This window comes from Tamandua tetradactyla, chromosome 25 (genome assembly GCF_023851605.1).
Source record: "Tamandua tetradactyla isolate mTamTet1 chromosome 25, mTamTet1.pri, whole genome shotgun sequence".
In the NCBI taxonomy this organism is placed as follows: Eukaryota; Metazoa; Chordata; class Mammalia; order Pilosa; family Myrmecophagidae; genus Tamandua; species Tamandua tetradactyla.
The window spans coordinates 12872428-13016606 of NC_135351.1; the positions used below are offsets into that span (position 1 = coordinate 12872428).

A 144179-nucleotide genomic window follows, 5' to 3' on the forward strand; every position below is an offset into this window, starting at 1 on the left:
AAGCAATGAATTATCTTATGATTGGATCAAATCAAAGATAAATAAGATGTTTTTTTTGAGCTTAAATTTGCATTTGCATTTAAGCTCAAATTAAGCATTTGAGCTTAAATTTGGAAGGATAAACCTCAGATAAAAGCCCCAACTTCAACATGATTAGAGGGGGTTCTCATGAGTTAGTTCTGTCCATGTTTGCTATGCTTCAGAATGTGCAACAGAACACAAAACACATTCACACAATCACACTCACAGATTCATCCGCCCCCTTCCTCAGCTAAGAAGCCACCTAAACTTCTTGACATGACCTCAGAGATATGCCGATTCTCTGTTCTTGAAGTACTCTTCCCTGTTACCTTGGCTGGATAATGCCTGTCCATGCTCATACTCCAACAGGTCTTTGGTGTCCACCCACCCAACCACCCCAAGAATGATTTAGGTGCCCCTTCTCCACATCTCAGTAATCTTTCACGCTGGTGTAGCATTTGCCATACTGTTTTGCAGTGGTCCATTCTCTACACCGTATAACCAGTTCTGTGAAGGTGAGGATCTTGTTTCAAGTTGAACTCGGAAGAACTAGTAAGTGCCTGTTGTCAGAAGGTCCTAAATAAGTTCTTTTAGAAAGAATGAGGGAGTAGAGACTCTCTTCAAAAGTGACTGAAGGAGCTCACAGTTTTAGTTACTTGAAACCTTCTGTCTGCACAGCTGCTATCATCAAAATGGGGATTTTTGAGTCTCCACAGAGTAAGAAATCACAAGTTTGTCTCTTTCCTCTCTGTAATGAGCCACATCCATCCTCTTACAGTGGAACCTTGGTTTCATTGTCAGAGAGAATTTTCTTGGGGAGTGGGAAGGCGGAGAGGGAGATGACAACAAATAACAGAAAAACCTAGGAAGGTAGAAAATCAGCACACTCTCTTCATTTATCTATCTATGTTTACATTTACCAATTATTCACAACTCATGTGTTTTTACATACTCCTCACTAAACTCTGTATACGTAGGGATCATATATATTGCCCTCATTTGGGGGGTGGGGGGGTGGTAGGAGGTGGTGGTGCATGGTTCAGGAATCGAACCCAAGTCTCCCACATGGAAGGCTAGTATTCTACCACTGAACCACCCGTGCACCCATAACGCCCTCACTTCTATAAAGTACAGGGCATGGAGATGGTGAATGACCAGTCAATATTACAAAACGATATTTGTAAATAACAACTATTCCTTTGTCACTGATTCTACCCCACACACTAAACAACAACAATATAATCTAATATTCTGTATTAGCTGAGACTGTAAAGAAACAGAATTCCTAGAAAACAGGGCCAGCATAACTTTGAGATATCCTTGACTGTGCTCAATTAAATTTTATAATTTGTAGGTTTCTTTTGAGACGAATAGGCACTCTTTAATTTTACACCACTAAATTCAAAAATCAACCTTGAAAGGAAAGGAAGTCAAATTGCCAAGTACTGCAAATCTTAAAACTTGGAATAATTCAATCAATTCCTGAGACCACAGTCAACAATTAGCACTATGTACACATGTGTTTGCAATCCTGCATATGGAGGTAAACACAATTGTTTGGTGGTTTTTCATCTCTCAGTTCTTCATTCTGTGGGTAGCATATTTTATTGACAGCTCCTTATTTGACATTTGAAAGACTCCTAATTGTTTGGTATTGTATAAATAGAATGAGAAAATATAAGTGCAGGTTTCAAAACCACAAGCGGGAGGGCCACAGTGGCTCAGCAGGCAAGAATGCTTGCCTGGGATACTGGAGGACCTGGGTTCGATTCCTGGTACCTGCCCATGTATACAAAAAAAACCCCACAAGCTACACATACAATGTTTCCCTAAATATTATGATGCCCAAGATATGCTTTCTACAACTTTACAACTTCAGATAATTTTAAAATATGACAGATGCCTTAAATATCATCTGAAGTGCTTCTCTGTGGAGCAGATACTCACATGACCCTTGAGGGGCCCTGGTATTTCAGCACTAACAGAAATATGTTTCATGTAATGCTATTTCTGTTTCGAAAGACAATTGGTGTACTTTCTGGAAAGAAAATTATTTTGGTGCCTTGGTGACTTTTGAAATCTGAGTCACCTGCAGGGCAAAAGAAAATCTTAAACCTGGCCACAGGTGCAGAAATAACTATTTGTAGAATGTGGATCACGAGGCTCTGAATTGCAAAGCCACACACATATATGTATTAGAACCACAAAAAAGAATTAACTAGAAGCACAGGAGCTGTTAAGAGTTAGACTCGGGTCTTAGACATTGGTTTCAGCTCTTTTTTTCACCAAAGGAATAAACACATGAGTGAGACCCAGACTCATTCAAATATCAATTCCTTCAAGACCCTCTGAAATTCTAACCCACATCAGATTCATGAGTGCCACCTTCCTTCATCACAAACAAATTAAGTCATATAAGCTTCTTCTTTCTTCCAAAGGTCTCAGGATCATTAAATTGCATGCAAACACCCATGTAATGATAATTTCCACTACTCAGCCCCTAACATTATTTAGATAATTCCTGTGCTTATAAATCAGCCATTCTCTCGTGCTTATTTGAAAGGGAAAGAAAACAAACTTCATTCAGAGAAGGTGTTCAATCTTTTAATCATTCTATCAGATGACAGTTGACCACCCCAAGGAACTTGTAAATTGGAAAATGCTCTACACACATAAATTTCTATCGGTGGTAGTGATGATAAGGGTGGTGGTACTAAGATTATTGTTCATTTGAACCCTGGTTTCTGCATGGAAATGTGGGACTAGGAAATTCTACTTTCATTATTTGAATTTCAGTTTTCTCACCTATAAAACAGGAGAAACAGGGTAAGCCACGGTGGCTCAGTGACAGAGTTCTTGCCTGCCATGCTGGAGACCTGGGTTCGATTCCCGGTGTCTGCTCATGGGAAAAAAAGCAAACAAACAGGAAAGACAATATTCCCTTTCAGAATTATAGTAAGGATTAGAAATCATTTGAGTGATGCATCTGATTCAGTACCCAATCATTGGCCCATAGAAGACACTCAGTAAATTGTAGCTATCACTATTTTACTAGTATTAATATTATGAAATTATTGCAAGTAAGGAATAATATAATTCATGTTGACACAGGACATGGCACCTAGTACATTCTCAATAATTGTCAACTATCCCATTATCATCAATATCACCACCACCATCACCACTACCACCGTCATCACCACACCACATCATCACCATCATCATCATCACCACCATCATCATCACCATCATCGTCATCACCATCATCACCACCACCATCATCATCATCACCACCATCATCACCACTACCACCATCATCACCACCACCACCATCACCACCACCATCATCATCACCACTATCATCACCACCACCATCATCATCACCACCACCACCATCACCACCACCATCATCATCACCACCATCATCACCACCACCATCATCATCATCATCACCACCATCATCACTACCACCATCATCATCACCACCATTATCACCAACATCGTCATCACCACCATCACCACCACCACCATCACCACCACCATCATCATCACCACTATCACCACCACCACCACCATCATCACCACCATCATCATCATCACCACCATCACCATCATAATGCGAAAATGCTTCTCTTGCTGTCTTCTCATCACTGTTTTTGCTTCCAATTTAAGTATTACAACAATCAGTGATCCTAGAAAAGATCTGCTCAGTGTTCTAGGCTGCTATGACAAATACCACACCATGGGTTGGTCTATAAAGCAAGAATCCATTGGCTCACAGTTTTGGATGTTGCAAGTCCAAATCTAGGTTGGAAGGCTTGCTTCCTCCCTGGGTTAGAGCTGTTGTTGGTAGCATCCTGGCTGGCCAGCAATCATTGAGTGCCTTGGCTTTCCCATCCCGTGGTGACATCTTCTCTTTTCTCTTCCTTGATCTATGGACTTCCAGCTTGTGACTCCTCCCCATGTCTTTCTCCTTCTGTGTCTGAATTTCTTCTACTGACACTGGATTCCAGTAACCCAAAATAAAACCTAATTAATTCGGTTGGGTCACGCACTTAATAAAAACGACATTTTCAAGAGATCCTATTTACAGAGGGTCACACTCACGGGGATCAAAACCAAGAATACATCTAAACTAGGGTGTATAATTCAATCCATGACAAGATTTTTTCAGAGGAAAGTTTATCTTTTTGCCTTATATCTAGAGAAATATTTTCCATTTTAGCAGAAGTATCTTGTCCTCAATAAATAATGAAGACAAAATGTGAGGTAATACAGCATTAAGTTCAAAATATTATTTTTCAATGCAGTATGGCTAAATTCTCATCAAACACTTAGGAATCCATAAAAAATAAAATCTAAATTCCCTTGGGGTTTTTTGCAGCCAGAAAATATGGGTTTTCTATAGTTTGCTTTAAATAATCAATATTTGTCAACAATTCTGTTCTCTCCAGAGGGTAGTAATTAGAACTGAGTAATAGATTATCATTAATGTACATAAATGTATGAGTCATATATATCTTGTAAAACAAACATCTGGTGAAAATCTTGAGTGAATCTATACATTATAAAATGGAAAGCATTCTTCAATGTTTTTCTAACAGCCTAAATAACTTTTATTTCTTTCCTAAAATTGGGGGCTTTTTAAATAACATCATTCTTAGTTTATAATCTGCATATTTTTTCATTACTTCACATTCTCCAATCCTTCTCTCTCTCCATATGTCTGAAACACAGTCATTTAAAACAGCAAGCTTACGTTAATTACCAGAGACAAGTGTTAATGGATTTTAATTTTGCTTTATTAGAATTTATGCAAATCTCGCTGTGTCGAGATTCCAAATAAAAATCCTTACAGTCACAACTTAACTTTTTTTTTTTCTGGCTGTTAACTTTTCTTTGTAGAAGGGGATGGGGAAGTTTTAATTAGTATTTGGTGACAGGAACTGTGCCTGGCGATATTCTTATGACAAGAAATATGTGTCATTAAATTATCTTTAAAACTATGTGAGCTTTATAATTCATTAATTAGCACTGATGTCTTTCCTCTGAAGATTCAAATATTCAGCTGTACTTTCTGGTCTGCTTGCTTATTTTTATTGCCTTAATGTCTCTATCTGCTTGTTTGTTTTCCACTTTATCAAAATGTATGCATTGTTATACACAGTAATATTCTTTTCCTTTCTTCCAATGAGTCCCTTGACATAAGAATATTGGGAAAGATTTCTGACAGCTTAATAAACAATCTGCTAAATGAAAGCAAATATGAGAATTTTAGATGTGTCCCTGGCTCTAAAATTATTATTCCCATATTATACAGCAGATTTAAAGACAATGTTGTTTCCTAATATTCAAAACTATTCAAAGATACTTTCTCTTTGTATGTTTTTTCCACAACAGTCTCACAGAAATTTTAAGTTTTAAATTCTCCCAATAACATAAGAATGGGGTAAAGATTATTATCCCCATTTTCTACACCAGCTGGTACCCAAACTCATACAACAAATAGTGGGCAAGGCCTATATTACTTGATTTGAAGCAGAATGTTCTTTCTTTCAAATCATAGATGGTTCACTCAGTGGAGTTCAGCATAGGGGTAAGTCAGGCCTGGCATGAAATAACTTCTCAAGTATCTGCACATGGTGATTTCTTAAATATATCCATAAATTCTCTGATACAATGCCCTTCAAAAGGTGGCAATTAATTCCCCCCTCCTTGAGAGTAGGCTGGTCTTAGTTACTTGCTTTTAACAAATAAAGCACAGCAGTTGTGATGGTTTGTCCTTTCCAAGATAAGGTTATAAAAAGTCTGCAGCTTGTGGCATGGGAGCTCTCTCTTGGATCAGTCACTCTGGGAGAACCCAGCTGCCGTGTCTTGAAGGCGCATAGGTGGCCTTGTGGAGAGACCCAGGTGGTGAGTCACTGAGGCCTCCAGCCAAGAGCCAGGACAGTGAGACTTCTCAGAAGCTTTCATCAAAACTTCAGGTGGTACAACCTCAGCCGGCAGTTCGAATACAACCCCATAAGATACAGTGAGTCAGAAGCACCCAGCTAAGCTGGTCTCAGAATCTTGACCCTCTAAAGTTGTTAGTTGGGAGTAATTTGTTGGGCAGACCTAGGTAACTAACACAATGTGCTTGTCAGGGCTTGTGATTGCTCAGCATTAGGAAAAATAAGCACATTACGAAGGGAGTGTAGGGCTGAGGGTCCCATAAAATATTAGAGACTTGGGTAAGTACAAAGGCATGGAAGAGTCTAAAAAATCAGAAGACAAATAAAGCACTGAGTCATGGGCTCTTGTGACTGCATATGGCCCATTGCTAAGAGCTGGTCCTTAGAATCAAAACTCCCAGGGTTAAAAACCCAATTCTGTAATTTACTGTGTAACATGTAAAGGTTATATTGCTTTTCTGTGCCTTAGTTTCCTCATGTGTAAAATTAAAGAAGTTCATAAAGCTCTTGTGAGCATTAAATATGACACTATAAGAAAAATACTTAATTCCTGGTATATATTAAAGACTCAATACGTGGTAATTATTATACTTAGTACTAAGTGTAGTAGAGTTGTAGGAGAGCAGAGAAGGAGTAAAAATTGGCTTTGTGTGAGCACTGTTGAGCTCTGGGACCCACCATAAATTAAAGTAGCAAGACTCAGAGACATTTGTTGATCATGCAAGGTCCAGAGACACATAGCATTTGGAGATTTCCTAATACAGGTAAACCAATGGCCAGTGAAGTCACTAAGGGGAGCTTCTGGGCTTCTCATGAGCCATGATACAGGAGGTAAATTCAGAGTTCAGTGGTTGTTCAAATGGTATCCTGAGAAAGGTGGAAACTAGGATCATGCAGATTTGGGAGGGGGAGCTGGGATTCACAAAGAGGTAAGAAACAGATATGTTGAGCCGATGATCAAGTACAAGAGCTGGTTGGAGCACAATTCCACTGTTGCTACCATTTGCAATGTTGGCTAGTTTCTCAGGACAAAGAGTAAAATTCCTATGAAACACGAAGAGCCTGAAATTCAACTTCCAAGGATGAGCTTTCCAAGAATGGGACTTGTGGTAGTTAGGTTCAGGTGTCCTAACTTCTATTGGCTCATGTCCACAGCAATAGAACTAGGCACCTTCATCTATAAGGTGCCTAGTTCTATTGCTGTGGACATGAGCCAATGGCATGTGAACCTCATCTGTTGCTAATTACATCTGCAGTTGGCTAGGAGGCGTGCCTGCTACAATGAATGATGTTTGATTTAATTGGCTTGTGCTTAAATGAGAGAGTTCAACAGAGCACAGCCCAAGCAGCTCAGCATACCTCATCTCAGCACTTGCAGCTCAGCCCAGACCTTTGGAGAGGCAGAAAGAAATCACCCCAGGGAAAGTTGTTGGAACCCAGAGGCCTGGAGAGAAGGCCAGCAGAGATCGTCCTGTACCTGCCCAGGTAAGAAAGAACTTCAGTTGAAAGTTAGCTACCTTTCCTCTGAAGAACTATACGTTAACTAAATAAATCCCCTTTTATTGAAAGCCAATCTATCTCTGGTGTGTTGCATTCCAGCAGCTAGCAAACTAGAATAGGACCTAATCTGTCATTTACCCTTGCCTGTTTTATCCAGCTCAGTCTTTCACAACTTACACCCTCATTAAGTTCTCCCTTCCTCCTGAAGAGTAGATGCAAGACCCTCTCTATACTGACAGTGAATAATCTTAAATAGCAAGATTTGGAAATGACCACAGTGACCACCAGTATAATTAAAGCCAGACATCTTCAAAGACCTTCTTTCACCTACAAATGAAACTAATTACTAGTCTCTTTCACTGGGAGTCCCTCGCTGTTGGTTTCCAGGAGTAGCCACAGATGGATCATCCCTGGCAGTTTATTCTCAAAAGCTTTTCAATAAATCTGGTTTGAATTCTAGAGTCTACCCTCCCCCAAGACCTGAAAGAAATATTCAGGAAATAGAACCTAGTAAAATGATTTATAGCAGCCCACAGTCTGGTGGGGAACAGGCCGGTAGTGAAGCAATGAATTCCAGCCCCTCCTCAGCCATGTCTAGGTGTAAACAAACAGCAAGTTAAAAAAAAAAAAACCCAGGTACAAACCATGTTGTGCAAGTGTAACTCTCAGGCGAAGAACTAGAAACAGACACATTGGGGCTAACCCTTACAAAACCTGTTCATAAGGCCTTGAAGGAAATGAAAGAACTTAAAGGATTTTAGGATTGAGCTAAATGTGAGACCCTCTCTTTTTAGTTCATGACCATAGTTCACCCCAATTCAAAACAGTGAGAGCTGAGGCTCAAAGAGATCAAGTGGTTGTCTGCATTTCCCACAGACCAGAGGCCGGTCCTTTTGACTGCTAATCTAATTCTCTCCTGACTACATTACATTTTACAAAATGCAGATGCCAGGGCATGGCGACTTAATCAGAATAGTTCATGGACAAAGTTCTCTGGGCCCTGCTCCTTGCCTGTCTTTACAGTTCTGAGCCTTATGACAAAGACTATCAGTTCCATTCAGACCTTGGATTTCCCACTACCTTCCCTTACCAGGGCCAGAAGGGTTCTTTTCAATTTGAAAATTTATAATTAAAAAAAAATTGCATTGAGAAAAATTAAATCCACATCCAGAAATTCTGCAGGTCTCTGAAATGGCAATACACAATTACAAAGACTCTCCATAGACACACAGGATGGTTGTGATTCCAACTGGTAGCTGTTCATCCTAGAAACGGTGTAGATGATATCTGTAGAAGAGGTCAGGGAAATGTCTCTAATTTCTTCTGATCCCTCCCATCTCTCATCATTTTCCTTCTTTGTCCTCTGAGTCGTTTCTATAATGTCAAGTCGTTCTTATTTATACCTGATAACTCCCTTGTATCAAAACTGATGCACTAGTCTCAGACAATCCTCATTTATAAAATATGTGGGTTTAGACATTCAATTGAAATTCTGCTACCTATAATCTTAATTCCTAGCTGCATGGTTAATGCAATTGCTTATAAATCTGCTCTGCAAGCACTGAAACATAATGTCATCTGTGTTGCTTTCTGTAAGAGAGGCATGTACAAACATCCTTTGCTTTCAAAAAGAAAAAAAAAAATTATTTGAGTTGAGTGATGCCCAGGAAAGGCATCGCTTCTCCCTCAAAAACTTTTTTTTTTGTCTGTTTGGTCCACAAACCAAGGGGTGTGAGTTTTTAAAAAGATGTTTTCTTATTGGTATCACCGCATCACCTGACTGGTCAGTCCTTGCTATTTTTTAAGTATAAGTCAAAGAAGTCAGTAACCTGTTCCAGGGTGTCCTCCTGACACCCAAGAGCAAAAACAGAATGGAAGAGAATGAAGCAAAACAAGGGACAAGAAGTGGAGAGAGAAAAATAAGAATGAGAGCCTGTCCAAGAGACTGGAGTCCTTTCAAACTCCTTGAATAGCAAAGACAGAGTCAGAAGAATAAGGAAAAATAGGGTCAAGACCAAATAGGATACCAGGGAAGAAAGGGAGATAATCCCAAAAGAGAGAAGAGCAATTCTCCTTTTGGAAAATTGTTGGTATTTATTTTGAAAGGATCAGTGAATAGGGCTTGGCAGGATTTTAGAATCTTTCGTACCATTTTTCTAGCATCTTCTAAATGAGTACTCTTAAATTTCACTTGTGAATGAATCCCCTGAGAGCTGGGTAAATGTTCACATTTTGAAGTCTCCCCAGCAATGCGATGCAGAAAATTCCACAGTGATACTCAAGAATCTGAATTTCCAACAAGCCTCCTATGTGATTCAGATTATTCCAGGTAATCCTATGTCTCTAGTCTTCAACTATTTCCAACAATATAACTCACCATTTCTGGAAAGAAAGTAAGGAAACAAGAAAGAGAGGAAGGAAGGAAAAAGGAAGAAAATTATTTGCTAGAAGGTGTTTTTTTCTTTATTCTCCAAATCTGAACTTCTTAAAAATATATTTAAAATCGATCGGATAAAAATTCAAATAAATATGAACCATGCACTTTTATACACTAAATACATTAGAATTATTATTTTAATAGAATCCGTATTATTTTAAAAGAATATAGATGATGTAATTTACAAAAATGACTGAAAAAATCTAGTCCATTTTGAAGAAGTATTATTTTGTTATGCTATTTGCAATTTTATTTTCAAAAGTGAATAAAATGCATTTTCCTCCAAAATTAAAGGCCACGACATCAAATACTTCTTTTTACGCTTTCCATGAAACAATTCAGACACGTTTAGCACATTAGGTCTTTGATCTCCAATTTCAACTCACCCAGTAGAGTAATAGTTACATGTGAGACCACTGTGAGGTCTTGACCCTCTGTTACAGTTTTTTCCTTCAAGGAAACGTCCATTCTCATCATCAACTTCCAAATAACCCACTAGTTGCCCAAGTTTTAATACTTTACATCAAAGCAGATAAATGTGAGCTTAAGGGTTAGTGGCATTCTCTAAAACATTATTTTTCCATTTGGTTTCTTACTAGAAATGTAAAGGTGGTTAAATTATTGGGGAAGGGTAACATGCACATTTCTGGAGCACTAAGGATGTCTATGCTTGCTTTACATGGGTAAAAAATGAGTTAACCATTTGACATTGCACTGTCATATCTTTATTTCTTTAAAAGTTGCGTTATTCCTCTCTTAGAAATAGTATATCATCAGTTGATTCTGGGGTAAAAACTAACTTTCTGTTCAAAATCCTACAATAGTATATGTAAAGATGAAATTAGAATTCCAAACTTAGGGGAAAAAAATCATTCAAAAATGTATTTTACTCCCAAATGGTCTTTTTTAGTAAGCTAGGGTTAGGGTCAACTCATGCAAATTTTGCTGCCTGATTTCCCCATTACTGATCACAGCTGATAGAGTTCACAAAAGAGCAAAGCTCACTGTCGGAGCACATTAACAGCTGCAAAGAAGGAGACAAAAGAACAATGTGCGATTATTTTTGTAGTCATTCACTGGGGTGAGTTCAGTCTTGCTTTTTCCTACCTGAACAGTGGATAGAATATGTGGTCACTAAATACTACATTTATATCCTGATATTGTGTTTTTAGATACTACTGTGTCAACATTCAACATGGTTTTAAGATGTGTTTATCTAACGAAAGTGAGCAAGGTGGATGTCAATTTATCTTGCTCATGGTTCTGCCAATTACATGCAGCCAAATAGCCTAAACATATCTCAATTAAATAAGTGGAATGAAAAAAAGTCGTTCTTAGAACCAGAGAACATGCATTTGAGTAGTTGGTGATAATGAACTGGGTGATCTCAGAGCTATAAAGTAACAAGGGAAAAAATACACACGGTCCCTGCCTTCACAGAACTTACAATCTAGGTGGAAAGCAGATATTAACCACATTTTCACGAAAGAAGTGTATACTATTCATGAACTGAAAATGAATAGTATATGAGAATATAGCTTAGGGTCAACAGACTAATTGAGAGAGTCAGGGAAGACTTACTTAAGGAAGTGACTTTGGGTTGGGCTCTGAAGGATGAGTAGGAGTTAACCAGGCAAAGGACTGAGAGGAGAAGCATCAGAAAGCGCTACAGTTGGGGAGAAAATATCTGCAAAAACTGAGGTTGATAGGGCCAAGCTGTGTTTTAGAGAAAATATAGCTGGACTACACAAAACTCAGGGGAAAAGGCATAAAATTAGTCTGGAGCAGGTAGTCAGAGTATTCAGGACTCCATGTATTGTATGGAGGATTTGGATCTTCATCATGTAAGAATTGGGGAGTCATTGAAAAGTTCTGTGTGAGTGTGTGTATGTGAGTAAATGTGCATATACATGTATATATACTCTCACAGCACAGGTTTCAGGAGGGGGGTAGCACCCAGCCATATTTACACTTTGACTCAATCACTCACTGGGATATGGAAAAGAGGTTGAAGTGGGGGTCAGACCATGTCCAGGGAAGAGGTGATGGAAATTTGGCCTGAGATAATGAACGAGAAAGATTTTTAGGAAAGAGACTCTGATTCAGAACCAGATGATTTCAAGGGACAATGGAAAAGGACCAGATTTGGTGGGGGAGAGGAGGAAGAAGGCAGGTCAAGTCTTTGATTTTCAACCTGTTGAGTTTGAGTTGCCATTGTGAGAACTAAGTAGAGATAAGAATGGGCAGCTGTCTATATAGGTTTGGTACCCCTAGGATAGGCTGAGACTAAAAGTATTTGAGCTGTTGGGTGAGTTCTAAAGAACATATGTGACTTTTGGGGTTTGATTCCCAGAGCCTGCCCATGCCAAAAAAAAAAGGGGGGGGGGGGGAGGAATATATAGGATTTTAACATATGGCAACTGAGGGACATTCCAGAAAGGATACTTGTAATCATACTAAAGCAGGAGCATATACAGTCTGCTCTTTCATTAACCACTTATACAAACTATTTTATAATACAATTTAACCAAAACTTTAAAAAATGTAGGCACTAAAAAGGCATCAGTCCATTGCTCTCTCTTAGTCCAATGGAATGTTAATTTTAGATTAGACTCACATAATGGATGAAGTAACTGCCTTATAAAGGGTAAATTCCTACATCCTCTGAAATTTACAACCTCTCTTTTTCTATAATCACTATTCAAAAATTTCTAGAATTTCTTTTGGAATTATGCTTCTTTTTTAAAGGTAAAAAAATACTTCATAAGCTTCTCAACTATTTCTATGTTAAAATATTTGCTGGAGTTTTTTTTAACCCAAATCCATTGTCCCCAGAACACCATGTTGATCATTTGTAACCTACCACTACTAATTTAAAAATCAATATTCGCAATTGAGTTAATTATTTAGTAAATTTAGTTTATTGCCAAGATTATTCTTTCAATTAAGGGCAATAGCACTAATTTCGCATGAATATGCTTTCTTGAGAGGAAGAGAAAGGTGTGGAGTGACAGTAAGTTAGCTTGCAGGGACTTGCAGGGGAAATCAACATAGCTTGTCTTACCTGCAGCACAAACTACGGAGTGTCAGATGAGTAAAAGGCATCCCTCTGTATTGTGATAAGAGAATCTGAGAACCACTGCTCTATATCAGAAAGTCTGTATTCTTCAAATAGAATGTATTACCAACAATATACTCATTTCTGCTTTCATGCAGGTCATGAGAAAAATGTGTTCAATGTTTTGAGTTGCTTTGTAAGTTATTACAAACAGTAGACTGATCTATTTTTTTCTGATAGAGAAGGAAACTTTCAAGGCAGCATTTACTAAGATATAACTTATATTTTATAGAAGACAAGCTATCAAATAGAGTTACCTCTTTCTAATGCCTTGAAAAGCAATTCAGATATTTAATTTCATAGCTTAATTTAATGTGACATAAAAGGGAATGCTAACAACACAGGTTCATTTAACTGTGCACACAGTGAAGCTACTGCCAAAAAAACTGGCCAGCGCTTTCAGTTCATTATGTAGCAAAACCAAGAACACTTACATGTCCTTAATCCATTTATAATCATTACATTATCAAAAAGAATATGCATTAAAATGAAATATAAGAAAAATTTCCTTTTCAAGTTGTTAATAAGGCTTCAAGACTTCCAAACAGTTTCCATGCTGACAGAGTGTATGTTGAAAGTATAAAGTCTTGAAAGGATGGCAGATATTTGGATGCAAAGGCAGTAGACTGTAACATTCTCTTACACAATGCCAATAATGGCATTTCTTCATTTTAATGTGTTTACGATTCTTAAGTGATTACCTTTATAAACTCGCTGTTTGAGGAGTTTCCTCATGCTTTAGAAACACATGAAAGTTTGCCGGCTCTTTAAAACAGGCACCATACCATCAGTTTAATAAATTTTCTAAGCACCTATCCTGTTCAGGTTGTATGCTAGATCCAGGAGATCTAGAGATTTAAAAATAAACAATTTCTGCTATCAGGGTCCAAATATCTATTGGGAGAAAAAGTCTTACAAAGAAAAGAGGTAATTACATTAGAGAAGCAAAGTAGTAGGGTAGCAGGAGTGAGAATGTGATCAGGGATGGCTTTATAAATGATGTTAATTTTCAGTATGCTTTTGAAAACAAACAAGACTTTGGCAGATACACAATTGGAGGAAAGACTTTGTAGGGAGATGGCACAATATACTCAGAGCAAATGGAGCCTGAAAGAGCACGGTATGTTTATAGAGCTGTAAGCAATTATGGGTGACTGGAATTCAGAAAGAATTTAAAGGGCATTGGGCCAGAAAAGTAGACTTGCAAGTCAAATGCAAGAACATATTCTAATCATCGACAATGGAAGGCCATTAAAGAGTGTGAAACAGAGAAATGAGTGCATTTTATTTTGGTGTTAGAAAGACTACCGATGGGGTGGAAGATTTAAATAAAAAAAAGTTATATCATTTTTTTAATCAACACTGAATTAATAAAAATGTCAATTTTGATTAATGACCTTAAAGTTTTAATGGAATCAAAATCAAAATGACAATAAGGTTGTAGCTGTTTTGTTTTGGTGGGGAAAGCATGACAAAATGATTCCCAAATTCATCTTAAGTTTTCAAACTGCTTGCTTTACATTAAATATCTCATTTGATATAGCAACCTTAAAAAGTAAATATTGTAATTATACCCGTTTGTCCAGAAAAGAGTTTGAGGATGGGACAAGTTCAATAACTTATCCAAAATCATATAGCATGGTGGGCGCTGATGTTCTGACTCCATATCTCATTCTCTTAAAAATATAACACATGGCTTCCTTTATGGCAATACTTATAATATGAGAAATTTTAAACAATCCAAATGTCAAGCTACAGAGAAACAGATGCATGTATTATGGCATATTCATACAAAAGCGATTAACAATATTTTTAAAGCATATTAATGACATGGATAAATGAATATACTATAATGATGAAAGGGAGAGAGCAGGAAAATTTGTAAGTATTATCTCATTAAAAAGGAAAAGAGAAAGAAAATGATGAGAAGGGAGGAGAAAGAGTAACAGTTTGTGGCAAGCTCAGTGGAGAAACATAAAAATACAAACATACACTGAAAGTGTTTAGTTTGCTATGAGATAGTCAGAAATCATTTTTATTCTCATTTTCATATTCTTTGGTTGTTATATTTGTATTACTCCTATAATCAGAAAACAAAGGAATGTATTTTTTCTAAATTCTTTATTCTAATGACTTCAGTGGAATTGTACAGACTCAAGTTCTACTGCACTGTGTTAGAGATAGAGAACTAATATTTGCCAGTTACCTTTCCTAGGAGGTAGGTACTTTCATTCCTTTTTCATCACAGATAATGAATTTGTGGCTCAGAGAAGTGAAATGACACGGCCAGGGTTACTGCTTCAAATGAGTGGAAAACCCAGAATTAGAACCAGGTTTACATGTCTCCAGAGCATAATGACATGTTGTTGTTTTTTAATAAAGACTCCCAATTGCTGGAAACTTTATTTAAAAGAATTTTGTACATAGAAGTACAAGAATCAAATACACAAATCAAGTAAAATCTCACATAATTAATTAGAACTTTGAGTAATTGATTTTCTTTAACGTAGAAGCCCCAATGCAGATGAAAAAATCTGGACATCTATATTTTAAACAAATATCTGTAGAATTCAGGGATTGAATGGCTGGTCAGTTTTCTGTGGGACAAATACAAGCAGACTTGATGTTCAAAGGAGATGGAAAGCAACTACAGGATTCTGAGAACACTGCATAACTTGCCTCCACCAGCTACTCTGGCCAAATGTGCTCTCTCCATTTTACTTCACATACTCCTGGGTGCCAGGCTTTTCTCTTACCAATTTAGGTTCACACCAAAAATTAAGTGAATTTTAATAAAATTCTCTCAAGTTACAGGAAGAGATCACAATAAAGAACCAATAGCCTTCCCCAATCTACAATAATCATTCTTTTTCTACCAGATAACCACTCTTCCCTACTTTCTAACCCAAATCAGTTCCCCAATTTCACGTTTTTGGTTTTTTGGTTTTTTGTTTTTGTTTTTGTTTTGTTTTGTTTTTTCACATGGGTAGGCACCAGGAAGCGAGTCCAGGCCTCTGACATTGCAGGCGAGAACTCTGCCACTGAGCCATCGCCATGCCGCCCTCCTGTTTCTTTTAAATGAAAGTGTATCTTCCTCCTTCTTCAGAAACTTGCATGATAGCCACACCCAAAACAAGTCTTAGCTTTGACCCAAATAGTCTGATCTAGGCAGTCATTATAAATAACCTGAGTGGCCCTCCCTCAGACAAACGCTGAAAAATACAATTTCTTCTTTCCTTATCAGCATGAAAAGAGGAGAACAGAAATGAAAAAAAAAATAAATCAATAAAATTAACAAGAGCAACCAGTGGGGACAGTAAAGTAGGAGAGGAAAGGCTTGGGCTGGCAAAGAACACATAAAAAACAGACATAAGAGAGGACAGGAAAGCAGAGGGGGGATGTCCCCAATCCAGGTGGCAAAGGATTTGCAAAGATAGAAACTAAGAGGACAGGATCTTATCATTAAAAGTTACCGAACACACAAGCTAACAATGCGTCAGTACGGTAACTACTGAGTCGGTCATTCTGTGTTTCCCCAGGAGGGCATGCGTTTTTACATTATTGGAAAATGAGAATTGTTGTACCGGGTGCATTAAACCAGAAATCCATTTCTGAAAGGCAAAAAAGGAAAATGAAATGTGAGGTCATTATTGTCCTTCTCAGAACAACCCCAGCAATTAAGAATGAAACCCCAAATATCTTCATTTCTTTTAAAAACAGAGGGCTTCCTTATGTTGAAATTTAGTAAAGACATCCAAATTCTCCAAGACCATCCCCAAAATTTCTCTAGTTTTTAATCACCTGTCTTCTCAACTTTCATCTTTTCAGAAGGAGTATTCAAAATCTGTCCTCATATAACAATTACTGTCTTCCTTGTATCATTTTTAATGTCTTTTTAAAGACTATTCTGGGGCAGGCCACAGCGGCTCAGTGGCAGAGTTCTCACCTGCCACGCCGGGGACCCGGGTTCGATTCCCAGTGCCTGCCCATGCGGCGGGGGGGGGATGTAAAGACTATTCTGCAAGCCCTTCCTGAAAGGATAAGAATCTTCACATAATATAACACACTTGTGTCTTAATGTAACCTTTCTAGAGGATTTCTGTTTACTGTGACATGTCAAAGAATCTGAAAACTCTTCCTCTTCAAAACATCTAGAAATCCTAATTTGAGCAGATCTGAATTTAAAAGAAAGTGAGATAAATTCTCCAGGGCTGAAAACCAAATGGAACTTGAAAAGCAGAGGAGTTAGAATGGAACAATGATTCAGTTACCCTATGGTGAAGGTGGGGAGGGGCGGACAGGTAGAGGTGAGTTTGACTTGGTCAGCTAGGGGCTTGGGTTTCAATGACCATAAACACACAGTAGAGAAATCTTGGATCTACAAAAAGAAGGTGCAAAATTGGAACTGAGACCTATGAATAACGCCAGAACCCTCAAATGTCTACAAACTCAATGAAAGTTTGACTAAGAAATAAATGTATCCACTATCAAAAAGAGATGACAACAAAGCTGACTCTCTTTGTCTACGTGCTGAGTGAAAAAGTAAAGTTAACCCTTTAAAATTGATAATCAAGTTCAAGACTCAAATGTATACTATCTGCATGATCCTGGAATACCCAGACAGAGTTATTAACATAAAAAGTTGTCCAAGATTGGCAATACAGTGGGGGAACCTGACAACAAAAAAAGTAAATTCACTCTGAAAAGGCATGCTCACAATCCAGGCTGCATAGGATTTGCAAAGATAGAGACTAACAGAACATGAGTTCATCATTAAAAATTACCAAACACCCAAGCTAACAATGCCTCAAGAGTAAGAGTCTGCAGAAAAACTGTGGTGCAAAATTTCAGGTAATACAAATTTTATAGATGGATAATAAAACATTTTAAATATGAGAAAGTAAAACATACTACAAAAAAAGATGAGGTATATTTGGAAAGCAACTAAATAGCACTTCTAAAAATAAATATTATGACCATTAAAATAAAAATTTATCGGACAGCTAAATGACAAAGCTGCAGAAAATACCAGATAAGTAGAATATAGAAGTGAAGAAATTATTCAAATTTACTGTAGAAATAAATAAACTGAATATATAAAAAAAGAAGTTGAAGACACAGAGAATAGAATGAGGAGGCCCAATAAAAGTCTAATAATATTCCAAAATTAGTTCAGAGAAAGAATGAGGAAGAGAAAATATTTGAAGAGAAAGTACTTCATAATTTTTCAGAATGAATATATGCACAATTTTTCTGATTCTAGAATTAAGGTGAATTAAATCCCTAGGTCGGAAAAATAAGGGAAATCACTTAAGCACATTGTAGTGAAATTACAAATCATTAATGACAAAGAGAAATTTAGAGCAACTAAAGAGAAAAAAAAAAGAATAAAAAGGCAGCAAAAATAAGAAATAAATGTATAAAGATAAAATAAATGTTAAAGATAAAGCACAGGATAAGTTACAAGATATAAGCCAAAATAAGTAATGTCTAATAAATGTAAAAGTCTAAACATAATGTTTAAAAGACAATTAAAATCCAGCTAAATGCTGTTTATAAGACACAACACTTGAAACCCAAAGATACAGAAAGATAAAAATAAAAGAAAGAAAGAAAGAAAAGGTTATAGAAAGACAGAAAACAAAAGGATGGGGAAAATACAAAAAACAAATATTAACTTAAAAATCTGGAATACTTATATAATATCAGATAAAAAAGATTTAAGTAAAACCTATTAAGTAAAAAAAAAGGATCACTATATAAGTATAAGAAGAGAAATTCATTCAAAAGAAAAAATGATTCTAAACATGTATGCATCCAAAAAGATAACCTCAAAATACAGAAAGCAAAAATAATGGAATTATGAGAAAGAACTTAAAAATATACCATAAGAGTGAAGGATTTAATATACTTTCCCAAAAATGTCTATTGAACAAAATTTTGTAAAAAAATAGATGTGAGCAACACAAAAAATGGCATAGATGAAACACATGCAATAACAATTGAAAAGCACGTGTTCTTTCTAAGTATACAGGGAACATTTATAAAATAGACTATATAGAAGGCCACAAAATAACTTCAACAAACTTAAAAATATGGGAGGAATGTACATCATAGTCTCTGACTACAAAGCAAGTAAGTTAGAAATTGACAACAGGAAAATTCATTCAATTTCTCTCCACCTATATCTTTGGAATAAACGAACAAATAAGTAATCTTCCATACAAAAAAAATTGTATGAGAAACAAAAAGTTGGATGGTGGACAAAGTATTCTTTGTTCCAAATATAACAGATACCTAATTGACACCAAACACCTAAAGAGCATACACAAATTTGTGAGAGAAATATTGAATGCAATAAATAAATTGCCAAAGCACCCCAATTCCTTCAAGGAAAATTAATACACAAAGAAATATATGAAGGAAGGCCTGTTCTTAATAAGAGTCTATGAAGTGAAAAGTAACCACACACCAAAATATTATGCTATACCAGTTAAATTAGCAAAAATTTTATTTAATTTTAGCATTCATTGCTGGTCTAGACTAAAATGAAAATGATATACGTATGCAGTGTAGTGACAGTGCAACCTGTTATGATTCAAGGATTACAACATGGAAATATGGCTGAAGAACCAGAAAAATAGTCAAATTCTTTGATTCAGTGATTCCACTACTAAAAATTTTGCCTAAGGAAATAAACCAAAAGTTGGGGGAAAGCTGTATATACAAATAGATGTTTGTTGCAGCATTACTCACAAATAACAAATATTCAATCGCTCCATAGAGACGTAGTTAAATAAATTAAGGAATAATTATGGAACATGAGACATTTATATGATGAAAATTATGGAGAATATAAACAATTCTTGTTCTGAATTAAATACAAAAACAAAATATAAAAGTTCTCCCTGCTCTACAGTGATGTAGAAACTGTGTAAGCTTAAGGATAATTCCTGGAAGAAATCTTAGGGTATTAAAAACAAATTTTGGTTGGGATATTTGGATTAAGATTTTTTTTTCCTTTGCTTTGTTTAGAAATGCACTTATGTGGCTATATGTGTATAGTAAAATATGAACGTACAAGTGCCATTATAATATTAATTTTCTTGTTTAAATTTTCACATATAAGGGTTTTTTTTCTAGTTGCAAGTAAGTGCAATTTACAGTTGATATGATATTGCATTGTTGAGGAGGGTTTCATGCTTCTTAAACACTTGAAGATTGCACCATATGATATACAAAGAGATTTTTTTAAATTGTTCTCAAAACTCATCAGTGAAGAATCCCTTTGTTTTCTGTTTTCTAGGAAAGTAACCATGTACCCTAACTCTGCCCTAATCAGTTTCATATCCACAATAACATATTCCTCTCAAGCATTTTCATTGTTTTATTAACATTTGAAATGGATGCTAAACGTCTATTAGAAAGAAATTAATGCTGAGAAAATAAACTAATAAATATTTAATGCCCGCAAAAACTTTTGTAAGGAAATGGGTGAATGAATAAATGGATGAAAATAAAAACATAATAATAATGTGTTACTTGAACACATGTTTTACATTAAATACTTCATTTAAACATATTATTGGATCAGTAGGTTAGTTCTCTTAATATCTATGCTGAGTCCTGGGCATCCAGGGACTGAAATTAAACCGTACACACTTCCAAAGGAAAACAGGAGACAGAAATAAAACCCAGCTCCATGCAATGGATAAAGGAATGGTCTACTTCAGGGTCTCAGTATTTCCAAACCTTGATCAGTGGAATACTAATGATCATCACTCTCTATGTAGGTATCTTTAAAAATTAGTGTTTTACAAATAATAGGGGGAACAAAGGTTAAAATATATTGGGTAGATGGAAATCCTAGTGGTCAATGAGAGGGAGGGATAAGAGTTATGGAAGGTATGAGGTTTTTCTTTTTTCTTTTTATTTCTTTTTCTGGAGTGATGCAAATGATCATGGTGATGAATATTCAACTATGTGATGCTATTGTGAGCTATTGATTGTATACCAAGTATGGAGTATTTGTATGTTAAGAATGTTTGTGTTTGTATTCATAAATAAAACTATTTTTTTAATTAGTGTTTTAATAGCCAACGGATAGAAGCAACTCAAGTGTCCATAAAGAGATGAATGGGTAAACAGAATTTGGTTTATACTGCAATGGAATACTATTCAGCTATAAAAAGGAATGAAATTCTAATACATGGAACAACATGGATGAATCTTGAAGACATTATGTTGAATGAAATAAGTCAGACACAAAAGGACAAATATTTTATGTTCTCACTTATATGAACTATTAGAATACGCAAATTCACAAAGGCAGAAACTAGAATACAAGCTACCAGAGGGCAGGAAGGGGTGGGAAATGGGGAGTCAATGCATAACTGCTGCTGTTTCTGCTGGGGTAATAGAAAAGTTTTGATAATGGATTGTGGTGATGGTGGCACAACCTGGTGAATGTAATTAGCACCACTGAGTTGTACATTTGAAAGTGCATAAAATGGGAAATTTTAGGTTGTGTACATATATATACATATATTTTATCAGCATAATTTTTTTTAATCAAAGAACTGTATAACATAAAGAATGAAGCCAAATGTAAATCAGGGACTATAATTAATAGTATAATTATAAAAAATTGTTTCACCAATTGTAACAAAGGCACCATATTAATGTAAAGTGTTAATGTTAGGAAAAATTATGGCAGAGGGGTATGTGGGAACTCTGCAATATCTGCATGACTTTTCTGTAAATCTACAACTGCTCTAAGTTAAAAAAGATTATGGTTAGAATTTAAAGAAAATTAAAAATATTGCACGTTGTATATTTCTCTTGGAGATTCTTAGTATCACTGTTTTGTATTCCTCCTGTGGTAAAGAGGGTTGTTTTCACCCAACAGTTTCCAAAACTCTTTAACCAGAAATCTTTATTTTAAATTATTGATTGATCAACAAGGTATCTATTAATATTCTGGAATCCTAAGAACACAGTTTGTAAGAATTGATTTAATACAACATGCTTATTCTTGCTTAATTCTTAGAGTTTTTACTTTTGCCCAGCTATTGGAAGAATTGTGTTTCCTTCACCCAGAAAAAATGTGCCCATTTCTTCTACTAACCTCAAAAAGCCACACCCCTTTAAAAACCAGCACATTGATTGTTCTTAAAATAATTGAAGCACATAACACTAGAAAAATATGGAAAAGGCAGAAGTAGAAAACACTAGGAAAATGTGAAAAATGCAGTAAAAAAATATATACTTTGACTCAGTGGTTATTGTTTCCCATTAGGAAAATCCCTAAAAGACTTAGGACTAAGATTTAGGAAAGTCCTTAAAAGACTGAAGAGATTGTGTGCAGGGTGTAAATTATTCTGTTCTTGGCTAAGTTTTGCTTATCTCTCTTGAAGGTTTTAGGGTTTGTTTGCCTGTATGTTTTGAAGGGAAGAAAAGGGGCAGGGAAGCTTTATCTATCTTGGAAGTGTTTCCTCCTAAACCAAAGTAAATTTTTTTTCTAACTCTCTGTTGTCCAATCTGTACAAAACAAGAGTTTATTATGTTGGTTACAATCGAACATGTTAACCATGAACAGAAAGAATCTAGATCAGCGCTAATGACCTCTGCAGTCAATGAAGGAAGTGTATAGACCAGGGAGTACCGTGAGTCGAACAAGGAGCAAGGTGGCCCGTTAAGCATCACCTCCCTCGGGTAGCCACAGTTCTTGCCATTGCATTGAGCATCCTTGGAACTCCCTGGAACCCTCTTCCTGACATGCAGCTCTACTGAAAGATAAGAACAGAACTAAATTAATAACCAATGGATGCCCCAGACAAGACTAAGAATGCCTTTTCTCCCTACTACTAGATTGAGTGCAGTTTTTCTAAACCACCATACTCAAGTTCATGGGCTTGTGTAATGAAGAGTTGGTCTTATAAATTATACCTATGGGATAACTGCCATTCCTTTGGTGCTCACTATGTGACAGCCTGTATGGATTGCCTTATGTGGATTCTTTCATTTAACCCTTTTATTCTCTATAGATGAGAAAATGAAGTTACTAAAGATGTTTAGTAGATTGCCTAAGGAACATCCCTAGTAGAGAAGGCAGGATTCCAACTGAGAGGAGAAATGGACATTATATAACCCCCTTTGGATGCTATGGGGAAACTGAGATTGAATGTTAACTCTTGCTCAGTGTTCAGAATAGCACAATAGATAATACCAAGCTTCGGATTTGGACCCAAATCCCATTTGTCCATTTCCATGGTTTTTCTGTCATATCACATGGAGCCTTATAGTTACCATATAGATATAAGGCTTTCTATGACCAGGTAGGTGAACCCTCTTTTATGTATCAAGGTATACTCTATCTCAACACATATGAATAAAAATACCATGGGCATCTTAAATATTCCCTCATCAGTTTAACATATCATATCATTGCATTGCTAAATTGCAGTGATTTAACAAGTTTCTATGGCCTGCTCTGATTGATATATTAATTAATGTTAATAAAATAAGCAGTATATTGGTATATTTTTAGCACATAAAGATTAGTTTTATGACCTAGGAAATTGTTGCTCTTGATAAATCACTGAATCAGACTGCATTGGATATCTGAAATGTACATTTGGAAGGTACCATTGCAAGACTTACTTTTGTTGCTAGACTTGTAGAAATATAATTACCATCAATTCCAGCATCTGTCATTAGCATGATAAAAATTAAACATTTTTGAGATTTTAGCGTGTTTAGATTATTTGCTTTTAAATAGCTAAGTTGATTTCTTCTTTTCAAAAAAAAATTGGGGGGGGAGGGAATTCTCCCAGGCTAAGACCCTGTCAGCAGAGTTCTAGCCTAAAGCAAATTTTTACAGCTCAGTTATAAAACCCTTGAAATAAGAGTTCATAATGGAAACAGCTGCTCAACCTGAACTCTTGTGGGTGCCACTCTAATAAAAACTGCAGGAGTTCACATTACCATTGACTTCCCCTTACCTTCTTTCCTGTTCCCCATCCATTAACCAAACTGCACTACCTAATATAGGTAAAAGCTGCAGCTTTCCTCCCAACAAAGATAACAAGATAGGCAACTTACAGGTGGCAAATGGCACATTCCCCCAGACATCAGAGTGCACAAATATACCCTGGAGGCTGCCCTCCAATCTAGAGAATAACATCCCGCTCCAATGATCTCAAATTAGGAATAACATCCCAGCTCTGAGAACACTAAGCAATGACACCTATTCCGTATTTGTTTTTGGAAATGTGTTTCATTTGCAACACTTGTAGAAATAGTATATACTTTTAAAGCACTCTCTTTCATAAGGAGACTATCTTTATAATGCATTCATAGTATACTGACAGGTAGACAATTTCCTGAAATTGAAAGCAATATTTGAATTGAAATAACTGAATATTTCACTAATACATGCCAGCATGGTGCAGATTAAAATACAAAGGTGTTTCACTTACGCGACATTTTTGAAATCCCTGAGAATGAAGAAGGAACACATCTTTTTGAGACTTCATAATGTTGCCCAATGCTTTGCATTATTATGTAATTTCTATAACAAAATCCATTATTTTTTCCACTTACATCTGAGAAAGCTGATGCTCAGAATGGGCCAAAAACTTAATAAATTATTTTCGTACAGTTAGTAAGTGGAGGAGTATGATTAGCAACCTTTGATTAGCTGACTGAAAACTGCTATTAGTTTACAAGGGAGAAAAGAGTGAGAAGGTATCCTATTGATTAATATTTGTGTCAGATGATAAACCTTTGGAGAGCTTTAAAATTTGAAAGATTTCTTCTGAGACCTTGTAAGGTAAATGAGATCATTTTGTTATGGTTGCAAATAATTGGCAACCAAGCCTCTTATACCTACCAAGAATTCACCGGGCTTCAAGAAGCCTGGCTAACACACCATCCAATAATGCCTGCTGCCTCCCTATGTGAATGCAATTCTGAGGAACTTACAGGCACTTTCCATGCAATAATATCCTTTTGAATGCAGGTGCACACACACACACACACACACACACACACCCCTCCTTGGTTTTTAGTTCTGCTCTAGATGACAATGTGACTCCAGCAAGATTCCAGACACTACTCCAGGTCTATTTCTGAATGGAGGTGAGCTGCATTTGGCATCATTTAAAGCCCACTACCAGTTTGTTTTCCACTTACACAAGCCTCTAAATCAAAGATATCACTGAATTAAATGCAAATGTTTAAATGTCTGTTATTCTAATGTACCCACCCTCTGAAACATCTTTAAAAATAAACAGAAGGTGGGCCACAGGTGGTTCAGCAGGTAGAGTGCTGGCCTGCCTCAATTCTTGGTGCTTGCTCATGAAATAAATAAATAAATAAATAGATAGATAAATAAATAAATAAATAAATAAAATGGAAAACTTGGTTGTGAAAAAGGTGGGAAGAATAAAGAGGGAAATTTCACAATCTCTACAAGCAGATCTTGACAACCTGGAAATGAGGCATAGATTTATACCCAACACAACTCGTCTGAACATGCAACATACCTGCACCTTTACCCACCATCACTTCACCAGTGATGCCATTGTCTATAATGTAAATATCTTAGATGTTTTATATTGACATTTGTATATTCTATGACTTTTTTGTTTTTCCAATTTGATTTTTAGACATAAGTTAGTCAACTACGACTCTTTGATCTATTTATGGGACACAGCCCTACATTACATCCAGGTGGATTTGAAATCAATATTATTAATAAAGATTGTGGTGGTTTTAAAGATGCTCTATACTATAGGTATGTGTTTTCTTTCTAAAAAAAATTTCTTCAAAAAGTTATGTGCTTTCTCGCCTGTCATGCTGGAGACCTGGGTTCAATTCCTGGAGCCCATGCCAAAAATGAAAAAGGTTATGTGCTTTCAACTGAGCAGGTGAGCTCACTGCCCCCTGCCCCCACCCCGCCACGTGGGACATGACTCCTGGGGATGTAAATCTTCCTGGCAACATAGGACAGTACTCCCAGGATGAACTGAGACCCAGCATCATGGGACTGAGAAAGGCTTCTTGACCAAAGGGGAAGATAGAAATGAAACAAAATGAAGTTTCAGCAGCTGGAAGATTTCAAACAAAGTTGAGAGATTGTCCTGAAGGTTATTCTTACGCAGTATATAGATATCCCTTTTTAGTTTGTGGTGTACTGAAGTGGCTGGAAGGAAGTACCTAAAGCTGTTGAACTGTATTCCAGTAATCTTGATTCTTGAAGACAATTGTATAACTATGTAGCTTTTACAGTGTTATCATGTGATTATGAAAACCTTGTACCTGATGCTCCTTTCATCCAGTATTTGGACAATGAGAAAAAACATAAGGATAAATAAATAAATAAATAACGGGGGTATAAAGGGTAAAAAAATTGGGTTGATTGAAATACTAGTGATCAAAGAGAGGGAGTAAGTGGTAAGTGGTATGGGAGGTAGGTGGTATGGGATGTATGGGTTTTTTCTTTTTTCTTTTTATTTCTTTTTCTGGAGTGATGCAAATGTTCTAAAAATGACCATGGTGATGAATACACAACTATGTGATGATACTGCGAGCCACTGATTGTAAATTCTGGATGGACCGTACATGTGTGAAGATTTCTCAATTAAAGTATTTTTTTAAAAGGTCATGTGCTTTAATGCTGAAGGAGTACAGGATGTTCAAAAAGATTGATCGTGGGTAGGCCATGGTGGCTCAGCAGGTAAGAATGCTTGCCTGCCATGCCCGAGGACTCAGGTTCGTTTCCTGATGCCTGCCCATGTAAAAAAAAATAAAAAAATAAAATAAAAAAGACTGATCGTAAAAATTCAGAAATGGATCGCAAAATACTATCTGATGGCAGTATGATATTGTAAGTCCACTGAATGAAGCTGAGAGCTAGTGTGGTTGAGGGAGAAGAACTGGGAGCATGTCCAACCCCAGAAGGAAAGATAAAGGATAAAAACCAGAACAGTATATCTTAGCGACGCCTAGAGTAAACAATGACGGTGATTAAATGTACAAATGTAAGAACATTTTTGCATAAGACAGAAAAAATGAATGTCGACATTGCAGAGTGTTGAAAAAGGGATGATATATGGGGGGAAAACAGGATCAAGGCAAACAACAATCTATAGTTAACAGTAACACTGTAATATATTTCCACTGAATGTAATAAAGGCAATATGCCAAAGCTAAATGTCATTAGGAGGGGGATATAAGGGAGGAGTATGGGATTCTTAATACTGTTGCTATTGTTTTTCCTTTTTAGTTTATTTTATTTTTTATTCTTCACTTTTTTTTTCTCTTTCTCTTTCTTTGCAGAAAAAATGGAAGTGTCCTCATACAGATTGTGGTGGCAAAAGCATAACTATGTGAATATACTGGGAACTATTGATTATTTACTTAGGATGGAGTATATGGTGTATGAATTAAACTCTTTAAAAATTAAGCAAAAAACTGCAAGTGCTTGAGGAAAAAGTGAAGAGAGAGATGTACCTATTCACTGTTGGTATAGAAGTAGAATAAAGCAGCCCCTTGGAGGGCAGTGTGGTGGCTTCACAGGAGGCTAGAGGTGAGGTTGCCACGTGATCCTACTATCTGGCTATTAGGCATATATTTGGAAAACTGAGAGCAGGGACACGAATGGCCATTTGCACACTGGTGTTTATGGCAGCAGTATCATGATTTGCAGTGGAGAGAGATACTCCTGATGAATGGAAGGGCAAACTATGGTGCATACATACAATGGAATATTAAGCAGCCACAAGAAGGAATGAAATTATGGGACATGCAATTAGGTGAATGGACCTTGAGGACTGTATGTTGAGTGAAATAAGCCAGAAATAAAGACAAACATCAAAATATTACCAGACAAAGGCTGTGGATTATTTTGCCCAACACACTCAATAACCAATTCCTGAGTCACTGGGATTTCAAAGAGAGAAAGAATTTATTACTAGATGAGTAGTTAGGAAAGTAGATAGCCTATCGGTGCAATCTCTGTTTCTCTGAACTGCAGTAATTCTGATAGTTTTATTAGAGAAAAGGTTGGGCAGGGTTTAGGATAATGAGCACAGTGACCCCAGATGATGTAATTGGAGGTGCTCTAATTATTGAGTACGCACAGATTAATTACATGCTTAGTCATGGAATGTATGTAAGAAAATGGTAGAATGAGGTATAGGTGACTTGGAGGTTAAAGTCTAAGCTACTGCACGCATCAGGCAGACCAATCTTGGTTGGATCCAGTCTGGGGTGTCAAGATAACTTTGGACTTGAGATGGGTTACTTCTGTCTTAACCCAAGATCCTTCATTAATATTAGGGGCTGTCTTTAGAGATTACAAGTCTGGAAAGTTGAAAAAATGGATAAATGAAAGGTAATCACAAGGTTTTTATATCACAGGGCAGAAGATGAAGATTATGCAATCATTACCAAAGATCGAGGCAGCTAGATTAAAATTTAGAGATTTCAGGTATATCCCTCGTCTACTTCATTATACCAAAAAAACGAAAGGAATATCTATATAATGATTCAGTAATTAAAATCATCCCTTAAATCCTTATTTCTTGGTTATAATAATGCCTCAGTAATATGGACTAACTATAAAGTGTATCTCTGAGAATTGAATTCCAGAGAATAGGTTATCAAGGGAAAACTTATTGCACTGGCTCCTAGATTGTCAGCTCTCACAGCAGTCACATCTATTCTGGAGTCGTAATGATTATTTCTACATTCTAAACTGCTGAGCTGGTTGCTCATTCCCTGGAAGAACTTGTTCATTCCCTGGAATTCTGGGTGTCAGTGTGACACCTGAAACTCAGAACTAGAGTACTACAGCTATAAAAGTCAACATTACTCCGTACAGCAACCATTTAAAAAGCTGAATAAGAGATCAGACTTCAATTAGAGATATGACTGAAGCTGATCTAAGTAGGACTAAGGTAAATCAAACTAAAGAGTAAAGGATTATTTTGACTGTTTTAAAACTTGAACTTCTGTGTGAGACCAATGGAAGAGATGTTTATTTGGTGCAAAATTTATACTTTCCATAGCACACTATCTAATTTAACCTGCATGGCCAGTTTATTTCAATGCCATGATTTCATGGAAATTTTAGTAAAGAGTGAGATATTGTGGGTCTGTAAAGGTTAGTGTGGAGCCCCAATATACCTCAGAGTAATCTGGGTCTAGAATAATAAATTATTTGCAAAGCGTCCTAAAAGGACTGGAGGAAAATGTGGAAATATCACACTTCGCACCTGGAAAGATCTGATATGCTTGCAAGCATTGGAGACTGCCAATTTAATAGACCAAGATGTTGATCTTGAGGTTTGCCCCTATAAAACTTATTCCTACAAAGGAGAGGCTAAGCATACTTATAATTTTGCCTAAGAGTCACCCCCAGAGAACCTCTTTTGTTGCTCAGATGTGGCCTCTCTCTTTAAATCAACTCAGCAGGTGAGCTCATTGCTATTCCTGCCTACATGGGACATGATTCCCAAGGAGGTAAATCTCCCAAGCATCATGGACATGACTCCTAGGAATGAGCCTGGCCCTGGCATCATGGCACGGAGAAAGACTTCTTGACCAGAAGGGAGAAGATAAATGAAACAAAACAAAGTTTCAGTGGCTGAGAGATTTCAAATCTCTCAGGAGGTCATTCTGAAGGTTATTCTCGCACATTATATAGATACCCCTTTTTAGGTTTTAGTGTATTAGAATAGCTAGAAAGAAATACCTGAAACTGTTGGACTATATTCCAATACCCTTGATTCTTGAAGACAACTGTATAACTGTATAGCTTTTACACTGTGACTGTGTGATTATGAAAATCTTGTGGCTGACATTCCCTCTATCCAGTGTAGAGACAGATTAGTAAAAATAATGACAAAAAAATAGCTGACTAATAGGGGGGTGTTTTGGTTTGTCAGTGCTGCTGGAATGCAGCAAGTGAGTTGGGCTTTTATAAAGGGAATTTATTAACTTACAAGTTTACATTTCTAAGGTCATAAAATGTCCAAACTAAGGCATCCAGGGAAAGTTAACTTGACTCAAGAAAGGCCGATCTGGTAAGGAACATGGCTGGTGTCTGCTGGTCCTTTGGCTTCTGGTTTCAAACAACTTCCCCTGGGGTGTTTTCTTTCTGCATCTCCAAAGGTCTCTGTCTATGCTAGCTCTGAAGCTTTTTCCAAAAAGTTTCCCCCTAAAAGATTATAGCAAGTGACCCAGCCTGAATGAGTGGAGACACATCTCCATGGAAACCACCTAATCAAAAGTTATCCACAATTGGGTGGGTCACATCTCTGTGGGAACAGCTTCATCAAAAAGATCCCACCCAACAGTATTGAATCAGGATTAAAGAACATGGCTTCTCTGGGATACAAAACAGTTTCAAACTGTGGAGATGAGGGATATGGGATTTTGGAGGTGTTCTTTTTTGCTTTTACTATTTGTTCTCATTTTTTTTGAAATAATGAAAGTATTCAAAAATTGACTTGTTTTGAATGCACAACTATATGAGGAAACTGTGACTCATTATATACTTTGGATGATTACAGAGTATGTGAATATATCTCAATAAATTGCATTAAATAAAAAACAGAATGATGAAGTGCATAGCTTTGGAAAGTTCTTGGAAGCAATGGTCCCTTACTCTGAAAAATGTATAATTCACATATATACAATATTTTATATATGACTTCAAGAAATTAAAAGTCTTCTTTGACCACCTATGGGCCTTCTAGGAATCCAAGAATTCCAATTTAAGAATCCTGATTTTACATACTGAAGATAAATGTCATTGTTTTTCCAAAGACTCTTCTGGAATATATGTGAAAAATGAGATTCAGAATCAGAAATTTAGATCTCATTCCTAGATCTCCTACTGCATGACTTTAAAAATAAGTTCTTGACCCTTCTTCACTGGCATTCTACCTTCTACCATGGCAGGACCTGGTTTGGGAGGTGAGTTAGGGGGTCATAGCAGCACTTTTTTTTCCACAACAAACACTGCCCCTTTCCCTCTCGCTCTATCCCATGATAACCTCTAACCTACTTTCTAGCTCTGCAAATTCACTGTTTCTAGTCATCTCTTATATGTGATATCATATAATTTTTGTCCTCACGTGCCTGGCTTATTTCACTGTGCATATGTTTTCAAGCTTCTTTCATGTTACAATATTTCTCGTAACTTCCTTATTTCTTATGACCAAATAATATTACATTGTATGTATGTGCCACATTTTTTTTGTCCATTTATTGATGGACACAAGTTGTTTCCACCTCTTGGCTACTGCGAAAAATGCTTTTATAAACATTGGTGTATAAGCATCTGCTTGAGACTCTGTTTTCACTTTCTTTGGGTATATACCTAGAAGTAGAATTGCCAGGTCATGTGGTAATTCTATATTTAACTTTTTGAGAAAAAAAGTTTTTCCCTCAAAACTTTCTCATTTTATCTTTATTTACTTACTGTTTTCCACAGTAGCTTGCAGCACATCTTACATCACATCAGTTGACAAGGGACATAATAGGAATAAGGTCACCTGATTTATTAAATAAACACACATATACATATGTATCTAAATACACAAGAAAACAGCCTCAGTGAGTTTTAATTTGAATTAAAATTTGAAGGACTTATTCTAAGATCTTCTAAGTCATACTTACATGAATTTTGCATGCTCCCATAGAAATTATTTTGGCAACAGGCTTCTTGTGCTGACAAAAAGGATTGATCATTTCAGAATTTTACTTGATCATGGAAAATATAGAGGACAAAGTTCTACACTTTGTCAAGCAATGGTTCTCCAAAGTATGGTTTCCACACTTGCAGCAGCAGCAGCTACTAGGAATTTCTGAGAAATGCAAATTCTCAGCTCTGCCCCAGACCTGCAGAGAATTTGTGTTTTAATAAGCCCCAGTTGATTTAAAGGTTAAATATTCAGAATCACTGCAGTATAAAGCTTTCCCTCACACAGTGTTCTAGTTCGCTAGCTATTGAAATGCAATATACCAGAAACAGAATGGCTTTTAACAAGAGGAATTTAATAAGTTGCTAGTTTATAGTTCTAAGGCTGAGAAAATGTTTCAATTAAACAAGTCTATAGAAATGTCCAATCTAAGGCATCCAGGGAAAGATACCTTGGTTCAAGAAGGCTGATGAAGTCCAGGGCTTCTTTCTCAAGTGGAAGAGCACATGGTGAACACAGCGTCATCTGCTAGCTTCTTCTCCTGGCTTCCTGTTCCATGAAGCTCCCTGGGAGGCATTTTCCTTCTTCATCTCCAAAACTCACTTGCTGGTGGACTCTGCTTCTCATGTCTTGTTGTTCTGCTCTGCCCTCCCTGAATCTCTTTCATTCTCCAAAATGTTTCCTCTTTTATAGGACTCCAGAAACTAATTGAGACCCACCCAAATGGGTGGAGACACACCTCCAGCTAATCCAGTTTAAGAACCACTCTTGATTAAATCTCATCTCCACGGAGATGATTTAATTACAGTTTCAAACATGCAGTATTGAATAAGGATCATTCTGCCTTAGTGAAATGGGATTTAGATTAAAATATGGCTTTTCTAGGGGACACACATCCTTTCAAACCAGCACACACGGGGAGCTCTATTTGAACAGTAAGCTGAGCCCGCCATGGCTGGCAAATCCCTTCTGTTTATAGAACCCTCCCCACAACAAAACTTGTCCAAAATTCTCAGATCACACTAACTTATAAAAGATAGGTAAGTTTAAAGGGCTCAAATAGATTACTATCTGGACATTTAAGGAAGTTATGCATTTCTTACAGGCTGAAGACCCTCCCAAACAACATCTTTCTATTGCTTGTACGAGTACAGACAACCCAATTTAAATAAATAAGCAACTGTGCACAAGGTTCTTTGAAAAAATAAATGTCTTTGTTTAGTATTTTAGCTTAGGCTCCTCAGCTTATAAAAGTCCAAGAGAATTTTATTGGCAATTTCTCCAGAGAATCACTGAAAATTATTCTTGGAAAAAAAAAAACCAACACTTTAAATCACAAATGATTTTTTTTCTTTTAATTTTCACCATATTGTACAAATGCATCTAATTATTCTCACTCTACACAGGATGCTATAAAGCCCCACAGGGGGACTGATTGGTTTACCAATTCAATTAAAAAGGTGATTGTTTTGATTAATGTCAACTATTATTTCTTACAATAAGTATCATAATGCTATCTAATTAAGACAAAGAAAATGCTTAAAATTTTCCAAGCCTACTGCCAATATGAGTAAAAAATAAAATAATAAAAGTTGTCTGGCCTTCCATATAGAAGCAGCCCTACAAACCTCTTCCTCTGGTGGCCTGACTGAATTATAGAATTCTATAAAAACTGATATAGGTGATCCCAAAACTTCAAGAAAGGGCTCAATCATGCCTATATACTCTGTTTAAGAAGACAAGCAAATGGAGATGGTGAGGAGAGCTTTGCAGTGTTGAGTATCTACGCCTTGGATTCAAAGCAGTGAGAAAAGACAGGGCAACTTCTTTTTACTTTACAGAAGGGAAGTTACTGGCCCAAAATTAATACTATCTCTTGACCAAAAGGGGGAAGAGAGATGTGAGATAAAATAGTGTCTCAGTAGCTGAGAGATTTCAAACAGAGTTGGGAGGTTATCCTGGAGGTCATTCTTATGCATTATATAGACATCCCTTTTTACTTTATGGTGTACTGGAATGGCTAGATGGAGTACCTGAAACTACTGAAATGTTTCCAGTAGCCTTGCTCCTTGAAGAAGACTGTATAACTATATGGCTTTTACAGTGTGACTGTGTGATTGTGAAAACATTGTGTCTGATGCTCCTCTTATCCAGGGTTTGGACAGAAGAGGAAAAACATAAGGATAAAAAATAAATAAATAATTGGGGGAGATAGTGGGTAAAAAATGTGGATGATAGACATACTGTGAGATAATGAGAGGGAGGGGTAAGGGGTATAGATGTATGAGTTCCTTTTTTTTTATTTATTTCTTTTTCTGGAGAGAAGCAAATTTTCTGAAAATGATCATGGTGAAGAATACACAACTCTGTGATGATATTGCGAGCCACTGATAGTATACTATGGTTAGACTGTATGTGTATGGATATTTCTCAATGAAAATATTAAAAAAAAAATGATACTGCAAGAATTGAGCCAGTGCTCTTAAATGTCCTTTTGGTCACAAAGTCCCCAGAGGGGCTATCATCCAATACATAGACACCGTTTAGCCACAGTGTGTAACTTGGGCAGGGACGCTCATAGGGGAGGGCAGGGTGGAAGGGCCGTCTTCTCACTCCCTGCTCCCAAGTCGATCTACCAGAACTGCCAGAATCCTGTGTACTCTAAAAGGGCCTCCAGAAGACTGGCCTAGAACCTTGGACAAGTCATTTAATAGCTCTTTGTCTCAGTTTTCCTTGCAACCTAAGGGTAGTCTTGGAATTGTTTGAGGAAATTAGGTGAGCCAGTTGGGGGGCTATTGAAAAGGAACCACACAAATACTGATTTTTTTTTTTTTTTTTTGAGATCTGGGTCAATACTGAAACCAAAATCATTATATATATGTATCTGGATATGTACACACATAAATAGGTGTGTTGGTATGTATTATTTCAACGTTTATAATCTAATCTAATCTAATATCTCTCTCCTATTCCTCTGATCTATTGGAAACGGTTTTAGTTCCATGAAGGAACAAATTGGTTCATTCAGGTGCAGACACTGGCTTAGTGGCAAAATCCAACTGCTCCAGCAAGCTGATTCAGCAAAATGAGCTCTTTGCATTGGTCTATTAGCCACAGTGAAGGGACATTACAAACTAGAATGACTCCCCAGTGTGCAATAAAGACCGAAAGTGGTCTTTTTGGAGAATGCTTCTTCCCTTCACTTTAGAGTACCGTTCTCTTGTGACTGATAGGTGTCAGCTGTCTGGCAGTCAAATTTACCTGAAAATTATTGCTGGGCACAGAATGATTTCAAGTCCATAGTTTTATACATTTTACTCGAAAGCAACACAGATGCTTAAGGAGAAAGAAATGTTCCTTTTCTCCTTGAATTTTTCCTTTACCCCTTTCACAAGGCCTCTAAGAATGCTAAACGACATCCCTTCTGTACTCCAGGAAAAATAAACATTATCCTCACCATCATTGGATCAGGTAAGTTTTATGCTTGTTGGAGATCTGCAAACCTGTTTCAACAGAGCTGAGATTCTTGCACTCCATTTTTCTTATGCTCTTTTGGGTTGAGTCTTTGTGGGTCAACAAACTGTAATGCTTAGAGACATTTTGGAAAAGAAAATCATTTGCCTCATGCACATACTACATGATCAAGAAAAGTGAGCATATGAGTGTGTATGTGTGTATGTGTAAGACTGAAAGAAAGACAAATGGGAGAGGAAGAATTAAATGTTTGCTCTAAAAGAAGAAAGTAGCATTTTTTCTCGATGCTTTACTTTTATATCGAAATTTCCTGCACACGGCACAGAAATGCCTAAATTCATATTTTATGAAATTTGTGAGCTCAGTTAAAGCTTCCACTTTAATGGGATATCTTTAGGACATGAACCCATTACGATAATGATGGGATTGGTAAAGAGAATTCATTAGATATTTTCTCTAAAGAGATGGCTGCCAGGAAGGAATAGTGATTAGAGTTTAAAAGGCATTCTTTAAAGTTTCCTGTTTCACCATTTTACCTAGAGTTAAAAGATTATTATCCATGTTCAATAAATTCCCAAGAGTTTTGAGTTCAGATAATAGTTGATTTCCTCATGTGCACAATAATTGTTTAATACTCTTTATGAATGGGTTTCTTGACTACATTTTTGTTGCATGCATATCATCTCAATGAATGAAAATAAGCATGTGCTTTGAGGAACAAGAAACACCGGGCTTTTCTTTCAAAAGGATGCTCAGTGATTCCTACACATCTACAAGGAAATACATTTGCTGTGTCCTTTGCTAGGATTTTCAGTGACATTTAGGGTGCTAATATTTTGCAGTTTCTTTTCTGACATATTACTAATGTTCCTGCTTTGAAAAACCATAACAACCTTATGGTTTTTCAGGGTTTTTTTGTTTCAGAAATCAAAACAACCAACCATAAAAAGGTGTTGCTTCCTTTTTGTGAATTAGAGACCTGAGAGAGAATTAAGCAAGCTCAGAATAGAGTCAAGTCCCCTTGTAACAGTCAGAGAAATGGTATGGGTTCAACAGCTCTGAGTATGTGGGCCAGTATTTCAAGGGGGGCTAACTTAGAGGAGTCCATTTTGTGGGTCAGAACAGAACTCAAGGAACCCAGGCTTCCCTACTGCTAAGCTGGGTTTTGTGCCATTGCTGGCAAGTATGAGATTGAGGACTTTGCATTAAACTATCAAGCACAGGGAGAAAAAAAGAAGACAGTTGAATAGTAGTCTACCAGGTGCATTCAACTGTTAATTTATATTTATTTCTTTGAACTTTTAGGTTATATTTCTAAATATTTCCATTTTCTTCTTTATTTCATAAACCTGAATACTCCATATAAGGCAACAACTTTGACTGAAGATGCTTAAGTATCCATTATTGCTACAGCACATAAAGATGTTTCTGTATTTTAAAATCACGGTAAATGAGATATTGGAAGACTACTTTGCAAAAAATACCCAGAAAAATCCTAGCAAGTTGGCTAGAGGCATGCTTCAAACAGGAAATGGTTATTGTAAGAAGGTCAGTAGTGAGTTCAGGCTTTGAAGATAGAAGGAGAAAAATAAATCTTCAGCAAACTGTAGTAGAGGGCTAAGGTGAAGAAAAGGGTTTCTATAGATCATTTTATCAAACAACAAACATTAACTGAGTGCCTACGATGGATGAGACAAAAATTCATGCTCTCATCCTGGTGGAGCTGACATCTTAGTGAAACTTAAGTTCTAGGAAATCATGGCATCACTCTAGAAGGCATAGAGTCTTTGGAGAAACTCGTCCCAGATTCTAGCTTTACAATAATAATTTTAAAAATCACAAATATGTTCACAATAAATGAAGTTCACTAAGTGCTGGAAAAAGAATAAACCCCAAGCTAGTGAATGATTTCAGGAGAACGAAGTAGTATTGGAGGAGTGGGGAGCTAGTTTAGGGTTGAGGTGTAAGTAAGGCTCACTAGCTTTCTTAATTTTTGTTGGGAAGAGAATAACTTCTCATCTTGATGCCATCTTAATGTCTTTTGCCTGCTGCATCAATTTTCTATTGTTGCATAACAAATTACCACAAACTTAGCAGCTTAACGTTGCAAAATTTATTTTCTCACAGTTTTGGTGTGTCAGGAATCCTGTCTCATCAGGTTGAAATCAAGATTTTGCTCAGCTCTGTGATCTCATCTGAGGCTCAGCATCCTCTTTCAAGTTAGCAGAATTCATTTCCTCTCGGGTATAGGACTGAGGTCCCTCATTCCTTGCTTGTTGTTGGCTAAGGGTTTCTCTCTGGTCCTCGAAACCTTGCACCCAGATCCTCTCACACCTTGGCAGTTTAATTCTACTCAAGACCAGCAGGTGAGTTCCTCTTTTAAGGAATCACTTGTTTAGGTCAATCCAAGATAATCTCCCTTTTGATGAACTCCAAGTCAACTAATAACTGAATTCCTTCACCTTTCTTATATAATAGCATATAATGGCATGCAATCATGAGAGGAGCATAACAAAATGTTCAAAGTTTCTGTGCTCATTAAAGGTAATGGGTTTAAAGAAGGTGTGAACACTAAGAGGGGATTTGTATGTATTTTTTTAGATTGTGTGCTATAGAAAATTTAAATTTTGGTCAAAATAAACTTCTCTTCCTTTGGTGTCACACAGAAGGTGAAGTTTTAAAATACAGACATCATCCTTTACCCTGTATTCTGATTTACCTTAATCCCAGCCAGATCAACTTTGATCATATCTCTAATTGAAGTATGATCTCTTTTTCTTTTTTGGCTTCTTTAACAGTTGCTGTATGGAGTAATGCTGACTTTCAGAAATGCATAACTCTAACTCTGTATCTTTGGTGTCACACAGGTACCCAAAGGTCCAGGGAAATACCAGGCTATACCCATAGAGCACAGCATCTCAGAATTTAGAAATAACACTTAAAACTCAAGAATAAATGCAACTGGGTGGGCCACGGTGGCTCAGCAGGCAAGAACACTTGTCTGCCATGCCAGAGGACCTGGGTTCAATTCCTGGTGCCTGCCCATGTAAAAATAAAAAAAAATAAAAAAGAATAAATGCAACTGCTCTAAATAAATGCTTACAGTTTGGCCCTAATTTCTTGTAAGATTTTCTAAATGAGCTCAAAGAATATTTGTTCTTTTGTTTTTGGATTAATTTTTTCAATATAATGTCCTTAGGATTCTCGCACCTCATTGCATGCCTTATGACTTTCAGCAGGACAGAGGCATGGAAGGTTGAGCTGTGGTGTATACAGACCATGGAATATTGTGCAACTACAGGGAAGGGGTATTTTAGGGGCCATCTTTGAGTTTTGTGATTCCAGCATCTACATCTCTGGGATTTCTCTCAGGCTCTCCTAGGATACCTCTGACCCACTCACCAGGGGCAGGAGCCACAGATCTGTAGTATGGCATGCTGAAATTCATGGCATGGAGTGCTTGAAATAAGCAACGTTGGAGCTATACAGACTTGGGCTTGACTCATATTTCTGTCCCTTGGCTCCAGGGACCTCCCTTATAAAATGGGTAGTCTTCTTTCACAGTGTGGGAACAAGGATGAGGAGGGGACAAGCTCAAAGCATTTAGCACAGAGCTGGACACATAGATTCATAAGGTCAAGTCCCATCCCTTTCTTATACCCCTTTCTTGTGCCCCCTGCATGTTCAGTGTTTAGTGCTGTCTGGTCCATAACTGATCCTCAGTAAATATCTGCTGATTGACTAAGTGATAGCTCCTTTTCCCTGAATGTTTTATGGTCACCAAGAATATGATATTTGCAGAATTTTATATATAACTCGGCAAGAATAAATAATAAAAATATTAATCACTCCATATAACTTTCACACAAACAAATATACTACTTTGGGTTTTCTTGTTTCTAGTATATGAAATTGTGAATCACTCCATTGGATCTGATTAATTAAAAAGAAAACTAGGGAGGGGGTGCAAGGGAAGTTCAGTGGTAGAAGTCTTGCCTGCCATGTGGGAGACCCGGGTTTGATACTCAACCCATGTACTTCCCAAACAAACAAGCAAAGAAACTAAAACAAACAAACAAACAAAAAATTCAACAAATGGTGCTTCAATAACAGGAAACTCATATGGAAAAAAGAATGAAATGTGACCCCACAATACACCATACAGAAAAAAAAAAAAAGAAAGAATAGAAAACTAGGGAAATGAAAAAGGGAAGATATGGAGAATACAGAGTACAAGTGCTGTTTTTGCAATGAAATCTGAAGAAGATAAAAGAAGATGGAGGAAAGAAAATCCTGGCCTTGGGCATCACTCAATTGCCTTGTTCAGAAGAAAGAGAGCTGAGAAGTTTGTAGAGGGCCAAAGGACCCCTGCTTTGATGTGAAGTTTCAATAGGCAGCCAAGTTACTCCTTATTTCAAAGGTCACAATGGCTCCAAAAAGGAGCTCACAGGAGGGAAGCATAAAATCAGAAGGGCCTGGACATTTGGATGGAAGACCATATGAAACCATACTACACTGACTACAGCAAACCAAAACTACTCAATAAAGAGCAGTTCATTAAAAATTCAATGAAGGGTTCATTTCCCAGACCATGCACCAAAAAAAAAAAAAAGATGGATTAAAAAAAAAAATCAGTGAAAAGAGTTGGTGAAAAGTTTCTAGTAAACAGAGATGAATGAAGTGAATAGTACCGCATCCTATATTGCAAATATGGGGGCGTCTTTAATAATGATGCTTTATTGGAATGAAATTAGTAGCATTAATTTTTAAATACACTTTTTTTCCATGTAAAAAGTAATTTATTTAGATTTCATAAACACTTAGTACTTGAACAAGATGAGACACTGAAAAACGCAGGTTTTGGAAAAATGAAGAGAACAGGAAACTGAGGCCCTGTAAATTCACCTTTGACTTGCATCCTTCAACCATATATTTTTCTTAAGGATTTCACATTATAGAAGGACTGCTTTGCACTTGTTGGTGTGTGTGCATGCATGTACACAGTGTGGGTAAACATATGTGCTTGAGTATATGTTTTTGCATGTGTATAATATATGCATATATGTGCAATATATGTATTATGTATATATGCATGCATGTGTATATATACACGTGTGTGTATTCATTCAAACATAGCTATATATATATATATATATACACACACACTGAGTATCTTCTCTTTTAGAATGTCAAAACCTCTAGGAAGGAGCTTATATCATATGGTTCTCATATAGTAGAACATTTATAGCATTTGTTAAGTGCTGAGCACAACAGGAACACTTAACAGATACTAAAAATGTTTTTTCAACTTTAAGAGAAAAGGAGTTTAAAACCCCAGTCTATTTTAAAGGGATTTAAGTAGCATAAAAATTCAAAGGAATAGAGGCACTATTTGGTTAATTAGAGCATCTTAAAGGAAAATGCTTGCTATGACTGGAACACTAAAGTCCCTGAGACAGAAGAAACTACTTGGGAATGTTTCTGTCTAAATTAATTCAGAATTATATGGTATCTTCTAACTTTTATTATTCTCCATAATATGAAGAATATATAATGGGATGAGAAATCACCAGAATTTATTTGGAAGACTGGGAAAATATTTTCTTAAAAAGTTTACAAGTGGAAAGAGATATATGATATTGGTAGCATTGAAAGGAAGAAAGAAAGGAAAAGAGAGGGAGAAAAAGTTGAAAGAAAGGAGGGAGGACAGAGAGAGAGAAGAGAAGCAAAGGAACAAAAAGGAAAGAAACACAGTGTGAGTGAATCAATTCCAGACTAGACTATGTGTTTTCCTCATCTTAGATCCTCTTAATACATTCACAAACCCTACAACATCCCATTCAAAGGTCATAAAAATCCCTAGGGTAACATTCAGACACACAGACCAAGAATGTCTGCTTAATGATAAATATGTCCTTAAGACTGTAAAAAGCCCCTTTTCTTAAGATAAATTCTTTCAAGATGCAGAAACAAGAGGAAGCAGAAGAAAGCTTCCTTTGTGCATCCGAGAAACACTTAGGACTCAGCACCATCGCCTCAATCCCATTTTTAAAACCAAACTGCTGCTGTCCAATGGAGATGGCATGCCAAAATTCACTGAGCCCACGCTTAAGGGTTTTCTCATCATGGGTGGTTCTGACCCCATGCCTTTTTAAAATCTTCACCTGTCTCTCATGTGCTGTGCACTCCACAGGGAAAGACTAGGTGGTTTAGCTCATATCCCTCGCAGAACTTACATCAAATGCCTCACCAGAGGCTTAAAGAGACTCAGGGTGTCTTGCCAGCAGTGGAAGTAAAATTTCCCAGCAGCTCTTCCATCACTGTAGCAAGGACTTTTAATAACCAAACTGACTCACAGGGGGAGACGCCAAGGTCTGATGTTGAGGAAGGCAATCTCAGCCCTATGCAGATTGAGTTGGCACAGGGATGTCTCAGAGAAAGAAAGGTGGCAGTATTTAACCACTTCAGTTCTAGAAAAACTCAACCCACTCCCACCTCACCCCCTCCACCCACCACCACCACCACCACCCCACTGGGTCACCTGGGTTGCCTAACAGCTAGCTGTCAATTCAACTTCTCTGTGGAGGGCCTTCCAGGATGCCCCAAATAAACCATAGCCACCGGTTAACCAGAGGCCTTTGATCCCTGGAGTTACCATTATCAGCACTTTTTGAACCCTCTTTTTTCTGTCTTTAGCCAAACTTTGAAGATAATGAGTTTGAAGCATTTGCAAGTAATTAGAAGGTGGGGCTGCCAAGGAAAAGTGAGTATTTTTTTCTCTTAAATAGAAAGAGTAGGCGCCTTGCTCCTTGCCCCTCTCTAATTATTCCACATGTGCTTATTTGGTCTCTGATAAACTGATGTGGCCCAGGTAAGAGAGCCACACCTATGAACTAATGAGCCCCTCCTGCAACAATCATAGCCATTAAGAAACAAGAAGCTGAGTGTCATCATGAGTCAGTTATTTATTTTTAACTGACCACTTCATCCTTCATCTTGCTTTTCAGCTTGAATTTATTCACAGCCAAAGGGAAGGGGCTGTATTTTCTTCTACAGAAGAAGAACAGGTGATTTTAGAAAATTCCATATGCTATCCTCCTTTGAATTCTAAATTTAAACAATTTTACTTCAAAAATTGATGTTTGTATTCAGTCCTTTTCATAGTATATAGGTGTGTGTATGTGTGTATACAATAGGAGGACACATACAATTTAAAATGCAAGCAGTGTTTTTTGGTCTCTGTTGCTAATGGAGAAAGGATCAGAAAGGCTAAGTGAAGGAAATGCATAAAAAAACTGATCACTGGAGTAAATCTTCTTATCCGTAAGAATTGTCCAAGAGCTACTCTTGGGGTTGAAAAATAAATGGCACAATTTCTTCATGCTTCCACTTCACTGGTCCATCTCTCTGAGCAAGGACCAACAGAGTTGTCAAAAATAATCAAGCAAAAGAAAAATAAAAAGTTGCAATGATGTACACAGTTATCTCACCTTGGGGGATTTAAGCCTTTTTCCTCAATCAATGAAATGGTCAAGGTCTACAAGGTGGAACTTTCCGCTCCTATTTCTATCTCAGAAGCAGAAAGAACATTTAAAGATCGATTAGCCCAATCCCTTCCTTTTGAAGTGAGTCAACTGAGACACAGAGGGAGGCTGTTTGGAAGCCACAAGATTACACAACCTGCAGCTGAGAGATTGAGGTCTTGTGGTCCTACCTGGAATGTCTGTTGTCCTTGACCTTGTCCAAGTCTTCCTGTTCTCCTCCCATTGTTTAACAAGTTGGCCCAGCCTGCCAAGAGCTCCCTGCCAGGTCTCTGCCGGTAAAGCAGCCCCTGGGAGTGAGGCTGGTAAATAGATGCACTCAGAGTCTTTCATGTTAATTCCCTTTGAATTATATAGAAGAAAGAAAATGCATGTGGACACAATTATCTAATGAGCGAAGTGTGTTTCTTCCTCTTCCCAAATAATGTGGTCATCTCCCATCCCTGAATCTTTGCTTTCTTCTGTCTTCTAATTGTCTCTAATATTTATGCGTGTGTATATATTCATTTATATATGTATGTATACAAAAATATATATTTTTTTCTGTTTATGCAACTGAGGAGATCACATAAAAGATAAATACTACTTGTCTCACCTCTTTGGGTATTGAGTTTAAACTGAATATTTAAGAGGAATTTTATTTCAAAAGCTCCTGCTGTAAGTATATCAATTGTCCCCTTGAGGGAAGTTTTCTAAGACAAAATAGGGCCATATAATAACTTATTTGGGGTAAGGGGGAGGTTTATTTGCTTTTGCTTTTTATAGGGGCTCAAAGTAGAAAGGCACAGATCTGGTGTCCTTAGGTTATCATAGCCAGAGGCACTTTGGTGAAAAGTGGCTTTTTCCTGTAGTTTCACCATTCATACCTTATGATTGGTTAGCATCCTCTCTCCTGAAAGATGGCACCGTGGGTCATTTATGGCATTGGATTAATGTCTTAGAATTAAAGGAAAAGTTAAAGCACAGTGAAAGCAAATAAGTCACATAGCAATAAATGTAACTAGGTTAAAATTGCATGCTTCTGAGCTGTAAGTCTTTGCTTTAAATGCTTTTCATTTATTAATTCATTTCATCCTCACAAGAACTCTTAAGTAGTGACTAGTATTATGCCCACATAGCAGATGAGGAAACTGAGGAACAGAGAAGTTATCAAGATGATGTCATTAGACTGCACGGGACTGGACTTCAATCCTCGGCAGTATGGCTCTGATTCTGTGCTCCACAGGTTTCCACTCAAAAAAACCACTAAATTTGTTTCAGGAAACAAGGAATCTTCAAGTTGACTTCCTAGGAATAGAAAGTTGCTGGAAGCCCCAGGGGCCTCTTCTTTCAAATGCTCTCAGCTACTCACACCCTGATCTAAATTAGGTTTGGAAAATCTAGATAAGATCAGGATGCCTATAGGGAGAAAGTTCTTGCAGACCTGAAGAAGCAGAAAAGGGAACGGCCTCATCCCAATGCTTATTTGTGAGTTTGCCTCCACTGGCTCCCAATTTTCAAGCTCAGGGGTGGGCCCAAGGATACTCCAAAAATCTTGATGATGGGATGACAGCAGTTGTCCCAGAGACAACAAGAGGCCATTATTCTCATTAAAGAAAAAAAAAGGAGCATCTATAGGAAAAGGGTTAAGTTAGAAAATCCAGCCATGGCTACTTAGTTCAGCAAAACTGTGCCAGGTGACAGAAAACTAGGGAAGTTAAATTGTTCTAGGTCCTTGCCCTCCAGGAACTCACAATCTAGTGGCAGAAACAGATGCATAGATGACTCAATATAAGACCAACAGCGTGGTTCCAAAGGAACGGAGCATTCAGGGAATCTAGGACAACAGTCCACACTGAAGCCATGACCTATTCCTTCCTACTCACCTATTTCACGTCTACTCCCACTGAACAGGGGTTTTTTGTGGGCAATATTGTTCACTACTAGGCACAAAATTGAGTTAAAACTTCAGAAAGAAGGAGAAGATTTAAATGAGAGACTTGGCAACGTAAGCTAACCATGTGAGTTCTTGGGTGGGGAGAACATAAGGCATGTATCCGTGAAAAATATCAGTTGACCAAAGGAAGTACATGAGTGTGTTTCTGTATGTGTGTATGTTTCGACATATTTCCACCTCTGTTTGTCTTCATTAATAATATTGTTAGCATAACAGCACAGTCCTGGTTCAAAATTTCCCAACTTATATTTCAAAGAAGTCTATCAAATTCTATAAACCACTGATGATTTTTTTTTAGGAGAGGAATATACTAACCAAAATTATAAGAGGAAAGAAAAAAAGAGCAACTATCCCCATTTTCAAATATGCATCTTAGGGGAATAATTAGCATATAAAGAATTTCTTTATTGATGTATAAAAGCACCTTAATAAATGGACTCATAAAGAATAGAGCTGCCGCTAAATACAAATTAGCTGGCAAATAATTAATATACCTTCTTACCTCTAGAAAGTTTATGGATTTTTAAGGTTTTCAAAAAAAAAAACCTACAAGTCAAACTTGGAAACTTAAAAATTTCAATTTTAAAACTCTCTTTTCTTGCAGCCCCTACAGATGAAATTCATGGTTAGATGCTACTGTCTGAAGCTTAGGACAAATAAAAAATAAATCTTATTTTTTGTCAACATATTTAAACATTTTATTTTATGGACCACTTCTAGCTTCTATGCTGTACACTTGGTTTTTGACTGATTAGAAAACTTATATACCGAAGCAAAAGGTGGGAAAACTGCAGCAATTTATCAGAAGAATTTTTAGGCCTCCTGGTATAAAACATTTACATTTGATTGGGACAACACCATGCGGTATTTCTAGCTTGATGCTTAATGAGAATTTTCCACTTGATAAAAAGGATATTCCTATGTCAAATTGTGCATTTTTCTCAACCAAAGGCAATCTTTGGCCCACAGCAAAGAAACTGAATTGGAAAATGCAATTCTTGGCAACCGTCTCAATAAAGTTATGATGATTTGGTTTTCAAGTTTGGTGTACAATTTAGACGATTTATACCTCACTCCATTAAGAAAAAAAAGAGGGCGTTCCAAGATCTTTCGTGAAATTTTAAGTTCAGGTTCTTGTCGTTTCACACATACACACACACGCGCGCGCGCGTATATGTACATACAGATAACATATGTGTAAGCGCAAACCTGAGAGACATGAAGAAATAAAATATGTAACTACCTTTAAGGAAGATGTATATAGTAGACTCATTTTTCAAATAAGTATTTTTATTTTCCATATTGAAAATAGGGTGGGCCACGGTGGCTCAGCAGGCAAGAATGCTCACCTGCCATGCCAGAGGACCCGGGTTCGATTCCCGGTGCCTGCCCATGTAAAAAAAAAAAAAAGACAGAGTCTGCTCCATATTTTAGGCACTATAGCAGTGCCTGAAGAGAGGTAGCTTTATAATAAAACACCAGCAAAATACTCTTCCGTGCCCAACCTTGGTTCCGATCTCTGAGTCCTGCTGTTGAGTTGGAACACTCACTGACTTGTTGGAGGCAAGAGAATAAAGACTGCTTATTTAAAAGGGGATGTGCAATCCATTCTGCAGAGAAAACCAAGACCAGACCTTATAGGCAGTTACAAACAACAGATAGATAGCACTTTGCAAGTAAGAAGTGATAGAAGTAGTTCTATGCATTCATTTTTAACCTGTTTATTGTCACAAAAATAAAATTTAGTTCCTCTAAAATCTCCACCACTGAAAAATTATTTGAATTTTTTTTTTTCACATGGGCAGACACCGGAAATCGAACCCGGGTCTCTGGGATGGCAGGCAAGAACTCTGCCACTGACCCACTGTGGCCCGCCCTGAATATTATTTTTCAAATTATCATCATCTAATTTCAGAAAGGCCAGATTAGAGAACAGAAATTATTGTTTCCTTCAAATTTTACCCTCCCCCCAATAGTTATTAACCTCATTAAAGAATAATACTACTCCCTTCTGGTTAATAGAGTTAAATATATGGCCTTTTCTAGAAAAAGAAAATATATGTTATGCTTGTCTTCAAGTGAATACCCAGCTGAATAAGAGAGTTTACCACTTTGGAAGGGGTCTCAAAATGCTCAAAACCCACAATGGCATTGGACTCGATTATGTTGAAACACTTGTCCTAAAATTAAAAAGTTGGGCCCTCTGATATTAGGTGCTGTCATACTACATCCTTGGAATTCGAAGTTTTTGCTTTCAGATGAAGCTGGTATGATGCAGTCAGGTGTTCAGCAAATGAGTTTGATTGCAGAGCTTTTCTATCCCTGGCAAATGTGGCATGTCAAAAATAGGCATATAAAACAGGTCTCTAACCTGGCTTTCCCAGACCAGTTAGAAAGCATTATCCCTTCTGCATTCTTTCTGCACAGCCTCACTGCTTTTAGTGTTCATTGATTTACATACTGACAAACCTCTAAGAGACTTTTTTAGAGGGCAAATTCCTGAAGCTTGCCCCATCCCAAACCTGCTATAGGACTTTGTTCACTGTACAGGACAGTACACTGTACAGGACAGCTCGGGCTTGTATTTTATATAAACCAGAAGTCTCAGGCCTTTTAAGTTAGGGCCTAAAAGCAACTATCAAAACCTATTTTACAAAACCAGCTTCAAAACCCTCTAATTAGAGCCCTTCAATGTCCCTATTTCTAACATTTTTATAAGTCTGGGGTATTAAAAAACACAACTTAAACATTAAGGAATTTTCCCCTTCATCATTCATGCATGCTTTACAATAACATTTTATTTACTGTTCAACTGCTATACTGATATTGAAGGGTAATAGGAAAAAAGCAATAACTGCACAGGGAAAAGTATTCTGACAAATTGATAGGATGATTACATTATAAATAAATAATAATTATGCAATAGTGTAGTTTGTGCTAACCCAGCTTATTGAGCCCACCGAGCCCACAGTTAGCACCACCTTCTTTAATACCAACCAAATTAATTTCACAACTGACATTTCCAGCACAGAGTTTTAGTAATTTGCAGTCTTGTGGTTTCTTACCCCAGCAGCATCTACTGATGTCAAAGAAGGTTTGGAAGTACTAGTAATACTGAATTAGAGCTTTGGAATTCGACGTTTTTTATAAAGTTATACCATGATTGCCTTTGCTTATTTTCTTTTAAATCTCTAGCAATTCTTTGCTTTTTCTAGGAGTCCTCTGAAGTATAATAAATAAATAGAAGTTAAGTAAATAGATCAAAAATTTCGAAAGACCCCGAACAGAATTGGGCAGCTGATTGCATATAGTGGAATACAGCTCGAAAGCAGCAGAATGAAAGACTTCACACTTACACTCTTCCAAATCTTGATTTGCTTAAGCAGAGCAGATTCATATCAGGCTTCTTTTATGAAAATGCAGGGATTCTGCAGCATGGCAGATGGAATGTGGAGAAGTAGCCTTCAGGAGCCAGGCTGCATAGCTAGCACAGGAAACTTGCCTACTGACAACCCCATTAGAGCAGGATGGGGTGGATGTGGTTGCTGTTGTTATTTTAAAGAACAGTTATTGGATGAGAAATGGAGGTCAGTTGTATCTATTACCAGCTTTCTGGGACTGGGGAGTCATGGTGGTCTGGAGGGAGAAAGAGACCCTTGTGAAAACACAATAGCTTCTCCTCCTATCAGGATGTGTTTCCTGCTTGGTCAGAATAGAGGGAGAGACTGAAAATGTGTAGAGTAGGAATTTCCAAGTATTTCACAGAATGGAACCATTAAAAAATTTTTCCAAAATCATATCATAACCAGAGGAAAAGAGAGGTAGATGGATGGAGCAATGAAGCTGAGAAACAGAGAAGGAAGGCAAAGCTAGTAATCTGCAAAGCAAACTGGATACAACTTGGAAGCCCACTGACAGAGGCTGATTGGAGATGGTTGGTATCTAGAGGCTAGAGCAAGTACTGCCCTTTCCCCCCATAGTTTCTTTCTCACCACGTTTCAACAGGACTGTTTAAGAATGGCAGATGCAGTGGAAAGAACACAGACTTTGGAGTTAGCAAGACTAAGATTCAACACCAAGACTGGTCCTAACTAGCTATGAAAGGTATTTATCCTGAGGGACTTCCGGAGAAGATGGCGGCTTAGTAAGACGCGCGGGTCTTAGTTCCTCCTCCAGAAAAGCAACTAAAGAAACAGAAACAATACGAAACAGCTCCCGGAGTCACGACAGAGACCAAAAAGACAGCCTACCCCATTCTGGAACAGCTGAACGGGCAGAGAGAATCTGCTGCGGTGAGATACCCGAGGGGTGCGTGTTTTCCTGGCCGGGGTGGCTGGCGACTGGGGTCCCCTCCACGCACGTGGCTCCCCGGTCTGACTGGGAACGTTGGATAGCGGGGCCCTCCCATCACGCTTGGCGTTTCGGGCCAGCTGGGCAATTAGGACCGGCACTCTCCCAAGCCGTGGCGGCCAGCGACCCCCGCCTCCACGCGCGGTTTCCCCCGACTGCCGTGCAGACAGACGAGCGCCACGAGCGCCACCTACTGGGCAGGAAAAGAAAAACAGAGCCCAGAGATTTCACAGAAAAAGCTTTCAACCAGCTGGGTCCCACACCCAGGGAAATCTGATCAAATGCCCAGACACCAGCAGAAAATAATGGATGACGCTCGGAAAATTGAAGATATGGCCCAGTCAAAGGAACAAACCAATAGTTCAGATGAGATGCAGGAGCTGAGACAACTAATGCTGAATATACGAACAGAAATGGAAAAACTCTTCAAAAACCAAATCAATAAATTGAGGGAGGACATGAAGAAGACATGGGCTGAACAAAAAGAAGAAATAGAAAATCTGAAAAAACAAATCACAGAACTTATGGGAGTGAAGGACAAAGAAGAAAAAATGGAAAAAACAATGGATACCTACAATGGTAGATCTAAAGAGACAGAAGCTACAATTAGTGAACTGGAGGATGGAACATCTGAATTCCAAAAAGAAACAGAAACTATAGGGAAAAGAATGGAAAAACTTGAGCAGGGGATCAGGGAACTGAATGACAATATGAAGCGCACAAATATACGTGTTGTGGGTGTCCCAGAAGGAGAAGAGAAGGGAAAAGGAGGAGAAAAACTAATGGAAGAAATTATCACTGAAAATTTCCCAACTCTTATGAAAGACCTAAATTTGCAGATCCAAGAAGTGCAGCGCACCCCAAAGAGAATAGACCCAAATAGGTGTTCTCCAAGACACTTACTAGTTAGAATGTCAGAGGTCAAAGAGAAAGAGAGGATCTTGAAAGCAGCAAGAGAAAAACAATCCGTCACATACAAGGGAAACCCAGTAAGACTATGTGTAGATTTCTCAGCAGAAACCATGGAAGCTGGAAGACAGTGGGATGATATATTTAAATTACTAAAAGAGAAAAACTGCCAACCAAGACTCCTATATCCAGCAAAATTGTCCTTCAAAAATGAAGGAGAAATTAAAACATTTATAGACAAAAAGTCACTGAGAGAATTTGTGACCAAGAGACCAGCTCTGCAAGAAATACTAAAGGGAGCACTAGAGTCAGATACGAAAAGACAGAAGAGAGAGGTATGGAGTAAAGTGTAGAAAGAAGGAAAATCAGATATGATATATATAATACAAAAGCCAAAATGGTAGAGGAAAATATTATCCAAACAGTAATAATACTAAAAGTTAATGGACTGGATTTCCCAATCAAAAGACATAGAATGGCAGAATGGATTACGACCCAGCAATACCACTGCTAGGTATCTACTCAAGGGACTTAAGGGCAAAGACACAGACGGACATTTGCACACCAGTGTTTATAGCAGCATTATCTACAATTGCAAAGAGATGGAAACAGCCAAAATGTTCATCAACAGACGAGTGGCTAAACAAACTGTGGCGTATACCTACGATGGAATATTATGCAGCTTTAAGACAGACTAAACTTATGAAGCATGTAATAACATGGATGGACCTAGAGAACATTATGCTGAGTGAGTCTAGCCCAAAACTAAAGGACAAATACTGTAAGGTCCCACTGATGTGAACCGACATTCGAGAATCAGCTTGGAATATATCATTGGTAACAGAGACCAGCAGGAGTTAGAAACAGGGTAAGATAATGGGTAATTGGAGCTGAAGGGATACAGACTGTGCAACAGGACTAGATACAAAAACTCAAAAATGGACAGCACAATAATACCTAAGTGTAATGTAACTAGGTTGGAACACTGAATGAAGCTGCACCTGAAATATGGTTTTTTGTTTGTTTGTTTGTGTGTTTGTATCTTTTGTTTTTGTTTTTTTTCTTTTTCCTTTTTTTATATATATAGATATATTATTAGTATTATTATTTTAATTCTCTTCTCTATATTAACATTCTATATCTTTTTCTGCTGTTTTGCTAGTTCTTTTCCTAAATCGATGCAAATGTACTAAGAAATGATGATCATACATCTATGTGATGATACTAAGAATTACTGAGTGCATTTGTAGAATGGAATGATTTCTAAATGTTGTGTTAATTTCTTTTCTTTTTTTTGATTAATAAAAAAATTAAAAAAAAAAAAAAAGGTATTTATCCTGCTTCTATGTTCCCACTAATAACACTGGCGTTTTCTTCACTTGGTTGTTCATTTCTTTCATTTCTGTATGTTTCCTTCTCCTTATCCAATGCATGGGTTGCCTCTGAAATAAGCTAGGACCTTTTATAGCAGATGTGGAAAACTGCCTTCAAGGCTATAATTCCCTTCCAAAAGCCATTGTGCAACCATCTTAGCTTGTGTGTTTAAGTTATTGAGAGGCTTTCTAATATTACCACCCAAAATGAAACATTAAAATGAATTTGACTAAAGGTTTTCATACTAATGGTGAATTTCATTTCTGGCTATATTTCTGGCTATATTAGTTTTCTAGTTATCAGAAACAAGGAAAAAACAAGCATGTATTACTAATGGGTAGTTTATTCATGTGACTTATAACAAAACAAGACCTGTTTTGAAGACATTCTTCTTACTAGGTCTGAAGTTTTAAAAGTATTACTATAGAAAATACAGGTGTATCAGGGTTCTCTAGAGAAACAGAACCAACAGAAGATATCTGTAAATATTAAGACATTTTTATAAGAATTCTCTCACGTGACTGTGGGTTTGGATAGGTCCAAATTCTGTTGGGCAAGCCTCAAGCTGAGAACTCTGATGAAGTTTTTTGATGGATTCCCCAGGAGAAGCTGACTAGCTGAAGTGAAGATGAAAGTTCTTTCTTCTGACTACTGAAATAATTCCATCTCTTCTTAAAACCTTTAACTGATCAGAGGAGACTTCTTTCATTATTGAAGGCAATCTCCTCAATGATTGTAACCATAGAGTCAATCAAGTTACTGATGGCTTAAGTCCGCAAAATATCCTCACAATAACTATCAGGCCAGTGCTTTTGCTTGGCCAAGCAACGGGGCTGATTGACTCAAGAACTTAACTATCACAATGGGACAACTAAAGAAAGTTTGGTGTGATTCAAAGGCAGATACACTATTAGGTGCAGATATAGATAGTATTAGGACCAAAGCCTAGCTATTTATTTTTTGCATAATGTGTACACATGTGGATAGAGAAGAGAGAGAAAGAGATTAATAATAAAATATTATGATATTGTTTTTCTCAAAGGAACCTAAAGCATTTTTTTTAATACAGAAAACTATGTTTTCACAGCACCCAAGCAACTTAGATATAGGTTGAGTTATTACATTTCATAGTGGAGAAATGGAAGTATAGTTGGAAATTAAGGCCAAGAACCATTCCCCAGGTCTCAAAACTCCCACATCAGGACACTTTCCACTATTTCTGGTCTATCCATCTATTTCTCTATTGAACTCAGTAATCGGTTGATCGAAAGCAAATGACTCTTCTATAGAAATTTCTTTATTTAGAATCATAAAATATGAGCGCTAAAGGGAACTAAGAGATTCTCACTGTAAGAGGGAGGGGGGAGAAAAGCCCAGATACGTAAAGGACATTCTCGATATCAGACTGTCTATTAGCAACACAGCCAAACCAGATCTTATATTTTCCTACTCCAAGCCCTTTATCTTAGAAGATTGTTCCCCAAGTTGCCATTTTTTATACTGGAAGGGTCAGTGGCTTTCCCAGAGAGCCTAACTTTCTCTCCATGAGAACACAACCAGGAAAATAAAGTTTGGAATTGATTAACAGTGGGTTATAACCACATTGTTATAACCCACCTTAACGCTCATCACATAGTATTTTCAACATATCATTTCTTATTAGATAACCTAATAGTTTGGGTCTCGGAATTCAATTTTTTTTTCTGCTCTCTAGGTTCTTTAACAAGCTGTCAGTATTGCGTGGTAAATACTCAATGAGGGAATTTCACCAAGTATACTTCATTTGTCTTCATCAGACTAGAGAGAGTATAATATCTCCATGCATTTTCTCTGACATTTCCTACCTTGCATTTCTGTTCACTAGTTTGTGAAAAACAAAAGTTGCACTAATGTCCTTAACTTTTAATGAGTGTTAACAGTGCTCCAGGCACTCTACAAAACACCAAAGGAGCACCACCTCTCTTAGGTATCTAAATAATAGATTGAGGAGCAGGTTGCATGTGCGTATATATTTTAATCAATATGTGTTTACTAGTGCAATAAATGACACTAAAACATAGCTCTCTCCAGGGATCTTTACCACCCACAATAACCCAATGGGCATTCTCCACATTGTATTTGTATGTGTTCCTGAAAAGTTGCATGTAAATCAAATAATGTTAAACGCTGTCAAGGCACAAGTTACCCTGTGGAAAATCCCTCTATGAAGCAATGGATTGCATGTTATTAACTTATAGAAATTTGGTATGAAATTCTGGAGTTTTCTTGTATAGTTACTTTTTTTTTTTTTAAATCCTGTGAACCAACTCATTTTTCATCAAACATTGTTAAATTCCCACTATCTGCAGGATAGAACTGAATGCCCTCTTTCAAGATAGGAAAGAAAAGCCACACATACACATAATACACAGGACAAAGTAATCCATTCCAAAAACTATAACAGCTTAAGTATTATAGGAACATCAGAAAGATTTAAATGAAAAGGAAACTGACAACAAATTAATAATTATAAAAAATAATGCCTTGACAAAATTTCTAATATACTTTTCATATACGAATAGAGATGGCCAATATCAGAAAGAAATTTTATTATTTCCTTTGGTTTAGTTCTATGGCATATGTGTCTCAATATAACATCTAAATCTCGATATGAAATTAGTGAACATCACTAGAGAAAGAAATAAAAAGAAAAACGCATTCATCCTCTCCCCGATTAAAAAAATAAAAAAAAAAGAGGCATTGCTAACTCTGCCAGGACATGAACAAGCTATTTGAGCCAGCTGGTAAAAGTGTCTGTTAATTTCAAATAACCTGTTTGTTAATTGCTTTCAACCCAAGCCATTTTGTTCCTGCACTTTGAACCCTAAAGGTAGTTTGGAATAAAAGCTTCTGGGAATGAGAGGTAATTAATGGAAGCAGGCAGCCTGAGCTGCAAGACCCGGGTGTGAAGCTGGGAAGGCCTGGAATCGATGTTGGTGATCCTTGAGGAACTGAGCCCTGCTGGTTTGTTGTTCGAATTTCCCCCTCTCCCCCCTTTTCCTTCTGCCATCTAGTCCCAGGCTACAATCGGAACCTCCTGCCAAAGCGCGGCTATCCCTTCAGCCCTCTAGCACACTGAGTTGATCAGTAGATAAAACTTTCCTGCCCGTCCCAGCAGCCGCTGCCGGAGCCCAACCGCAGCAGTGAGCAGGCAGCGCTGCGGAGCCCGCTAACTGCCTCTCCACCTGCCATCACCTCTGTGGGTCCCCCAAGGTTCGCCAGGTTGCTGATAGTTATGGTGGTTGCTTGACCTTGGGCCCTGAGGCTGGCTGGCTTCCAGAAAGTTTCTCAGATGACAAGGTGTGCTGAAGACCGTGTTCACGGAAGCCCAGCACAGAGCAGGGGGGCAAGGGAGAAAAACCTGCTGCAGTTACCGACAGCCCTGGGTATTCCCTCATAGGCAAAAAGCATGCAATCTTCAGCTTCGCAGCTTCTGCCCGTGCCCGGCACCCTGTACAGAGTAGGAGACCATAGGACAACCACCTGGAGGGTGGATGGAAGCAGCAAAATTTTAAATAAAAGAGAGAAATGAATTGTGTTTTTCCAGTCTGCCCAAGCTTGTTTTTGCTGCACACTCAAAACCAAGAAGTAACAAAGACTGACCTGTCAGTTCTTTAAACATGGCTGTAACATTGTAAAACATATAGGTTTTTATCTGATTGGTGCTCTTCTAACACTTTAAGGTCCCCAGGCCATCTAGGAAGTTATGTCAATTTATAATTTTCCAGTGGCTGTGTGTATACATTTGTATATTTTGCCAAATGAGGAACTGGCATTAAAGTGATGGTTAATGTAATATTAGTTAATGAGACTGACAGCAAAAATTGCACTCAAAAGACTGAGCGGAGGTGGAACCAGCCAGACTAGTTTTTCCATAATATATGCTACACCCTCTGTGAAAAGCTGCTTTTTTTTCTTGGCAAACTCATTTTTGCTTTAATGTAACAGGGTAGAGTGTGTCATCATGGAATGATTGTGCCGTTTCACTATGGTTGGGAGTTCGACGGCCTTAGGAGAAACCTGAGGGAAACTTTGGAGAATCAAACCCAACATTCTGTCAAAACCAGAGAAATCTGATGAACTATTATTGTGATATCTTTCACTTAAACTCTTCCTTTCCCTGATTATTCCTATTTGGGGGACCTTAAAGCCTAACATCTGATTTTATTAGCATAGCATATCTTAAAGAAATTAAAGCAATAATAGTATCGACTTGCTCCTCCCATCACTAAGTCAAACGAAAGTTTGGATTTTATTTCTCTCTCTCAAAAAAAAATTTCAAAGGCCTTCAAACATGTTATTTTATCTGATCCTTACAACCACCTGATGAGATGATACCTGCTTTCTGCAGGTGTGTAGGATGAGTACATGACAGTTTCCCTAGCCAATAAATGGTAAAATTGGGATTCAAACACAGCTCTTCTGATTCCAGGAGGCAGTTTTCAACTTTCATTGAAAATTCTCCAGCTTTTATTACTCTGGTCTAGAGCTGTTGCAAGGCCAGACTAGTCCCCAAGCCTGCCCAGGACAGACCAGCACTTTTGGTCTGGGACTTAACCAAACTGGTAGGAGAGCAAAGATCCTTGGGGAGATGGGGGGTTGGTGGGGGAGTGCTGTCTGCTAGGGATTCACGTCGATGACAAGGTTTGGCTCTTTGTCATACTCTTTTAATCCATCTTTGTCTCCTTCCTCTTTCATCATTTATTTATCAGGACCAGCCTGAAGGCAAAGTGAAATGCTAACTTCACTTTGTATGCTTTCGCTGCCTTTAAATTATTTTTATAATCATTTTTACCAGGCACGTCCCCAAGCAGCCCCTGTGTTAGATTAGGTAGATATTTGTTTGATTAATCAAAAACTTATTAAGGGTTTACTGTATTCAGGACTGCCTAAATCAGTGGTGCATTTTGGTCTTCTGATAACTCATTTCTCATAAGTAGTAACTGATTATCAACCTCCAAGGGGGAAAAAAAAACCTTTCTGGAATATATTAATATATAATAAACTGCTTTTGTCTGCCACAACACCTGCCTATGTTTTTAATATGAGGTTTTGCTTTTCAGAATCATTCAGTGGAATAATATTAATTTTCGCAGTGATGAAAAGACGGCTCCATCCCAGATCAGAATACTAGAAAGTTTTTAAATTCACCTTCCTAAATTATTACAATTTGCTCATATTCCTTTAATACCTCTGTCATTTTTCCCATTTATAGAGTCTCTCCTGGTATTCAGAAATCTCCTCTCCCATCCTGCATTCACTGCCCATTTTTTCTTCCTCTCCTCTTTGAAAATCTTCCTGAAGCTCCTCTTTCTCTACAAAGTTTTCCATGACTAAGCCAGAGGGAGGGAGGGAGAAGCCAGAACTGAAGACATGCCCTTTTGCACAATAACACATATACATTCAAAATCTGAAATATGCAAGCTAGAAACTCTATCTTTCACCAACCCGACAAGCTACCTATCCCTAGATGGAGAGATAAAATTAAACTTAAAGCTTGAGCACTGCTCTAAGACTGATTCCATCAAAAGCCTCCTTGTATTTACTCTGCACCTCTTTTCCAAGACACCCAAAGAGCTCTGTATGTATCTCACTGTCAGGACCTTACACATTTTTCACAACTTCTTTTTGACATAGGCTGTCAACAAACCCCATTATTCATAGACAGGAGCTAAAGCTGATTGAACTTTTAGGAAGTTAGGAAACAACCACAGACAGAGCAGGTCCGAAGTATTGCACCAAACCACACATATCAGGACAAACCATGCACACAGCAGGGGCTTAAATGAATCACAATTGGTCCAGGAACAAAACAAAATAGAGTTGAATCAAGAGTAATAATAATAACCAGGAGATGTACCCTACTGTATACTAATAATCCTCTGTGAACAATTCCCACATGGATCCAAAGTGATAGACAAAAGAGTTGAATTGACACCAGTGTAAGACACCCTTTGCTTGGGAAGCAGAATTGAGGCCTGCGGCAGCTGAGATGTGAAGGAAAGGACAGAGATAAAAAATAGCCTTGCCAGCCGTACATGGACTCTCCCTTGCCTCAATATGAAGACATTATTTCACTTATTGAAAACTTTTAGACACAGGTCACTCGTTTTTTTTACCAAGGACATGAGCAAATCTCATGTCCTTGGTAAAAGCAAGAAAAAGCAAGTCAGAAAAAGCAAGGGGAAGATTTGCTCTCATGGTTTGCCAAATCTATGAGACCCAACTAAAAGACGCGGCTACAAGATAATGACAAGGTGTTTTCACCTTTCCTTTACATTTACAATGGCATTTGTTTTTATTCATATTTGTTTTGTTTTTGCTTGGGTTTATTCAAGGATAATATAAATAATTCATTTCCTACAGAAGAAACCTCTCCAGTACAACTGTTTTGTTTGCGGCAGATGCTCCCATTAAAATGGAAGTCCTGCCTTCATGTTCAAGTTGGGGCATCACTGCCAGCCAGATGGATTGTGGAGACCGCCGAATGTTCCACCACTAAAGGTGGGTGGCAGAGGTGACTCTCGCGGTATTTGAGTGTATCTGGAACGGTAATTTTCGTGGAAGTCTGAGATCCAAGATGATCTCATCTCAGGGTTTTTAAATAGAACACACACACACACAAAAAAACACCTTCCCATAAGCCTATATCCATCTTTTCTCTACTTTTTTATACCTTTCTTTAAAGAAATGTCCTCATTTTTGTATTGACCATCTTTTTGGCAAGTCATTTCATTCAAATTTTAGTCTATGATTTCAGCAGCTTCCAAAGAAGGGGACTAGGGAATGGATGGGAAGACACATATTCCTTGTTAGTAGATAAGGATTGGGAGCTATTTTTCTCATTACACTATTACAGACATTTCTATTCTTTTTCCATTTTATGCTAGAAATTCAGATTTATTTTATTTCTTAAGTAAATGTCTTCTTTTTTTCAATCATCCTTTCAGAAATTTAGGAGTTGAAGTGTATGAATTGTGACTTCCTTGATAAATACTCTGCAGAACCATTTTTTTTATTAGTTTCACAAAGCATTTTTACATCACTATTTTTCTAAAGACTTTGGAAAGGAAACTGAAATCTGTTTTCAGGGCAAATTTATAAAAGAAGAAAAGAAACCTTTCTCATATTCGTTGCCTTTCAACCTCATTGCTGCTTACGAAATTTTTTCTTTCTCTCCAGATAGTTTCTTTCCATATACTTTGTGTTACGTAAGCTTCACCTAAGCGATGTGGCTAAGGGACTGAGAAACGCTTTGGCTACGAGAAATAAACAATGCCCTCCTCTCACACAGGGAAGGGAGGTCCCAAATCATTAACTCACAGGGAAGCCTCAAGGACTCCAACATCCATAGAGGAGGGAGAGATCAAATTAACCTTTCACCCCTGTTCCAACACCACTCTAACTCCCCAAAGTGTCTGTGCTTCAGTTTCTGACCTGTCCATTCCTCCCACCCCCAATACAATTCCTTTCAGCTCATTTACCCTATTGGCATGGATGGGGAGAGAAGAAGAGAGAGAAAAAGGTGAGGAATTACAGTGGTCATCACTTTCAAGTGAGTTCCAGCTCAGTGATAAATTAAGCATCAAGTGCAGGACAGATTCCAAAAGGACCCTCAAAAGAGGTTCTTCTCTCTCTCCTTGCACAATCCCCCCAGCTCCAGCTCCAAGAACAAGTTGCTTTTAGCATTCTGGACTTACTTCACTTTCTGGCAACTAGAAATCTTCTCTCCCGGGGCCTCATTGAAGCCTCACCTCCATTTTTCCCCTCTTCTCTCCTTTCTTCCCACCTTCAGCATGAAACCAAGTTGGGATTCATTTAGGAATGTCTAGTCAAGGGACAGGAAGGCACTGATAGAAGCCAAAAAACAAAAACAATAACAGAACAGACACTCTTTCCAATATAAAGACTTGGCAATAGGTGAATTTTTTTTTCCATTTTGACACCGCTAAAGCTGGCAGTATCAGAAAAAAATTAGCTGAGAAACTTCACAGAAAGACCTAAAATTAAATCAGAGCAAAGACATTTAAAGGTTCAAAGTAACTTCAAAGTGCTTAATTGAGTTAGAGGATATTTTTTTCTATTTTTCACTGAGTACGAGACCGAAATCCTAGAAAAATAAAAGGTTATCAGTGCTATTAGCCAATTTGCAAAAGGTCAAGGGGTCTATTACAGAAATGGCCAGAAAGCAGAGAGGCCACTGACCCCCTGGGCTGTGTCCATACCAACAGCTAGATGGAAAGGATCAAAATGGGTCACCTTCACTTATATTACAAAAAAAAACTTCATGGTTAGATGCATCTGGAGGGAAAACACCAGGGTTATGGGAATATAGAATAAAGTACAAATATCCAAGTTGTTCTACAGAACTAGGTAAATTTTTAAAATAGATTTGAAATATTTAAATCCTTCCCTGGACTCCGCCTATGTGTATTTATGAACTGTCAGCTCATCACATAGTTCAACTACAAGTAGTTAAATGTTAATTAGTATGATATCACACTGATCCACGCTTAAAAATATGAAAACGTGCCAGGTATGGTGTCCACTCACCAAACCGGCTGACCAGGATTTAACATCAGTTGTCCACAATTTAGAATGTTACTTTAGGTGGTTCTTTATCAATTCATTAGAGTTTGTAGTGAGGCATTCACCAGAGATTTAAATTCTCAGGCATGAGGTCCTTTAGGCTAGGCTGGAAAAGCGCAAGCACACAGCCATTTAAATTGGGATGAAAAGTATAACTGGAATTGATCTGGACTGAAAATCTGGCTGAAAGAGAGTGACACCTGTCCAGAACTGACCCCACCAACAAGGATTTGACATTTGCGACACAAAGTCATAGCAGGCTCTCCACTCAGGAATATTCCAGAAATGGGTAAAAAGAAAAGGCAAAGAATCCTAGCACAACTTCGGTGTCACATTCAGGACCCAGGTTATCTGACTAGATAATAAAAATGACAGTTTTCTACTATTGACAGCCCCTTCCAACATAAAAAAGTTACCATGGGCACAACCCGAATACCCCTAAAGAGTAGAATAGAAAGATCAAAGGTGATGGTGGAGTTATACAGAGAAGGTAGCGTTTAACAAGCAACTAGGACTGTTGAATCATTAAATTAATATTTATTTTAGTCTCCAGTATCTTAGAGCAGCTATAAATAAAAACCAAAAATTGTGGAATTATAACCCATACTAAACTCTGAAATCTGCTCTACAACTAATTGTTGTGCTATGTTTTGCAATTTATTGCTTTTCCGTATTTATTTTATTTTTCATAAAAAAGGGGGAAAAAGTGATTGTGATGATAAAAAAAATATTTATTCCTTCTAACCTTTGTTCTGGAGGAACTAGAAGGAAAAATCTTAGATGATGGAATGGTGGCCTATGACAAACTCTAGGATCTATCCTGTAACTACTTGTTGAAGAGTGCTTTGAAAACTACCGCTTTTTTCTTTCTTTGCTTTGTATATATGTTATATTATACAATAAAAAAGATAAAACAAAAAAACAGACAGTCTAAGAAGACATGACAAAACATCGAAACACAGGTTTAGCCAAGGTTGGCTTTTGAGGCTTGGTTTGTCATGTCATTACACACTGTCTGAAGTTTGTGTACTGGCTGTCAATTGTTTTGAGATCCTCCCTGCACCTTTCTCGTTTATTTTTTTTCCAAAACTTTCTCCCCAAATGGGCCAAGCTCCAAACACATAACCCCAAAAGATAGCTGGGATATGTGAGAGGCAATTATAACTACACTTCAGTTGTCTATTTGGTAGGCCTGACCACTTTCAAGAAAAAGCTTATCTAATGTTAAAATAAAACAAAATGTCTCAAAACAAAGGTCAAGTCAAAGCTGAGAGGAACAGAGGTTCAGGTCATTAAAATTGCTAGTCATACCTGGAGAATCAATTCCCAGGAGTGAAATCTTTGGTGAAATGCTAATATTACAAATACATATTTTTTGCATGCTGTATGATGGGGTCACATTTCATTCTTTTTCCATGTGAGTATTCCGTTATTGCAGTACCATCTGTTGAATTTTTGTTTGTTTTTTGTTTGCTTGCTTATTTGTTTTGGGAAGTGCACAGGCTGGGAATCGAACCTGGCAGGCGAGAATTCTACCACTAAACTACCCTCGCATTCCATTAAAGTTATCTTTTTTAAGAATTCCCATCTATTGTAAGTGACAATGAAATCAACAAATTCATGTTCTAGAGAATTTTAGACAGGTAGTTGAATGGGGGGGTCTCTTTTGCTATACACTAAAAACCCATGTCCAAGACCCTCCAATTTGTAAAAGACAGTGTCTTCATTTCCTAGGGCTGCTGTAACAATGTACTACAAACTGGGTGGCTTAAAATTATGTAAAAACTGTCTCACTCTTTGGAGGCTACAACTCAAAGTGTGGCAGGAACATGCTGCCTCTGAAGTTTGTAGGGTTCTGGTGGAGGTTTACCAGTAGTCCACCAAACAACCCAAGCTCTGCCTCTATCACATGACTGTCTCTCTTTGCATCAGTCATCTATATCCCTGTTCAAGTTCCCTCTCCTCATAAGAACATAAAGCTCAGCTTAATCCAATTTGCCCTCATCTTAACTAACAGCATCTTCAAAGATCCTATTTATAAATGAGTTCACATTCATGGGACCCAGGGGTTTGGACGTGAACATGTCTCTGTGGGGTCAATATTCAATCCACAACAGATGGCTTTCACAGTACCCATAAGAGATGCCCCATTCTGGAGACTCTAGAATAGATCAGCACTACACAATTCCATTGACAAGAATGTGAGTGAACCTGGAGATGGTCTGCTCTCATGTGAACAGGATTCTGAATAAATCACCTCTGGCCAGTGCCAAATTAATTTAATGTTATTCACACAACGTGTGAAAACATCGGACGTAGTCAAGATTATTTAAGTAACAAGGGCTCTTGTCCACTACTGGAGCAGTGAAAATTCTACTTCTCTAGAACAGCAGTACTAACCCCAGCTGTGAGCTAATGTGGTGGTGCTTTGATGGGGGATTTCCAGAGTGGCATGAAGGAGGAAAAAAAGAAAAGCATACTATCATGGAAAGAGCACTAAACCAGTGTAATACTAACCCAAATGTTTTCTATGGAGCATGAGCAACCCAGAAGATTTCAATAGGTGTTTTGCCTGTTACCAACCCACACTGCCTATAAATGAGATAGATTATAAGCATGGAAACATCTCTGTTCCCTAGAAGGGGAGATAAACATACTAAGAGCAATGGAATTTCTAAGTTACCTTTTTTTTTTTTTGACAGAATAGACCCTTGATAACTTGAAAGAATTTTCTAAGTTCACAACAGGATTCTATAAAAAATTATTCTGAATACTTTGCAAGAAGGCACATTTAGATCTTAATGCAAATAATGATGTTACAGAGTCTCTTAAATATTCACTTTTTAATTGATCCTTTAGCTATCACAGGTGGGTAATAATGACAGCTATCATTTATGAAGTGTTTACTATGTGCCAGATGTAGTCCTAAACCCTTTATATGTAGGAGGTATGATTATCTCCATTTTACAAACTGAAGCATAAAAAGGCTAAATAATCTGCATAAGATTATAGAATTAATGTATTAGGCAGGGTTCTCCAGAGAAATAGAATCAAGAGGAGATAGATAATGAATGGATGGATGATAGGTAGTTAGATAAAAAGATAGATAGATGATACATAGATAGATAGATAGATAGATAGATAGATAGATAGATAGATAGATAGATAGAGATAGATATATAAATAGATAAATATATATATATATATTAAGAGATTTATTATAAGGAATTGGCTCACACAATCATGGGGGCTGGTAAGTTCAAACTCCACAGGGAAAGCCACAAACTAGAAATTCTGATAAAAGTGATATTGAAGTCCTTAGTCCAAATTCCCCAGAGGAAACTGATAGGCTGGAAATTTTGGCAAGAGCGAATATGTAAGTTGAGGCAGAAATTCTTCTTCTGATCTCTGAAATCCTCCCTTCTGGTTTTTAAGACCTCCAACTAATTGGATGAGGAGAGTCCCCATATTACATTGCTAAAAGCAATTTCATTTGTTGGTGGTAGATGCAATCAACAGATTATACACGCATTGTTCCTGCGTAGATGCAAACCCTATATACAAAATATTCTCACAATGACTAAAGCAAAAAATGTTTATTTGCTACAAAAACGTTTATTTGGCACAATACTACCTAACTGCAATACAATAATGTTAGAACACTGAATGAAGCTGAATGTGAGAATGATAGAGGAAGGAGGGCTGGGGGCACAAATGAAATCAGAAGGAAAGATAGATGATGAAGACTGAGATGGTATAATCTAGGAATGCCTAGAGTGTATAATGATGGTGACTAAATGTAAAATTTAAAAATGTGTCTGCATGAGGAAGAACAAAGGAATATCAATAATGCAGGGTGTTGAAAATAGGTGGTGATTCATATTTTAAAACCTTAATTTACTTGTGAGGCTAAGGCAAAAAATATTCATTTGGTACAAAATTTATATTTTGACTAGTACATTTCCTAATATAACTTATGTGGACAGCTTAATTGAACACCGTAAGTACATGAAACCTTGAGTAGGACATGAGATTTTATAGGTTCATCCAAAGTGATGCCCTGGTAAATCCCAGAGTGATTTGAACAATGAATAAAAAAGTATTTGCAAAGTGCCCTTGGAGAAATAGTGAGAAAGGGATAAAATTCTACTTTACCATTTGGAGAATTTCTGATATTCTCACAAGCAGTGGGGACAACCAAAGCAATAGGCTGAGCCCTCAATCGTGGGGTTTGTTCATATGAAACTTAACCCCACAAGGAATAGCCTAAGTCTACTTAAAATTAGGCCTAAGAACACCATCACATTCGTTGCTCAGATGTAGCCTCTCTCTTTCAGCCAACAGGGAAAGCAAACTCACTGCCCTCCCCCTCTCTACATGGGACAGAAATCGTAGAATGAGCTGGGACTCAGCATCAAGGGATTGAGAAAATCTTCTCAACCAAAAGGGGGAAGAGAGAAATGAGACAAAATAAAGTGTCAATGGCTGAGAGATTCCAAACAGAGTCAAGAGGTTATCCTGGAGGTTATTCTTATGCATTATATAGATATCACCTTTTTAGTTAAGGTGTAATGGAGAGGCTGGAGGGAACTGCCTGAAAATGTAGAGCTGTGCCCCAGTAGCCACGTTTCTTGAAGATGATTATTATAATGATATAGCTTTACAATGTGACTGTGTGATTGTGAAAACCTTGGGTCTGATGCTCCCTTTATCTACCTTCTCGACAGACGAGTAAAACATATGGATTAAAAATAAATAAATAATAAGGGGAAACAAATGTTAAAATAATTTAGTAAACTGAAGTGCTGGTGATCGGTGAGGGGGAGGGGGTATGGTATGTACATTTTTTTTTCGTTTTTCTTTTTATTTCTTTTTCTGGATTGATGCAAATGTTCTGAGAGGTGATCGTGGTGATGAACGTACAACTATGTGACGATATTGTGAGTTATTGATGGTATACCAAGAATGGAATGATCGCATGGTAAGATGTTCATGTTTGTATGTTGTTATGTTTTAAAAGAAATTTTTTTAATTAAAAAAAAATACCCTTACAGTAACAAGCAGGCCAATGCTTAACCAAACAATTGGATACCATGACTTAGCCAAGTTGACACATGAAGTAAACCATCACAACTAGTAGGCAGCAAAACCATGGTCTGAATCCAGTCCCAAGTGGGGCTTTTACCCACTCTAAGGGAAAGGCCTGGGAAATGCAAAATGATTAATATAAGGTATTGAAGAACCAGTTCCTTTTCTTGTGTAAAAATTATAATTCTATTTTCACATAATAGGGGTAATAAAGTGCAGTGATTAAGAGTGTGCATTCTGGCGCCAGTTCGCTGTATCATTAACATCCAGCCCTGCCCTTCCTGGCTTCAAAACCTGGTTCCAGCTAACTCTGTGACCTGGGTAAATTATCTAATTGTTCTGTGACTCAGTTTCCTCATCTGTAAAGTGGAGTTAATGATGATAATGGTACCTACCTTTTAGGGGCTTTGTGAGGGGTAAATAAGTTAATACACATGAAGCACTTAGAAGAGTACCAGGCACACAAGAAGTGCTATATAAGCATAAACTATTATCTCTGACGATTATAGGTAAGAAAGCAGCTAATCAAAGTGTTGACAATGATCACCAAACACATAATAAGCATTTCTTTCAAGGGCATAGTCCTTACTTTTCCAGAAAGCACCATTAATGCAAGTGTTAATCCAGAATCCTGAATCCCCTTTTCTTTTAAACCCATAATCATTGCATGGAGCACGGAGCAGGAGAGCAGGGGAAGTGGACTGCCCTGGCATTCAAGCTGCAAACCATGGGAAGCGAGGGCCTGACCAGAGCAAGGACAGAGAGGGCATCGGGAATTGATCTCAAATCAGGGTGTTAAGAATGATGTTGAGGGTAATTACCATCATTATCATGATTGTCATTATACCTTGCAATTACCTGGGCTTAATTAATTCAAACGTGTGAAGTGCTTTGAGATCCTCAGATGAAAGGTGCCGCGTGGCCCTGAAGTGTCATTATTTTCCCACTGTGGCTTTCATCCAAGGTGATTATAGCTCTTCATAAGCACTAATTAATCCTCATCACAGCCCCAGAAAGTAGATAAGTGTAGGAGGCACCCACACTGGGTCCAAGAGAGACGTTTATCCAAGAGATGTGGTGGGAGATGTTCGATGGCTGGTGTGACTGTTGGGCAGCCCTAAACCTCCAGGGCTCTGTAGCCTGAGTGCCAACAGTGGTGGTCACAACTCAGCGAGGAGCAGCTTATACCTGGGGAGTCCTTAATTCTTAGGGTCTTAGTAACAAGGTGGGGTGGAGAAAAATAAAACCGATGACTAGTGCTTTTTTTACCATTACTGTTACTCTTGCTGCTATCACTAAAAACAATAAACTTATAATTATTATTTGACCTTTATGAAAGCTTACAAAGCACAACCTCAAATAGTTCTACTGAAGGCTTATAATTTAGATAGACAAAAACCGAAACTCGCTCTAAGAACTGCAATTAGAATGACCAGAATCTGTTTTTACACCACAAATTGCTTTTCCAGAAAGCATACACAATTACTTGCTGAGATCTGTATACAGTCCATAGGGCATAGAAGAAAACCCTTTGAGATCCTGTTTTACTACATTTCCCAGTACTTCTTGGCGTATAGTAAGTCCTTAATAAAACTATATTGCTCTCTTATACTGATCTATGTTAACACATTTCTTCTAGGCAGCAAATTACATTCAGGGTTAAAATGTCACTTAGACATATACATAGCAGTGTTCCACTGATTCCTGAATCACCATCATACTAACTATTATGAATTGTCATCATCCTAAAACTAGACCATCACTTCATCATAGCCCCCTAAGTCAGCTGATTAGATAACCAATGACTGAAAGGACCGCCTTATATACCAGCTCAAAATATAATAAGGTCTCTTTTCAAATCTCAGTTTGGAAAAGACTAAAAGTATTTCTCCATGGAAAATTTGAATGAACTCTAGAAATACATTTAAGAAGAATCTTTTGTGTATACGCTACCAAAGTGACAGTCTGTAAGGATCCAGCTAACTTTAAAGAATGTTAAACTTACTGGGTAATAAGGAAAATCACTGTTACTCCCCTAACTTTCATCTCTGAAGCCTTCTACTGCTTCACTTAACAATTTAAAAGCAATTTCATCAAAGTTGCTTAGATCTCTTTAATATGAAATAACCAGACCTGCCTATCTGCTTTTTGATACTCTAATTATAACTTCACCATCAAGAGCAACTTTAATCTATTTCGTCCATTCGGGTGTGAATGTACCAGATTGACTTCCTTGCATCTAGCCTACCTTCCCCCAAGTAAAACCAATTCCTTCTCTGCCCTGCCCCATGTTCTAGGAGGCTGTGCTCTGTGGACCACTTCATCCAGACCTGCTTGTCTCTGGGTTCTGGTGGGGTTGGGCCAAAGGGAGTCCCCAGCAAAACCTGGAAGGTGGAAGGCGAGAGTGATGGGGATATGTATATTCCCACCCCTCCCTTCAGGCCATGATTCTGACAATCATCCCTTCCTCTGGCCATAGTTCCTGTCTGGCAGCCCCATGGTTCCTGCTCTTACCAGGTTCCAGAAACACTTCTTCCCTACTTTCCCCTTGGGGGGAGGCAGCATGTCATGGCTTCCCTTTGTGGCTACCTCCCATGTGCTTCACGATCTGTGGTAGTTAGGTTCAGGTGCCAACTTGGCCAGGTGAAGGTGCCTATTGCTGTGGACATGAACCAGTGGCATCTGAACCTCATCTGTTGCAGTCGGCTAGGAGGCGTGCCTGCTGCAATGAATGATGTTTGATTTAATTGGCTAGAAGCTTAAATGAGAGAGCACAATGTAGCACAACCCAAGCAGCTCAGCATACCTCATCTCAGTACCCACAGCTCAGCCCAGGCCTTTGGAAATGGTGAAAGGAATCACCTCAGGGAAAGTTGTTAGAATCCAGAGGCTTGGAATGAAGGCCAACAGAGATCACCCTGTGCCTTCCCGTGTAAGAAAGAACCTCAGTTGAAAGTTAGCTGCCTTTTCTCTGAAGAACTACACATTTTTAACTAAATAAATCCCTTTTATTAAAAGCCAACCCATCTCTGGTGTGTTGCATTCCAGTAGCTAGCAAACTAGAACACCATTGTGATAGTTAGATTCAGTTGTCAACTTGGCCAGATGAAGGCATATAGTTCTATTGCTGTGGACATGAACCAATGGTATGTGAACCTCATCTGTAGCTGATTACATCTGCAGTTGGCTAGGAGGCATGCCTGCTGCAATGAATGATGTTTGACTTAATTGGCTGGTGCTTAAATGAGAGACTCAACCTAGCACAATCCAAGCAGCTCAGCCTACTCACAGCTCAGCCCAGGCCTTTGGAGATGCAGAAAGGAATCACCCCAGGGAAAGTTGTTGGAAACCAGAGACCTGGAGAGAAGGCCAGCAGAGATCACCCTGAGCCTTCTCACGTAAGAAAGAACCTCAGATGAAAGTTGGCTGCATTTCCTCTGAATAACTAATGAAATAAATCCCTTTTTATTAAAAGCCAATCTGTCTCTGGTGTGTTGCATTCCAGCCATTAACAAACTAGAAAGTAATAACTATCTCTTATTACTTCCCTTAATTCTGGCCCCCATGTCTATAAACGGTCTGTTTAATAAACTCACTTCAGGTACCCCTTGGAGTGTCCCACACAGGTGTCCTGCCAAGATTCATACCACTATAGATATCCCTGAGCTCTCTGTGACAGGTACTACAATGGTAACAGCTCCTTTCCTCCAGTGTTGTCCTTGGATCACGCATGGTGCAATGTACTGGTTGCATAATGGTTGCAGTAAGAGGTTAAAATGTGATTGCACAACAAAACCATGCCATATATGAATATAAATATCCACAGAGTGGATGGATATGTATATGTTGGCCTAAGTTGGATTGATTGATGACTCCTACCCTACATATCAATTCTACAGCTGCTATTATCTCTAGCCTGGAGAGAAGGGTTCTACACCAGAAGTGAAATGACAAAAGAGTAAAGACTCTGCCAACACCCAGGCTGATACACTTTTCAAAGCAACAGTTCCTTAAAAAGCCTCAGCCTATTTCCACACCTACATTTACACCCACATGCACCCACATCTCAAACCAGAGGGCTTGATGCCTTTCCCCTCTCGTCAAACAAATTTTGGCTATGCCCCTCCAGACCATGTCTAAACTCCAGTGTTGCTATTTTCCCTCCCTGTCCCCCCAGCCCAGTCATACACACATTACAGCAATAGTCCTCCATGTGAAGCTTCTTCTTAGGTGTCTATTCTCATGGAAATCAACTATTGCTTTCAGTCCCTAATCTACGTCCATTTCCCATTTACCTACTTCACAGACAAGTCCTATAAGAGCCTAGGGCCCTACCAGTGATCAGGCCCTACCAGTGGTCATTGGTAAACTTACCAAATGCTGCCAGTTTCCCTTACTTGTGAATCCCACCTGCCCCACTGCTATGGACTGCTCGCCCTTGACTACCACTTGACCACCTTTAGGCTCCCTGGTGCTGCTTTCCCGATCTGTGACTAGATGGAATATTTGGAGTTTGAGCCCAGCATGCTGCCTACTTAATTTCCACTATCATCCAGATACTCCCCATCCCACACCCTCCCCTCTTGTTCCCACCAAACAGAGCCCAAACTCTCTGAATAGATGGGCTTAATGCCCATCTACCTTTCCTTTATTTATTTTTTTTACCTTTTAAAAATTTTTTATCATTAAATAAAACATGTATACAAAGAAAAGAAAGAAAGAGCAATGATTTTCAAAGGGTACTTCAACCAGTATGATACAGAACAGATTTCAGAGTGTGTGATGGATTACCATTCCACTAGTTCAGATTTTTCCTTCTAGCTGCTCCAAGACACTAGAGGCTAGAAGAAATATTTCTGTTCTTTTTTGTGAAAAATAACATAAATACAAAAAAGCAAGAAATTTCAAAGCACATCTCAACAATTAGGTGCAGAACAGATTGCAGAGTTTGGTATGAATTACAATTCCACCATTTTAGTTTTTTACTTCTAGCTGCTCTAAGAAGAAGTCTAGAAGAAATATCAGTGTAATGGCTCAGCAATCATACTAGTTTGTTAAAACCTACCTTCTCTGTATAATTCCACCATCACCTTTGACCACTCTCCCACTCTTTAGAGGTATGCCCATTCTAAGTTTTTCATATTGGAAGGGGCTGTCGATAATATGGAATAGGGGGATGGAACTAGTTGATATTCTGGAGAAGCTGGCCCCTCTGCATTTCAGGACTTTTCTGGTCCAGTGACCCATCTGAGGTTTAGGTTTCTGGAAAGTTACCCTAGCGCGTGGAACCTTTTTAGACTCTTATATAACACCCTACGTGTTCTTTAGGATTGAACACCATCTTTCTTAAACCGATACCCCCTGGACTCACATTCTTAATGACATTATAAAACAAAGAGTAAGGTTCTAAAAGGCCACAAAAAGCTATATGTACTTGTTCCAAGCATCCTTGAACACGCTCAATTGCTGCTTTGATGTGACTATTAGAAAAGCTGGTTTGACGCTAGCCTGTGGAAACTCTTCAAAAAATGTGTTATCTCACTGAATCTAAGTTTTTCCAAAAGCAATGGTTAAGGTTAGAACCAGACTACCTAAACTAGGTCTTTACAAATACTAGCGAATAATTATTTGGTGACTAAAGCTATATGTAATATAGTGAATGGGATTATACAAAAGCATAAACAAAGAAGGCTACTATATCTTCCAGGCAAGTCCTTTTAACCCTTTAAGGTTACCAAGTCCCATTAACCCTTTAAGCTACCACCAGATGAATCATTTTCCCGAATGTGCTTGAGTGGCACAAAAATTTTCATAAAAAGAAGACTCTTATTCGGGGGTGCCATATTGCCATTGCTAAGTGTATAAAAATTCAACTGACCAAAGTAATCTGTAGAATTAATTACATAGCCTAGCACAACAACCAAGAATATGGTCTAAACATGAATGATTCTAATGCAATGTTAATTTGCACTGGGTGGAATAATCACCAGAACATTTGCTGGCTTAGACCCTGGAGGATACTTCCTGCCTATTGGCACTGCTGGTCTCTGTTTTATCCCTTGTACTGAGCCACCCTTAGTCAGTGTGGATGAGGACAGGGCACCTGACCCAGGAAGACTCACTCCATAGGTTGGCCAAAGACCTCTGCCCTAGGGCTTCACGTGGAACTAGTTCAATCAAATTCCTTCCCAGATACTGGAAATAAGGGCAGAAGATAGCATTGAGGCTGGAAAGACTAAATGGGCCCAATAATAGGCAAAATTATGAAGGAACAGAAACTATAGGGGATCAGACCTATGGAGTCCAGCTAAGTCACTTTAAAAACAGAGCACTAGAGATTATATAATGATATGGCTCTTACAATGTGACTTTGTGATTGTGAAAACCTTGTGTCTGATGCTCTTTTATCTAGGGTATGGACAGAAGAGTAAAAATATGGATGGAGAATAAACAAATAATAGGGGGGACAAAGGTTAAAATAAATTGGGTAGATGGGAATACTAGTGGTCAGTGAGAGGGAGGAATAAAGGGTATGGTATGTAGGAGTTTTTACTTTTTATTTCTTTTTCTTGAGTGATGCAAATGTTCTGAAAAATGATCATGGTGATGCCTGCACAACTATGTTATGATATTGTGAGCCATTAATATCATCATTGATATACATTGATATTCTATATCATGTATAGAATGTTTGTATATTAAAAATTATCAATAAAAATATTTTTAAAAATAAATAAAAACAGAGCACTAGAGTGATGACCCATAACTCCCTGGTTCCAGAATCACTCTCTCATCCTGAGTTTCTGTGAAGCTCAGTCATATTAGAGCCACTCATCTTAGATTCCATAACAAGTATTTTCTTTTACTGGCTCCTCCTTTTCAAAACTCCTTGATCTAGCTTGTGTGGGTCTCTCTGTTCTTTTAATTTAAAAAAAAAACGGACTTTTTTGTGGGACTCTAAAGTTCTAAAAATCAAAGCAAATGTTTTATTTCCTGTTTTTGCTCATGGCAAAATGCAGGGAGCCAAAATGGTCACTATAACTAATACATGCGTTCAGTGTCATAATATATCTGCATAACACTAAATTTCAGGGATAATAGCCTATGAATTGGTCCTTTCGGATAATATAGGAAACCACCTACCATTTGTGATATCTGAAAAAAATGAAGAAGTCTGGGCCTTGAGAAAATATCCCTATCCTAAAGAGCCAAAATGTCCAGCAACAGACAAGTGCTACAAAAGCTGTGGTATATACATACAAGGGAATATTATGCAGCTCTAAGACAGAATAAAGTTATGCAGTATGTAACAACATGGATGGATCTTAAGGACATTATACCAGAAACAAAAGGACAAATACCGTATATTCTCATTGATATGAATTGACATTGGTGAATGAACTTGGAGAATTTCAGTTAAGAACAGAGACCATCAGGAGATAGAAATTGGGTAGATACTGGGTAATTGGAGCTGAAGGGATATGGATTGTGCAACAGGACTGATTGTAAAAACGCAGAAATGGATAGCACAATACTATCTACTGTAATGCAATAATGTAAGTACACTGAATGAAGCTGAATGTGAGAATGATAGAAGGAGGAGGGCTGGGGGCACAAATGAAATCAGAAGGAAAGATAGACGATGAAGACTAAGATGGTACAATCTAGGAATGCCCAGAGTGTACAATGATAGTGACTAAATGTACAATTTAAAAATGTATTTGCATGAGGAAGAACAAAGGAATGTCAATAATGCAGGGTGTTGAAAATAGATGGTAATTCATATTTTAAAACTTTAACTTACGTGTGAGACTAAAGCAAAAAATATTCATTTGGTACAAAATTTATATTTTGACTAGTGCATTTCCTAATATAACTTATGTGGACAGCTTAATTGAATACCGTAAGTACATGAAACCTTGAGTAGGGCATGAGATTTTGTAGGTTTATCTAGAAAGATGCCCTGGTAAATCCCAGAGTGATTTGAACAATGAATAAAAAAGTATTTGCAAAGTGCCCTTGGAGAAATAGTGAGAAAGGGATAAAATTCTACTTTACCATTTGGAGAATTCCTGATATTCTCACAAGCAGTGGGGACAACTAAAGCAATAGGCTGAGCCCTCAATCGTGGGGTTTGTTCATATGAAACTTAACCCCACAAGGAATACCCTAAGTCTACTTAAAATTAGGCCTAAGAGTCACTACCAGAGACTTTCGTTGCTCAGATGTGGCCTCTCTCTTTCAGCCAACAGGAAAAGCAAACTCACTGCCCTCCCCCTCTCTACATGGGACAGAAATCGTAGAACGAGCTGGGACTCAGCATCAAGGGATTGAGAAAACCTTCTCAACCAAAAGGGAGAAGAGAGAAATGAGACAAAATTAAGTGTCAATGGCTGAAAGATTTCAAACAGAGTCGAGAGGTTATCCTGGAGGTTATTCTTATGCATTATATAGATATCACCTTTTCAGTTAAGGTATAATGGAGAGACTGGAGGGAAGTGCCTGAAAATGTAAAGCTGTGTTCCAGTAGCCATGTTTCTTGAAGATGATTGTATAATGATATAGCTTTCGCAATGTGACTGTGTGATTGTGAAAACCTTGCGTCTGATGCCCCTTTTATCTATCTTATGGACAGATTTTTTTTAATATTTTTAATATGGATGAAAAATAAATAAATAATAAGGGGAACGTATCTTAAAATGAATTTAGTAGGTTGAAATGCTAGTGATCAATGAAAGGGAAGGGTAAGGGATATGGTATTTGTGAATTTTTTTCTTTTTATTTCTTTTTCTGAATTGATGCAAATGTTCTAAAGAAATTATCATAATGATGAATATACACCTATGTGATGATATTGTGAATTATTAATTATATACCAAGAATGGAATGATCATATGGTAAGAATGTTCGTGTTTGCATGTTGTCATGTTTCAAAAAAAAAAAAATTCCTACCCTAAAGTCAAATCCTTCAAAGCTCATAGCTTCCTCCTTTGCATTTAATAATTAGATTAGTTAAATAAATACAGTTCGGGGGTGAGGGACTCTAATTCTTTCAGGGGCAGTAGTTCTTTACACTTTATCAAGAGTAAAGGACCTGGGAAGCATTTTTGATGAGGACAAAGGAAAGAAAGCATGAGGGTTTCACAAGAAAGGTGAGAAGAAGACAGCACAAAATAGGGAAAGAAAGCGAAGACTACGATGCTGACCTCACACTTTACTTTATTTCCTAAAACCAGACCTTATGCTACAGATAAAGACCAAATAGTAACAGAAGTTTCCACTTTGCTCCTACTTGTAGGAGGGAAACCACACTTTGACGGACTTCGTAAATCAAGCTAACATTTGGTAAAAATGCTTCCCTTTCCCCCACCTTACACTCCCCACAAAAACCATTTTGTCACATTCCTTCTGGGTTGTCTAGGGAGCACCTTTCTTCCGAGCATGAAGGATTGAAAGCAGTACAGGATGCTTGTGATTCACGCTCTGGAACCCAGAATGACCTGCCATGTCTAATTTGTAAAAGATAAGGACAATAAGTACAGTGCCAAAGTTGGTCTTCCCTGTGCTTTTTTTTTATTATTGTACTTACAAGCAGATGGTTCTAAGAATGTTTAAACACATTTGAACACGCAAGATCCATTAAGTATTGCAAGAGATGGCAAATAGAGGTAAAAGCCAGGCACCATTAGCAGGTAACAGAAGAAAGAGAACGCCAGGAGGCGGCTGGCTTCCACATGGCCAGAGTGAAATACACACTCTGGTCACATTAGTTTTCTAGTCACAGAGCAGTTACACGACAGTTCACCTGCACCTCTCCCAGAAGCTCTTTATAGGTTTCTGCATTTGTGAAAGTGAACCTGACTCTTTCTGTTTAGAATTCATTGGCAAATAGGTCAAGTTTAAAAAGGAAGAAAAAGAAGTGCGGCGAGCGAGGCGGCAGGGAAAACTGGTTCAAGTTACCAAAAGGCTTGCTAGATTTAGAATGTGCAGATCAAAGGAATGGAAAAGTAATCAATTCAGAAGTCAAATAAGGAAAAAATAAGATACTTAAAAATGTGGAGAGGGCCCCCCTCACCCCCACTCCCACCGCCTCTCCTCTCCTCTCCCTGTCCCCCTTCCTTCTTTATTATTGATACCTCTCTGCTTTTTGATCTCTGCACTTCTTTGTGTTGGCTGCCCAGGTGCCCAGGGAAAATGGTTAGCAGTGAGTTCTTTAGCTTTCCCCGGCTCCACAGCCGGCCCCTCTGGCTCAGCCAGATGGATCACACTGAATTAGTCAAGTACTTCATTATCTCCCCTCTCTGCACATTTTGCTGCAGGTAATAAATGCCTAAACAGGAGAGGCAGTGCCTTCTGCTGCAGTGTCTGTGAAGTTCCAGGGACTGGGCTGATTCTGCAGATCAGCACGTGCCCTGGGCGGGTCCCACTTTCCATCCCCACCTGCAGGGGTCCCAGCAGTCTGCTAAGCATAGACCTGCTGATAACAAAGCCTGTCAGCCCTGGGCCCTAGCCTCGCGGACGTCTGGGGTTTCTCAGGTTTCTCAGGTTGAGCAGAGAAAGAGCCGGGAGAGCCCGGGTAAGAGGGTATGGGGATAGTCGCCCTGCGCCGCGGAAGGTGCTCTGGGGGACTCAAGGCAAGGCCGTAGTGACAAGAAACTGGACAAAAGCAGATTTCTGGTCTTGGTAGGTAAGGCCACAGGATGGGATATTTCAAAATCAGTGAAGTGGCCACCCTGCAAATGTCCAGTCAGAATAAATCATGATGTTAATTGCATGGCCCTTTGTTAGTGTACATCCAGAAATCCGCAGCTGCTTAACTTTCGGGGGGAAATGAACTCTCCAAACTGAGATCTCCAAACCCAAGCAAATCTTCTCCCCCAAATTTTTAATCTGACTACATTTTTCTCCTTTCCCAGGAAGACTTTCAGTGTAACTGATTGTCACGTGGTGGCAAAACTCCCAGATCTTTTTCGGACTGGCCACTGGCCCTGTACTTCACCCACAAAGAGCAGAATCAATACCACCGAGTTCTGTTCTGTCCCTTCTCCATTAAAGGGACCCTTACACAGGGTGACCACGACTGCAAAATCATGGAATTTTAAATGCATTTTTAAAATTTTGGCAAGAGAGACTAACACTTCAAAAATAACAATGACCAATGACTTCATATAAATTAAGGGGGGGGGGGGGAATGACCTATAGGGAAAGTTAAAATTCAAGATTGATGTGCATTGTTTTCACATACACACCCACTCCCCCGCCCCTCATTTTAAATCAAGATGAGATTATTTTACATTCCTGGTTTAAGGATTATGGGAAGATCCATGGCATAAAAGAGGATGTGTACAGCAGATCTCATTATGTCAAAATTAATAATCCTAAAATCAAAGAAGAGGGGAGAAGGAGCTCTGAGCTCCCTCTTCCCTTAACTCCTGGCCCCCAAGTAGGTAAGGACTGAAATAACAGAAAGGAGTTCTTTAGCCATGGAGGTCTAGACTGCAGCATTTAGATAAAAATCTCAACTGCAAAATACTGTTAAATTAATCTAACTTCTTTTGATTATTGATGTCCTACTGTTTTCTGCCTGAAACAACATACAAGATGCATCAGTCATTTATAAATTATTCATTCAGTTATTTTGGCAGCAGTGTCTTTCCATTTATCAACTGATAAATGTACAGAAAATAAGAAGGGTAATTTTATAGCCCCTTGACATTTACCTTTGACATGATTTTCATATTTAATGGGAGAAAAACACTAATGAAATACAATTGACAACACCGAAGGCATCACAGATTAACACCAGTGAAAATGAGCCACGGGCACTTGATTTCCCAGCTTTGGCAAGGAGCTCTTAGAAACTCACCAGCTCTCTCCCATTTCCTGCATGACCCACTGTCAGCTGTCTGCAAAGCAGAAGTGGATATCATTGGGATTTTTGCTTTGGGCTTGTTTGTTTGTTTAGTCTGAATACTAAGCTTTGTGGCCTAAACAGGGGGAGACACTGTTTTCGTTTTTGGTTTTTGGCCAGGTGGTGGTCTAAAAGTTTTCTTTTCTGCTAGGCAAGCTGAACAGGTCTATGGGGGAGGTGTTTGCCTGGTGGCTGTTATTATCGCTGAAACAACTCACATAAGCATCCATGCCAATTTCTGCCCTAATCCCTTCACTACCTATCTCTCCATTATAAGCAGATCTATTTCTGACTGCATCTTACTAAACCTCTCTCTCATCTTTCCATTCTGCTCCGCTCTTTTGATTAATATTCTACAACCTGGCCATTCTCCCAGTCATTGGCCCTATAGTACCCGTCCCACCCCCCACCCCCACACACACAGGACACATAGGGAGAAGTAAGGAAGCTACTGATTGATGGACAGGTGACCCTCTGTAGAGTATATTTGAGATGTAGGTTTTGGACAGATGAGAAGCCAAATGGAGTGGGTTGCAGAAATTGGACTCGGGGCTCTGGCCAATGGGAGCTGGGATCGACAGTGGTGAGGCAGCTTTCTTCATGCACTCTCAACAGCTGGTTTATCTAAACACTTTCCCTAAGTCCAAAAACTTCATCAGCACAATTTTATAAAAGATTGACATAGCGTGAGAATAATCTAAATGGATTCCAGGAGACAGACCTGATAGGCAATTCTCATCAGACTGTCCCCTACAAGACCTAGGTATATGAAAATTCATCTAATCTTAGAGTAACTTGGATAAAAGGGAGAAAACTAAAGAAGGTATTCAGAAATAATTTAACTTTTAAGGAGTTCATCAAAATCAATAAGTACAGAACATGAAAATGTTTAAAAACAATATTATACAAATATTATTTCACTCAAAGACATTTCTTTTAGAAAAGAAATCACATTGCATTCAAACTATCATTCCCTTAACATACCACAATGTCTGGCCATTAAGAAGTATTCATATAATAAATATATGTATTTATATAGTTAACATTTATCGAGGGTTTACCAGCTGACAGGTACTGTGTTAAACATTTGCCATGAATTATTTCACTTTATCAGCCCCAATATGCTATCAAGATTGGTTCTCAATTCTGTAAGGTAGGAGGTAGTACTCATATTTTAAAGATTGGGGAAATAAGTGTTGGGAAATATAAGTTATCATCCTAGGGTCACACTAGTAAGTGGCAGAGCTGGATTAAAAACCCAGGCAATCTCACTCCAGAATCCATGCTCTTTGTCACCTTTAGTGCCTCTTGGGATGAAAATACAAGACTAGAACTATGTAAAGTAGACTGTTGGTGGAAGTAGAAACAGCAACAAAGAGGACTCAATTTTCTACTCAGTCACAGGGCCAGGGTTCATAAAGTTTCTCACATATTATTGTTCTAAAATAGACACCCTCCGGAGGTATATAATGAAATGCAGAGAGCAAAGTTAGAACCCGCATTTTTTATTTTGGGGGGGGGGGAGGTGCAGTGTATGGTCCAGGAAACTGTACTTTTATTTTTATAATGGCAGGAAAAAAAACACCCATAAGCAAAGTAGAATGAGAGATAGGAAAGCAACTGTAAACTTTGCCTTTTATAAACTAGGAGACGTTAAATACGAAACTGCAATGCATGAAGAGATTCCAAATGCAATGACAGCCAAGCTATTGAGAATGGACACCCTTGGATAGAAATTTCAATCAGAGAAAACAGAACACAATTCTCCAAAGCAGGTAACACATCCTGAAACGTAAAACCAACACTCCCATGTGTATTAGTTATCTATTGCTGTGTAACGTGTTACCTCAAAAGTCATCTGGGGGTGGTACAATTGTTGCTCAGTGGCTGTTCTCTAGAGAAACAGAATCAACAAGGAACACTTGCAAATATAAAATTTATAAAAGTGTCTCACGTGACTGCAGGAATGCAGAGTCCAAAATCCACTGGGGAGGCTGCGAAGCCGACGACTCCGATGGATGGCCTGGACTGGTATCCACAGAACGGGTCATCTTATCCACTAGATTATTAAAATCTTCCTCTGCTGAAGTCACCCTCTGGTGTGCATTCACATGGGACACAAATATCTTCATGTTTTTAGCCCACTCAGAAAGGTCTATCCACATACTCCTTCCCCAGACCTCTTTGTCACCAATTTTCCAATTATGGTCTTTCCAAGTCCCTGACCATCCAGCCAAACCATTAGCAACAGCCCATGAGTCAGTATACAAACGCACCTCTGGCCAGTTTTCCTTCCAAGCAAAATGAACAACCAGGTGCACTGCTCGAAGTTCTGCCCACTGGGAGGATTTCCCCTCACCACTGTCCTTCAAGGACACCCCAGAAAGGGGTTGTAATGCTGCAGCTGCCCACTTTCGGGTGGTACCTGCATATCGTGCTGAACCATCTGTAAACCAGGCCCAAGTTTTCTCTTCCTCAGTCAATTCACTGTAAGGAACTCCCCAAGAGGCCATAGCTCTGGTCTGGGAAAGAGAAGGTAATGTGGCAGCAGGAGTGGAAACCATGGGCATTTGTGCCACTTCTTCATGTAACTTACTTGTGCCTTCAGGACCTGCTCTGGCTCTATCTTGTATATACCATTTCCATTTTACAATAGAGTGCTGCTGTGCATGCCCAACTTTATGGCTTGGTGGGTCAGACAACACCCAACACATGATAGGCAACTCAGGTCTCATGGTAACTTGGTGGCCCATGGTTAAGTGTTCAGTCTCTACTAAGGCCCAGTAGCAGGCCAAAAGCTGTTTCTCAAAAGGAGAGTAGTTATCTGCAGCAGATGGTAAGGTTTTGCTCCAAAATCCTAAGGGTCTGCATTGTGATTCTCCTATAGGAGCCTGCCAAAGGCTCCAGACAGCATCTCTATTTGCCACTGACACTTCCAGCACCATTGGATCTGCTGGATCATACAGCCCAAGTGGCACAGCAGCTTGTACAGCAGCCTGGACCTGTTGCAGAGCCTCCTCTTGTTCAGGTCCCCACTCAAAATCAGCAGCTTTTCTGGTCACTCGATAAATGAGCCGGAGTAGCACACCCAAATGAGGAATATGTTGTCGCCAAAATCCAAAAAGACCAACTAGGCATTGTGCCTCTTATTTGGTTGTGGGAGGGGCCAGATGCAGCCCCTTATCCTTCACCTTAGAAGGGATATCTCGACATGCCCCATATCACTGGACACCTAGAAATTTTACTGAGGTGGAAGGCCCCTGTATTTTTGTTGGATTTATCTCCCATCCTCTGACACGCAAATGCCTTACCAGTAAATCTAGAGTAGTTGCTACTCTAACAATAAGATTCTGAATCTGATTTTCAGAGATCTCAAGTCTATGGCTACAGGAAATAAGATTTTCCTTCAGGATACTCATAGAAACGTATACATCTTTCAGATGGCACTTAAGCTTCTCGTTTGAAGCTTAAGCCCATCCCTTTCACCCCTTAATGTAGACAGTGTATCTAACAACAACCAACCAACATCTCTATAACTCTTATTTCTACCAAACTCTGTAAAGGTGTCAAAAACATTATCCCCCAGAGTCTGGCTTCATACAAGTGAAGCATTAGGAGAATCGAATGATGATATTTTGACTATCTCCTTTGCCAACTCACTCCATGGATTGGGAGTGTCATTCTGATTACGGGAATCAGAGTCCTTAGTGTCTCTGAGTCCAGTCAGAGTAGAAAACCATTCATAAAAACCCATTTTTAAGATTCTGTTTCTTAAGAACCACCCCACTTCTGGTACCAAGATGTATTAGTTAGGGTTCTCTAGAGAAACAGAATCAACAGAGAACACTTGCAAATATAAAATTTATAAAAGTGTCTCACATGACCGCAGGAATGCAGAGTCCAAAATCCACAGGGCAGGCTGCGAAGCCGACGACTCTGATGGATGGCCTGGATGAACTCCACAGGAGAGGCTCACCAGCCAAAGCAGGAATGCAACCTGTCTCCTCTGAGTCCTCCTTAAAAGACTTCCCATGATTAGATTTAGCATCACTAATTGCAGAAGACACTCCCCTTTGGCTGGTTACAAATGGAATTAGCTGTGGATGTAGCTGAGGTGATCATGACCTAACCCTATGAAATGTCCTCATTGCAACAGACAGGCAAGCGCTTGTCCAATCAGATAAACAGGTACCACAACTTGGCCAAGTTGACACGTGTCCCTAACCATGACAGTGGCAGATTTCTCACCTGCCATGCCACAGACCCGGGTTCGATTCCCACTGCCTGCCCATGCAAAAAAAAAAAAAATTATCTGAGCATGGGTATCTGCATCATGGTCTCTCACAAGATGCAGCCAAGGTATCAGACTGAGGTAGGATCCACTTCCAAGCTCACCCATGTGGTTGTGGACTTTGTACTGAGGGTCTCGGTTCTTTCGGTTCTTTGCCATGTGGGGGCCCTTTCCACATGGGGCAACTTACAGCATAGAAGCTCACTTCATCAGAGCAAGAAGATCCAGGGAGAGAGAGAGAGTGGGTGAGCAAGATGGAAGCCACAGTTTTTTATAATCTAATCTTGAAAGTGAGATTGCATCACTTTTTCCAAAGGAAGCACATCATCAGGTCTAACCCACACTCAAGGAGAGGGGATAGCACAAGGGTGCAAATAGCAGGAGGTGGGAATCAATGGGACAAACCTCTTAGAAACCTGCCTCTCCCAACCTGCTTGGAACTAAAGGAACAGGTGCATGATCTGGCAGTAGGAAATTCCTTAGACCAGTTAGCTCAAAGTCGTGAAAAACGGGGATGAGAGGATCACACAATCAAGTTATATTTTCAGAAAGCATTCTGTCTATGGCAAAAGTGGCAAATTGTGTGAATGGTCTTTGATGGTTGGGTTCAAGTGTCAATTTAACCGGTGATCACTCCAATTGCAGCTGCTGCTCCAGATGTGGTATCATTGCTTGAGCAAATCAAGACATCCTCTCATTCCTGGTATGCAATTTTTGATCTGGCCAATGCTCTTTTCTCAAAAGCTATTAGTAAGGGCCACCAGAAACAGTTTGCATTCAGTTGTCAAGGCTAGCAGTATACCTTCACTGTCCTACCTCAGTGGTATAGCAACCCTCCAGCCCTATGTCATAATCTTGTCCACGGAGATCATGATCATTTCTCCCTCCTACAAGATATCACATTGGTCCATTATATTGATATCATGTTGGTTGGGCCTAGTGAACAAGAAGTAGCAACTACTCTAGACTTATTGGCAAGCTATTTGCATGGCAAAGGATGGGAGATAAATCCAACAAAAATACAGGGGCCTTCCACCTCAGTGAAATTTCTAGGTGTCCAGTGGTGTCAAGATATCCCTTCTAAGGTGAAGGGTAAGCTGTTGCATATGGCTGCTCCTATGACCAAAAAAGAGGCACAATGCCTAGGTGACCTCTTTGAATATCAGAGACAAAATATTCCTCATTTGAGTGTGCTACTCTGACCCATTTAGAGAGAAACCAGCTTTGAGTGGGGACCGAAACAAGAGGAGGCTCTACAACAGACCCTGGCTGCTGTACAAGCTGCTCTACCATTTAGGCCGTATGATTCAGCAGATCCAATGGTGTTGGAAGTGTCAGTGACAAATAGAAATGCTGACTGGAGCCTTTGGCAAGCCCCTAATGGGGAATCAAAGCACAAGCCCTTAAGATTTTGGAGTAAAGCTTTACCATCTCTGCAGATAACTACTCTCCTTTTGTGAACAACTTTTGTCCTGCCACTGGGCCTTAGCAGAAACTAAACACTTAACCATGGGCCACCAAGTTACCATGGGACCTGAATTGCCTATCATGAGCTGGATGTTGTCTTGTCCACCAAGCAATAATGGTATATATGAGATAGAGCTCAAGAAGTTCCTCAAGGCACAAGTATGTCACATGAGGAAGTAGCCCAAATGCCCATGGCTCCCACTCCTGCCACATTACCTTCTTTTTCCCAGCCTAGAGCTATGGCCTTTTGGGGAGTTCTTTAAGGTCAGTTGACTGAAGAAGAGAAAACTCAAGCCTGGTTTACAGATGATTTTGCTTGATATGCAGGCACCACCCAAAAGTAGACAGCTGCAGCTCTGCAACCCCTTTCTGGGATGTCCCTGAAAGACAATGGTGAAAGGAAATCCTCCCAGTGGGCAGAACTTTGAGCAGTGCACTTGGTTGTTTACTTTTCTTGGAAGGAGAACTGACCAAAGGTGCATTTGTATACTGACTCATGAGCTACTGCTAATGGATTCCAGGGAATTGGAAGGAGCACGATTCGAAAATTGGCAACAACGAGGTTTGGAGAAGGGATATATGGATAGACCTTTCTGTGTGGGCCAAAAACATGAAGATATTTGTGTACCATGTGAATTCTCATCAGAGAGTGCCTTCAGCAGAGGAAGGTTTTGATAATCATGAGGATAAGATGACCCATTCTGTGGATACCAGTCATTCTCATTCCCCAGCCACTCCTGCCATTGCCCAATGGGTTCATGAACAAAGTGGTCATGGTGGTAAAGATGGAAGTTATGCATGGGCTCACCAACATGACTTCCACTCACCAAGGCCAACCCTGACTATGGGTACCCAATCTGCCAGCAGTAGAGATCCACACTGAGTCCCTGACATAGCACCAATCCCCATGGTGATCAGTCTGCTAGCTCCCTGATGGCAGATTGACTACACTGGACCACTGCCATCCTGGAAGGCGCAGTGATTTGTTCTAACTGGTATAGACACATACTCCAGATATGGGTTTGCCTTCCCTGGATGTAATGCTTCCACCAAAACTACCATCCATGGACTTATAGAATGCCTTATCCTGTATATTCAACACAACATTGTTTCTGATCAAGGAACCCAATCTACAGCAAATGAAGTGCCAGAATGGGCACATGCTCATGGAAATCTCTGGTCTTACCATGCTCCCTATCATCCAGGCAGCTGGGTTAATAGAGCAGTGGAATGGCCTTTTGAAAACTGAATTACAGCACCAACTAGGTGGAAATACCTTACAGGGCTATGGCAGTGTTCTCCAGAAGGCTGTATATGCTCTGAATCAGCCTCACCTCTATGGTGCCATTTTTCCCCATAGCCAAGATTCACGGGTCCAGGAATCAAAAAGTAGAATTGGGAGTGGCACCATTTACTATCACCCCTAGGGAGCCACTAAAAAGAATTTGCTTCCTGTCCCTGCAACTTTAAGTTCTGCTGGTCTACAGGTCTGAGTTCCAAAAGGAAGAGTGCTCCTACGAGGAGACACAACAATGATTCCATTGAACTGAAAGTTAAGACTGCCACTTGGCCACTTTGGGCTTCTCATGCCTCTGAACCAACAGGCAAGGAAGGGGATTACTGTACTAGCTGGGCTGATAGCTCTTGACTATCAAGGGGAAATAGAACTGCAACTACACATTGGAAGTAAAGAAGAGTTTTCCTAGAATATGGGAGGTCCCCTAGGGTGTCTCTTAGTACTTCCATACCCTGTGATTAAAGTCAATGGAAAACTGCAACAACCCAATTTAGGCAGGACTACCAATGATCTAAAAACTTCAGGAATGAAGGTTTGGTTCACCCCACCAGGCAAAGAACCATGGCCAACTGAAGTGCTTGCTGAGGGTAAAGGTAACATGGAACGGGTAGTAGATGATGATAGGGATAAACATGAACTATGACCATGTGACTAGTTACAGAAAAAGAACTGTGGTGGTATGAATATTTCTTTCTTATTTTGTTATGAGTATGTTTGTATTTGTATACAAGGAAAAAATCTTGTTTTCTTCTTATCATATGACATAAGTTGTATTGTTTATGTTATAGTATTTAAGTTGTAGCTTATCAAGTTTAAGAGTGAATGTTACCCAAGGACTTGCACCCTATCCTGGAGAGATTTAGTACATTTCTGGTAGTACACAGGACAGTTGAGTATTTTCAAGTGAAACATATATTTGTTTTTGTGTTCTATTTAGAGATTAGGTATGATTTAAAGTGATATATGATCACCAGTTTAAGTGTATAGCTGTCAAGCTGACAAGGGATAGATTGTGATGTTTAGATTCAGGTGTCAACTTGACCAGGTGATGGTGCCCAGTTGTCTGGTCAAGCAAGCACTAGCCTAACCATTACTGCAAGGATATTTTGTGGCTGGTTGATAAACAAGAAAGCTGGTTTATTAAGTCATCAGTCAGATGATTGATTCTGTGGCTGGTGACATCTACGATCAACTAAGGGAACATCTTCCAAAATGAGAGAATCAAATAAGTTTGATTTAATCCAATCAGTTGAAGACTTTTAAAGGACAAGAGCAAATTTTTACTTTTTCAGCAAGCCACTCTCTCCTGAAGAGTTCAACAGTGACCTTCATCAGGGTTGCCAGCTAGCAGCATGCCCTACAGTGTTTGGACTCATGCATCTACACAGTTGAGTGAGACACTTTTCTAAAATCTCCTATTTTTATGTATATCTCCTGTTGTTTCTCTAAAAACTCTGACTAATAAATGGTCCCAATTCTTCTGCCTTGCATCCACACTCTCATATGATTGTTCAGTTTCTTTCACTAAAGAGAATTGTCTATGGTCCCACCCCTTGAATCTGGGCTTAGCCATGTGGCTTGCTTTATTCAATAGAGTGAGGCGATGTGCCAATTCCATAGACAAGTTCTCAAGAGTCCATATGTATTTCCTCTTGTCCTCTTGCACCTCTGCTTTGCTATGAGAAGGACAAGTCCTGTTTAGGGACATGCTGTTCACGGATGGAAGGTGAAAGACGTGTAGAATAAAAAGCATCCCCAACTAAGCCCAGCCGAAATCAGCTAGCCTCTAGCCACCACAAACGCATGAATGAGCCCAGCTATGACCAACAGACTCATTACAGTTAATAAATGGCTACTATTTTAAGCCACTGAGTTTTGGGGTGGTTTGTAATGCCTAGATAAGCACTATACAGTAGGGAAATGGAGAGAATATATGCATTGGGAGTAGATCTTTGCTAACAATTTCAGCTGGCCTAGGATAGGTAAATTAAAAGGTCCAAAGAAATAACTCATAAACACAACTAAAATTCCTGCAAGGCTGAAGCATGGTTTTGCCTCCTGAGAAAAAGGGAGAAAATTAGAGTGAATCCAAAGAAAATCTGAAGATTTTAAAAATAAGAACTAGCCCCAAATACCAAAAAAATAACATTAGAAAAAGGATGGGAAAAAAACTAAAGTGAAAATACACACTTCAAATAAGTATTGCCATAAAACAGATGAAAACTATGTTTTAAACTAATTTTTAAAGTGTACTGAATCGATTGCACTTACAAACAAAAGCTCAAGTAAGATGCAAGAGAATAGAGAAGTTATAAGGAATTAACATAACAAGTTGAAGCATAAGCTTGAAAACTCTGAAAAGAAGGAGAAGAAAAAGTAGCAGGTGATGGTTAAGTTCATGTGTTAACTTGGCCAGGTGATGGTGCCCAGTTGTCTGTCAAGCAAGCGCTGGCCTAACCATTACTGCAAGGACATTTCATGGACTTAAATCATCAGTCAGTTGATTAAATCTATGGCTGATTACCTCTACAATCAACAAGGGGAAAGTTTTCTGCAATAAGAGAATCTAATCAGCTGGATTTAATCCAATTAGTTGAAGACTTTTAAGGAGATGACAACTTCATCAGTCAGAAGATAGAATTTTTTTCTCTACTTAAACCAGCCAGCCTCCCCTGGGGATTCATCAAAGATCTTCATCACTGTTGCCAACTCATGGCTTACAGAAATCAGACTCATGCATCTTTGCAATTGGGTGAGACACTTTTATAAAATCTCATATTTACAAATATCTCCCGTTGCTTCTGTTTCCCTAGAGAACCCTGAATAATACATAGCATTAACATGAAACTCAATTCAGAAGCAATATAAAAGAGAATCAACATGATTGGAAACAGGATGGGGAATTCCATTTATAGAATAGAATTTCTGGATGACAGGAATGAGTAAAGCAAACAAAATGAGATGGAATTTTAAAGTTCTCAAATATTAGAGAATAAACAGCTGACAAGAAAGACAGACACAGAAAATATATTCCGCATAATTTGTGTCCTGAAAAAGAGAAAGTAAATAATAAACCAGAAAACTAAAGATACAATTCAAGAAAATATAAAAGACTTCATAAAATATAAAATAATTATTACATAGAATGAAAGGAAAACCAAAAAAGTTTACAGAAAAGACAGAGAAGCAAAGCCTCACAAGGTCCTCAGGGAAAAATTATATGACTAAAGAATTTTATGTCCACCCAAACTGTCATTTAAGTATAAGGGCAACAACACTTTTCCACATAAAATAATTATGGATTATCAATCCCAGCAGCCCTTATAACGAAACTATTGGAGAACAAGTTTCAAGCAACGAAGAGGTAAACGGAGTCTGTGAGTAATAGACTGGCAAGGAATATTAAATCCATTTAAATGTTCACACAAGCGCAACTATTATGGATTATAGAACAGACTTTTATAATTTTAAACTATGACAGCTTAGAAATTATATTATTAAATAATTGAGATTGCAGGGGGAAAGTAAAAGGTAATGCAACTAAATTATGCTTATATCTTTTTTAATTTTTTTAATTGTCTGGGTTCAAATGATGTAACATAAACCGGATAAAAAGTAGATTCAGAAGTACAAATATAATCATTTATAAAAATTATATAATCAACTAAAACTGGGTGATAGGATGGAGTAGGTAAGAGGAAGAGGTTAAAATAAACAAATTTCAATTCTTCACAGTAGGAAATCAATAGATACTGTCTCAAAGAATAGAAAATTAAATATGTAATGTTGAATTTATTAATCACTAGAACAAAAATTAAAACTTTTCCACTTATTAGAAGAAACACAAACATAAAACAAAGAAAACCAACCACACAGTGAAAGATCTTTTTTTTTTTACGTGGGCAGGCACCGGGAATCGAACCTGGGTCCTCTGGCATGGCAGGCAAGCATTCTTGCCTGCTGAGCCACCATGGCCCACCCACAATGAAAGATTTTCAAAGAAGCAATAACAGAAGGCATGGCATAATAGGCATAAAAGCCACTACAAAACAATCACATAAATGCCCCTATGATCAGAAATTTTTAAACTCTTTCTTAAACAATTCAGGCTAAGAGGAGGATCAAAACTGAAGTTTCAGATTATAGAAAAGAAAGCACAGTATGTATCACTGTGGTAGTAAGAGTCAGTTGTCAACTTGGCCAGGTGAAGGCACCTAGTTTTGCTGCTGAGGACATGAGCCAATGGGACGTGAACCTCATCTGTTGCTGATTACGTCTGCAGTCGGCTAGGAGGCGTGCCTGCTGCAATGAATGATGTTTGACTTAATTGGCTGGTGCTAAAATGAGAGACTCAACGTAGCACAGCCCAAGCAGCTCAGCATACCTCATCTCAGCACTCGCAGCTCAGCCCAGGCCTTTGGAGATGCAGAAAGGAATCACTCCGGGGACAGTTGTTGGAACCCAGAGACCTGGAGAGAAGGCCAACAGAGACCATCCTGTGCCTTCCCACGTAAGAAAGAACTTCAGATGAAAGTTGGCTGCCTTTCCTCTGAAGACTAACAAAATAAATCCCCTTTTATTAAAAGCCAATCCATCTCTGGTGTGTTGCATTCTGGCAGCTAGCCAACTAGAACAATCACCTAAAAGATATTGTCATAGCAATGCATCAGTCATTCTTAAGGTAGAAACACTAGAAGCAGCCTCTTTAAAGACAGAAACAAGACAAAAATATACTCATCAGCACCACTGTTATTTGACGTTAGTCTGGAGGTACTAGTCATTATATGCATTATTTAAAAATGATAGTCATCTCAAAAAAATAATAATAATTGAAAGATAAAAAAATAGAAAGGTGTCGATATAAAATATCCCTAGCCTTACTATAGAACAAACAATTAGGTGTATTAAAGATAAAAAAAATTTGATGATAGCAACAGAATGATAAAATACCACATAATAATAGGCCTTTTCATTTTAAAGAAAAGTAGAAATATAAGATGACAACTGTAAAATGCCACTAAGAAATGCAGAAGAACACTTAAACAAATGGAAAAGCTTATTTTGAGGTACTAAGACTCAATATCAAACATTTGTTAACTCTCCCTAAGATAATTCATAAATTTAATATGAACAATAAAATTCCAACAAAGGCTATTTATGGGAAAAAAATTATAGACAAGATTATTTTAAAATTTGCATACAAAGAAAAAATGAATTTTGAGGAAATTTCAGAAAATAATGAGTTAAAAAGAGACAATCAAGTTTAAGAAGTCTAAGGTTAAGTTTTATCATAGGTAAATAATTAAATAATTAAAACTAAGTAATACTGATTCATGAATACTAGAAACAGAATAGAAAGTTCAGAAGCAGACCTAAATACACACAGGAATTTAGACGAGGTAATCTGCATTACAAATTTATAACGGGAAGATAAATAATGCATTAAATAGTTTGGGGGCAACAAAGAAGTCTGACAGAAAGAATGGAGTTGAAAAGCTATCTCCCACCTTATACCAACACAAATTACAAGTGGACAAAAGGTCAAAACGTTTTAGTTTCCTACTCAAAGCAAATACTACGAAATAGGTTGGGTTAAACAATAACAATTTTTTCACTCATGGTTTTGAGACCTGGTAGATGTTGAAATCAAGGCATCATTGAAACAATGCTTTCTTCCCAAGGATGGGCTAATGGCAATCCTTGACTCCTCTGTCACATGGCAAGGCACATGGCAGCATCTCTTGCTTTATCCCTTCTCTTCCAGGTTTTGTTGATTTCAGCTTCTTGCTTCCATGTCTCTCTTACATGTCTTAATTCATTCCATTTATAAAGAACTCCAATAGTAGGATTAAAACCCATCCAAAATGAGGTGGGTCACACCTTAACTAAAGTATCCTTATCAAAATGTTCTATTTTACAATAGGTTCACACTACAGGAATGGATTAAATCTGAGAACATTTTTTTCTGTGGTACATACAACTTCAAACCAACACACTCCACCCTCTGGACCCCCAAAAAAGACAAGTTCTTTCTACATTCAAAATACATGCATTCCATCACAATATCCCAAAAGTCTTATGTCATTTCAGCAACAATATTTATTACAAAGTATCATCAAAATCAGTTATAAATGTGGTCTGTCCTGGAGCACAGTTCCCCTCCATCTATGAATCTGTGAAAACTAAGGAACAAGTTACCTGCTTCCAATATGCAACGGAGGGACAGTCATAGGATAAGCATTTCCATTCCCATAGAAGGAAATTTGGAAGTATAAAGGGAGTTATAGATCCCAAACAATTTTGAAATCCAACAGGGCATGCTCCATTAGATTTCAGGGTCTGAGAGTCATCTATGGAATATTTTTCTTCTAGGTCTGATGAGGCGACATCCCAAATCCTTCCAAGTGCTTTCACGCTTGTGCAGTGGCCATGGTCTCCCTAAACACTGGGGCAAAGGCTCCTCCCTCTCTAAGCATTGAAATGGTGACCAGACTCTCCACAATGCTGGAGGCAATGGGGTGGAAGGCCAGTCCTCTCCAAGCACCAGGGTAGACTCACCCTTTCCACACACATGGAGGGGCCCACTCTCTTGGCGTGAGATGTCTTTGGTCCACAATTCAGTTTCCATGGTTTTTCCCTTGATGTGATTTTTTTTCTTCAGTCTGTCCCTTTTCTGTCCCTTCTAGTCCCGGCTGGCAATGGTTCTTCTCATACAAATTATACAAAAGACAAACAAACAGAACCGCTTTTGCAAGTAGTACACAGGGTTCCAAACCATCAGACAGCAGGACTTTTAACAGATCCTGCCCGGATAACTGCATTTCTAATCTTGACTTCTACAGAAATTACCGATTGGTTCCATGTTCATTTAAACCCTCACATGGAGCATTATTCGCTGGGAGCCACTTCCCAGAAGTTCAGAATTTCCCAGCCATCAATTTCTGCTTTCTTTGTGCCCAGGAGTTCTGTATTCAGCTTTTCCCTTTCCTCCCGCATTATACTATAAGCTTCAAGGAGAAACCAGGCTGCAGTTTCCACATGTAGCTTTGAAATCTCCTCAGTTGACTATCCAGGTTCATTGTTTTCAAATTCTGCCTTCTGTCCAATATCAGAACTGTTTCATCAAGTTCTCTGCCACTTTAACACAAGGATCACCTTTCCTCTGGTTTCCAATAATACATTTGTCATTTTGTTCCAAGGCCTCATTGGAAGTACCTTTTGCATCCATGCCTCTACAGCAGTCTTTTCAAAGCAATCTAGGTTTTTTCTATCAAGCACCTCACAACCCTTCCAGCCTCCATACATTACCCAATTACAAAACCATTTCCACATTTTTGGTATTTGCAATAGCATCACCTCATTCTTGATACCAAAATCTGTTTTAGTTTCCTAGGCTGCTCAAGCAAATATGAAACAGATTAGGTTATACAATGGGAATTTATTCACTCACAGTTTTGAGGCAGAAAAATGTCCAAACCAAACATCATCAAGGTGATGCTTGAAGACTGACTGCCAAAGAGTCTTGGTTCTTAGTTTGTCATGTCCCAAGGCACGTGGCAATGTCTCTTGCCCTATCTCCTTTCTTCCAAGTTTCACTGATTTCAGCTTCTTTCTTCTGTGACTTTCTCTCTCACATATGAATTACTCCATTTATAAAGGACTCCAGTAATAGGATTTAGACCCATCTTGATTCAAGTGGGTCACACTTTAACTGAAGTATCCTCATCAAAAGATGATTCTTACAGTGGGTTCACACCCACAGGAATGGATAAAATTTAAGAACATGCTTTCCTAAGGCACATGCAGTTTCAAACCAACCCATAAAAGATACAAAATACAACCATAAAGAAGAAAACTGAGGGTATTTTATAACAATGTGCTTGAAAAAACCTTTTAAAATATAAAACTCAAATACAATAAACTATTAATTTAAATATATAAAAATAAAAATTTTCTGGAAATAAACCTGTAATAAAATCAGAAGAAAAATGATAAAACTGGGGGAGAGAAATCCAACTATCATAAATATGGGTTAATGACCATAAAATATAAAGAATTCTTATATATCCATAAAGAAAAAATAGAAAAATTGGGCAAAAAAGAAACACATAAAATGTATATACCCACCGACACATGCATACATACATAAAAAAAATTCACAGAAAAGGAAATATAAGTGGTTCTTAATCACAGGAAAAGATATTCAATCTCATTTATAATAAGAGAAACACCAATGAAAATTTCACTTGTGAAATTCTAGCTTACCTATGAGACTAGCAAAGAGGAAAACTTTGAAAACACTATGTTTATTGAGAGTGTGTGAACATAAGTACTTTCAAATAATGCTGGTGAGTGTAAAAATTGAAAACCACCATGGAGAACAACACCTATCAAAAATTAAGAAGAATATATCATTTATACTATCATTTCATATTAATTTCACCATTTTTAAACTTCATATAGATAGGATCATATAGTTTGTACTCTTATATGTATAGCTTCTAACTCAATATTTTGACGTGATCCAGTCATGTCATGGTATTTAGTGGTTCCTTATCATTTTCATTGCCATCTGGCATTTCAACATAAATATATCATAATTTATTCATCTATTCTACTGCTAATAGAATTTGTAGTTGTTTCTAGTTTGAAGCTATTATAAATTAAGCTACTATGGAGACTCTTGTACAAATCTTTTGGTGCACTGAATAGTAATTGTTAAGACAGTGATGTTTATAGAATGCAGAAGTAGTAGCTGGATTTCCAACATCAAGAAGGAAGTTGGTAAACTATATGCAAACAGTCTTCATTGTTCAAACATCATCATCATCATCTGAATTTTTTTTAACCACAGCTTGAATTCCTTCCTTCCTCAGCTTCATAAAATAATACACATTCTTTTTAAAACATAAGGTGAAGAAATGTAACAACTAATTAGCTTCACAAATGGTTATCTTATCTTTTCTCTATGTATTTTAAGGTGCATTTCATTTATATTTATCCAGTCCTGAATTTAGCAATACAAATGACCAGACAGGCCCTAATCCAGCATTTTACCACTAAGTGACAGAAAGGGACATATCAAGGTGAGTGACTGTTTCACTCTGCTGATGCTGAAATATACCAGAATCCAATACACCAGAAATGAGTTGGCTTTTACAATAGGAATTTATTCACTTTCAAATTTACAGTTTCAAGGCCATGAAAATGTCCAAACTGAGGCATCAACAGGGATATACCTTGTTTGGGGAAAGATTTCTAGCAACGAGTGTTCATCTGTCACATGGGATGACACATGATGATGTCTCCTGGACTCTGGTTTCCATGGGTCCTTCTTGCTTCTCCTTGGGCATTTTCTTTCCCTCTGAGCTCTCTCCAAAACGTCTCTGCCTTTTATCCTCTCATAAAGGACTCCAGCAAGGAGATTAAGACCCACCTTGAATGGACTGGGTTACATTTCCTTGGAAACAACCTAAGCAAAAGCTCCCACCCACAATAGGTCTGCACCCACAGAGACAGAGTAAAAGAACATAGGCATTTTGGAAATAGATAACAGATTCAAACCAGCATGGTGACCAAGGGGCTTTCTCAGGAATATGGATTATTGAGGAATATGGATTATTGAGACTGGAATATTGAGGATAGAAATTATATGAAATCTTTGTGTAAAATACCTTTATGAAAAATGCTAGTTCAAGTGCTTTTTCATAGTAACAGTATAAACTTTAACCTGAGTCAGACTGTAGAGATCTTAAAATAATTTGTAAAGGTGTTAAGTTTCTGAAGAAGAAAACTTTGCTTCTGAAAGACTTGTCATTATATAACATTCCAATGCAATTAAAACTGATATGCAAAGTGAAATATCATCACATTTTGATTTGAGAAATCTAAGTGTATGAATGTTCATACTGGAAAGTAGTAATATTCCATGTTCGTAATCTTTATTTTCCTGGTTCTGCTGTATGAATGAATTTTGCAGGTAAGCTAGAAACAAAAAAGAAGATACGTGTCATACTGTATGAGAACAGGAAATACGGAGAGACAAATAGCTAAAGTGCCTAGAAATGCTACTGGGACAAGAAAAAAAATCACAGCCATAGCCAAAGCTAAGAGGAAACCAGAGGACATTTGGATGGCTGAAACCTGAACATGCAGCCTTTAAATCCAAGATAAAGAGTTCAGGTGAGTAAGAAAGTAATTTTCTAATCAAGCTCAGGTATCAAACCAGGATTGGCTTAAATTCTACTTGACAACAGGGAAGGTTTACTAAGAAATGGCACTGAGTTGTGTGTATTTCTTTGAAATTTCCCCCCACATATACACTTTGAGCCATGTATGGCATCACTGCTTGCTTAAGACATTTTGCAGAAAACTCATGGCAAAGTGGAAAGAACAAGAGAGAGCTGTCAGACTTACCTAACTGAAAGACAAGTTTCCAGCCAAGGGCAGGTTATTAAACTCCTTGAGCCTCAGTTTCCTAATCTAAAATGATAATAAGAATGTATGGGGTTGTTTTGAAGATTAAAGAATCGAGCATATAAAAGCCACTTAATAAGAGTGTTTTCTTCTTTCATTTAATAAAATTACTTTATTGACCTCTAACATTTGTAATGAGAAAGAAGCCATGGTAGTGGTTGCCTGTTTCTCTGCCTCTTCCCCTCCTACTTGTCCTGCCTTCCCTGGTAGGTAAATCCAAGTGTCTAGGTGCCTACTGTTACTTTATGATAAGGACCTTAATTATAAGTTTGAATCCTTTAAGTAGAAAAGAAATATGGAAGATGACTCTGTCAAACAAAATCTAAAAGTGACAGTGCAAACAAAAATTATTCTATTAAAAATATGGAACTATTAAGCTTTACCACTGGGAAAACCCCAAATACAGTCTGAAATATCAGGGACTCCCAAATCAATGGGCTAAGGCTTTGATCTGTAACAGAGAACTTAGCTGCCAAAGGTTATGCCTAAGAGTTACTTACAGAGAACCTCTTTTTTTGCTCAGATATGGCCTCTCTCTCTCTCTCAGTCCAACTCTGCAAATAAAATCATTACTGTCCCCGCTACATGGGCCATGACATCCAGGGGTGAAAGTCTCCACTGAAACATGGGACATGACTCCCAGGACGAGCCCGGCCCTGGCACCATGGGATCGACAATGATTTCCTGACCAAAAGAGGGAAAAGAAATGTAACAAAATAAGGTATCAGTGGCTAAGAGAGTTCATATGGGGTAGAGAGTCTATTCTGGAGGCTACTATTATGCAAGCTTTAGTTAGATATTGCTAATTACCACAGTTTGCCAAATTCCAACCAAAACCTATTAACCCTAAAGAACACCAAAAGCTCTATCTGAGATTCTACAAAAGTTTCATATACTAAGATTACTTTTCAGAAAATTACAACCTCCAGATGGGTTTCCTAGGACAGAGAAGTCCTGAGACACAGAGAGGCCAGCCTCTCCAAGAACATCAACTAGTTCCATCCACCTATCCCAAATTATCCACACTATTTTCCAACATGAAAATGTTAGAACGGGCAGAGCCCAAATAACCCTAAAGATTGGGGGGAGAATCAGAGGAGAAGGAGAAGTTTAACAGAGAAGATAAGATTTAACAAATGAGTATAATTGCTGAACCATTATATTGATATTTCTTTTAGTCTCCAGTGTCTTGGAGCAGCTAGAAGGAAAAATCTAAAATTGTGGAACAAAAGGATAGGTCAAGCCTAGTGTGCCAGTCTGAATCTGTGGTGGACCCCAGAAAAGCCATGCCCTTTGATCCTCATTTAATATTGCTGGGTGGTAGCATTTTGATTTTTTCCATGAAGATATGACTCACCCAATTGTGGGTGGTAACTTTTGATTAGATGATTTCCATGGAGGTGTGTCTCCACCCACTGAAGGTGGAGTTGCATACTGGAATCCTTTAAAAGAGGAAATGTTTTGGAGAGAGTCCCTTTTTGGTAGAGCCATGTGAAAGTCAACAGACACTGCCATATTCGCCATGTGCCCTTCCAGCTGAGAGAGAAACGCTGAACGTCATTGGCCTTCTTGAACCAAGGTATCTTTCCCTGGATGCCTTTGATTGACATTTCTGTAGACTTGTTTTAATTGAACATTTTTCTTGGCCTTAGAACTGTAAACTAGCAACTTATTAAATTCCCCTTGTTAAAAGCCATTCCGTTTCCAGTATATTACATTCTGACAGCTAGCAAACTAGAACACCTACTTAAAATTAGGCCTAAGAGTCACCCCCAAGAGAACCTCTTTTGTTGCTCAGTTGTGGCCTCTCTCTCCAACCAACACAACAAGCAAACTCATCACCCTCCCCCTGTCTATGTGGGACGTGACTCCCAGGGGTGTGGACCTTCCTGGCAACATAGGACAGAAATCCTGGAATGAGCGGAGACTCAGAATCAGGGGATTGAGAAAAACCTTCTTGACCAAAAGGGAGAAGAGTGAAATGAGACAAAATAAAGTGTCAATGGCTGAGAGATTCCTAACAGAGTCGAGAGGTTATCCTGGAGGTTATTCTTATTCATTAAATAGATATCACCTCGTTGGTCAAGATGTAGTGGAGAAGCTGGAGAAAACTGCCTGAAAATGTGGAGCTGTGTTCCAGTAGCCATGTTTCTTAAAGATGATTGTATAATGATAAAGCTTTCACAATGTGACTGTGTGATTGTGAAAACCTTGTGTCTGATGCTCCTTTTATCTACCTTATCAACAGATGAGTAAAACATATGGAATAAAGATGAATAATATGGGGAACAAATGTTAAAATAAATTTAGAGTGAAATGCTGGTGATCGGTGATGGGGGAGAAGGGGGTATGGCATGTATGAATTTTTTTCTGTTTTCTTTTTATTTCTTTTTCTGAATAGATGCAAATGTTCCAAGAAATGATCATGATGATGAATATGCAACTATGTGATGATATTGTGAATTACTGATTATATATGTAGAACGGAATGATCAAAAGTTAAGAATGTTTCTGTTTGTTTGGTGTTTTTCAGTATTTTTAAAAATAATTTTAAATTAATAAAAAAAAGAAGTTCTACTGTTTTAGAACTAAAAAGAAGTTCTAAAACAGTAACCCATACCAAACTCTGAAATCTGTTCTATAATTACTTATTGCAATGTACTTTGAAATTTATTGCTTTTTTTGTATATATGTTATATTTTATAGTAAAAAATGTTTTTAAAAATTACTCTAGTGCTTCCTGGTAAATATACACTCTTCAGAAGAGAGATAACATTAAAGAAACAATAGTGCATTGATGAAATCTGTTATGTGATACTCTCAGCAAAGAAGGGTGTATCTCTTTTCTTGTTGCCCTTCCCCAACCAAGTTCACGCTCTATAAAAACATCCAACATAAAAAAAAAAATACAACATAAGTCTCCTTAAACAGGAAAAGCTTATATGTACATATCACATATTTAGACACTGAGTTTAAAATCTAAAACCTACACCTTAATACTCTTTCAGTCTTTGAAACTGTCTTTTACCGACCTGAGTGAACTGTAATATATAATCCACATTTTCAGACCTTGAAGATATGGAAATGATCCAGTTTTACCAACTCCTTTTTAAATGGTTGTCCTTTTCTTTGAGTATGATATGATAGCTGTATTTTCAACTGCTAAAACAAATACCATGAAATGGTTGGCTAAAAACAGGAATTTATTGGCTTGGGGTTTCAAAACCTAGAAGGAAGGTTTGCTTCCTCCTGGGGATGGCAAACTTTGGGGTCCCTTGGCTTTTCCGTCACATGGCAATGAAAGGATGGTATCTTCTCCTTTCTCTTCTGGGTTCAGTTGATTTCCAACTTCTAGCTGGTCCCTATGGTTTCTTCTTTGTGTCCAATTTACTTTCCTTATAAGAAATTCAGCTGTATTGGACTAAGGCCCCCCTCACTCAGTTTGGCACACCTTAACTAATAATATCTTGCAATGGTTTGAATATGTCCTCTTTGTTTTGTTATAAGTACGTTTGTACTTGTACATAATGCAAATATCTTTTCTTCTTATCATATGACATATGTTGTATTGTTCATATTAAAGTATTTACGTTGTAGGCTATCAAGTTAAGAGTGAATGCTACCTAAGGACTTGCACCCTATTCTGGAAAGAATCAGTGCATTTCCAGTTGTACACAGGATAGTTGAGTATTATTAGGCAAAACATATGCCTGCTATTGTGTTTTATTTAGAGATTAAGTATGGGTTTAAAAAAGCAGCCAAGTTGACAAGGGGTGGACTGTGATGGTTAGGTTCAGGTATCAGTTTGACCAGTTGATGGTGCCCAGTTGTCTGGTCAAGCAAGCACCGGCCTAACCATTACTGTAAGGATATTCTGTGGCTGGTTGATAAACCAGAAGGCTGGTTTATTAAATCATCAGTCAGTTGATTGCATCTTTGGCTGATTACATCTATGATCAACTAAGGGTGTGTCTTCCACAATGAGATAATTCAATCAGTCAGATTTAATCCAATTAGTTGAAGACTTTTAAGGGAGATGAGAGAATTTTCACTTCTTCAGCCAGCAAGCCTGTCTTGTAGTTTCTTAGGGACCTTCATCAGAGTTGCCAGCACTTGTGGTATGCCCTGTGGATTTTGGAACTCTTGCATCCCCACACCAGCCAGCCTCTCCTGTGGAGTTGGACAAGGATCTTCACTGGAATTGCCACCTTCAGGGCCTGCCCTACAGACTCTGTATTCTAGCATCCCCACAGTTGTGAGAGACACTTATTTAAATCTCATATTTACATCTATCACCTGTTGGTTCCGTTTCTCTAGAGAGCCCCTAACTAATACACATCTTCAAAGGTCCTATTTACAAATGGGTTCACATCCACAGAACCAGGGGTTGCAACCTGAACATGCTTTTGGTGGGGAAACATGATTCAATCCCCAACATCATTCAAATGAGAGAAGAAAATCTCCACCTACCTAATTACCTGCACCCAAACCAGTAAGAACAACCTGAATTTGGATCTTAACGCTTTGGGCTTTCCCTGGCATCTAGTTTACATTGCACCACTGAATTAACTCCAAGTACATTAAAGGATGAAGCCTTATTTTTCGAATAGGTCCATTTTCAGAGAGCTCATTTTCATTCCAAAACTAAATGTATCATATTCTCCCTGTCTTAGTTTGCTAGGAATGTTATAGCAAAGTATCACAGGTTAGTTGTCCGAAACAGCACAAATTGATATTCTAAGTTTTCTAAAGACTTCAAGTCTGAAATTGAAGTGCTGGCAGGGCCATGCTTCCTTTATAGCCTATACAGTTCTGGCAGTGGCTTACCAACAATACATAGTGCTTATTTGGTTTACAGTATAACTCAACCTCTGTCTCCAGCACATGGTCATTTCTCCTTCTTTCAAATTTCCTTTTCCTATAAGAGAGCAGTCATATTGGATTAGGAGTGACCCTAAGCCAGTTTGGCTTCATTTTCATTAATAATATCTGCAAAGATCCTATTTCCAAAGAGGCTTGCATTCATGGGACAGGCCATTAGGACCTGAACATATTTTTAGGGGAACATGATTCAATCCGTAATACTCCCTAATATATGTGCTTTCTTATCAGCTTCCTATTTCTCATCTTGGTGCCATTAGTCTCTCACGTATTTTGGTTATCCTTTGGCTCATCTTTTTTCTTATCCCCCAGGAACAATGAGCTACTTAAGTCCAATTGGTTCTACCAGTGAAAGAGGTACCACATCTGAATGCACCTCGTCCTTCCCACCACCATCAAAGTTGATTAGATTTTCAGCACTTTCTGGCTTGTCCTATTCACAATAGATTTTTCATTAAGAATTCTGCTTTAAGTCTTTTTCTACATTCAATTCATTCCACTATCTCAAGATCACATTTCTTAAAACACAATATCAAATAAATCACTTCATACACATTCATTCATTCACTCAAAACACTTTAAGCACACTAAGTAAATGTTTAATGCCCCCAATGAACCAACTCATTCTACAATTACAGATTTTCTCCATACAACTATCCTTTCTCATACCAAATTTAAGTCAAACTGAGTTGCCTGCCATGGAAAAAACATACATAACATTTTCTCCTCTGTGTCTTTGCTCTTTTGATTTCTTCTACGTGTTCTTTCTTTCTTATCCACTCCTTTCACCAGCTGGAATCCTAGTCATGATATAAAATCCAACATACATGCTTTGATGGATCATCGGTATCTGGAGTCAGAAATAATTTTGCCTTCCTCTGAGTTTTCAAACCATTTTGAATTTCTCTTTCTATATTCAGCTTTTCATTAGAGTAATTTATGTGCATGTGTACATTTGTTTATGATTTTCTCCTCAGAGTCAAGCTCTGCTTGTTAGGAGATAATTCTCCATGAGTCTTCTGTACTTCTTCAAAGCAGAAGAATTTATTGCATTTTTCTCAGAAGGTCTTGTCAGTGGTGATAAAGAGAGGGATAGAGAGAGTATCTTCCTTCAGAGCAAGGGCAAGTTTGCTTATGGTCCATTACAATATAGATAATGTCTCCTTTCAAAGCAAAGGTCAAGCATACATATTGCTTATTATAAAAGGCTCATGCTTTCTGACCTCTGAGTTCTTCTCCTATAACACATCCAATGCATGTCTAAGTATCATGTCACCCTTTCAGAATTGGAGCTCAGGCACAAGTACTCTGGCCACTGCTATTGCTGTGAGTAATAAAGTCTTTTGTCTTCGCCTGGTTGTTTTATGTTTTTTGCCAACATCCATGAAACTGTGGCAGACTGTGGTGAGTAGACTCTGAGGTGGCTTCCATGATCATGCTTTGTGTGATCCCTTCCCTTTGACTGTAGGTGGGACCTGTAACTTGCCTATAATAATGAGAATACAGTAAAGGTATTGCATTATACAGAATTATGCTACATATGACAGTAACGTCTGTCTTGCAAGGAGACTCTCTCCCTTGCTGGCCCTGAAGAAACAAGCATCCATGTTGGGAAAGCCAACATGGGAAAGAATTAAAGGCCATGTCAAGCTTCACATGAGAAACAAGCCCTGGATAAACTCTTGACTGTGGCCTTGCAGAAAACCCAGATAAGGCATGCTTGAATGCCTGAAACTGTGAATAATAAATACATATTGCTTTAAGCTTCTAACGTTGTAGTAATATTGCTAAGGGGAATTAAATAATTAATACACCAGCTAATTTGGAGCTTGCAAGTGGTATAAAATCTCAGTTTTTGAAATTTGGGGGAGCAAAAATGGGATGCTGATAGACATGGGTCTCATACAGAGGAAAGATGAGTGCCTTGTGAGCTGATGGATGGGATTTGAGAGGAATCCATGGGAATCAGTAGTAAACATGTGGACCATATTGTCTGGTTAACCAGGCAATGAAATGGCCCTCCAATTTATTGATTGTTAATGATGAGGAATTATCTCCAAGTCTCCAATTTGATTTCATGCTGAGTTCCAAAATACAGGTTCAGAGACAGCTGATTGAACAGTTCCCTGTTGTTGTTGACTTTCCTCTGGGAAGGAGAACTTCCTCACAAATCTAGTGATCAGCCTCAAGCCTGCCCTTTGTAACAATTAAAGCTAAGATTCATTCTGGAAGGGGCAGATGGTGCTGCTTCTTTCAGGTAAAAGTTACAGAAACACCTACTTATACTGAACATAAAAGGAGGGAAATTTGTAAACATCATGGGCAGAAACCCATGGCATCTTGGCTGTTCCTGAAAAATGGAGCTATCTCTAGGGGAAATTTACTCCCTGTTCAATTGTCTGAAGCAAAGCTACTACCCAGTGGGACCTTTGATTCATAGGTAGTCTGGGCCCAGTTCATGAATAGGTAAGCTAAACTCAGACCCAATGCTGTCCACTAAGCTACATCAGGTTTTCAGCCTCAGCACGAGCTGTGCAGAAGCAAAAATGCACATGCTTGCTCAGGTCATTGGGCAGAATTGAAGTGCATTCTTACATCTCTGGCCACTACACCCAACAGTGAACCATGTTATATTTTTACTGGCTCTCAGAGTGTTCCTAATGGGCTAATTATTTGTTGTGCTACTTAGGAAACTACACACTGACAGATTAAAGACTTAGTTCTTTGGGGCTATGAACTTTGGGAAAAAGTCATGGTTGCTGATCAAATCATCTGAATCATTTATGTAGGTATCATGGTAAGGGTTCATTCTCTGACAAAACCAACTGAAGTAAAGCTGCTGATCAAGTCTTCACTGCCAAGATTGCCACTGTTGCTGCATGAACCTGTCATCATACTGGACATGGCAATACATCTGCCATCCTAGACTGGCCACAAAGAAATGGAGTTTTTGATGTATCACTGAGGGCAGACTTCTGACTCTTGCCAAAAGTCAATTCATTTGTCCTGCAATGATAGAAGTGATATGTATGGGGTGTGGCCTTCACCCAACTCTTAGTAGACTGACTACAATAGGACTTTTACCATCTTTCAGGGCTATCAGTGGTGCCTTGCTGTTGTTGACACTTTCCAATTTATTGTCTTACTTTTCCAGTATGATCAGCAGACACTAGCCACACTATTGTGGTTCATGAAACTCAACTTAGTCAGATTTTGGCTGTCCAAACTATTTGCATTCTGATAATGGTGTGCCTTTATGACCAAAGCCACTCAACAATATTCTAATCATCAAGGTATCCAGGGGATTATTGAAAATAATACAGCAATCAACCAGCAGTTAGTGAAGCTTAATATCTGGGTGTGGTTGAAGAAAGAGACAACCCTGCCAAAAACCACTGCCAATTCAGCTTGGCTATGGATATATCCATAGTTGAGAAGCATCAGAGGCATAAAACTTCAGGAGGAATTAGGGTCTGTATTAGTCAGGGTCTCTAGGAAAATAACCAACAGGAGATATCTGTAAATATTATATGACTTTTATAAAAATTATCTCATCAACTGTGGGGATGGCAAATTCAAATTCTGTAGGGCAGGCCTCAAGGTAGGAACTCTGATGAAGGTTTTTGATGAATTCCCCAAGAGAAGCTTTATTTCTGAAATAGAGATGGAACTTCTCTCACCTAACTGCTGAAATCATCACTTCTCCTTCTAAAGCCTTCAACTAATTGGCTGAAACTCTCACTTTATTGGCTGCAATCTCCTCAACTGCCTTGATTGTTGATTGTAGATGTAATCAGCTATAGATGCAATCAATTTGCTGATGATTTAAGTCAATGAAATATCCTCACACTAACAATCAGGCCAGTGTTTCCTTGACCAAACAAGTGGATACCATCACCTAAGCTAGTTGACATATGAACTTAACCATCACAGTGATACTGAAAAAATGTGGGGTTCTAATGTGCACAACAACCAACTTTTGACACCAGGGTTCCAAGAGAGGAAAAGTTTATTGCTATGTGCAAAGCAGGAAATCAGATGGCCTATCAGCCCAAAATTCTATCTCCTGGAGTCTAAGGAGTTCAGGGTTTTTATGAACTCAAACAAGGGGGATAGAGGTGTTACCATTACAACAGTAAGTATACACAAAGCTGAAACCAGGCAAGACTAGACACTACACTAGTAACTAAATAGGGCTGACACTAGGCTATAATAGCCATTTCAATTGTAAGAATACACAAGGCTGAGAATAGGCTAGAACAGCTTTTACAATAGTAACTTTATACAAGGGTGGGACTAATTGAGTTTCGGTAATGTCAGGTGTTAACTTCTTCCTATTCTACAATGTAGAAAGAAAAAACAGTAAATGTATCTTTCTTCTTATTTCTTCTCTTAACTTATCTAAAAAATATTTGTAAAAAAAATGGGTGAAAATGTTTATTACTATTGGGCCTAAAACATATAGAAATGTAATATGTTTGCCAATAACAGCACAAACGAGATAGGTAGAAGAAAAGCTATACTGGGCTAAGGAAATGACTCCAGATGATAACTTGAATCCGAATGATAACAAAAACAAATGAAGAGAACCAGAAATGATAAATAAGAAGTTTAATATTTTAAATTAATACATATATATGTATACACACTTGTGCTATATATATGTGTGTGTGTGTGCATGTATGTATGTATACACATTTGCTCTCCTTTCTTCCCTCAGCTTCTTTAAAAGACATAAAATTATATAAAGTAACAATTAGATCAATATATTGTTGGATTTGCAACCTTAACAGTGGGGAAAGAAAACCAAACTAAACCAAAAGCAAGTAGAAGAAAGAAATTAATCAAGATTAGCATGGAAATTGGGTGGGCCACAGTGGCTCAGCAGGCAAGGATGCTTGCCTGCCATGCCAGAGGACCCGGGTTTGATTCCCGATTACTGCCCATGTTAAAAAAAAAAAGATTAGCATGTAAATTAATAAAATAGAGAATAGGGGAACAATAGAGATATTAATGAAACCAAAATCTGGTGTTTTTTTAAAGATCAACAAAATTGACAAACCTTTAGCTAAGCTTGAAAAAAAAAAGATGTCTCAAATTATGAGAATCAGAAATGAAAGAAGAGACATTAGTAGTGACCCTACAGAAATAAAAAGGCTTATAAAGGAACACAATGAACAATTGTATACCAATGAATTAGATAACTTAAATGAAATGAAAAAAATTCCTAGAAAGACACAAACAAAAAGTGACTCAAGAAGAAACAGACAATCTGAAAAGACCCATAACAAGTAAAGCACCTGAATTAGTGATCAAAAAATGACCCACAAAGAAAAACTCAGGCCTCACCACTGAATTTCTACCAATCATTTAAAAACCTAATACCAATTCTTCATGAACTCTTCCCAAAAAATAAAAGAGGAGGGAACATTCCCCAGCTCATTCTATAAGGCCAATATTACCTTGACACCAAAGCCAGACAGACAAAGACATCAGAAGAAAAGAAAACTACAGATCAGTATCTTTTGTGAATAGGAATGTACAAATCCTACATAAATTATTATCAAACCGAATCCAGCAACATATAAAAAGAACAGCTCACCATGACCAAGTGAGATTCATCCCAAGAATTGTAAAGGTTTACCCTCTGAAAATCAAACAACAATATCCATATGAGCATCTCAATAGAAAGAAAAATCCAACACTCTACAGGTTATCAGGGGAATGGGGCCATGGGGGCTAATGCAAAGTGAATGTAGAGTTTCTGTTTGGGATGAAGGGAAAGTTCAGGTAATGAATGATGGTGAGGGTACAGCAACATTATAAATGTGATTAACCTCACTGTATGGCATGCTTAGGAAGCATTGGATGGGAAGATTTATCTTGTATATGTTTCCACAATTTAAAAAAAAGTTGAAGTTATCATGATTAGAATGGGACACACCAATTTTGTGGAGGTATAAGTTGATCAACAATCCCAACACCTGAGGAGGGAACAACTTAGACCTGGAAGGTACATGAGAGGAAAGAATATTAATGATCCTTATCTTTCAGACCTGCCTCCTGGAGATTTGTTGACTAAAAAAAAATCCCTTCTGTACCTCTCCCAAAGTGTTGAAAGGACCTTGATTTAACTGGTTACTGGCTCTGCTATCAGGCAGCTCTGTTCACAATTTGACTGCCATTCCTTTAACTTAAACAGCCTTAGCTCCTGAACTTCCCACTCAAAACACCTGTCACCACCTCCAGATGTCTTTCTATCTTCCATCTCCGTAGCCATTTATCAGTCATTCTATGGGCATACAAGCAACACTTGACCAGTGGTTGGAACAAAAAGGGCAAGTTGAACTCATCGTCCCTGGTAATCCCTCCAAAAACAAGAACCAGTCTCAATTATTTGAACTGAATGGGGAACTTAAGATCTAGGAGCCAACTGAAAGGCCACAATGAAGATACTGTCAACCTATGCCCTCAAATTATTATTTGTCCTATTTGAGGGCCAGAACAATTGTAAAAAAAACCACTTTCTTTATAGGGGTAACTATGGAGAAGCCTGCATTAACTAGCCTCCCTCCAGTAAATATGCCAACTTTTACCTTAGAGGGGTTCATAAGAAACTTTTAGGTGTTTAAGTAAATGCCACCAGTAGATCTTGCAACTCTCAGATGACTGAAGATCCCAATGAGGCTATGCTTGATTACTCAGGAGCGATGTCCAGAGGAGCAACTAACCTGTTTTTTATGTTCAGCCTGCAGACAGATATCCCTAAAACAGGTGTCATCCAATTTGCAAGAGGTACAAAATCTGACCCTGACATTAGCCAAAGTGATCAGTCACAACGCTTTTGCCCTGAAAGGCATTCAGGTCAGCCACAACTCACCAGCCCATGTTATTTTAGATGATAGAATTGCCCCAGGTGTCTTCCTCTTCACAGGCCATGGCAAAATCTGTGCAATCACTAATACACCCTGCCTATCTAGGTTAATGCCTTCAACCAAGAAGAAAACTCAATATGGAAATGTAAGGAGATAGCTACCTAGCTTTCTAAAACAGACCTAGATGATTCATGGGTTTGTTCACTTACCTGCATCTGGGAACTGGAGGCCATGATGGGGTCAATACTGCAGGTTAGTCTCATGCTGACACTTGGAATCTAGTTGATAATTGTCTTGATTGAATATTGCATGAGGTAAATTAAGTGGGTTTGGTCTCAACCTCTGTTGTTATATTAATTAGAAAGGCTAATGGCATAGCATACTTACGGGTAAATTTGCCAGAAGTCGAGATGGTGTAAAAATAAGGATGGGGGTTGCTGTTGGAAGACCCTTCTCCATAACCCTCCCATGTTTCAGCATACCTTCTATGCAGAGTCATGGACTGCCTTTGTTACAGGTGGTTTGTTAGTAAATAGCTTTAGAATATAGAGATCGTGTCTGTTTTCAGAGCAAGGGACAGATTTTGCTTATGGTCTGGTATAATAAGGATAATATCTCCCTCCAGGACAAATGGCAGGCATGCTTACTGCTTACAGTAAAAGATTCAGTACCCTAAGCTCAGGGTTCTTCTGCAATGCAATTTACTGCATATGCAGCTGTTACCTGGTCATCTTCATATTGCCCTGTGAGAATTAGAGTTCACGGAATCCACAAATGCTGGCTACTGCTGTTGCTATGACTAATAAAATCCTTTGTTTCTGACCAAGGTGTCTTTTGTCTTCTGTCAACCCCAAGATCGAGGGTTTGGCCTATTGATTTGATTGTTCCCACTGCTTATGAGAATATCAGAAATTCTTCAAATGGGGAAGTTGAATATTTTCTCCTTCCTCCCCAGTCCCCCAAGGGACTTTGCAAATACTTCTTTAATCACTGCCCAAATTATTCTAGGATATATCAGGGCATCACACTAACTTACACAAACCAACAAAATCTCATACCCTATTCAAGATTGAATGTACTTATAGTATTCAACTAAATTGATCATACAAGTTGAATTAGGAAATGCACTACCCAAAATGTAAATTTTGCACCAAATAAACATCTCTCCCTTTGGTCTCACACAGAAGGTGAAGTTCCTATTACAGTTCTTGGCTGTATATTTTTCCTCTTCTTTTTTTTTCTTTTTGGCATTGGCAGACTCTGGGAATCAAACCCAGGTCTCTAGCAGAGCAGGCAAGAACTCTGCCATTAAGCCACTGTTGTCCATCCTTGGATGTATATTTTTATATGCTTCTTTGCATCTATATTAATTGAGTAAATTAATGAATCTGTAACTGAACCATGTAAAAATGCCCAAAAACATATATTCTGTCTGCAGATCAAATCTACACTTCTTATGAGGTATACACTATAGATATGTTATTAAACATATTATTGAATATAATCTATGAGTGCACAAAATATCACTTTCAAAATACACTTACCCCAATAAGTCCTCAACAAAGCAGATCAATTAATTTCAGCTAACACGAAAGTTTCACTAATTCCCACAGCTAAACTGATTGTGACTTGATCTCTATTAGTTTCTAATGCTGCTAAAATTAATGCATTAATGCCCAGCACAATTCATCTTTGGTACATTCAGAAAACCAGATTCAAGACTGCCCAAAAATTCTCATTCACTCTCTCTCTCTCTCTCTCTCTCTCTCTCTCTCTCTCTGTCTCGCACACACACAAACCTTTAGTAGTTCAGAGTTTTTCTTTGTAATCTTAGGATCCTCTGCAAACTAAGAAAAAGAAAATAATGATGATGTTTAGATCCTGAGCTAAAAGTCTATGAAAATAGTTTCTTCAACAATAACATAATGAAATATACAGATAAGAACAAGTCATATTAAGAATAAAAAATAAACTTTTTATCCCAAGTAAATATTTGCCTCTAAGATAAATATTTGTTGACTTTCACACCTTACAGAAGTGGAGACGCAATGTGCTGCCTATTTTTCAGTAGTCTTTTTTAAGCTTCCATTTAAAGATGCAATTATCAGTGGACCAAAATAGATTTAGAAAGATGGTTCACCTAGATAAGCATGGTCAGCCATGCCTCCTCCAGCTGCAGTCCAGTATGCTATGATGCAGGGGAAAATGGCTCGAGGTAGACAGGGTGGGGCTGAGCCTGCAGTCAGCTGGGAGCTATCTGAAGGACAACAGAACAGGAAGCCATGTAGTGTGAGTGACTCGGCAGTGGGTTCCTTCCTCCAGACTTACTACTATACTAAGGTTCAGAATCATTCCCAGGACCATGCTGCTAGCTGATGTGCTAGATACCATCAGTTTAACATGAAATAAAATAGAACTGACATCCTCCCCCTTGCTCACAGATTACCCCCTGGTCTTTGGAGGGAGAGAAGAGCAGTTCACCAGAGCCAAATCATATCACTCCAAGAAGCAGCCCACATGCTCTTGGAGATTGATCCAGGGTAGCCTTTTCTCCAGTTCTCTGTCCTGTGTCAAGTACCTGAGAGCTGCTCAGAGGCAAGAGAGGCAAGAGAGGCAAGTAGAGGCATAAGCTCTTGTATTCTCTCCCAGAAGCTGGAAGTTGCCTCCTTATCTATCCCACTGGAACTGGAAAGTTTACTTAATTAATGTTTGTCAGACTCTTTGAAATCTTCAGTTGAAAGGTACAGGGAAGTACCAAAAGTAGTGATTACCAGTAGCTTATCTCAACCTCTTTGGTTTGTAAGTCAGCTTAGAATTTTCACAGGGTAAGTTTCTTATGAGACTTCAGGTACCAAGGGACTCCCCTTGAAAATAACACAGCACATTTTCAATTATTTCCAATTCTAGGGTCTATTGATAGCATGTTCATTGGAAAGTCTAATGTGAAATGGTACTCAATAATCAAACTTTACCATTCCGACTTCATCTGCATAATGCAAGATCAAATCCCCTAATTAAGGACTGTAAATCTTTCCCAACTTCCTCATTGCTACTTTATTTCCATTTGGACTATTCCTATTTCTATAAGCACTGCTGGCACAGAAATAAACTGTACACTGTGACAGTTTTTCGGTCACATCTTTAATACACATGGAGGACAGGTAGGTGACTATCTCGTTTGCACTGTTAAACTTGCTGGCGAGGGTACTTTTCTTGTGGTTTTTTATTTCAGTAACTCGCATGCGTGTGTGTGTGTGTGTGTGTGTGTGTGTACCGACATGTATGTGACGGAGCCTGTGAATTCATTTTGGCACCAACCATTTGTTGTCAGAAAACTAATTATCAAATAAGCAAGTGAATCACTGAACCCAGAGCCTGTCTTGTCCGTTGCAATGAGGAACCCATCTCATTTTCTTTTAGAACTTGATTACAACAAACAAGGATTCAAAAAGGGTTGAGACCTAAGATCATCCTGGATACTTTTGAAAGCCTTGGGCTATTAAAGGCATAGCTGCCAGTCTGTTGAGAAAGAAGATGGAAGTTTGAGATTCACCAAACTGGCAGGACTCTGTGCAAACCGTGATAAGGGAGCAGAGAAAAGAAAAAGCTTTTTGAGTCCTCTGACATCTGCCTGGAAGTTTTCAGACATCATAGTTAAGACCAAAGAACTAATCTTGGGCCCATTTAATCCTAACCAAAATTGACTTTCTAACCAAGTCATCTGCTAGAGTACGCTTCAGCTGACAAAGCGACATTACTAAATATGGACAATAGTCTATAAGGGGGCCTTTTTTACAGTCTTCTAACAGTGACTTTTTAATTCTCTTCCAAATCCTCCTCAAAGTTTTCTTTTGTTTGAAACCGCAACGTCATTTTTTTTTAATCCATGAATGAAAAACCATGAATATTTACTTTAGAAAATATTTGAGTTAGGGAAGTGGCCACATTTGTTGATTTCTTAAATAAAGCTGAAGTTCTCTGTCCGTTACTGTACGACATGCCCCAGGGCTCAATTCAGATAAATCAGCATGTATTCCACTGCCAAAAATAACATCCGTTTTTTCTACCATCCCCATAAACCAACCACCCTAGAAAAACCTGCTTTGGGTCCTGAAGGAGCTATTATTGTTCAGAATATTTTACATGTAAGTGAAACCTGAGACGAGTTCTTCCATTTTTTCACAATTTGTCACTGGGAACTTCCATTTTTATTTATTCTTCCATTTTTAACACCTGGGTACTGATGGGATCTGCAAAAGTACATATTGAAATATGCAAATAGCATATAGACTGTTGGTAGTCAGATGCATGGAAATTAAATCAAATACAGGGGGAAAAAAGAAACTGAGTGCATTAAAGCTAACTTTATGGCCCCAAGCTGTAGATAAATTGTGGTCTGTGGTAGTTAAACAACAGCTGTTCAGATTCAAAATAAAATTATGATAAAGATCCCCACAAGATAACACCTCTTGAGGTAACAACATTTACCTAAATGCATCTGTTAGCAACGAACACTGACAAGAGTGTTTATGTGAAGGTTTATTCCCATTTGTTTTTCTTATATTCTATCATTCCTATTTCTGGTGGATAGCAATTCTCACAGTGAAATTTACGTTCAGGTTCCTAGCACAACATTTTGTTTCTTGTCTAGGCAGGTAAATCTCTGCCTTAGCTGGTTGTGGTCCATCCTTGCCCAGGCATCCAATGACGACAACCCGTTGCTGTAATGAAGGAAAGAAAACACCAGGGGCTCACCCTCTTTTAGCTGGGGTTCATTCATTCAAACTCAGTCATCTTTATACTCTTGGTGAGCAGCATTCTTTTAAGAGCTTTGCACCCAATAAAATTTAAACTTTTATACATATACTTTTTTTCTTCATTTATTGCACAAGAGTTTTATTGCATACACGTAGGAAACCTCCCATATGGAATTCTTGAGCGTGGTAACTGCTATTTCTCAGCATCTCAAAACTGTCTGTGTTCAATGTCAGGCTGATCTGCTTACTTTTTATTTCTCTCCAGAGTTACTCCATCTCTCGCTTTTTTCATGCCCTTGATCTCTGCCCCCTCCCACGGCCATTCTCACTCCCACACCTTCGCCTCCATCACACCTACCTAAGTGTGTGTCCACAGCAGATAAGACTGCATGGCTACAAAAATTCTCTCCTCCTGTATGTCCATTAGTAAATGAAGTTTACCCAAGCTAACAGAACACATAAATTTCAAGCAACAATTTATAAGTTATTTGAAACATGACACTAAAGTGTAATTTATACACTTCAAGGATATTCAAGAAATCAATTTTTAAAAAGAAAACGTTTCCACAAAGCTGTATTTATGTATAGAGATAAAAATCTCATGTAGAAAGCAACCTCTTTGCATGCCCCAGTGCCAAGAAAAATCTTAATGGAGGGTTTTTAAATGCAGATTAAAAAGATATAAATTTTGAAATGCTTTGCATTTATTTAATGAACTAAAAAGATGACTTAATAAAGAAGGATTATTATTATTAAAATAATAGTGAACTTTAAAAAATGAAATTAACTTTGTAAAATCTGACAGTGAATTGGGATATTACAGTTTGGGTTATTTAATGACTGACTTTTTTCTAATAATTAAAAAAAAGTGTCTGTTAATTTTTTGCTTATTCTTTAAGAGGTGAATAACCTTTCTTCTGAGTCAGGGCAAAGTCCATCTGACAATTGCAGACTGGGTAACTTAAGTGAAAATGTATTCTGCAAGAAAACATACTAATAAAATAGACATCTCTTATATTTAGCTAAATGGCTGAATAAACAACTTGATCTAAATACGCAACAGATATAAAGTGAATACAAAATGTTATCATTATCAATTCACTATGTTCATTAATTATGAACTTGTTTAAAATACAATTATGTGGTGTAATGCATCTTTGGTTAAAATGAAGCCTCAGTATGACTCACAGTGAATGTTAGCTAAACAAATGAATAAATAAATATTGAAATCATAGATGAAAATCAAATGAACCTGATCATTACTCGAAAACATAAAGCATTTAATTCACAAAAGAAATACAATTGTTCTAAGACAACAAGGAGAATAATAAAGTTTGTATTAAGGATATAAATGTGATACTTATAAATAACAATAAATAAATTATAATTTTATAATAAAAAATTATGTCTACCATAGTTATGAGCCAGAATTTACAATTAGCTAAATATTAACACTACCAAGGCAAAAACTAATCTGTTTTATAATAAACTCCATGCCAAAGCAAAGTGTTAATAATAGGGTGGTAAATAGGAATCCTGTATTCCACTCATGATTATTCTAGAAACGCACAACTTCTCTGATAAAGAAAAAAAAAGATTAAAATAAAACAAATCTGTTCTAAAGGCACCTGCCAATTTGTATATTAGAAAACAAAAGCTGTCCAAGTGAAGAAAATATCTTTGCTCAGAACTTAAAACAATCAGCTAGATACCCTGCTTAAATAACATTAGGAAAACAGAAATTCTGTGCATCAAAAGACAAGTGAAAAGAGGTGGCTCAGCAGGCAGCATTCTCGCCTGCCATACCGGAGATCCAGGTTCAATTCCTGGTGCCCGCCCATGTAAAAAAAAAAGGCAAGTGAAAAGAAGTCACAAACAAGAATGAAGATGTATATAAACCAAATGGCCTCATATCTAGAATATATAAAGAACTTCTACAAATCAATAAGAAAAGCCAAGCAGCCTAATAGAAAAATAGGCAAAGTACATGAATAGAGAATTCACAGAAGAGGAAATTCAAATAGTCAAAAACCTGAAAAGGTCGCTGACTTCACTATAATCACAGAGATGTAGATAAAAGCCATGATATTTCACATCCAACAGATGAATGAAAATTTTCCATTTCTGACAAAATATTGTGTTGGCAAATATATGAAGTGACAGGAACTCTCACACACAGCCGACAGAAGCAGAAATTGGTACATGTAATTTGGAGACAATTTGGGGCTGTTTGTAGTAAATTTGAAGCTACGCATGACCTATGACTCAGTAACGTCATACCTTGTAAAACTCTCACCCATGTGCCCAAGGAGACGATATCAAAATGTTCATAGCATTACTAAATGATGAAAAACTGAAAACATGCTAAAGGTCCACTGAGGTTATAATGTATACGTAAATTGTAGTGATATATAAAAAATTTTTAATATGTACACATACAAACAATAAATAGATGATATAGATAGAGACATAAATAGCCATAGCCACAGCTATGATATAGATATAAATATAGTACAGATATAGATAAAGATAGGTATAGATGTAAATATATATATAGAAGATGACAGATGATTATAGATAGAGATATTAATAGAGCTACATAGGTCAGCATTAATAAATCAGCAGAACACAACATTGAGAGCACAAAGCAAGATGCAGAAGGACAAGTACAGTTAATAATATTTACATGAAGATTATTCTAGCAGAAAAGCATTACATATATTGCTCATGAATACATACACAGTTTATAAAATTAAAACACGACGATTTCAGTTGGGAAGGGAGGGGAACAGGGCAGGAAGGTGGAGATTTAATGTTATTATTTTTTTTAAGCTGGGAACTGAATATCCTGCTGTTCATTATATTATTCTCCATACTTTTTTATTTATTTAAAACACTTCATAATTAAAAATAAAAATGGCACCTCCTATCAGTATCTGACGCAGCCTTTTCCAGTTTCACCTTCATATATATATAAAGATATATATATAAATAAAGCAAATAAAAAGACACTATTTAAAATAATGTTGAAATCTTAGATCAATAGATAATCTGGAAGGAGATGACATTTATAAGTACAATGGAGCAAATTTGAGAATAAAAACTCAATAGTTTGTCTATGTTTCCCCTCAAGACATGGTGCGGCGCTGTCCCACCCCCAACCCACAAGGCTAGTGGAGAAGATAGCTCAACTTTTCCCCCACCCCCAATTCTTCCATAAAGCTGTTTGAATTTTTCCGTTTTCTCATTCCCAAAAAAGAGGATAAATCTTGTCACACAGAAAACAGATCTTATTGTACCCCCAAAGTAAAGCCCTATATACGATGTGCAGACCTGGTCAAGCTCATGACAAATTCCACTTCCCAGCATGCATTATACCTTGCAGGGACTACATGCCCCAGCATGCAGTGCTAGTCTTCTCACTTGTCTGTACTTTTTTACTTTGCTTTGTTTTGTTTCTCATTTACATTCTCTAAATGGATGTAAGCAAGTGTAGAGGCAGAAAAATCATCTACAATGGAATAAAAATCAGGCCATCTTCAGACTTGTACCCTTCAGCCTTAAATGGCAGTACACAGTGGATCGTTGTTTACAGAATGTAAGAGTGAAAAGAAAAAGTAACCCTAGAATTCATACCGCAGCCAAGTTGTATTTGATGAGTGGAAGGCAACAGAAAGAACCTTCTGTCATAGGCCTGTTTACTGACTTGGGCTTATTAAACAAAATCTTAACTTCTATTTTTCCATAAGCATTTTAAAGATATGGAAAAAATCATTGCCCAATGTGCCAGTTTGAAACTGTTGTGTACCACAGAAAAGCCAAGTTCTTTAATCCTCATTCAATATTGCTGGGTGGGATCTTTTTGATTGTTTCCATGGAGACATGACCCCCCCCAACTGTAGGTGGTACCTTTTGATTACGTGGTTTCCATGAAGATGTCTCTCCACCCATTCAAGGTAGGGTTGCTTACTAGAGACCTTTAAGAGGGAAGCATGTTGGAAAAAGTTTTAGAGCCCATGTAGCAGAGATCTTTAGAGATGCAGAAGGAAAACACCCCTGGGGAATCCTTATGAAATGAGAAGCCAGGAGAGAGAGCTAATAGACGTCACCATGTGCCTTCTCAGCTGACAGAGATGTCCAGAAGCTAAAGACCTCAGCAGACACTGACCATGTGCGTTCCCAGCAGACGGAGTTGTTCCGGATGGCATCAGCACTTCTTGAGTGAAGGTAACTTCTGGCTGGTGCCTTAATTTGGACATTTTTCATGGCCTTAGACCTGTAAACTTACAATTTAGTAAATTCCCTTTTTAAAACCATTTCATTTCCGGTATATTGCATTTCATCAGCTTTACCGGACTAAGACATACAAGAACATTGTTTTCAAATTGATCCTACCGCCAGTGAGCAGAACTTTTCCCTGCAGTGATTCACCCACCTGCTCCTTGTCTGCTTCTGATGCTGTTACTTCCTCAGCAACAGAAATGCTTCGTAAGCACTGCTTTCTCCCACTATACCAAATTCATGACTTCTTTGATGATGACTTGAAACAAACAATAATGCTGTTCCGTGCCAGCATTTACAAACATTTACTAACAATGACTGAACTTTTCACATAACTGCAACAAATAGTGCTTTTTTAGTCCTCCACAAAAGCAGAACTGCTGAGCCCAACACAAAGGCTGTTTTCATTGCCAAGTTTTTGGGGTGTTGATTTTTTTTCTGCATCTTAAAATGCATATTGAGAAACCCGAGTTACAGTTTTATATTATTTAAAAAGGCCAATAAACTGCCCCATGGTCTATTTTATCCCACTCTATCATCATCTTCCTTCTAAGACTTCTGAATATTTCTATTTAATTATGATTTTAAAACAATATCTTCAATGGTATTTGTCAGATTCCAACTGCAAAGAGCAGAATCCACTCTAGTGAGTAACAGAAGTAGGTTTATTACTAGTTTTCAAGGAGTTACTATGTGTTGGGAAAGCTCCCAAAGTCACAAAATTCAGCCCCAAAGCTTCTGCTGGGACCAGGGAGTCTCTTGCCAAAATTAGCTAAGATTTCTAATGCTATAGCCAAAAAAAAAAACTTTCCTCCTAGCCACGCTAGCTGGGAAAAATTAAACAGCAGAAACACAACCTCTATTTCTCTCCCACCTTCCCAATTTTACTCTAATTTATCTAATTTTTGGAAGCCAAATTATAAAGAAAATCCTAGATACAAAAGATTCTGGAAAATATACAGGAAAGCACACTAGAAAAAGGCTGGAAAGGATATCGAGAACCAACCTATTAAATCTAATGGGCCACTAGAATCATCTGAAAAGCCTGCTGTAACTGAAGATAAGGATAACAATAGAAGTAATATTAATAATACTAGGGTTATTAATCACTACCATTTTATTTCACGCTATGTGCCAACCAACATTCCATATACTTTCTCCCCATAACAGCCTTGAGGGATGTATTCTTTTTATCTTTAATTTACAAATGAGACAACAGTGGGCACAAAAAGGTAAAATAATTTGCTCATGGCCATAGACTGTTAAGTAGTAGAGCCAAGATTTTAACCTACTCCTGTGTGTGCCTCACTGCCTGATATTTTATTTGGTGTCTCTGAGGTGGGGCCCATAAAGCTATGTATTTCATAAAGGACCCCAGGATGATTCTCAGGGACACCAAAGCTTATTTATCTCCAGCGTCTACAAATTTTAGGCAATCATCTTGAATTAGTTTTACAATCAGGAAACTGCTCAAAAAATTACAGTGTACATGAGTCTATGTATGCCATCTGTCTTAGTTTCCAGAATGTCAAGGCATAAACAGCGGAAATGTACTGCTAACAGGTTTCAGAGGCTAGAACTCTTGCTTCCTTCTGGGAGAACTCTGGTTGGGTGGTGATCTCGTACCTTCGAGTTTCTCTTTCAGAGATGTCCTCGCCTTTCTCTTCCGGTTCCGCTGACTTCCGGGTTCTGCTGACTTCCGGCTTCCGGTTCCACCCCACCCCCACCCTGAGGACTTCCTCTTTCTGTATGAATTTCTTCTGCTTGTAAAGGACCCCAGAAACCGGAGTTAAAACCCAATCGCATCACAACATTGTGACCTTAATTAACAGCACTGAATTATATATTTGAATTTGGGTTAGAAGGGGAATGGTTTAGATTGTGTATATGTCACTAGAATAAAAATTTTTAAAAAACAACATAGGACTGTACAACACTAACAGTGGACCATGTTGTAAATGATAGACCATAGTTAATTGCAGGTATAAAAAAATGTTCCTTCCTGACACCCTAATATAAGGTTCTAATAATAGGGGTGTATGGGAACTCTGTATGTTATACATGATTTTTCTGTAAACCTACAACTTCTCTAATTAAAACAATAAAATATTGTTCAGTGTGGTCACACCTTAACTAAAAACATACCTTCAGAAGGTCCTGTTTACAATGGGCTCACACCCATGGGGATCTGGATTAAGATTAAGAACATGTCAGAATCAGGGTATATAATTCAATCTGCCACACTGTATGATAATTGCTAAGTGAATAATACACATATACTGCAAAAGGGCTAAAATTAAATACATCAATGCATTATCAGGAATTATCTTTGTATGGTGGGACTGGGAATATTTTGTTGCCTTCTTTTATATTTTCCAAATGTTCTACAGTGGGTAATTATCATTTTTATTTTATGTCTGCGTGTGGTCAGGGTCCATGTATCAGTTTACAGATGGTTCATGCTAGTGTCCAGTCCTTAGAGAAGTGATCTCCTTTTGCTGGTTGCTTCCATCATTTTTCTTTCCCTTCCCAATGCCGTTTTATATTATAAAATTTAAAAACTAGAATGTTTGGTGGGCCATGGTAGCTCAGCAGGTAAGAATGCTTGCCTGCCATGCCCGAGGACCCGGGTTCGATTCCCGGTACCTGCTCATGTTAAAAAAGAAAAAAAACTAGAATGTTAGCTGAAAATTTTCTTTTCTTTTGGCCAGGCTAAGACAATGAAAACAAAATATTTACCACGTAAACCTAAATATTTTATTTCTATTTTACACATTAGAGACTTTAAAAAAATGATTTGAGGTGCCCATTCTGAACGTGTACACCAGCACCTGTTGATTATACTTTATTTACCTTTCTGTGCTCCCCCTTTGCCCCGTCTACCTCCACCCCTGCTTGTCTGTAAGTCTGAAAGAAACTCACCATGCTGGAAGCTCACTGAGGTTCTTTTGCACACAGCTTAACAGAGACTGACAGCTAGTGTTGTCCGTTGGGCCGGTCCAGCTCTCGCACAGGTGCAAAGGGACCTCACACCTGCCTGGTTTCCATTTCTTCAGCGAGCTGAGCTCAGCAACCCTAATCCATCATCTGAACAAACATTAATATTTTACCTCAGTTACCAAGTGCACCCGTTCAAACTTTTATCTAAAACATTCTTTATCATCTTTTCATTAAGTTCTCAAGAGCTAATGGTTTCTGAGTTCCCCGGGTAAGGATGATGCTCTGAATAATGAAAGCTCATTATTTCTCCACAGAATGCTTGTTAATTCAAATGATGATATTAAAACTATAGTAGCCTTTAGCACTGGGGTGATTTCTAGCATACTTTATCATGTATCAATATATACTCTGTTTGTCAAAACTGCCCAGGGCTGGGGCTGACATTCTCTCTGGAGGAGTCTAGTGCTTCAAAAGGCACTGAATACACCAAGGTGACAACTTGCAGAGTTTGCGCCTCTAGGAAATGAAAAGATGAAACTTGAAGTGCCACTGTCCTCCTTGATTTCCTTATTAGCATTCATGAAGAGACAGTGCCCTCCTCTTTCTACTCCTTGAAGGTTTTCCTTTTGAATGGAATAAAAGAAAATCAATATTTTGAAAAGAGGAGCACACATGGTGAGTTTCTACATGTGAAACATTATTTATTTCCATTTAACCAAATCCCAAAATAATCTCCACAAGAAAAAGGGACTGGTTTCGCTATTGTCTAGACACACCCAGGTGTAAAATCGGACTGCAGTCAACTCGTAGCTGAAGAAAGCTGGTGAGCTTCTCAAACAAAAAGTGTGGGTTCCCTGGGTTATTTTTAGCCAGGCATTATTTCATTCATTGAGTGAATACTTCCTAGGTTGTCACATCCCAGTTCTGGGACAAGCACATTCCTGCAGTTGCCAAAATTGCTGTGAATTTCTTGAATAAGTCCCCTTTTCCACTTTTGACAGCAAGACATTTCTAACATCAAGGTCACACTCCTCTTTTCCTTAACCTTTTGATTAAAAGGTTACATATGACTCAGAAGTGTACTGCAAAGAAGGCCACAGGGAAATAGTCAGCTAAACCAATTAACTATACTTCCTGTTTTTTTGTCTCTCCCATTCACTTGCTGCCTTCCTGTTACTGTAAAGCTTTGCACAGAACATAAATGTCTTCCTCTGGCAGCTGTTCGGAATCCTCTTTGGTCCCTGCATTTTGGAAGCACCTGAAATTCCAGTATCTTAGCGGGTCTCCAAAGAAAGGACAGTTTTTCCCAAACTCAGCAACTTACCTCCCTGAAATGGTGTAAAACCTGAGAAATTTAGCCATGTCTCCCTCTAGAACATAGAAGGAATTGTGATTTTGAACAGCAAGCCATTTTCTAAGTTGCTTGGAGCTGCAAGGTCAACACTCTGGAGCATTGGTGTGTGCTGTAACACACATTTCTGTACCATGGTCTCTTAATTATCTCTCCCGTGGAAGACAAGCCGAACTTCTGCCTACAGGCACTATCATTCCAATATGGTGAGCTCTCTGCATTGTGGTTGCACTTTTACAACAGCAACCATCCAAAAGAAAAAGATCTACAGCATTACTGTAATTATATTAATTATACCACTCAATATTCCTGCATTTTACATTAATCATGTTAGGTAATAGAATGGCACTTATTTAAAAGAAATAAAAGTCACTCTGTTAGTTCAATAAATTAATGACAAGGAGCATCTGAGTTAATTTATTGTACGGGAGCAAAAGCATCCCCAGAATATTTCGGTCATTCAGGTCAATTGAAGAAAAATGTGATTTAGGAAAAATATGTAGGTCATTTCCAATTGTATCCTTGGTTTGAAATATAAGGACCCAAGATTACTATCTGCCAAACCATCTGCAGGGAATACAGTCCAATTTTGGTTCAGAAAATATGGTCACCATATATACAGGGAACTTCTTGAAACTCTTCCCAAAGTTTAAAAGGGCCTTTGAAAAGGAAAACAATGAAGTAGAGTTAAAAGAAACTGATAAATAGTTAATCAACACCAAAAGCAAATGCTATATGCATTGTGCTCACTGTTTCAAACCACAAGCTTACCCATCCTCTCTTTTAAAAGGTTAAGTTTTCTCAGGAATGAGTAATTTTAGGACAAATTAAAAGCGAAACATGTGGGAAATTGACTTGTTGGCCTATTAGAATAGCAAATTAATTACTGCAATTAACAAAAAAGGAAGAAAGCTAAAGTAAGGGACTATTCCCCGGAGATTCCATTTTCAAACCTCTTCACATAAGTATTTTATTCAAAGTATATTTGTTAAGGACAAAGTCAAATACAAATGTTGGCATGATTACTGCTTATGTTGTAAGGACTCTGTATTGAAAATTCATGAGGGCAGCCCAGCAGTGGCTCACTGGTAAGAATTCTCACCTGGCCAAGCCGGAGACCCGGATTCAATTCCCAGAGTCAGCTCATGGAAAAAAAAAAAAAAAAATTCATGAGCATCAATAATGAAAACACGAAGGTAAAATTAATTTGAACTCTGTCCTCTCCCCCCAAAATAAGGATAACTGAATGCCGTGTATGTGAGAATACATACAGGGTATTGGGTGAGTTTCTGTTTTGGAGAGGTTTTTTGTGTGTGTGCTGTATGGTGGGGTCATATTTCATTATTTTTTCCATGTGAGTATCCTGTTATTGCAGCACCATTTATTGAACTTTTTTCATTTTCCTTGTTTTTTGTTTTTTGCTTTTGCTTGTTTGTTTGGGGTGTTTTGAGAAGTGCATAGACCAGGAATCAAACCCAAGTCCCTCACATGGCAGGTGAGAATTCTACCACTGAACTACCTTTGCACCCCAGTTTTTCTATTTTTAATGCATGAGTACAAAATCCTTTGACTGAATCTCAAGTTGGACTCTATACATCATCTGCAGCTTTTCAGAGTATATCGCATTAGTTACTGCAAATAGATTTACTTGGATGGAAGGGTTTTCAGTTAAATTCTACAGGCTTTCCTGATTAACAGAAAATCTTTGCTGCTCTCTATCTAGTAAAAGTGAATTTCTCCATAATTTATAGATTAGTTTTAAGGAAGGGAGCTCTTTATTTCTCTTTTCATAATTGTATGTGTTGCTACAGCATGGAGTAGGGATTGGCAAACATTTTCTGCAACAAGTCAAATAGTAAATATTTTAGCTTCATAGGCCATACAGTCTCTATTGCAACTATTCAACTCTGCTGCTGGAAAGCAAAAGTAGCCTTAGACAGGCCTGCCCCAAACAAGATGACAGAGAGATGCTTCAGGGCTCTGCTCCCACAAAGAAGCTTTGAATAACCAGCGAGAACTGGCAGAAAGATTTTTCTCAAAGCTCCAGAAAACAGATAAAGATCTGTAGTAACAGAGCATAGGCTTCGCATGGAGTCAGCCTGCACTCCCAGCGTGATCCTGGTAGAGAAACCCTCAAGCATATGCTGGAAGCATGTATGTCTGGCCCAGTCTGTCTAGTTATGGCCTGAGGCACTCACCATCCCAGAATGGGCCTTTTGTGTAGATGGCAGTTCACAGAGCTCTCCTTCAGAATGCTGTGGGACATCAGTCAAGTTATGCTGCCTGTGGCAAAAAATTGCTGGCTGTAGGACATATAGTGCAGGGCCTTGGACCATGAGGAAATGGTTTCCTAGTGAAGAGGGAACAATTCAGATGTAGGTGAACAAGGGAATTCCCAAGGCCATGTGCACATAACCCAGACAAAATGCATGTGCAGAAAGTATCAGAATGGACCCTATGCTTTGGCCTGGAGCAATCCTCTAAACTCATTGTATGAATAACCTCTGAGGAGAGCACTCATACAAGTCAATCTCCAAAGTCTGGAAAAGGAGTTTTCTTTTTATCTCCAGCAAGTACTCCTCCTCTTCCTCTCCTCCTCCTCCTCTTCCTCTTCCAATTCTAATTCTCATTATTCTAGTTCTTCTAATGCTTCTTCTTCATTAGCTCCTGCCAATAAAGGGATGCTCTGTCATAACTCCAGTTGGATAAAAGCTTAAGGAACAGATGCCTCAGAGTTTAAGTTCCAGTGATAACAAATTAAAATCTCAAAACATCCAAGTTTGAATAAAAGATTGCAAAACATACAAAGAAAGGGGGTGAAAGGGTATTTCAGTGGTAGAATTCTCGCGTACCATGTGGGAGACCCAGGTTTGATTCCCAGTTCATGTCCTTCCCAAATTTATAGATAGATAGATAGATAGATAGATAGATAGATAGATAGATAGATAGATCTTCAACAAATGGTGCTGCAATAATGGGATATTCATATGGAAAGGAACTAAATGTGACCCTCTCCACACAGTATACACAAATAAATAAATATTCATTAAAAAAAAAAGAACTACAAAGAAATAGTTGGCCCAGGTAAAGGAGAAGATTAAAGCATTAAAATGATCAATGAAGAGGATCAAACCTGGGAAATTCCAGAAAAAGACTTTTAAAAAACGGTCCTAAATATGCTCAAAGAGCTCGAGGAAAACATGGGAAAAGAACTACCTTATAAGACAGCACATGCATCTTCAGAAAACCCAGATGTTAGAAAGTTCTTTCCATTGAACTGAAACTTACCTGCCTATAATTTTTACCCATTCATTCTAAGTTAAATTCTTGAGGAAAATGGGAAAAAATCTATTCCCTCTTTCAATGACAGCTCTCAACTATCACAGGGGTCGGCCAACTGTTCCTGTAAGGGCCAGATAGTGACTATTTTAGGTTTTGCTGTCCAGGTGGTCTCTGTCACAACTGCTTGATCTTGCTGTAGTTGTGTAAAAAGCAGCCCTGGACAATTTGTAAATGAATGAGAGTAGGCAAGGGCCAATACAAGTTTATTTGTGGACACTGAAATCTGAATTTCATATAATCTTTTTTTCCCTGTGATTTGCATGTATAAATTACTTGCAGATAAACACACATGCATATATATATGTAAAACACTTGCATATATTTACACTTACTATTCATATGCATAAGCAGTGTCACAGATCATATTGTATATATAACCATGCTCCCTTCTTCTTTCACTCAATATTATTTTGTGAGCATTTTATGAATTGACTTAACTTTCTTCAAAAAACTTCGTTTTTAATTACTATATAATATTCCATCACACGGATAAAGTTATTTAGACTTTCTTTTGTACTGTTGTTCCTTTTGGTTGTTTCCAGCAAATGTGTATTTGTATGCATGCCATCATATAATCTTCTTTTAACTTTTTTTCCAACCATTTAAGGATATAAAAACCATTTCTTAGCTCACCGGCCACACAAAAACAGGTGGCAGACTGGGGTCAGTCCCAGGGCTTTAGTTTGCTAACCCCTGAGAATCTGATTACCGATTTTATGCTTTCCAATCGAAACATTTCTGGCATCCTCATCCACTTCTTATAAGACATGGCAATACCTTTTCATTAATCCAGACTGAAGTTCATTTTTTGTTGTTTTTGTCTTTTTCTGCATACATCACATTACGCACACATATTGAATGACTTACCTGACAGTACTCTAATCTGTTTAAGATTCATGATTTCTTTTAACCCTCACATCAATCCATTTGAAGAAACTATTGTCTCTTCATTTCTCACCTTATTCCAGAAGCTAACATTATCCCTGTTGTTGTTTTTTAGGTGCATGGTCTGGGAATCGAACCTGGTCTCCCTCACGGAAGGCAAACATTCTATCATTTGCACCCATTTCTCTTTTATAGAAGAAGCAACTAAGGCTCACAGAAGGCAAGTGATTTGCCCCAAATTACATGCTTAGAAAGTGGCAAGAATAAGGATTTAAAAATGCATCTCCTGACTCCTATTCCAGAGTGCTTTCCACCATGTATCTAATGCTCTTATATATGTAGAAGGAGACTGAGGCTGTGCTGATGTGACCCACTCTTGGTGAATCCATGTTGGCTCCAAAAGAACATCACTAGGTGCATGGGTGGTTCAGTGGTAGAATGCTCGTCTTCCATGCAGGAGACCCAGGTTTGAATACCGGACCGTGCACTCAAAAGAAAAAAAACGAAAGAACATCACTTCCCCTTCCAAACCTTTAAACCACCTTTTCAATGAGCAGATCTAACATCTTAGCCATAACAAGAATCTAGTTCAATCAAGGCTTGTAGGTTGCAGAATCATTCTTTTGCCTCTCCGGAGGGATCTCAAAACTTAAAAAAAGTGAAATCTAAGTTGAGTCAGGACTTAGAGAAAAAGAAGGATGTGGAAGGAAGGCAGGGTGGGATTCACAAAGCAGCATGTCTGTAATTCATACATGCAAGTCACAGGGAAAAAAAGATTATATGAAATTCAGATTTCAGTGTCCACAAATAAACTTGGATTGGCTCTTGCCTACTCACAAACCAGCAACCAGTTGATTTGAGACAGTGAAAGCAGACAGCCATCACTTTGGTGTGTTTGTGGGGAGGGGGAATAACCAGCTCAATCAACATGCACAGTCCTGTTCCCCCAGCCCAAACCCAGACACAGACTGGAATACTGATTCCCAGCCAGTGGAAGAGGGATCCGAAAGGCCCCATCCTATGGTAGTTTTTAAAACATGGACTGGGTCTCATTGACTGTGCCATATTGATATAAGATGTAACACCAAACTTTTGAAAGTGGATCAGTTTTCTTACATGGCTGAGAAACTGTCTCGGATGCAATTACAAGGGAGGTGTTCCAAAAACGTTTTGTATAACAGATCATCGAAGGAATGAATATGGATAGTTCTCCTCATCTGGCGATACTGTTACTGGAAAAAGATAATGGATGCTTTTGCCTGATGAGCTCAAGAACCAATTCCTGAGACACCGGGATTTCAAAGAGAAAGTTTGAGGCACGTAGTAGGAGAGTAAATGGCCTATTGGCCCCAAATCTGTCACTCAAATTTGCAGTAATTCTGATAGTTTTATTGGAGAAAAAGATGGGCAGGATATAGGATAATGAGCACAGTGACCCCGGATGATGTAATTAGGGGTGAGCTAATTATTGAGCACGCACGGATTGATGACATGCTTAGTCACAGAACTTATGTAAGAAAATGGCGGAATGAGGTATAGGTGACTCGAAGGTTAAAATCTAAGCTATTGTGCATGACAGGCCCATTTGGCTTAGATCCAGTCGCGATTATCAAGATAACTTTGACTTAGGGTGAGTTAGTTCTGGGCTGACCCAAGACCCTTCACTAATAAACATTCGGGCCCTCTTTACTGATCACAAGACTCTAAAGTTGAAAAGCTGGATAACAGGGTACAAGTGAAGATTAGTCACAAAGTTTTTACAGTCACAGGGGCAGAAGATAAAGGCTATACAATCATTATCAGAGATCAAAGCAGCTGGATTACAATTTAGAAATATCAAGTATTTTCCTCTGTCTATGCCAGTATACCAGAAAGCAAAAGGAATATCTGTATAGTGATTAAATAATCAAAATCATTCCTTAAATCCTGATTTCTTGGTAACAGTATCGCATAAGAAGTAAAGCATCTGGATACATATGCTCCGGGGAATATGTGCAAGTTAGCCTTCTTACTTTAAAGTCCTTGGACTAACCCATCCAGAGCTCTCACCATCCCATTTTTAACTAAATTTCCATTTTAACCAAAATTTTTAAGGTGAGCAAGTGGCTTGATTACCAAACCGAAGTTTTAAAGCATTTTATTTGCCCTTTTCAGACTGTTTTAACAGGGTTAGCAGTTACTCTCAGCAGTTAAAACATCACCTTCTAATGTGGGGTTCTAGTACTACAGAAAACTACTCTTGGGTTTAACAGAACCCACCCGTAACACTGTTTTTCCTAGAGCACACAGCTCATGGGCAAAAGACATTTGAAGATTTAGGGGATGGTTGGCTTCACTGAGAGTGTCCCCATTCCAAGAAGAGAAAACTATTCCCAAGGAGACGCTGTTAGAGAAATCACAGACACCTGTTAAGCAGCCATGGTCCAGCCTTCATCTACACCCACCTTGATTGCTATTGCTTGCCATTCCACAACCTGGAGGAGATGTTAAGTCTAATGAAAAGACCCAGCCAGACCTTAAACCCAGACATCGGAAACATTCAGCCCTAGATGCTTATCTAAACAGGAATTCTCAACGACAGGATCCCCTCCCCCAAGGTGGATAAAAACCACACTGAAGCAATATACATGCGTCTCTGTTCTCCACGTGTAGTTGGGTTTATGGAGCTGCCATCTACAGACCCCGTTTCAAAGCAGTTTGGGCCACCCCAGAAGAGCAGCCATGATGAGATGTCTTCCCTGTACTTTTGGACTTTTTGTGCTGTGTAGGTAACAAAGAAGATATTTGCCCTTCCTGGACTCTCTATATGTGCAAGTAATAAAGGAATTATTTGCTAAAACTTTCTGTTTTGCTCTAAACCTTGTATTCCCCCTTCGGGCCAATGCTGTGGCAAATTGCTCCACAGACTTGCTTTGGGAATATTAGCTTGCATCCATTCACTTGGTTTACATATATCCCTATCCACTGTTTGTAGGGCACAAGCCAAAGCTTGTTGCCAGACTGGCCCTAGCTCTGCTTCATAAACAACCATGCCTGGTCATCTGAATCCTGAAAAATAGCGATGTGGTTTCCAGCTATCACAACTTTATTCATAATAGCACAGCCCAGAAAACAGCACTGTAAAAAAATTTTAAAAAGCTTTGATGGCCTTAATTTACTCATTTTTATAGAAAGAAACAATATTTCCTATTTTCAAGAAATGTTGCCATATTTAAATACCACAATATTTAAGACACCCTGTATCCCTTATGTCCAACCATACGACGTTTTTGACGAAGAAATTTCTGCCCTTCTATTGCAGCACATTATATTGTATTATAATCAACATCTTATATAGCGGATTTTTTTTTATTGTCTGCCCCTGCTAGAGTGAATACTACAGTAGAGCAGGAATTTTTCTCTTTTTAGTCACTGTTGCATTCCAAGCATGTAGGACAGTATTGTACACATACTAGGTACTCAATATGTATTTGTGTAACAGATGGATGGATGGATGAAACCATATTCCCTCCTAGATTGTGAACAGCCCAAATTATATTTCTTAAAAAGGAATCCCTGCACATTGTTAATTGAAATTTTAACACTGATTGCATATTTGATAATTTTGATCATTTATTGTTTATTCATTTAGGTGTGGAATGTATTATAACTATGGTTACTTATTGAAGTACTTTAAGGTAAAATGGTGGTAGGAATTTGTTTCAAAATAATCTCAGGGCAGGAGGAGGACAGTAAAAGGAGTTATGGAGGAAACAAGATTGCCCATCAGATGATAATTACTTGGAGGTGATGGACACATGGAAATTTCTATATTATTATCTCTGCTTTTATATGTATTTGAAACTCTTCATAGTATAAAGTTAAATATTCAAGCCATATGAAATGGCATAAGGCTAAAAGTAAGATTTCTTCCCACTTCTGAATTCTAACTGCCCCAACCCCCTCACTCCCAGCTCATTCACTGAAAGAAAGAAAGGAAAGAAGGGAGGGAGGGAGAGAGGAAGAAAGGAGGCATAAAGGGTAATATAAAATAAAGAATATATATAAAATGTACCAAGCACTATTCTAATTACTGGAGATACAGTTGTAAGTAAGCACTTACATGCTACTGGGAGAAATAAATAATAAATTAATACAAAAGTCCATTTCAGAGTGATAGGTACCTTATGAAAACAAAACCTGTACTCCTCTCCAAAAGCAACCAGTGTTATTTTAGGGATTGACCAGTACATGTGTGCGGATCGTATATCATTTTCCTATAGACACCCTTTAATTACTCAAATAAGAGTGGCCACATTATTAGGTACCCTGCTTCTTTCCCTGAGGGCCTCAGAAAGATCAGTCTATATCCTTGACAGCAAGGGCTACATGGAATTCACTTTGCATCCTCAGATCTTAGCGCAGTGCCTGACCTGGGTCAAACCCTCAGAAAATGTTTGATGAATGAACAAATGAGTACCTGATATAAAGTCTTTATATTCAAAAAGTGGTTGAACATTGGACATGCCAGCTTCTCATCCTTTCTGCATTTTTGCCTCTGACCTCAAAGGTAATGTCCGAGGGTGGTCTATGGAGTTATTGGGGCCTGACACAAAGAGGGCCTTCAGTAAGTATTTGTTAGAGAAATTTGGGATGGGATGAGAATCACAAGGCAAAGCCTGACAGACTAAGTGCTCATTAATGAGAGCTGGGCACCTGCATAGGTCCTCAGTGTGGGCGGGTATCACTGACATTTGGAAACAAAGCTAAGCTATGTTTACTGTGCATGCCACATGGCCTGGATTGGTCTGGGTTTTTGTTTTTGAGTTTTTGTTTGTTTTTTTGTTTGCTTGCTTGCTTGTTTTACCCTACTCAAGGTGCTTCAAATGCTATGGCCATTCGACAATGTGTTTGCTCCAAGAATTACCTTTAATTCCCAGCAAAACTCATAGAGTTGGTTATGAAGTCACTGGAAGATAATCTACATCACAATTTCTTTTCCAAAAAGCTCAGATCTTACAAGATCAAATATGTTGATTTTTTTTAAGGTATTATTAGCAGTCATATTGATTTTGCTGTCATTTGCTGGACATCATTCACAGCAGAGTAAAGTAGCTATCAGGTAATTTGTACCCTCTGCTTCTCTTAATCTTGAACTGCCTGAAAGAGGTTAGAGGTATCTGAAATATGTCCTGAAAAAAATAAGCGGGTGATTGAGTGAATGCAAAGAATGTGGACCAAGAGGGAAGAACAAAGTTTCCTAAATTGGAACATGTATGCATATTTATATGCATAATCCCCAGAATTAGTCATACTTGATATAATACCCTAATTATGTAAATAGAACTGAGGAATATGAGAATATTTTTACCGCTCATGTATGAAGGTCAATGCATTGTACTTCTTCTGTAGATTCCATTATTTGAATGATGGAAAGATCATTCCAACAAGTAGATTGAGAAACCTCTTCTCCATAGCTCAGGATATTCCTTAAGCTTTCTCTTTAAAATACCACTAAAAGGCCTTGTGCTGGTTTAAAAAGGTTCATGTACCCTAAAAGGCCATGTTTTAATCCTAGTCATCTTTGTGGGAGCAACGGTTTCTTCTAATCCCTATTCAGTACTGTATGTTTAAAACTTTGATTAGATCATCCCCCTGGAGATGTGACTCAATCAAGAATGGCTGTTAAGCTGGACTTCACCCATTCAGGTAGGTCTTGATTAGTTTACTGGAATCCTATAAAAAAGGAAATGTTTTGGAGAATAGGGGAGATTCAGAGAGAACAGAGAAGAATGACATAGGCACAAGAAGCAGAGAGTCCACCAGCCAGCGACCTTTGGAGATGAAGAAGGAAAATGCTTCTCGGGGAGCTTCATGAAACAGGAAGCCAGGAAAGAAAGCTAGCAGATGACGCCATGTTTGCCATGTGCCCTTCCAGCCAAGAGAGGTACCCTTCGCCATGTGCCTTCTCACTTGAGAGAGAAACCATGAACTTCATTGGCCTTCTTGAACCAAGGTATCTTTCCCTGGATGCCTTTGATTGGACATTTCTATAGACTTGTTTTAATTGGGACATTTTCTTGGCCTTAGAACTGTACACTAGCAACTTATTAAATTCCCCTTTTTAAAAGCCATTCTGTTTCTGGTATATTGCATTCCGACAGCTAGTAAACTAGAACAGGCCTCATGTGAAGTAATATCAGAGTTTACTTTAAGCAGGAGCTTGACTCCTTCTTTGAATGTTGTTTGTACTGGGGGCGTTGTTTATGTGTGTTTGTTTAGAAAAATAGGGAAGTGAGTTAGCACACAAGACTGTAAGCAAGAGGCTAGGATATGGATGCATGTTTGAAATAGGAAGGAAAAATACCAAAGAAATGTTCAGTTAAGTTAAGCATTAAAATCGTTATGAAATCAGGGACTAATAAAAATGCTTGAGGTCTGACCAGATAGCCCACCTAAATTAACCTTTGTTCTTGTATTCATTTGGTTTTTGTGACAGTCTATGAACAGAGAGAAGCCCTTTTACATTCTCACTTTTGGATGATCTTTCACTCACCACTCAAGAAATACTTATTGATCATTCACTTTGTGCCAGGTGCAGTCATGGGCTTGGGGGACACAGCAGGAATAAAAAGAGACATGGTGCCTGTCTTCAAGGAGCTTACAGTCTAATGGGAGAAAAAGTTAGGCAATAAACAAGTCAACAAAGAAATAAATAAACAAGTAAATAAAAATAAATTAGTTGCAACTTCTGATTCTGCTATGAAGGACCAAAATAGGGTACTCCTATTTGGGGCTGTGTGGAATACGAAGGGATGCAGGGGATCTACTTTAGATGGGGTGGTTGGGGAAGACCTCGTTGAGAAGCTAACATTCAAGCTGACCCCTGAAAGATAAGGCGCCTGCTGTAGAGAAAATGAAAGGAAGAGAGTTTCAGCAGATGGAGCAACAGATATGAAGACCTCCAGGCAGAAGAAAGTTTGGCATATTCTATGAACCAAATAAAAGGTGCATGGATGTGGAACACAAGAAGTATAGGGGAATGTGGCATAGCACGAGGTTGAGAAGGTTGGCATGGCCAGATTGTACAGGGCTTGTAGGCCAAGGGAAGGCATTCATTCTATTCTAAATAAGACGGAACCATCAAAGAGCTCTAAAGTGGAATGGGGGGGGTGACTTGGTTTGTGTGACTTGTGCTCTTAATTCACATAAACTAATCAGTAGATGAAGGCAGGAAGAGGCAGAGACAAGCGGTCTTGTCTGGTGGATAATGGAGAGAGAACCAATCTAGACATGTTGAGTCTATCAAAATTTTAGTGATCTTAGAAAATTATCTGCAGACATATGGTGTCTGTACATCATTTTTCAAGTGACAAAGGGACTATACATTTAGCAAACTTGTGTTAGAAATCTGCCCAGGTGTGCTATGTGATGGTGGGCAAATATGAATAAGAAAAAACCCTGCTCACCAAAAACTCTCAGGTAAATCAGGAATATTGAAAAGTACACCAAAGATGTACGTAGAACATGTTGAGAGCTCTAAGAGGGGTAATCACAAGATGGTAAAAGGACACTGAAGATGAAGCCCTGTTGGACAGGGAAGAGAACAGGGCAAGTCTTTATATCAGTCCAGCATTGCCAGAGGAGCAGAACTAGTGGGATATCTATTTTAAGAGATTTACTTTAAAGAATGGGCTTACAAGTTTGTGGATATGACTACATCCAAAGGTCATAGAGCAGGATGGCAGCCTGGAAACTCAGACAGGAGTTGATGCTGCAGTCTGGAGGCAGAATATCTTCTCCAGGAAACCTGTTTTTGCTTTTCAGCCCTTCAAATGATCAGATGTGGCCCACTCATATAATGGAAGGTCTTCTACGTTACTTAATGTCAGCTGGTGGTAGATGTAAAACACACCTGCAAAACACCTTTACTGCAACATTTAGGCTAGTGCTTGACCAAACAACTGGGCTCCATAGCCTAGCCAAGTTGACACATAAAATGAACAATGACAGTCTTATTTGCCAAAGGAATGGCTCTGAACTGATTCCCTAAGGAATGAAGCAGACTTTTCCCAGGTAGATGGGGCTGGATGTTGGAAGGCAATGTAGGCAGGGGAGCAGCGTGTACAAAGACATGGAGGCGGGTGAGCCCTAATGGGACTTCCCAGAGAGGATTTTAGGTGTCCGTAAGAAGAGGGGAAGAGGAAGGATGGCTAAGAAGAAAGGAACAAGAAATATGAAGAGGATTTTGGAAGGAGCATAAAAACAGAGGTAGGGTCTGATGCAATATCCTGGGCAATACTGGTTGTGTAAAATCTAAGGCAAAATGGTAAGCTTCATAAAGGTAGGACCATATTATAACTAATCTTCCATTGTATTCCTAGAGCACTAGGTACAACACTGAACACAGGATATCAAAAAATTATTGTTAAATGGGGTTGAGTAAATATGATTATATACTCTAACATACAAAATGTCCAGTTCTAGATTCTGTATGTGAGCTATTGCATTACCACGGAGAAGCAAAGAGCTAGGTGCTATTTTTACATATTTATTAGGCCCAACCAGGTTAATGCATATTCTTGACATCACAGATTTATTTCTATGTTAATTTACTTTCAGAAAGCATGTATAACCATAATATACATGGTGAGAAAGTAATTTTATTCATATGTTTGGACATGAAAAAATATCATTATGCAGTCTAATAATCCCAGTTGACAGTCAGAATCATTTTTTTCTTTTTTTTAACCAAATGGATATATTAAGAAAGAATTCAAGAAAAGCACCAACCACATTCTGATCTGGCTTCTCCATTTTGCAGGGTGGCACTGATTTATTCCAGCAAGAACAGTAATTTGTTGGCCCATTTCATGATCAATGCTTCTTCCAGTCCGCCTTTACACAGTATCACAAAAAGTTGCCTCAACATTTACTTGGTGGAAAGCAGAGTTGCTAAAGAATTCTGACTGCTTCTACTTTGCAGCCAACTGATAAACCAGTTTATGATGTTCTTTCCCATTTCAATTTTATTTTCTTACCTAGGTTGGTTGCAAGGTATCAGGCATTGGATAGATGGCAAAGTACCACTATATACTTTTTAAAAAACCAAAAGAAGACTCTTTTAAATGATTGCTTCAGATCTTTTCCAGTCTAAGAAAATGCACTTCTATCCCGCTTGGGTCACTTTGAGATGTTTCTAGCACAATTTAATGTATAAGCAAAGACAGTCAACCAGGGAAAAGCTAGTTCCCATTATTGCTGCCAAGGATTTGTAAGTGACCAGGTCTAGGCCAACCTGGGTACAACCACCAGCTGTAAATAAATCCTGCTCCCTTTCAGGAAAACTCAGTTCACGCATTTCCCTCTGACCTGATGGAATGGAGAGAGTCGATGGTTTCACCATTTAGGACCACGGATAATTGAAAGAATGTTGTATAGATCATTTTCGCTTTCCTTTCCTTTTTTTGGCTTCACATTCGCTTTAAACCTGGCTTTCTCTGCAGACTCTTCGTGGCCTGGCATGCCGGAGAAACTGGTTCTACACACCCAAGGGAAAAATGACAGCTTTTTACAGCAAGCCGCTCAGCTCATAAATAGCAAGGCGTCCACACACACGCCTCAGCCTGCCTCTTTCAAAATGCCTGTGCAGCCAACACGGTATGGAAATCATCAGGGAACTTAGCAACTCTTTACATAACTTTCTGTAAAGTCGCTTAGTAATGTTTACAGCCTAAACGACTCATGGGTGACAGTTCTGCCATTGTAATGCCTACAGATTAAGGATCAGCTTACCCTGCTCCTGGGTGCTGGGAAGACTTTCGTCCTGAGTCGCCCTGGAAGGCGGGGAGAAAAAGAATAAAGTGTCCAAAAATGTGGCAAAAGGCCAATTTTTTAATGCATTGGGGGGAAAAAAAAAGCCAACTGCTGCTCCTGAAACTTCCTCTAGATTTCAACGTCTCTTTTTGCAAATGTCTGTTCTACACTGGGCTGGGTGAGCTCATGGAAAAGAGTGACAATGTAAGTATGCAGTAGATATAATTTATTTATAAATGCATGCACGCTGAAAGGGAAACGTATTCGGGGTTTATTTAGCTGTTGTGTTGTTCATGGAAAGCACATGCCACGTGACAAAAGCACCACCCCAGATGCACATTTAAATCCTTTTAAAGGTGGCATTTAAACCCGGAAAATACAAGTGAATTTCTAACTCAATTACATCTTAGTTGGGGCTTAAAATCTAATATATTAGAATTTCCAATACCAGAGTATGAGAGAAAATGGTAAATATAGAAATGAAGGAACGATGTTGTCCTATTAGATTGGAGACTATCAGAAAAAAAGAAGAAGAAAGAAAGAAAATATTTCAGGTTGAATTTGGAGAAGGAAAGGAAAAGGGGAAAGATCGATTGTCACTCTCAGATTACAATTTCATTTCACCTTAATAAGATTTTTAGGTTGTTTTCTTTTGCAAGTCTGATAGTAGAGCCCCAGGGACTAGGGATCTTTGAGTTTGCCATCACCTAAAAGGACTTATTAATTGTAGAATTGTTTTATGCGTTATTTTTAATACATATTTCGCAATATTAGCTGCAGAAGTCTCTTTAGGGAACATAGCAATAGAACAAGTTCTATATTTTAGAACCACAGGTCCCTATGTATGTGTTGAATTAACCTATTGTATAAAACTTAATACTAGCTATAAGACAGGATATTTCATTAAGAATTATTGAGCCTTTTTTCTTCTCTCAACTTCACTCAGTAGATAGTCTTGGAAAAGCAGCCAGGGCTTTAAGTTTACTGTCAAGATATAAAATGATTATGTGCTTTCAACATGCTTATTTATTATGCTGTTTTTATGAATAAATTACTTTCCGACAGGGAACTAATAACAGCAATCAGAAATCAGATAATTATAAACAAACTATGTTTTATTATCTTATATAGAAATACAAACATGAATGAGAGACATTGAAACACATGGAAATAAGAAATTATAACTCCCACATATCAATATATAAAAACATGGCTAGAAGGAGATTTTTTCAAAATCAAGAATAGTTTCATGTCTACTAGGTATTAATCATAAAACTACCAGCAAAGGTGTAATTTCATACATTATTTAATATTTTGTTGTCACCCAATATATGCAAATAGCGACTCCTGTTATTCTACTGATTCAGTGTCTACAACGGGAGTCAGACTGTAAAGAAAATAATATCCTTATTTTCTTATCCATGAATAAACAGAATATATCCAGAGTTTAGTCCACATTAAAACTGGCCTTTGAAGCAATTCAAATGTAAAATTAGAGCATTTCTTCATCTACTACATTTATTTTATAAGTCACGTAATTTAACTTATAAAATTAGTTCCACAAGTTTAACTTTCTGTCCAGTTAAATGTTTAAATGCTATTTTCTAGGCACTCTGTTATTAAACGGTTAGCCTTAAATTCACTTCCTCCCATGGAACCTACAGAACACCCTGCCTCCTCCAGAAAATAAATGAAACTCAACCAGAAACAAAGAAAAAATAAACATGGAAGTAAAAGAGAAAAAGTAAAGAGATAGTCATAGACAAACATTTTGACTTAAAATGAAGATATAAGCATACTAATACCACCTACAAAAAGAATCCATGCCACTTCTTACGCAAAACCTGATTTAGTTCAGTGTAGACATTCTGCCAGAGATAATGTATTTGATAAAGCTTCTGGCTTTTTATCTTCAGATATGCTTTGCTATATTAATTCAAGAGTCTCAGAAATATGAGATACAATGGTGATAATTCAAAATTTTTCATTATCTGTTCTTGGATTTGTCTTCATTTGTCATAACTGTTGGGCTATAATAAAAGAGCTGCTTCTGTCTTTTCATATAAATTTGGGTTTATTCTTTCCCGATACTGGTTTCAGTCCTGAACTCTCCAGGCTCAGGGGAAGTGTCTGGGCTGTCTCTTACCCAGGTAGCCTCATAATGAGGTGTTCATTACTTACTACTCTGACTGCCTTTTTCTCTGATGTTTTCGATCTCAAGAATCCCCTTTTCATCTCAACTATTTTAGGGAAAGGCTGAGGATGAATCAGACTTTCCCAAATGGAAACAAATTGCAAATTCATAAAGAGACAAGGGCTAGGAGTATTAAAAGTATGGTTTATAATAAAAGCCATTCCTTTGAAAGTAGCAAAACTGCTATAGTAAGTCAATGACAGGATTCACCATAAATATTTACTTTCAGCATTGTGTGTCTAGATAGGGTTTTCTCCTTTCCTTAACCTCTTTTGTGGGTGCTCACAATTCTTACTAAAGCCAGGCAGGGGGGCATGTTGATTAGATTAAAAAGGGCACACGCTTATCAGTCTTTGCTAAGGCTCTGTTAACATAATAATGTACCAGAGTTATAATATAAAAGCTGGTCCTTATTAGCAAGAGAAAGGATTGTTTGTCTTGTAGATGGTTCACTCGAAGGAACCTGAGTGCTCACCCCTCCACCCCCACAGCCATCAAGGGAAAAACGAGAATGGAATTACTGTTGGAGCGCTTGAGCCCTACCATAAAGGCCCTGGGGTAAAAGATAAGAGCCAGAGACCAAAGAAGCGGGACTCCCTGATGCCCCTGGGAAGTAGCACCTGAATGGACAGGTAAGTAGGCAGGGAAAAGTAATTTGCTGTCCCATGGGCTTTTGCATTGGCTGTTTTCTCTTTTTGAAGCTCTCATCTCCCAGATACTCACCTTCCAGCCTTTGCTGACATGTCACCATTTCAATGAGGTCTGCCCCACCCGGAAGATGCTATTTAAAACTGCAACCTACCCTCTACTCATCCCAATTCCCTCACCTTTCTACTTAGCTCTTCCTCACCATATGCTATATTGCACTAATATTCATTAGGTTGATCATTGGTTGTCTTCCCCACCCACAAGAGGGAGTGGGGGGGGTGGGGTTTGAGTCTGTTTTTCACCCATGTTCTTCAATTCTACAAAGCCCTTGGAGTAGAATCTATGTGTAACATTTCTTTCTGCCAGTGGACTATACGTGGCATGCCATTCAAAATATTACCAAGACAGCTAAGAACTTACATTTAGACTATTGTCCCCTCAAAATAGCCGCCATGACAATATTGTGGTCAGTGTGCAACCCACTATCTTTAAATCCCATAGCACAGAATCTTCACCGGCTCCTAGTATGTAAGTACCCCTACATTACCACCAAAAGTAGAGGTTTCCATTCTCAATGTGGAACAGTTATTGCTAATAAGGGTTCATTTATAAACTATGTTCAGTCAAGAAGCAAGAATTATTAGAGGCAGAAAGCCTTAGCAATAAAATAAGAACAAAATAAAGAAAAATAAAAGGTCATGTCACAAAAGCTTACCAATAACACACCGTTGAAATAATAATGAGGAGGAGGAGGAGAAGAAAGGAAGAGGGGAGAGGCAGGAAAAGATGCTAATATATTACCCCATTACATTGGAAAAAGATTTTTCAAATTGTAGCTACCAGTTTATATACCATTGCTATAAAACTGTCAAATCTCAAATCTTTACAATTCCAAAGGAAAACAAGTGGTAAAGAAAAACGAAAACACATTTATGAGATAAGGTGGAATTAGAGGTCCCAGATCAACAAATAGAATGGTCATATTAGGCCTAAGTAATTTAAGCAATTTTTTTCACCCTTGGAGCTCATGAGATCAGAGAGTCTGTGGAAGTTTTAAATTATGGCTCTAAACCTAAAAGAGCTAAATATAGATATTTCTCTATCATCAATGCTCAGCCCTAAACATTCATTCACCCCTTAAGACCTTATGTTTTATATATTTGCTTTTAATATAGCTTCGAGTATTTTGTTTGGTATAAATTTTTTTCTGATACTTAGCAGTCAAAAAAATTGCATGCTGATTTTAGGAGCTTGGGTTCTCGAATAAGCCTTTGAAATTCTTAAAAAAAAAACACATTCAGTTTTCCATTGCAGATAATATTAAAGAGTGACGTCTTAAAATCTCATGCTCCACCTATCCTCCTTCCCCCTTCCTCCAAAAAAAACTCATGCTACTAACTCCAAATAAACCACTCAAATTTCTCTGGCTCTCATAATTCTGTGTTTATTCACAAATATAACTGAAAGGCTATTAATTCCTTAAACCTCTACCCATTTGGTTTTCATTTTCTTTCCTATATTTACTCTTGCTCTTCACAAATCTTAGAGCAAACCACTGTTATCTCCCCACTCTGACATCCCCCAACTAGCAAGCTCCACAAAATTCATCATCTTCATTCAAATTATAAAAGTTACATTTCTAGGAATAAACTTCCAAGACACAGTAGACATGCCTCCAAATCACAACCAACAGACCCATCCCGGTCTTCAGGGGTGTAGAATGGTGCCTGGTATCCCTTGAAGCAGTTCAATCACCACATCCTACACATCTAGTTTAGTCCTCTTACAATTTCCTTAACTTTTTAAATTGAGATTTAGTTTACATAATTATATAGTAGTGAAATGTCATACATGTATGTTTCAATGAGGTTTAATTGTATGCTCCTATGTAATCACTTCCTAAAAGAAAACACACAATATTTCCATACAGAAGGTACCCTCTTGCCCCCCTTAAAATCAAATTCCCCCAAATGCAAAGGCAACCACTCTCTGATTTCTATCACCATAGATTAGTTTTGCCTGAACTTGAACTGCACATAAGTGAAATTTCTAAAAATTTCCTTTTGAGTCAGGTAAATAAGTGCCATGTAAATTGATCAGAAATCGTACTAAATAGATCAGCTAATAAAATTATTCTACATATTAGCTTCTAGAAAATCTTGGTGGCCTTATCTGAATATTAGTTCATTCATTTAAAAAATAATATTGAATATTGCTCCACATGTAACACTTCTCGAGACACTTGGATATGACCATGAACAAGACAGCTAAGATGTCCTCCTCATGGAGCTTGCGTACCAATCATTGTAAATAAACCCAGCAACAAGTATAGAAATGAATAAATAAACCAATTCCAGAGAGCCTTAGAAAATATGGTTATGGGGCAACTGGAAGAAGGCCTCACTAGATCAGTGATTGGGAAAGGCTTCCTGGAGAGGTGATATTCTATCAGAGACCTGAATTGTAAGAAGGAGCCAGCCATGCAAAGATCTGCAGGGAGAGTGTCCAAGCAGAGGGAAGAGCTGGGGCAAGTGCCACACGTGGTGCAGAAGCTTAAATCATGTCCCCCACAGAGACATGCTCAAGTCTTAAGACCTGGTCCTGTAGGTGTGAACTCATTTGTAGATGGGATTTTCCACAGTCCTATTTAGGTGAGGTCAAATGAATGAGGGTGGGCCTGAATCCAATATAGCTGGAGTCCTTGTAAAAAGAGGAAGTTTAGACAGAGACACATATTACAGAGCAAGAGAAGCAGAAACCACAGAGAAGATAGAGAGAGAGGTGGCCATGCGATGGGGGCAGAACTTGATGGCCAACAAGCCACCACCAGAATGTTATAGCCTTTGGAGAAGGCATGGCCTCCTGAGACCTTACTATTGGACTTCCAGCCTCCAAACTGAGAGCCAATAAGTTCCTATTGCTTAACCCAACCAGTCTGTGGCATTGGCCTTTGGCAGCCATGGCACACTGCAACTCATGGGAACTAGGTTGGCGTGTTCAAGGGGCACGAAGGAGGCTGATGTGGCGTAAATACAGAGAGCTGGAGTGGGGTGATAGGAGACAAGGCTGGAAAGATAACAGGGACCAGGTATGTGGGGGAGTGTGGGCAATAATGGAGGGAGGATATGATTCCCAGAGCAGAGGACAACCACTAAAAGGTTTTAAGCAGGGGAGTAATAGAAGGTACATGCCACATTTTATCATGCTTCACAGAGCATTTTTTACAAATTGAAGGCAACCCTGTCTATCAGTGCCATTTTTTTCCAACAGCAAATGCTCACTCCATGTGCCTGCATCATACTTTAATGAAGGTATGTACATTGTTTTTTTAGACGTAATGCTGTTGCACATTTAATAGACAATAGCATAATGTAAAAATAGCTTTTATATGCACTGGAAAACCAAAAAATTTGTGTGACTCACTTTAATGTGATATTTACTTTATTGCAGTGATGTGGAACCTAACCTGCAATATCCCTGAAGTGTGCCTGTATTAATAAATAGATGAAAGTTGAAGCCAAAGAGGTGGCATCAGGGTACTAGAGAGAGAGAGATTCTGAGATAAAGAGAACCAGGAAGTAGACCTTGAGGAGAGCAGAAAAGTAATGAAGATTCAGTTAAACAAAGAAGAGTCAGGTAAAAAGGACACTACAGGAAGTGTGGAGATATGCCACAGAAGTCAGTAGAGTAATGTTTCGGTTTGCTAAAGCTACCAGAATGCAATATACCAGAAACACATCGGCTTTTTAAAGGGGATTTATTAAGTTACAATTTTACAGTTCTAAGGCCTTCAAAATGTCCAATCTAAGGTACCTTGCATGCTGGAGACCTAGGTTCGATTCCTGATGCCTGCCCATGCATAAAAAAATTGTCCAAGCTGAAGCATCCAGAGAAAGATAACTTGACTCCAAAGAAAGACTAATATCTGTCACATGGGAAGACATGTGGCTGGTGTCTGCTGGTCCTTATTCCCAGTTGCATTGCTTCCAGCTTCTGATTCCAGTGGCTTCCTCTCTAAGCATCTGTGGGCCCTCACTTAGTTTCTCCAAGGCAAAACTTTGGGTTTCATCTCTTAGCTTAGCATCTTCCAGGGCCGGAGATTTCTTCTCTTTAAGTGTCTGTGTCCTGGTTTCATATAGCTTCTCTAAGTATCTCTGTCAGCACTCTAAGCATTTCCGAATGTCTGTTACTCTGTCGGATCTTTTAAGGACTCCAGTAAATGATTAAAACTCACCTTGACTGAGCAGCGTCGTATCTCCTTCTAATCAAAAGGTCACATCCACAACTGGGTGGGCACATCTCTATGGAAACAGTCTAATTAAGAGGTCCCACCCTACAGTATTGGGTTAATATTAAGAGAACATGGCTTTTCTGGGGTGCATAACAGTTTCAAACCAGCACAAGGGAAAAGGGCCTTTCATTCATTCAGTAGTTAGTTACTAAGCCCCCTTATATATGAGACACTGCATAGATGCTAGGGTTGCAGTGGTGAGCAATGCCAGAGCCAGGGGCAGTCTTCATCTAGCTTACACTCGAGTAGAGGATACAGATATTTATTAATCACACAAACCTGGGCAAAGGTACATCTGTGACAAATGCAATGGAGAAGTAGGTGATGCTACAGTTGCTTGTATTGGGCATATGTGACCTGATCAAGGATGAATTCTCTGGGGAAGGAAGCTTGACCTCAAAGCTGAAAGATGCATAGAAGTTAACTAGGTGAAGAGAGAAGGGATGAGCCTACAAGGTAGAAGAGACAGCATATGCCATGTGTGGAGTGAGCAAGGTAAGCCAACCAGGTGAGGCAAGGGATAGAGGTGGGGACAGGACAAAGAGGAAAAGAATCAGGGCCCATACAAATTAGCATAGCTTCTTCAAGAGTTTGTTCTATGTTGAGATAAAGCCATTGTGGTGGTCATTAACACTGCTCACATGATAATTCAGGTGTGCTCACCTGGCTTCTTGAATTTAGGTATGGCAAGGTCACTTCTGTGGCCAACGAACAGAAAAGTATTCATTTCTAGGCAAAAGTCTCAAGGCTAATGAGTGATTCACCACATTCCTTTTTTCCTGCTTCTGTAACTGGAGAGGTGGTGCCTCCTTCCACCAGGGTCCCTGAATAGGACAATGTAGTTATCCTCAGCATGAGTATGAAATAAACTTGTGTTTTTTTTAAGCTGCTGAGATTTGGGTATATACCTGAAGTAGAGCCTTGTCCAAAAATTCTCAAAATAGCTTCGACAGAATTCTGGGAGGTTCCCCAAGATCTGTTTAGGAGGTCCACCAGGTCAAAAACATTTTTGTTTTAATACCAAAATATCATCTACCATTTTTGCTGTGACATTTGCACTGATGGTGTTAAGCAGTGGTGGCTGGGTAAAACCCAACCACTTGTGCTGATGCATTAGCACAAGTCAAGGCAATGGCGACAAACTTTACTAGTAGCCATTGCATTCTTTACCACACACCAGAGGGGTAGGAGTGCTTCCTTGATAAAACAGTAAGCTATTCATTTTATTAAACCTTGACCTTTGCAAACATGTTTTTTTAGTATTCTGGCAACCAAACAGAAAATAGGCATAAAGCACTTTTCTTACATACCAAACAGTGATGTTTAACTAGAGAAAGAGCACTTGTGTGTATCTTTGAGTTGTGAGCTGAACAAAGTATATTTTTCAAGGAACATTGTTTTACTTGAAACATATCTGAGAGACCAACTATAGTTATTCAGACTTGGATATTGACAGAACTGAAGTGAGCCTGTCATTTCAAAATCAATGCTTGAGGCCAATGATAAAATTCAGGTTTTCAAGCCAAAAAAAACAGAATTTTGGAAAATGCTTACCTTCCACCCTGAGCTTAATAGATTTCCAATACAGAGAGATTTTTTTCTGCTAAGATTGGTGGCGATATTAATAAATGTGATTTGGGGGGATATTGTATAATTAAATGTGGCATCATTTGGATGCTCTGCATAACTCAGTGAACTAATATTTTTTCAAATGACTAATACATGATTTTAGAAAATCAAGCATGGGTAAAAGATCCATTCAAAATGCAAATCAGGTGAGTGGATTTTACTTCAACTGAAAAAGAAAAGTTCACTGATAAGTGTTCATATACCAAATTGCCACTAAATTCTGAAGAAACTACAACTTACTAAGTTTTGGTAGCGTGTCAAAGAATAATATTCATAAGTTTCAGAAAAGGTGAATAGTATTCCCTTTTCCATAGCCTTATAAGGCTAGATTTTCTTTATATAATTCAACCAAAACAATATACTACAACAGACTGAATTCAGGAGTAGATATGAGAATCCAGTTGTCTTCTACTAAGCCAGGTTTACAAAATATAAAACAGTGCTACTGTTCCCACAAAATATTTTCAATTGGCTTATTGGGTTTATTAATGTCAATTTGTTTATTATCTTTTAATGAATCAGTAAACATATTTTTTAAAGTTCTCAGTGCTTCAATCACTTTTAAGAGTGTAAATTGTTCTTGAAACCAAGAAATTTGAAAACCACTGAGCTGACCTGTCCTGGCTGATACACCACCAAAGGGTTTAAAGGGAGAATCTCGTGATTGGATTTTTACTATGAAAAGATCATTCTCACTGTGGTGTGGTGACCAGATGGAAGAGGAACGAGACTGAATGGAATAAGACCTGGTAAGATACTGTTGCAGTAGCACAGGTGAGAGATAATGAACTAAAGTGGAAGAATGGGGACAAAAGTACTGAGAAGAAACAGTCATGTCAAAGAGAATTTATTCACTGACCAAATATTTATGGAGCTCTTACTATATGCAAAGCATTGTTCTGGACACCTCGAATTCACTTGTGAAAAAAAAAACAGACCAAGTCTCAGCCCTCATGGAGCTTCTATTCTAGCACTGGGAGATACAATAAACAATCGACATCAGAAGAAAGCAAACATAGTTTGTCAGGGAATGATAAATGCAGAATAAAACTGAATGAGAGAAGAAAATAAGAACAGTACATGAGAGATTAAGATTGCAGAGATGGGGCATAAGGTGTTATTTCAAATAGAGTGGTTGGGATAGAGCTCATTGAGAAGGTGGCATTTTAGCAAGGACTTAAGAGGATTTCTCCCTGTAGACATTTGAGGCAAGAATGTTCTAAACAGAAGCTGCAGACTGTGGGAAGCCATGATGTGGAAGAGTGCCTGGAACATCCAAGCAATAGCAAGGAGATCAGTGTACCAGAGCTGAAGGAACAAGAGAGGACCTTATGGGTTCAACTGTGCTCTCCAAAAAGATATGTTGAAGTCCTAAGCCCCAGATTTTCAGAATGACACTTTCTTTGGAAATAGGGTCATTGCAGATATAATTAGTTAAAATAAGGTGGATCCTAATGCCATGCAGCTGGTGACCTTATAACAGAAGGGATATTTTGGCATACAGACAGATGGAGAAAAGATGGGCATGTGATGAGATTGAAGGGCTGCATCTACTGGCCAAAGGACACCAAGGATTGCTGGCAAACACCAGAAGCTAGAAGAGGCAAGGAACAAGTCTCTCCTCCATGTTTCAGAGGAAGCGCAGCCCTGATGATGCCTTGATTGGAATTTCCAGGCTCCAGAACTCTGAGACAATAAATGTCTCCTGTTTTCAGCCACTTAGAGTGTGGTGCTCTGTCACAACCACTCTAGGAAACTAAAACGGAGGTGTAGAAAAAGATGGAAGTCAGAGAGGAAGTAAGGGGCCATATTTCGTAAGATCTTG

General features: G+C 38.2%; 1 long non-coding RNA gene across 1 annotated transcript; it reads right to left on the reverse strand.

Annotated features, from left to right (window-relative positions):
- Positions 1–22418: 22418 nt before the first annotated feature.
- Positions 22419–116964, reverse strand: LOC143669053 (uncharacterized). The gene is made up of 4 exons (XR_013168671.1): positions 116906–116964; positions 108382–108498; positions 108041–108088; positions 22419–22812 (listed from the first exon to the last, which is right to left on the reverse strand). It is a non-coding gene; the product is annotated as an uncharacterized LOC143669053 (long non-coding RNA).
- Positions 116965–144179: the final 27215 nt, after the last annotated feature.